This window comes from Ambystoma mexicanum, chromosome 2p (assembly GCF_040938575.1).
Source record: "Ambystoma mexicanum isolate Mex_15411 chromosome 2p, UKY_AmexF1_1, whole genome shotgun sequence".
Taxonomy (NCBI): Eukaryota; Metazoa; Chordata; class Amphibia; order Caudata; family Ambystomatidae; genus Ambystoma; species Ambystoma mexicanum.
The window spans coordinates 478754254-478898432 of NC_090923.1; positions in this window are offsets into that span (position 1 = coordinate 478754254).

Sequence of the window (144179 nt, forward strand, 5' to 3'; positions counted from 1 at the left end):
CTTTCCGTTCTCTTAATCTACATTTTCTATGCATTTCTGAAACATGGATCTCTCCTTTGAACGCTGTTACGCCTGCTGTCCTTTCCAGTTCTTCCTGTACCTTTCTACAGACACTACGACATGGTGGTGGGGTTTGTATACATTTTTATTCTTCATTCATTGTTGTTCCTGCGCTTACCACTCTCTTTGCCTTTTCTTCATTTGAATATAACTATACTTCCTTTCTAAGGCCCCACGTGTTTGATTTTCTTATAATCTATCACCCTCCCGGACCTCCTGGCTCTTTCTGCAACAATCTTGACACCCTTCTTTCCTCACTTCTTTCATCCCCAAATCCCTTAATTATCTTGGGGACTTTGATCTTCATCTTTCCTCTATTCACTCTTCTCTACCCCTACTTACTATCTGGATTCCTATCACCTTCTCCCCATTCCTACCTCCCCCTCTCATATCTCAGGTACTCATCTCAATCTTATCGTTTCTACTGCTCTATCACCGTCTTCTGTCTCTACTTTTCCTTTCTACTCCTCTGACCACTATCTTCTTTCTTTCTCTCTCACCCCCCTCCCTTTCTTTTCCAGTCCCTTCTCATGTTCCCCTCCTCAGACCTATTTCCGTTGTGGCCTCTGTTCTTTCTATGCCCCTTCTTTCATCACTTCCTGCTCCTCTTCTCTTCCTCCTCATTCCACCTTTTCTTCTCTCTCAGCGGATGAAGCTGTTGCCTTTTGTCTACCCTATCCTCTTCTCTTGACCTTCTCTATCCTGCTTCTCCATTTTCCCTCACCTACATACCCCCTCAACCGTAGCTCATTCCCCAGCTTCGCTCTCTCCGGCACAGTCTTTGTCGTGCTGGGCGGTGCTGCATACGTGGCATTCAGACTCTTCTATTCTTTCTACTCTTCACTTTTCCATTGACACTGATCTCCTTTTTGCTAAACATTCAAACCTTCTTAACTCCTACTCTTCCCACCCTCGTCGTCTGTTCCAAACCCTAACTCACATTCTTTCTCCACCCTGATCTGATCTTAAGCTCGATTCTTCTCTTCCAGCCATTGACCTGGCCTCCTATTTATCCTCTTGCTTGCTGTCCTACATTCTGCAATGACTCCCTCTTCTTCTGCATCTATCCCCCCTTCCTTCTCTCACTCTCTCTCTATGACTTCATTCCAAACCTATTTCTAACGCTAATACTGCTCTTTTTATCTCCGGGGGGTCACTCTACTTCTGCTCCTTCTGATTGGGGAGGAAGGATAGCTGAGGGGCAAAACATTTCTCTTGGAAATAAGACAACACAGTGCAACACAGGGTCGAATCCTGATCCTGCACTTAGAAACCACTTGCTGGTTTTAAGCACCTTAAAAAAGAACAATTATAATTATAATAATCCTATTCCTTTGTCTCTCATTCCCAAAATCTATCGGTCTCTAATACCTTACCTTACTGCTCTCTTTAATTTCTTGCATCTAACTTCTTCTTTTCCTATCTTTTTGAACACACTACTATTTTTCCAATTCTTAAAAAACCTTCTTTGGATCCCTCGCTCCCTTCTAATTTCTGCCATATATCTCTTCTCCCTTATCTTTCTAAACTTCTTGAACGCCTTGTCTATTCTCAACTTTCTTCCTTTATTAGCACTTATTGTATTCTTCCCCGCTTTCAATCTGGCTTTCAAACCTGACATTCTACAGAAACTGCCTTTCTTTCTGTCTGTAACTCACTCCTTTCTGCGTGCTATGCTGAGCATCTTTCTCGCCTTGTCAGCTGCTTTTGATACTGTTGACCATTTTCTTCTTTGCTCTTTCTCCTCCCACTGCTTTCTTGGGGATGTCTTGCGCTGGCTCCAAACCTATCTTTGTGATCGCACCTACTCTGTCTCCTGGGCTGGCAAATCTTCTCCTACTTACCCCCTCCATCATGGTATCCTTAAAGACTCTGTCTTGGGCCCGGTTCTTTTTTCACTCTATACTTGCCCCCTTGCATCTCTAATCTCATCTTTTGGCCTGTGTCATCATCTTGATGCCAACAGCACTGAGCTTTTACGGTTCTTCTCTTTTTGTTCTTCCTCTATTCATGCTACTTTAACTTCTTGTCTCTTGGCTATCCAGTCTTGGATGTCTGACCATTATCTCATTCTTAATCCCTCTAAAACTGAGGTCCTTTTTTCCCCAGCATCAACTGTTCCTTCTCCACTGACTCCTCCCTCAATTTCTTTTGCTGTGTCTTCAGTTCCTATCTCTCTTTCTGAGCGGAATCTAGGTGCCTATCTTGATTCATTCCTTTCCTTTACTATCCAGATCTCATCTCTTGCTCCCTAATGCAGTTCCCAATTGTTTAAGCCCTTTAAGGTACCTTCATAATTATTCTCTCAGGCTCATTTTTTTGCTTCCCCGGCTGGATTTCAATTCTCAAGTCCTGTCTACACTTCAATGGTTACCTTATCACTTCCGTTTTAAGTTCAATTTTCTATGTCTCATCTTTGAGTCTCTCCATAATCTTTCCTCCCTTATCTGTCCTCTCTGCCTACATTCCATTCCCCTACTCGATCTATTTGTTTGCAGTACCAATTTCTTCTGTCTGTCCCTCGTCCTCCCTGTGCATAGTCTGGCTTTCATTCTTTTTTTCTTCTGACTCCTCTTCACTGGAATGCTCTTCCTCTCTTTCCTTCACTTTCTTCTTATCCTCGTTTTCGTGCGGGCCTTAAGGCCCATTTGCTTTCTTTGCAAATTTTGATTCTTATTGTTAAGCGCTTTGGCTTAAAGCACTCTATAAATCAAAATAAAATACAAATATATGGAAAAAGTAAAAAATCAGAATGCAAAGAAAATGAAAAGAGGAAGAAAAATACATTGTACTTGAAAGGTTGAATAATCTTAAATTCGTAGTATCATACTTCCTGAAGTTTCCCTCATGTGGTTCCTTTAGCAAAGTCCCTCTTGGGCATGTGTCTTGTGAGTAAGCGCTGGTTGCCTGTTGGTCCGGTATTATTTCAGGATGGCGGCGTTCTGCTTGTTGTAACAAGTTGAGATGGCTAATGAAGACAGCAAACAAACCACATGAGGGAAACCTCTGGAAGTAGAATACTACAAATTTAAGATTACTTAAACTTTGAAGTTGAAATGGCTAATGAAGACAGTAACTCCAGTCTTCAAACTGAAAACCGTAGATTTATGGCTCTCAACACTTGTGAAATGTAGTTGCTCAAAAGATAATGTACAACTATGTATGCTAACTGATATGCTTCTATTGCATTACAATTTGGAAGGACAGTACCATTGAACCTTGTACTAATTGAAACACACTCAATTAAGTGTAACATTCACACCAATATTTTAATTGTCCCTTGAGAAAGCCTGAGAAAGGGTAAAACAATCGCACATGCCTCCAAGTGGAGCCATTTGTGAAATTGACAATTTGTAACGACTTATAAAGTGTGATAAATTGCAACATTCTCTTAGTTTAGAACCAATAAAATGATGCAATTGAAACCTTACGTGTAGATCGGTCTACATTTATTCAAAAGCTAGGCGTAAGCAACCCAACTAACTCATACCTGATACTTTACATACTGACAGACTAGTGGATTTCAGTCATTGCTGGGTTCTATTGCTAGGCTAGGCCACCGGGCCAAACTCACTCTTTAGATACCCCAAAACTTTAGGGGGAAGCACATTGCCTATTATCCACTATCCTTGTTCATATCCCTGTTATCTAGTATTGCAGTGGGTTCTTTGCCCTTCCATAGCTGTGGATAGTTAGCCAGGAGGCATGGTTTTGCAGAGAGTCAGAATGCCTGGTGGCTCCTTTACGATGGTTATGGGGAAGCGCCAGGTAGTGAGTGCTTTTTGAAATGTCTTGTAGTCTTGTGTATGTCGAATGAGGGGAGGTAGAGAGTACCAGATTGTTGGCACCAGGGTTGAGAGATGAGAAGGTGGACCTGCCGATCCTGGCTGATCTGGTGGAGTGAGGGGGCCACTAGGACCACCAGGAGGAGGAAAGTGCTTGACCTCAGGTTGCGGTTTGAAAGATAGGGTGTAATCTTCTCCTGTAGGTATTTGGGGTCCGGTTTTGGGCACAGCTCGGTAATTAATGCACTTGATTTTGAAAGTGGCTTGTCACCGTATCAGGAGCCAGTGTAGAGTGTGGATTGCATGTGTAATGTGATCCCAGGTAAGGAGGAGCCTGGCTGGACTGTTTGGAGTTTGTTTAGTTGGAAGTCAGGTACACCCAGATATAGGGAGTTCGAATAGTCAAGTCCAGACATGACAATGGATATAACTGCTGTCAGCCTATGGGGGGGTAGGTGAGATAAGGGAAGATGCGTCTCGGTATCTTGAGGTGGAAGTGGCAGGATTTGGATACATTGTTAATGTGATGAGACAGGGTTATGTTGGGGTCCATTGTACAGCCAATGTTTTTGACTGAGGAGGAGGTAAAGGGAGGGTAGTTCCGGGAATAGGGCTGCTTTTCTGCACACAATGATATCTATTTTTCCTGGATTGATAAGAGATGGTTACTCATCATCCAGAGATCAATGTATGTCAGGCATGCTGTCAGGTCAGAGTGAGGGGAGTAGATGATTTGGGAATACTCAGGATGATTTGTATATCACAGTCATAGTTATGTGTGAGGTTGTGGGAGCGGATGAGTGCAGGGAGAGGGCTCATATAGAGGTTGAAAAAAGGGGTGGCAGACAGGTGCCTTGGGGGACTCCATTGATCACAGGCCACGCACTGTAGGAGAAAGGAGGGAGGAAAGTGATTTGATGTCTGTTCGTGAGGAACAATGCGATCCAGTTGAGTGATGAGTCTCAGATGCAGAGGGAATGTAGTCTATCAACGAGCATGGTGTGGTTGACAGTATCAAAGGCTGCCGAGAGGTCAAGAAGAATGAGTGCAGCATAGCCTTCTGCGTCTGCAGTGACTTTAAGGTCATCTCAGATAGAGACTAGTGTGGATTCTGTTCCGAGAAGTGGACGGAAGCCTGATTGCGTGGGTCCAGGAGGCAGTTGATTTCTACGAAGGAGATGAGTTGGGAGTATGCAGTGAGGTTGATGAGCTTCACCAAGAACCGGGTGTTGGAGATGGGTCTGTAGTTAGTTGGTTGGAGTGGGTCAAGGGATTGCTTCTTTAGGAGGAGTTTGACATGTGAGACTTTGAAGGCTTCTGAAAAAATGCCAGAGGTGAGGGAGTCATTTAGGATGGACCTGTCCAGTTCCCCTGCACATGTTAAGGTGAAGATTTCTTTAAGGAGTGTGACGAGACAGGGGTCAAGGTTGGAGCCAGATGGTCGGCTATCAGATAGGAGTTTGATAAACTCCAGACTTGAGATGGGTGTGAAAGAGCAGAAAGAGGAGGTCTCTTAGGGCACATCGGTCGATTCTTGGACATTGGGTTTTGGACCGGTGGTGAGGTTGGTTAGTTTAGCGTTGATGGTGGCCTTGCTTACTAGAGCAGTTTTGTGGAAGTGTTCAGAGAATGGTGGGTTCAGGAATTCGGAAATGATCATGTGGAGCTCTTTGCTGTTGCTGCGGCAGTTCAAGATTCTGTTATTGTAATAGGATTTATTGGCCCTGCGGATCTCAGTTTTGTAGTTATCCTGATGGTGAACATATATGCTGATTTGTTTTCTGGGGTTCGGGTGGCTCGCCATTTGCATTCTAGGGAGTTGTTTCGGGTTTTGAATGCCTTGAGGTGGGGGGTGAACGACTTGGGGGTCGGGCCTTGGCGGGCTGGAGTGGAGCTAGTGGGGGTAAGCGGAAGAAGTGCATCGTGGAGCCATGAGTCGAAAAAGTCTATGGGTGAAGGTCTTGCTAGGGAAGGAAGTGTGGGGAGGGTGAGGAGCAGGGCTTCATCCAGGTCTGGGATTACTTTGACCTTTTTCCAGCTCTTTATCTGGGTGGGAGGGATGGAGCAGGTCTTGTGGGGCAGTGGGGTGTATGGAGAAGGAAAGCGATAGCTGAGTGGTCTGTCCAAATGAGGGGTCTATGGGTGGATATGGCAATGAGGTTGGTTGAGCAAAAAATGGCATCAAGGGTGTGGTCGACCATGTGGGTGGGTCCCGTTATCTGCTGGATAAGGTTGAGTGCGCCAGACTGTCAACAAGGGGTTGAGTCATAGGATTGTTAGGGGAATCAAACCAGATGTTGAAATCCCCCAGTAGGGTGAATGCCGGGTGGGTGACCATTATGGCTGCTAGCGAGTCGCATAGCGTGTTGACGAAGTGTCTGCCGTATTCATAAATAAAGGAAGCTGTGGAGAGAGTGAGGGCAGGAAAGTGGGAGAGTGAGGGCAGGAAAGAGAGTTTGCATGGTAGACAAAGGGAGATTCAGCAAGTAAACAAGCGATTAAACGTCACAGCTGAAGTGCTGGCAGGCTTGGGTCACCATGTCAACTTTACAATAAGTGTCAAAAAATTTGGTTACAAAATATCCTCATTCTGGACACAGTTCTCCAAAAAGTGTTTCATCCAGAAGCCAGAGCGTCATTAAATGCTTTGCTATATCACCAGCAGTTGCTATCACATCCAGGAAGGTGTCATCACTTCTGGGTTAAACAGCATCATGCATTACAATGTACATGTAAATAAGAACAAATGTACAAACAAAGTGTACGCTTTCTTTGAAAGTATTACTACTTATATAGTCATTTTAATTTTTGAGGAGAATCCGCCAGAAATAGTCTTACCATTTCTACAAACATCATGTGGGCTTTCCTGTGGATTCTCATGCTTTTCTGCACAACAAATAGAGCTGAATTGCTGCATCCTAACCAAACTTAACTTTAAGGTGATGGGTACATCTTTCAAGATACAAGAAACGTACTAAGGAAGGAATAACTGGCCAGTACAGATAGTCTTCGGGCCTGATCAGTTTCCCTGTAAAAATGAGCACAAAGCGATGGAGGAGAAATATAAGGCTTTAGTGACCTCCAAAAAGTTAGGTCAGCAGTCAAAACAAAGCAAAAAGGAAGGCTGGGCCATAAGGTCTACGGGAGGAAGGCAGCATAAATAAAATCTTTCCTAGCAGCGAGCAAGATAGTTTTTGCTACAGTGGTGATGCATGCAAAATGAAAGAAATTGGACTCATTATAAGTTTCCTTGTGTGGGAAAAATGCTGGTAAAAGTGTCAGTAAGGAGGCCACCAGGGGGCGCACAGGCAATGGCCGCCTGATTGCGGAGTTCCTGCTCGAGCCGGGCCTTTTTCTGGGGATTGAGCCCCCCCGGACCCCCCCGACCGAGCACACCAAAGGAAGGCAAACCTGACCCCCCCATGACGCCCCGACGCAAAGGTACGGGCTTCCAGCCCCACGAGTAACCGGAGTTCGGGAGCCGCAGGAGCCGCGCCCGGTGGCCACAGAAGCTGGGAGGGCCTCCGCTGCGGGGCCCGGGGCCGGGTTGGGGGGTAGGCAGATTCTTTTATTTGCGGTTGGGTGGGGGGGGGCCGTCCCCCTGTGGGGGGCCTTGCATCACCACAGCGCCTCGGACAAGAGGCGGAGCAGCCCGCCCGCCGCGGGGTGAAGGACACCGACATAGCGCAGACCCACCTAGCGCACAGGCCTACCCCTGAGGTCCACAGGGAGTACACGGGCCCGACCAGGACCCCACCTCGATCCCGCACAGTGCCCCGAGGACAAGACAGGGCCTAGCCCAGCGGCACAGCACAGCAACTCAACGGCCCAGGTGAGAGGCCCCCGCCGGCGGTAGGCGGGGCGTGTGCCCGCCTGGAGGGCTCAACCCATCCCCATTGGGAGTCACACCTACAGGGACCACCCAAGTCTGGACATACCGCGCAGCCGGGCGGAGGAATAGGAGGGAGAGTGGGGTCCCACCCATCGCTTCTTACTGCAGGTGGAGGCCCCCGTGCCAACCTGTGGGGCGTGCGCCCGCCTGCATTCTGCCAGGCCCTAACAAACCAAGGAGGTTGACTGAGACCCGGTGGGGCATGTGCCCACCCGGAGACCTCCCCCCGCTCGCCGGGCCAGACTGGGGGGCTGCCCCAACCTCGATCGGTGCCTGGACCCACGCCGCGGAGACCCTCTACGACTCGACCCCTGATCAGTGCAGCATAACCTCAGGGGCCGCGGGGCCGAGACCCACCAAGCAGCGAGAGAACGGTAGGCACCCTAACCCCGAAGGGAGAGCCCACGATCACACCACTCTGGAGACTGGCGCTCACCTCTGGCGCCCCTCGAACCATCGCTCCTCCGGTCCACTCTGAACTCACAGACTGCCCGCGACCCAGGTGAGAGGCCCCCGTCCTCAGTTGTCGGGGCGAGTGCCCACCTGGCGGGCCGCCCCCGCTCCCCCGGCGGGGGACAACCCATTACCTACAAACCCCACTGGTGCGACGCACTACGGACTGATCGGCGGGGCTCGCGGCAAGGGAATAACGACACCCCATGAGTTGGAAGAAGGCCCTACAATTGTTTCGCTTCCAAGAAACAGCAAACACGACCGAGGCCCCCGCGGTCTCCGGAGCTATGGCCCACACGGAATCCGCAGGCCAACCCGCAATGACGATGGAAAAAGGCTTTGCCTCCATCCTTCAGGAGATCAGAGAAATGAGATCCGACATCGCCCAGAAGTTCGAGAAACTGGACCAGAGGGTAGACAAAATTGAGGACAGAGTCCTACAAGTGGAAAACTATCAGACATCCTCCACATCTCAGGAAATCCAATTTGGCACACGGCTGGCTGCCTTGGAGAAGAGGGACGAGGAGAGAGCCAGGATGATGGACGACTATGAAAACAGGGAAAGGCGCAACAACCTAAGGTTCTTTGGGATCCCGGAGACGGAAGGCGAGACGGAGAGAGAGCTGACTCGAGCGGTGAGAGACATCATCACCCTCCTGTTTGCCGAAGAAATGACGACGGAACTCACGTTTGACCGGGTGCACAGGGCTGGGGGAAGAGTGAGGGGCCCCAGAACGGTCCTGGCTCGCTTCCACTATTACACGGAGAAAGCCAAGGTTCAGGAGGCTGCGAGGAAAGCGGGGGAGATAACCTACAACGGCGCTCGGATCGCCATTTTTCAAGATCTCTCAGCCTACACCCAAGCCAAGCGGAGGATGTGCCGCCCTCTGACTCAACAACTGAAAGAGAAGGGTGTCCGGTACAGATGGGGATATCCCTTCTCCCTGTCCTTTGAATATTCAGGCCAACGCACAACGCTGGTGACTGAAGAAGACATCAAGTGCGCCATCCAAGACTACGTGGGTGAGCCCCCCCACCCCGGAGGGAACCAGTGGGCCCGGAGGCGCTCAGCGGGAGCACCCCCGGACAGCCCAAGCCCAGGAGGAGAAAAACCGGCACGAGGAAGTTCAAGAAATTGAACACACCTCCAACATCAAGGGAGGAGGACCGGGCCGACTCGGAGGAGTGACACCAGCGACCCCTCGGAAATCATTGGGTCTAGATAACAGGAATGCATTGGAGATACCCAGATTGCTGCTCCCCCTCGAACTGCAAGTATAAGGGGACTTAGGGGGGGTTCACAATGCTGGGTACCGAGAGATGCATCAACCAAGGCCCGGGAGAGGCTCCAAACTGAGAGGGTCAGGGGAGCAACGAGATGGGGGAAGGGGGGGGCTCACGGTAGAGAGCTTGGGATAGGATACCCGGCCGAGAGGAACCGGCTGGTGGTCCAGGCAACAATCCAGAAATGGAAGAACCACATGGCTGGACGCCGGGGAGGGGGGTGGGGGTTTGTTTAGGAGTTGGGGGTTTGAGGGCAGGGAACGCGTGGGGGGGATGTTGGGGAATTGTTTTAAAGAGGTCCAAACAAGAAATCACAGCAAGCAGGGAGGGAGCGCCTATGCGACACCCGTGACCAAAGGGGAAGGCAACAATGACCATGGCTGACGGCCGACCGGCCCTGGGGGTGGGAACCCTGAATGTGCGGGGCTTGAACACCCCCACGAAAAGATCCCTTATCAGCAGGGAGTTTAAGAGGGCTAAGTTGCACTTACTCTTCGTACAGGAAACTCATTGGGCGAGGGGGAGGGAGCCCAAGCTGCGGGGAGGCGGAATTGAGGAGACATTCTATGCATCCCACAAGGGAAAAAAAAGAGGGGTCGCAATTTTGATCGCTATGGGGACGGGCTTCGAGAAAGACTCCATCCTAAGGGATCCCGAAGGCCGCTACCTCTTCGTACGAGGCTCCCTACACGGATCGCCCATTACCCTGGCGGTCGTATATGCCCCGAATGAAGGCCAGGCCCTATTCTGGGAGGGAGTGGGGGAAAAGCTGAAAACCTTCGTCCAAGGCCCACTGGTGGTGGGAGGCGACTTCAATATGGTCCTTGACCCATCCAGAGATAGACAGCGGGTGGGTGCACCAAATCCCAGACGCCACGTCACGCAGCTTCCAAAGGGTGAATGGCGACCTGAACTTGGTGGACACGTTACCCACCCCACAAGTGGGGTCCCCCGCTTACTCATACTACTCCTCCACCCATAAAGCCTTCTCCAGAATAGATTATATCCTTGCGGACGAGGTACTTCGACCACACATAGGGGGTCGGACCACGACTTGGTCAGGGTCACACTGGCAGGGGGCTGGTGCAGAGAAAAGAGGGGACGCTGGAGATGTAACGACGCCATATTGAGAGACGAGGTCCATGCCCAGACTATTCTGGAAGCCATCACAGAGTTCTTCGAGCTCAACGACAACGGGGAGGTGGGCACACACACCCTCTGGGACGCCTTCAAGGCGACACTAAGAGGGACGCTCATAAAAATTGGTTCCCGACAGAAGAGGGAAAGGGAGACCCAAGAGAGGATACTGAGGGAAAAAATAGCGCGCCTCCAACCGAGGGGCTCCCCGGCCCAGACCCTAGAGCGAGACCGCGTGGCCTCCCTGGAGGACTACAGGCTCCAATTGAAAGACCTACTCCTCCATAAAACGGAAAAAAACCTCCAAATGGTCAAACAGAAATACTACGAGAAGGGGGACAGAGCGGATAGGATCCTGGCCTGGAAATTGAGAGAGGTCCAGAGGAGCAAAATGGTAAAGGGAGTGAGGGACAGCGAGGGTACATTGGGCCATGGCACCCCCCACATGAGCGAAGCCTTCCGGAAATACTATGAGACACTATATGCCTCCGAATATGACGGCGGCGATGCCCATATCGAGGAGTTCCTCGACTCCATACAGATACCCTCCCTCTCACGGGACCAGGCAGAGGGGCTGGAGAGCCGGGTGACCGAGGAGGAGGTGGAGAAGGCGATCAGTGGGATGAGGGTGGGACCTACCCGGGGGAAGATGGCTTCTCGGTGTATTTCTACAAAAGGTTCCGATCCACCTTGTCGCCATACTTGGCAAAAGTTTTCAACTCAGTATTGGAGAGGGGTACTCTCCCCGACTCCATGATGGGAGCCATTATAGTGGTCCTTCCCAAGGAAGGTAAAGACCTGAGGGAGTGCTCGTCCTACCGACCCATATCATTGCTTAACATCGACGTCAAAATCTTGGCCAAAGTGGTGGGTAGGCGGATGGAGGGGATAATGCAGAAGCTAGTCCACGGGGACCAGGTGGGTTTCATCAGGGGCAGACAGGGACCGGATAATATCGGCAAAACCATAGACTCGATTCACTTCGCCCAAAACTCAAATCTTGAGGCATGCATCCTGTCCCTCGACTCCGAAAAAGCGTTTGACAGAGTAGAATGGCGATACATGACCCTCCTCCTTCAACGAATGGGCTTTGGGATGCACATCCAGAGCTGGGTTGCCACCCTCTATAGATCCCCCACTGCCAGGGTCCAGGTGAACGGAGTGCTGTCGGAATCCTTCCCTCTTACCCGCGGGACTAGACAGGGCTGCCCTCTTTCCCCCCTTTTGTATATCCTCACGATGGAGGCTTTGGCCATAGTGATTAGGTTCCACCCAGACATCAGGGGTATTAGAAGGGGGGAGGTGGAATTCAAGCTGTCCCTGTTTGCGGACGATATCCTAGCATACCTAGTGGACCCGGGCGCTTCGATCCCTCCCCTCTTGTCCCTGGTTAGCTCTTTCAGGAGGTTCTCGGGCCTGAAAATAAACACCACCAAATCTGTCCTCCTCCCGATGCGCATGGCAGACCCGGTACTGGACCCCCTGACTAGGTTCCATGGGATAGCGGTGGGCAAGAACACCGTAAAGTACCTGGGGGTTCTCCTCACTAGGGACGTAACAAAACTGGGGTCTTCCAACTATGAGCCCATGCTAACCGAGATCGCCTCTGACTTGAGGAGATGGGGAGGAATGATCCTCTCATGGTACGGCCGGATGACGGCAGTCAAAATGAACATACTGCCGCGGCTCTTATACCTCTTCACAGCCCTCCCTACCCGGGTACCCGCTCAAACATTTATAGACCTACACAAGGGGGTCAGGGACTTCATATGGCAGGGGAAAACCCCGCGGATAGGCAGGGCCACCTTGACGCTCCCGAGAGAGGAGGGGGGCTTTGGGTTCCCAGATTTTCAATTGTATTACCACGCAGCACAACTGAGGGTCCTCCTAGAACACATGAAGGAAAGCTTGCGGACATATTGGTCATACCTAGAGGACATGGACGTCCACCCCCTAAAAGTCTGCAACCTCTTGTGGGCCCCTCGCAAGTCTATCCCGAAACAAGCACTGTCCCACCCGACCCTGGGTGTCCTCTGGGACATTTGGAGGGAATGCCCCCGGACAGCGCACCTTTCCTCGTGGCCGTCCCCCATGTCCTCCCTGTGGGGGCCCCCCCTGAAAGTGGGCAGCAGAGGGTTTAGACATACCCAGAGTTGGTCTGATGTTGGACTGGAATGGGCGGGCCAGCTGTTCAGGGAAGGAGAATTCTTGAGATATGAGGACCTCCGGGAGGGACTGGGAGGAGGGACCCTATCCATCTTCGAATACCTCCGTCTCAAGGGCATCCTCAACGACCCTGCTTGGTGCCCTAACCTACGGAGACAACTAACTCCCTTCGAGAAATTCCTCGACTCAGCAACCTCCAGAAAGGGGGCGGTCTCCAGTTTATACACTATCCTGAATACCCATGACCTCCAGGCTAGGCGAGGGTTCCGTGCTTTTTGGAACGATTTGGCGGGGGAGGAGATATCAGAGGACGCCTGGGCTCGCATATTCAGGATATCGTTTCATGGCAATCTTTTCACCTCGGACGTGGAACACAACTTTAAAATCCTGCAGGGGTGGCACAGGGACCCGGCTAAACTCTCGAAAATGTTCTCTGGGGTATCACCCGAATGCCCGAGGGGCTGTGGTCAGAGAGGAACTAGAGGTCACATGTGGTGGCTATGCCCGAAGGTACAGACCTATTGGGAGTCAGTGAGAGACTGGATAGCGGAGGTCACGGAAGACCCTCTGCCCCTCGACCCGCTGACCATGTTGCTGGGCCTCCCCCCGGAGGAAGCGGAAATACATCGGTACCCAAGGATGTGGGAAACTATGTTGAGAGCAGGTAGAGTGGCCCTAGCCCAGAGGTGGAAGAGCCCGGAAACACCTTCCAAAGAAGACTGGACTAAAAAACTTAAGAACATGTTCCTGATGGACAAACTGACTGCCTTGGTGAACAAGGATTCATGCTCATTCCTCGCGGAGTGTTATGGGGTCCAGCAGACATGGGGATGGGATGTCCACTAGCTCCGAAATCGTGCCCCTGGATGGTCAGGGCGTGACCACCGGTATGAAGGACAATACCCAAATGAGGGGTCCCCTCGACCTGGGGCGATACCGGCTTCAAGCCAGTAATTGAATGGGTCACATGTTGCGGCGCTTCAAAAATCCAGGAAAAGATGTGAACGCTTGGTCTCTTTACTGTTGTTATTGTTTGGGGCGGTCTCGGGGGGAGGGTTGGAGGGGGGGGTTATGTAGGGGGGGAACGGGGGCTTTTGTTAGGCCCCATTTTCTGTTTCTATTTTTGCAAAATGCTAATAAAACCAAAGTTTAAAAAAAAAAAAGTGTCGGTAATACCGCCACCAGCAATTTTCCCACACCGGGAAACTACAAGTTTGCCAGTGGGGGTGACTGATTTACCTCCAGCCAAGAGCTGGGACACAGCCTGACAGACACCTCAGTGCTCTTAAATACGGCAGGGAACTGAGGAATGTATCCAGCGTTCAGCCAAAGACGAGCCGTTCATGGATGAACGTCTGCAGTGTGTGTAATGGTTTAGAGTGAATGTGGTTCAGGCTGTGGGTTTGCAAACTCAGGTTTCATTTTACAGTACAATGTATCGTGGGCCCCTTAATGTTGCTAAAACCTTTTAAAAAGAAGGATGAAAGGGCCCCGGGGTCTGCTAGCAAAATCATCTTACTTTTGCTGGTCAGTCCTGCACCGACCTGCCGACTGGAAACATAAGGGGAAACCACATTGGACCTTTAAGAACCAGTTTGCAACTCTCCTCCACCAAGCCCCCAGATCAGCATTTGCCCTGCAGTCCTCCTCTAATGATCCAACCGCGTAAGCAAGACATCGAGAAGTCACTCATTATATGAATGTCATCTTAAGCTATTTGAGGAACGGCTCAAAGCATCACAAAACTAGAGAACTGGGCCTGTGGATACTTCTAATGAAAGGCCGATCATTGTGAAGGACTGTGTCTCCTCTGAGTGCTCCTGTGTCAGTACTGTAGAAGCCCTATAGTAAGGATTTTGCTCATTTATCTTGATCCTTAACATCCCTTTGTCAGAATTCAGTTTTTTCCTTCCTAGGTGCAGTTTCTTTGTGGCAGAAACATTGGCCTTCATTGCAAGTTCACCAGTGCAGTACATGTTTGGTGGCAATTCTGTTTCTACCACTTTTCTGCTGGTAACATAAGTACTGTCAACTTTACCACACTGCTGATGTCCGACTTGAGGTGAAGTGTAGACTTTACCTTCATCACCCAGTTGAAGGTAAATCCTCCACTTTACCTCCAAAAATCAGGCGATATACTGCGACGGACATACCGCTCGCAGTGAATGCAAAAAAATCTACACGGAGCTCTTACAATGCCTTATCACACATGCAACCCTGCAGTAAATCTGCAGGACCGAGTGGAATTAGTACCTGGGGCAGGGAGCGCAGCCAATCAGGTTCCCTGCATCGCAGGCTGAAACTGCTAATCTCAGCCCGCATTCCATCGAACCTGGAGGCTGCTTCCCCCGCCTGCAGCGCCATCTTCTTCCTACCCTCCCGTTCCCTTCATTTTTTTAGAACCCCCAAATTTCAGTCCCAGTCCCACTTACCTGATTGTGGCGGCCACAGGCATCGCCCTTTGCTGGATGCAATGGAAACGGAAGAGGGGCTCCATATGGCCCGCCGTATCGGGTGTCAGCGCTACAGTAATAGATGTATTTGATAGTAATACTAAGGAAATACTTCATAACTACCACAATATTGAGGTCGTTTATAATTGCCACATGTGTTTTAGTGCAGGTTTTAAATGATACACACCCATGCCTTCCCTGAAGGATGTTATGCGTTCTCAATGAGCAACGCATACCCCGCAAGATAAGAATATATTTATCCAGTTTGGAGTTTCCATTGCCTTCTTGAACATGTAGTCCTGGATTTACAATGGGAAAAGAAGATTGTCAAGTCCTTCAACACAAGGTATGAATTCCCAAAGACAATAGCTTTGGCTTTTTTTTTTATTGACACTTTGTTTTATTTTGACGCATTGCTAGGGCTTTTTTGTTTCAGATGTTGTTATGTTCCGACAGGAGTCGCATGCAGTAATAAATCAATACAACAAATCAAATGACGCAGATACAATAATACACGGGAGCCGGCCAAGTAGCTTCTTATCTCTTTAATTAACAACGCGAAACTGGCGCCTGAAGCGGTGACCACGCCTCTTCCTGCCTACCGTGGGGCGCGGCCCACAACAAAAGAACAACAATAGAAATGGGACTTAGCTCCCATTCAAACAGGGTCATTAACATGGATGAGGACACAACAGATGTGCACTTTCAAATGACTAGTGGCTGCCTCTGAAAACCAAATGCAACATCAAAGGATCGAGTAATGTCAACAAAACGTTGCTTGTGAATGTAGTCATTTTTTTGTTGGCACACTGGGTGCACTTTTTCTTTTAAACGCATACTCTCACATGTCCAGAGGCTGGCATGGCATGCTCTGCGCAGCATCAAATGCCTCTATTATGGAATCCCGTGTCAGTTAATGAGTTATATGCACGGTATAAGCAACACAGGAGCAGTACCGCTTAACAAGTCCACTTGCTGGCAATATATGCTAAGCGCAACGAACCTCGAGTGGCACATTCATGCCAGCCAATGCCTTCATAAGCATGGGATAAGGCAGCAAAGGTAAGGTGCTGCCGCACAGGTCTAGCTGCTGCCAACCTATGCAGAGCACAAGTTTAAGTGCTTCATAAATGCCACTCAATTCCATTTATATCTGGTACAGACAATATTCGTAGGGTAAAGTGTCTCCCCCACCCTGCCCGGCCCCATTTGTAAAGTAGTGTCTCGGGTACTGCACCACAGTTGTTTGTATTTAATAGACGTGTCGCTGGTTAATTACTGTGTACATGCAAGTATGAAGGGGCGCCATGAATCACTCTGGAATGGCGCCTGCTCACTTTAAAATGGACTCGAGTACGTAATCATTAACCCCTAGTACATCGTCATCATTGGCCTCTTGTAATACAAAGGAGTTGGTTAGAGACATGTGGCTCCTGCTTTTTAGTCAGTGGCTACCTCTGAAAACAAACATGTTTGCTTTTCCAAAGATGGAAGAGGTGTGTCGAGAGCTACTTCCTATGTTCAGCCTACTGGATTGTGTGTTTATTTTTACAGCTGATGAATTATACTGTGTTATGTTTTCCCAGCAATTCATGACAGACATGCATTGATAAGGCTGGTGGCACCTCTGGGCTTTGCCAGAAAAAATACGTTCTCCTCTACAGACGTAGGAAAGGTTAGACCGTACCAATTCAACATAAATTAGGGGCGTCTTGTTATTTGCAAAAACGTGAAAACCGCAAAACGAACCGTACAACGATTCATTATTTTGTAGTTTGCAGACATTAAACTGTCTTCAGAAACCACACATTCAAATGACCTGGTTTTGTACAACAGGAAAAGGCATGGACAGCTGTCTAAGTGGACTAACACATATAGAGGGTCATTTTAAAATGAGTGGAGTGCAAAATGAAAGCCTAAACGCAAGGCGTGAAGCTTACACTGTTCATTTTACGATTCAACTCATTTTTGTAGGTTTCCAAGCAGGGGTCAAGTCCTAAAAATTAAAGTGGGAGGGACTCATCAACAAACGCAATGGGATGTGACGTTGCCAGAAATTAGCATATCAGGTGAAATATGCACTTGACTTTGTATAACCACCCCAATAGAACATGACGAATGGCATTTGCCTTTTATAAAATCAAACACACACAAAACCAAGACGGGACAGGATATTTTCTTCTGATAGCGTTTTTGAAAACGTTAAAAGGTGTGCATGTTTTAAATTTCAAGAACCAATAAAAATGTTTTCCATGAGACGTGCAGTACTGAAATGGGATATTTCACCTTTAGTTGTTTGTTATTGTTCCTCAGGTTAAAAAGTGCAGTGGTGAAGTGTCCGACCTGCAAACCTGACGACTGTGGTTTATTCCTCAATGTCAGCTTTAATTCAATTAAAGGAGGACATCCAATGTTTCTCTTTTAGCTGGGGGGATTGAGTCCACCCTCTGAATAAAGTGGGTCGACTCTGCCCCCCCCCTCTCTCCGCCCTCGAGTTGAGCCCTGCTTCTAAGGTGAGTAGGAGCGCAAAGCACAGTTTGCATCTCTGCTGTGCCTCCCTTCTCTTTCTTGGAAGAGTACCACATTTTACGCCTACCTGAGATTTTCACGCAGGCGTAGATCTAAAGTATTCTTGCAATCCATGTCAGATTAGCACCTGCTCATGAGCCAGGGGAGTTGCTAGGTCTGGAAAAGACCCGGGGCTACGCTGATGTCGGAACTGTCGGGACTGGGGGCTAGCTAGCCTTTTGGCTGTAGCTCCTGAGATTTGGCTGGGGCTACAACCAAAAGATCAGGGGCTATAGCCCCCTTAGCCCCCCCCTAGCAACGCCCCTGTCATGAGCAGTAGGAGTCCATAAGAATCCATTAGTATATGCTGCCTGCAAAAAGTGCATTGCAGGCAGTGTTTACTTTTTTACAAAGCCTACAGCAAAATTAAAGAGTAAAGGTTATTTCACCTGGCTTTACTCTTCAGTTTTACACAACTCTTTCTAAATGTTTAAAATTGCATGCAGTAGACGCAACAGCACATATTGGGTTCCACTGCATGCAGTTTGCATTGGTTATATAATGAGTCCCACAGGGCCATTTTAAATTGATCAGGGTGGCAAATCAGGGCTTAAAAGCAATGCGTAATGCTTTTACGCCTTAATGTATCTCTCCGCCACATTTCGCAGCACTGACATGGCATAGGAAGGGCACATGAGTGGAGATATGATCTCCGTCGTACGACACGCTACACCCTGTATGTGCATTTCTTTTTTACACCTGCACTTGATTTTCATGCAGGCGTAAAGTGAATGAATTCCTCTTCAATCTGCCTACGGTTTACACATTCTCAACGCAAGCAAGATTTCATGGAAAGGGCCTCATCAAGAGTTGGGCGGAGCGGGAAAATGCACTGCTTAACACTATTACTGCTGCATTTACTGCTCCGCCCAATCTTGAGTTGGGCAGAAAGTGGGAGTTTTACCTCCAAATTTTTCTGGAGGTAAAAATCCCCCCCATTTGTGCATATTCTGCGGTATTAGCGTGTCGATAATTGCGCCAGACCCAAGGGGAATGGGGATTTACCTCCCCACTGCAATTCGGGATCCGGCGCAAATAGCACCAGACCGAGTTGTAGTAGCACTAATTCGGTGGCCGGTATCCGATACCACCCAACTCATGATGAGGCCCAAAGTGTAATTTGCAGGAGGTATTTATTAATTTTTCACAAGACAGACAGCAAAGTGTAAAAGAGAGTTTGCCTCACTTTACTCTTTCATTTACCCTCTGCTTGTGAATGTTAAAATTGCATGCATGACCCTGAACAACATGTATTTATTTATTTATAGTAGCGCCCAAGACCCTCAGGTATCACGGTGCTAGTTACAGAAAGTGCTAAGAGACAGTTTATAAAGTGCAAGACAACGTATACAGGTAGCTACAAAAGACGAGATCAGTGTGGGTGCACAATCTGGCAAAGCCGCGCCTCATGGTATGAGGGGCTACTTCAGGTGTGCAGGTAGGCATGTTCCAGCAAAGTAAGATTGCAAGTACAGTGTGAGGCTGAGAGTGTCAGTGCCTGTAGTTACAATTAGGTTAAATGAGAAACACAGCACAGGGCTGAGAAGTGTCAATCAAGGGGTTACAGGTAGGTTAAATGCAGAACACAGCACAAGGCTATGAAATTAAAATCTAGTGGTTACAGGTATGTTGAATGCAAAACACAGCGCAAGGCTAAGAAATTTCAATCCAGTGGTTATCGGTATGTTAAATGTAGCACACAGCGCGAGGTTGGGAAATGTCAATGCAGTGGTTATAGGTATGTTAAATGTAACACACAGCGCAAGGCTGAGAAATGTCATCCAGTGGTTACAGGTAGGTTACATGCAAAGCACAACACAGGGCTGAGAAATGTCAATCCATTGGGTTAGGTAAGAATGTGTAGAGTCCAACTGGTGTGGGACTTTACAAGACTTATATCTTGGTGTTAGTTAACACACCTTTTAATATAGGCCTGAACTATAAAGGTTGGTAGAGAGACTGAGCAGCCAGGCTTATTTTAAGAGGGGTAATGTGAGCTGTAGAGCTGTACAATGAAATCAGTAAATACAGATATCGAAGTAAACACATACACACTTTAAGTTATAGTATAATATTTATTTATATATACACAAGGATAATTAGACAATATTTAAAAAGCAGCAACTAATAGTAACAAGAATATAAAAGTTAGGATTCAGTTCAACAAGAGCAATAAAGTAGGTGAGTAAACGTTTCTTATGCTAAACATAATCCAGCACACTGAGTGACGTCATTTGAGGTCAGTATCCACACTTATTTGTGATCACCATTACAATATTGAGTTTCAAGGAGGGACAAGTTAAAGTAAGATCAGAACATACTTGGTAGATAAAAACTGTTATATTCTCCCAGAGGGATGTAGGCAGTCTTTTATGCCAGCAATAATAGTGTTCAACAATTAAAACCTGTAACGAACCAGGACTGCCAAAGGCAATAGGTTCAGAAGAGGAGCCTTTAGGGAGTTAGGACACCCAAAGTCAATGGGCCAGTTCAAAGTTCTGATGCACTCTTCGTTGAACAATGCTTTAAAATAGTCAGTAGTTCAGTAGAAAATCACAGAAGCTCTAGAGGAGCCACCTTGAAGAAGCACAAGCTGGGAGGCCAGTGCAGGTGAGTTGAAGTCAACTCAAAAGGGTTTAAAATAGTACTCCCCAAGCTAGGAAGCACCACAAATGGCAAAGATGTACCCCAAGTCCCACAGTAGCTGCAAATTGAAGAATTGGTTGCAGCTGGAGGCCTTCCTGTTGCAGTGTAGTAGACCCTTGCTCCTGGTCCTTGATTGTGGTGACGAAAGGGAGGATGTCTGGCGGGCTACTGCAGCAGCACTCGAAAGAGGGACTCTGCAGCAATGGATTCTTTGTGATTCAGCAGCCTTTTGTGGTTCTGGCGCATGTTTCTCAACGCCAAAGAAGAACAAACAGCTTTGGTTGGAATCTATTTGATCCCTCTGTTCTGGACTCTGGTGAGAGGAATCTGGATAAAGATGTCCTGCCTTTTTAGGGTCCTCTGGATGGCCACACATTATTGGCCAGATTCACACTTCCAATGACAGTGCACTCGATGATGGTCAGGGGACACCAGGCATTGGGATTCTGCAGCCTTGGAAAGTCACAGCAAGTTGGAGCCTGCCAAAAAAACCCAAAAAGAACCAACTAACAAGAAATGGCAAAAAAGAAAACAGGGGCCATTTTGGAAAATGGTCACCCGTGGGTGCTGTACTGCAGCTGAGGAATCCACCTGCAGATACACAGCACAAAGTTAGTAAAAAAGAAACCACTGCCACCAGCCATTCAAGTTAGTTAAAGTAACAAAAAGTTACATGAGTATCAGGATAAGGAGTTACTATGTAACCCCCAGAACTCCATATAGGGTGTGTGTGCTGGGCCCACAAAAAACGGTAAGTAAGACAAAAGTCATCTTACTATTCTTGGGAACAGTAGTTCGCCCACAAAAATGTATTTAAACATTAAGAGAAGTCCCAGGCACTTCTCGGTGGCACTGCACAAAAGGTGCTGTGTGTCACCATGCAGAATGCAGATGCCTATGGAGTTTACCAGACTCCATTAAAAATGAAGAAACCAAGAAAACATCCTAGTCAGAAAAACAAACGAGAGAGTGGGGAAAACAGCCCCACTCAATCAGGATTAAAGATTTAAAAGCCCTGAGTCCAGCAAAAGAGCTCTGGGTTTCTAAGATTATAGGGAATTGGCACAGCAATGAAAATTCTCCCTAATACTCGTCCCCCCAGATTAAGGGACAGGAGGATTTTATCCACTCCTGGATAATCTCTTGTTCCAGTCATTCATACATCCTGGAGAGGCCATCAGCATTTTGGTGATTGTATCCTGACCTATGCTCAATGGTAAAATCAAACCCTTGGAGGCTGATAGACCATCTGAAGAATTTAGGACTGCCCCCCTTCATTTGCATTAACCATCTCAAGGGTTGGTGGTCAGTTTGAATGATGAAACTAGGACCATACAAGTATGGACTAACCTTCTTCAATGACCACACAATGGCAAAACACTCACTTTCTATGGTTGTCCACCTTGTTTCACTGTCGTTCTGTTTTCTACTGATGAAGCATATAGGTTGTTCCCTGACTTGCTCATCCAGTTGGCTTAAGACTGCACCTATTCATGTACTTCAGGCATCTGTCTGTACAATGAAGGATTGACTATAATCAGGAGCTCTGAAATCTGGAGCTTTGCAGAGGGCTTGATTCAGCCCTTTAAATGCTTGGCACACTCCTCATTCCATCTGACCTTCTTAGGAAATTTGGGAGAGGAGATGCCATCCAGGGGAGAAGCTTTGCTCCCATAATTTTCAATGAAATTCCAGCAGTACCCATTGAGACCTAGAAAGGCTCTCACTTGTGTTTGAATAGTGGGGGTGGCCCAGTCCTGTACAGCTTGTACTTTACTAGGCAAGGGCCTAATCTCACCTCCTCCTATCCCATGCCCAAGGTAGACCACTTTGCTATGAAAATCTGTATACTTACTTGCCTTTATGGTTAGATGGGCCTATTCAAGAGCCTGCAATACATATCCTAGGTGGTGAAGATGATTTTCCCAAGTGGGGTTGAACACTGCAATGTCAAACAAGTATGCCATGTAGAAGCCCTGTAATGCATTCAGAACCTGGTTTGCCATCATTTGGAATGTAGCAGGTGCATTCTTTAGTCTACAAGGCATAACCCTAAACTGGTATAAGCCTCTTGGGGTGGAAAATGCAGTTTCCCCCTTGGCATGGTATATCAGTGCTATTCTGGGGACACAGTCCGGATATGTGGTCCATCTGTTCGCTAGGGACCCACTTTGTTACAGACCCTACTGCAGTCCTATTATAAACAGAGTTACCGCCACTGCGCATCTTTTTTACGCCAAACAGCAGGAGACAGCGACTTTCGTTTCTTGTATGATCGACCAGTTTTAGAGTATACGCCTCTACCTAGTCGGACTATTTTCATTCATATTAATTTTTGTTGTAGTAAAGTTTAGTTCAGTTGGGTTCATTTTCCTTTAGTAGTATTCTATTCTGTATTAGGTTCCTTTATTGCCATCTCCGAAACATTGTGTTAGTTTTTGTTTACTCGCGTAATTATAACACGTGTGTGTTCTAGCCCTACATCATTTGTTGCCCAGATTGATCTCTTTCAAACATGTGGACTTCACTTTAATTCTGGAACAATGTTTGACCATTCTCTGGATGGTCACTCACAACTTAAGTTGTTTTTTGACACTTTTGCTTTTCAGATCTTATTAATTTGAGATCTTCTTCCGGTGTGGCTGAGCCGCTATCTCCTGGATTTATTGACAGGCATTTGAGACCAGCCCCCACTCAGGGTTGAGATCATGGTAATTACCTTTTCTCCCTCTTATCAGATGACATGTCCTAACCTATATATATGGATACAGTGCTTCATGTTCAGCTTTTCAGATCACCATCTTTTTAACCATTTTTTAACACCATTGTTTATGATGTCTTTTTCTCTTTTTTGATTCCTTCTGATAATTTCCTTACAGGAACAAACTGTTCTTGGTGTCTTATTATATACATGAAAAGTTTTTAACTTGAATACGTCCAGAAAAGTATCTTTTTTGATGAATGATCCATAAAAGATCTAGCCTAAGGGAATGCTATGTCCTGATGAAGATGGATTCCATCTGCATGTCTTCGCAAGATATACTTCTTCCATCGAAACTACTAATCTTTAATGATGCCATGCTCACTTCACTGTGATTATTCCTGCATGACATCGTAGTAGTTGCACAAGTTTTGTAAACTATTTAATCTTTTTTAATGTATTGAAATAAATTACATTTCTACTAATATGTCATTCTGTATTATTATGTGTTGATTTCTGTATGGTGATCTGGTTAGTGACCAGGAGCACGGTCTCCAGTTTTGTTATGGTGGGACGATGTTCTTGAAGTAAACATGTATTTTGTTTCCGCTGACTTGACCTCTGTCTACAACAACTATCAGTGCTATTTGCCAATAGCCTGAGGTCAAGTCAAATGCACTGAGGAACTTGGCAGTTCCAGGTTTATCCACCAGCTCATCTGTCCTTGGTAAAGTATGGGCATCAGTCTATGTGACTGCATTCAGAGCTCTATAGTCCACACAGAACCTTCACTCACTGGTTGCAGCACAAAAGGATTGGCCCATCGACTGGTAGATGGCTCTATAACCCCAAGGTCAAGCATGTTGTTGACCTCTTCCTTTATGTGAGTTCTGACATGATCAAACATTCTGTGGCCCCTGCTTTTGACAGGGAGACTGTCACCGGAGAGTATATCATGCTGACCCCAGGAGGGTGAAGCCTGGTCTCAGTGAAAACAGGGAGGCAAACTAAGACAACAGAGCTTTGCACCTCTCCTGTTGCTGCAGAGTCAGATCTGAAGAGAGTTAAACTCCTTCAACTGTCTCATCCGAAGGGTGTCCCCTTAGGAGATCAGGGAGAGGTTCACTCTCTTCCTCCTCTCGATGAGAGGCTAGAAGCACAGCTCCTAGTTCTGGTCTAGAGACATAGGCCTTCAGACGGTTAGTGTGAAAGACCCTTGGAGCCTCCTTGGGGTTGCCCAAGTCCACTAAATAATTAACCTCTCCATGATTGCCTATAACTTTGAAGGGTCCAATCCATTTGTCCTGTAAGGCTGTCCCACCCCTGGAGTACCACACAACTCCTTCCTAGCCATGGAAGCCAAATGCAGTTGACCCCTCCCACCTTGGTTGGCACGGGCTCCTGATGTTTATATATACAGGCACCACGAGATAGCCAATGGGGGGAAGAGGGTTAGGTAGAGGTTGTGGATAGGTAGGGGGTGTTAGTTTGTTTCACCAGAAAGAGGTTTCATGAATCTTTCAATGGGACAGGAATAGGGAACATAGAGAAAAAACATAACATCTGCACATACACTGGTGCAGCAAATACCTCTAAGAACCTTGTTTGCCTAGCCAGTACCCTACATGATTAGAATCTAGCCTCCTACTCCTGTATTCCTATTCAGCCGTGAATCAGCAACAAACATAAGCACATTGAGCGTTATTGATGGCCATAGATAACTTGTAGCAACATACACATAATGGAACACATAGCACAAGCAACAACATATATCACGAAACTGTGGCATTCTCCTGGAACTGGCTCAAAACCCTCCTGATGTGTCAGCCAGCAAAGGGTTAAGTATACCTTGAACGTAAATGACTCGTGACTGACATGTAATGTAACAAAAGGAGCAAGCAGCCACAAACAAACATGGCATTATTCAGCTTTTCCTGAACAGTGTCCTTTCCCACATTCTACTGTACTGAGTGTTCTCATTCCATGAGTCGTGGCATGCTCAGCATGGTTTGTGAGCCTTAGTTGGGAAAACACATACGTGCAGTCTCCCGCGGCACATAATCACCCTTTTGCCAATATATGAGGGAGAGATTTCTTGTAAATGCGAATGGTGCGGGCCGCACCCAAGAAATGCTCAGATACACAATAAATCACAATCATAATCAAGGAACACTTAACTGAGGCCTGGGGGGGTGGCACCACCCCGGGCAATGCGTTCTCCAGCGATGACGGTCATACCGCCGTGCTCGCGCCGTGCCTCTGAAAGGCAGAGCGCTGCTGAAAGCATCTCTTCATCGCCCGTCCCGGGTCATCATGAACTCCAACTAGAAATGCTCCACTACATTATGAGGGAGAGAGCACTACAAATCTCACTGCGAGGCCAGAGTCCTCCCAGCCTCCGACCCCTCACACGAACAGCTTCCCTCCTCCAGCCCATGCCTGCACGTCAACAATCACCAACAGGCAGCACAGGCCGGAGAGTGGCTTAAGTAGCATACTGAGCATCACACATGCTCCCTTCCAATTGACTGCAAAGGCGTGCAGCAAAGACTCATGGGGAATGTCGTCTTTTGCCCGCTTGCATGGAGAAACTCTCCTGAGCTGCTTCATAACCTGCACATCCCCTGTTTTCCTTACAAAGGCTCTCTGCCTTGTAGGAACTATAACTAGTGCTACTGATCTGGAATAGACTTCATAATGTTGGCCTTCTGGTCATGCTAATGTTTGACAAGAGCCTGACCAGCTTTCAAGTTTTCAGATGCTTCAGTCATCAAGAATACTATCCTCCTCCTAATGCCTAGTACATAGTCAGTGACACGGACTGGCTTTAGGAATGAGCACTCTCCAAACCTTATTTGATCAGGGCTAAAGGGCCTCTGACAGGATGACAATAGAGGAGATCAAAGTGGCTGAAACCCACTCCAGAGTGAGGCACCTCTCTATAAGCAAATATAAGGCATGGCAGTAGAAGTTCCCACTTTCTTCTCAGGGGTTCCTCTAAGGCACCTATCATGCTCTTCATCAACTGGTTAAATCTCTCTAACAGCCCATTTGTTTGTAGGTTTTAGGCAATTGAGAACTTGTAAGTTACTCCACAGTTTTTCCACATGGTCTGCATGTAGTGGGACATAAACTTTGACCCCCCTGTCAGAGATAACCTCCTTAGGAAACCCAACCCTGGTAAAAAAAAAATACCAAGGAGGGCCTTGGCCACTGCTTGGGCAGTAACAGTCCTCTTAGGTATTGCCTCAGGATATCTGGTAGCATGATCTACCACAACCAATATAAATTGGTTGCCCGAGGAGGTGGTTGGAGGGTCTAAGGACCAGCAATGTCAGTCCCCACCCTCTCAAAAGGAACACCCACCACAGGGAGGGGCACTAAAGGTGCCACATTCTTGGAACCACTTTTGCCAGAGGTGTGGCAGGTGTGGCAGCTCCTATAATGTTTATCAACATCTGCACCTATCTTGGGTCAGTAAAAGTACAGATAAAGTCTCTCTTTGGTCTTCTTGAGGCCCAAGTAACCAGCCAAGGGATCTCATGTGTTAGCTTGGGTCTAAACTCCTGGGGTAATACCAGTCGCCGGAAGTCCCCTCGGGTAGATTCTGTAGGTTCACTGTAGAGGGGACCATCCTCCCAGTAGAGCCTATGCTTCCCTGGCTCATGCCCTTCCAGTTGGGAAGCTGTCTGTTGTCAGAACTTTCGGAGCGGGACCCTCTCTGTGTCCTCTGCTGAAATATGCCCTAGAGGGTTCATCTTCTGAAAACAAAGTCTGCAGTTCAGGATGGTCTCTAGTATCCAGATATTCCAAGCAGGGAAGGACCTCCTCCAGCGCTGTCTCACCAGTAGATGGCTCTTCAGGAGTTGGTTCGTCCACCCACACAGGCTCTGCTGGGGATGGGGTCACTAGGGTGACCTGGGACTGTCCTCTGCGGGTAGTCTGGGTTTTCAGAGCAGGTTTGGGTTTGAGACCCTTTTTCATACCATAGACTCTAGATTTCTCCCTGGTTTCCTTCTACTTTCTTGAAGTGGAAGGTTGGCTTGTCTGCTGGTTTGAGATTCTGGGATTCTCCTTGATCTCAAAATGAGAGTCTATCAAGGTTGCCTCTTGTCAGCTCCTGTTTCTTTTTGCTGGGAGGCCTGGGGGTACTGGAAACTACTCCAAGAGCTTTTAAGTCACAAACCAACAGGACTCTCCCAGGTACTTCGAATTGCATACTGACAGGAATTCTTACAGTCATGTTAGCGCACTGGATGAGGGCCGACACAATGGGAACCATTTAGATAGGGCCTCCAGCAAGCTCAGTGGGAGCTTTGGGTGCCTTAGCTACATCTTCAGGTTCACAAGTCTCCTGGCCATCTACAAATACATTGTCCTTATAATATTATTTTGTGTTGTCAGGTATGGTATTATACACATCTATATTCTGTTGTTCCCACAGACCCAAGGACACTAAAGAAACACTAGCTTGAACTCCAATGGGTTCTTAAGCTAATAGGTGAAGGTGAGCACTTATCATTGGAGCTTCATTATCAGGAACAAAGACTAGGGTGACAGTGTGGACCCCTGAAGGTTTACCCTATCATCTGGGATCCCATTTCACATGGTCACTAGACCCACAAACCACACATTTACCAAATCTTTGAAGGAATGGGGGTTTCTGGTAACCTCCCTCTGGTTTGGCCCCAGAGATTTCACTAGACATGTATGGCTTCCCTTGGTATTTACCCTTATGGTTGTTGTGGCCCTCTTTTGGTGGTGGAAAATTAGAATTGTCTTTACTATCTTACGTGTGCTTTTTCCCCCATCCTTTTTCTGAGTTACCCCAGCATCCTTATGAGTGGTCCTATTGGCTACCCATAAGCCAGCAGCTTCAGCTAGCCTCTTGGGAATAAGTTCCTTGGAGTCAGCCAGGTGCCGTCTCAGCTCAGGGGAGCAGGCATTGAAAATATTCTCTAGTAAAAATACATTTCTCATTCCTTCAAAGGAGTTCACTTTGTAACCATTAAACCAACCATCTAAGTTTTTCACAAATACAGGTAGCTGAAGGGGTACCATACTTCTTTTTATGGTCTCTGAATCTTTTACGGTATTGAGAAGGAGTCTTCCAGGCTATAAGAGCCTGTTTGAGTAGCTCATAATCTTTCCTGTCATTAGCATTCAACTCCATAATAGCATCACAACCCTTCCGGGGGAGCCTAGACACGATCCATGCAACTAAATTATTCCCACAAATATTCTGCAAATCATAGGTGAATTCAAATGTACTTAACCAATCCAACGCATTAAGCTTAGGATCATACATGCGTACAGCCTGTTTTGGTATGCTATGTCTCTTGGGACTAGCAGATCGAGAACACCCGGCAAAGGAAGCAGAATCAAGGGACACCTTTTTCATATCATACTCATGCTGTATTTCCCTTTTTTCTGAGGCTTCTCTCCTTGTCGTTGTCCTCAGAATTGTACTGCAAGTTTCTTGAATTCTAGTTCTAGTCTCATCTTTTCAAGTGAGAGATATTCTGGGCTTTCATTGTGACCCATAGGGGTTGTAATAGGAGGTTGTTGAGGCACAGGAGAAGGCTGTGGAGGGGGGTTGCTCACCCCTTCAGGATCCTCCCCACTTTTCGACCCATTTGGCAGATTGGAGCTAAGCTCTAAACTATCATTCTCCTCAATTTCATCCAATTCAATGTTGGAGTTAGAGGTTATGGGCCTACTTCCAGGACTTTGGTGGTTCAACAACTTTGAAATCAACTCATTTTTCTTCCTTTTAAACTCAGTCCCCTTGTTCTACATAGATCTTTCAATTGTTCCATTGTAAGTGCATTAAAGGACTGTTCAGTAAAACTATCAATTTCTGGTATTCTTGTTACAAGTTACTTTACTTTTTGGTGGAGCTAGCCTTGTGGTTGGTTTATTTGGGCACAGGTACAACCAATAGTCACTGTAATCCACTCTACACCAATCCCACCACCTGCCACCACTGTTAGGTAAGACTTTGTAGAGTCCAATTGGTGTGGGACTTTACAAGACATATCTCTTGGTATTAAGTAACCCACCTTTTAATAAAGGCCTGTACTACACAAGTTGGTAGAGTGACTGAGCAGCCAGGCTTATTTTAAGAGGGGTAATGTGAGCTGTAGAGCTGTACAATGAAATCAGTAAATACAGGTATCGAAGTAAACACATACACACTTTAAGTACACAAGGATAATTAGACAATCTTTAAAAAGCAGCAACTAATAGTAACATTAATATAAAAGTTAGGATTCAGTTCAACAAGAGCAATACAGTAGGTGAGTAAAAGTTTCTTATGCTAAACATATTCCAGCACACTGAGTGACATAATTTGAGGTCAGTATTAGCACTTATTTGTGATCACCATTACAATATTGAGTTAAAAGGAGGGAACATTTAAAGTAAGATCAGAACATACTTGGTACATAAAAACTGTTATGGTCTCCCAGAGGTGTGCAGGCAGTATTGTATCCCAGCAATAATAGTGTTCAACAATTAAAACTTAAAGTCTGTAAGGGAACCAGCACTGCCAAAGGTAATAGGTTCAAAAGTGGAGCATTTATGGAGCTAAGACGGCCAAAGTTAACGGGCAGTTCAAAGATTGGATGCAGTTTTTTTAGAAGAATGTTTTAAAATAGGCAGTAGTTTAGTAGAACATCACAGAAACTCAAGAGGAGCCACCTTGAAGAAGCACAAGCTGGGAGGCCAGTGCAGGTGAGTTGAGGTCAACTCAAAAGGGTTTAAAATAGTACTCCCCAAGCTAGGAAGCACCACAAATGGCAAAAGGTAGATGTACCCCAAACCCCCACAGTGCCTGCAAATTGAAGAATTGGTTCCAGCTGGAGGTCTTCCTGTTCCAGTTTAGTAGCATTCGAGAGAGGGACTCTGCAGCAGTGGATTCTCTTGGATTCAGCAGCCTTTTGTGGTTTTGGTACCTTTTTCCCAGTGCCAAGTTGAGGGTTGCACCAAAATGAAGCTTATCTCAAGGCTAGTTGGTCTAGTCTTCCCTTGTGGGTCTTCCCAGTTGAAATGAAAACAGGGTCAGCACTGCTGCAGGGCTTCACCGGGCACTTCGCGGTCCAGGAGGGTGCTGCTGGTGTCTCTTCACATCTTCTTCATCAGATGTTGTCAGGGCTGAAGCCTGCCAAAGGCAAAATGCACAAAGGACTCAAACCCAATTCAAACAACAGAGTAAAAGCCCAGAAAGAAATAACTGACAAGAAATGGTAAACAAAGAAGACAGGGGCCATTTTGGGAAAATGGTCAACCTTGGGTGCTGTACTGTAGCTGAGGGATCAGCCTGCAGACACATGGCACAAAGTTAGTAAAAAGAACCACTTCCACCAGCCATTCAAGTTAGTTAGTGTAACAAACAGTTAGATGAGATGTGGGATAAGGAGTTACTATGCAACCCCCCAGCACTCCACATTGGGTGGTGTGTGCTGGACCCAAAAAAGAAAAGGTAAGACAAAAGTCACCTTACTATTCTTGGGAACAGTAGTTCATCCAAGAAAATGTATTTAAACATTAAGAGAAGTCCAAGGGACTTCTCAGTAGCATTGCATAAAAGGTGCTTAATGTCACAATGCAAAATGCAGATGCCTATGGGGTTTACCAGACTCCATTAAACAGTTAGAGACCAAGAATCCTAGTCAGAAAACAAATGAGGAAGTGGGGAAAATGTCCCACTCACTCAGGAGAAAAATTAAAAGGCCCTGAGTCCAGCAAAAGAGCTGGGGGTCTCTAAGGTTAAAGGGATTTGGCACAGAAATAAACATCCTCCCTAACAAGTGGTTACAGGTAGGTTAAATGTAAAACACAGAGCAAGGCTGAGAAATGTCAATCCAGTGGTTGCAGGTAGGTTCAATGTGAAGCACAGAGCAGGGCTGAGAAAAGTCAACTCTAGGTAGCAACGTGCTTCTAAGGTCAAATAGGCAGCGTTGCAGATAACAACGATGTGCAGTAACATGCTGCTATAATCAAGTTAGGTAGGTTCTGGGTAAAAGCTTGTGCAAAAATGTGCTGCTAAGGACAAATAAATTAAGCAAAATCGGGGTGCATACACAGCCTGGCAGGACCTCACCTGATGGTATGCAGGGCTTCTACAGGGGTGCAATCAAACATATGAGAGACATTTGAGTGAAATGCACAGGCCGGCAAAGCCTTGCCTCATCGATCAGCGGGCTACCTCGGTTCAAAAATAGGTATTAGGATATGGTCTCACATACAAACAGTCAATACAAGCTGAAACATCAAGGTCAGGTAGGTGGGTGTAACAGGTACGACTTCAGAGGTACAAGTAGAGAGAGGTATGGTGGGTATTAGAGGCAGGGGAGGGAGGCATAGCATGTCAATCTGGAGTTCATGATGCACTTGTAAGGGCCTACATATACAGTGTTCCATGAGACATGCGTCTGAGGCGGCTATCATGAGGCGGCGGACCGAAGTGTAGAAAGGGCACTTATGGAAGAGGAGGTCAGGATTAATATGGTACTGGGCTCCAGATGCTGGGATCAAAATGAGGGAGTGCCTTGCGCATGCCCGGCGCCAACAGGCACAAACAGGGATGAAGAGCATTTGACCTATGCCTTTGACATGGGCCGGCAATGCCTGCCTGCATGCTAGCGTCGGGCCTGGAAGTCCCTGGGGCGGCCAGTCTGGTCACGTCAATACCGGTGCACCCAGCCAATCTTGTTGGGTGCCGGCAAGCAGTGGTTTAGCATCTGTGGAGGCTTCCGCCATCTTTGGAAGGAACTGATGCTCCTCAGGGTGGGTGGAACAAAGGACTGCAGGGTCTTCATTCTGCACACAGAGTCTCCCAAGCCTGATGGAAGAGAGCCTGGGACTACGATGTGCGATGTACTTACATGTAAGTATAAACATTGCTTGGCCCCTGCATGCAAATTGTATGTCATGCAAAGTGACCCTGTTAGTGTTTATGTTAGGGGTTATGGGCCTACTTCCAGGACTTTGGTGGTTCAACAACTTTGAAATCAACTCATATTTCTTCCTTTTAAACTCAGTCCCCTTGTTCTACATAGATCTTTCATTTGTTCCATTGTAAGTGCAATAAAGGACTGTTAATTAAAACTATCAATTGCTGGCATTCTTGTTACGAGTTACTTTACTTTTTGGTGGAGATAGCCTTGTGGATGGTTTATTTGGGCACAGGTACAACCAATAGTCACTGTAATCCACTCTACACCAATCCCACCACCTGCCACCACCGTTAGGTAAGAATTTGTAGAGTCCAACTGGTGTGGGACTTTACAAGACTTATCTCTTGGTATTAAGTAACCCACCTTTTAATAAAGGCCTGTACTACACAAGTTGGTAGAGTGACTGAGCAGCCAGGCTTATTTTAAGAGAGGTAATGTGAGCTATACAGATGTACAATGAAATCAGTAAATACAGGAATCCAACTAAACACTTACATACTTTAAGTTACAGTATAAATATGTATTTATATATACACAAGGCTAATTAGACAATCTTTAATTCCCTGTAAAAGGAAAACGAAAGACTGGTCGGTATACAGAAACTTTGCACCGGTGAACGTGCAATGAGCTAAATTGTGTGAAATGTGCCCTAGTGCAAAAAAATATTCTTTCAATGCATTTTTCCACCAGCTTATTGTTGTACTGGTGCAAGAGCGCTGAAAAAAGTATAATCTTTGCAAAACGGAAACTTTTAACCTACTGCTAGTCTCTGCATTACCAAACCTAATGCGTTCTTTGCAATCAATTTGTTCTGAAATGAGCGAATTGTTGTCCGTCAATCGCGGATTATCCCTGCACACTTTGCTCTACTCACAGCCTCTCCACTGGGCAGCACGGATTGGCCTGGTGTTCCTTCTGGTGTCGGACCGGACGCTGCCCTGGTGGGGTTGCAGGACTGGAACCTGGTTTGGTTGCTGGGCCTGCAGCTGGTTCCTCGCCGTGGGGCTGCCCCGGAGGGGCTGGGGATGTGAGCCTGAGGCCAGTGCCCTCAATCCTACCTGCCAGGTGGGGCTTTTGCATATGTGACCATTTTATTGTTTCCAGGCATTATCCTACTTTCATCTGGACACCTGCCTGGATTTTTGCTGCCCTCAATAATACTTTTTGGTCGGGGGTGGCTGAACTTATGTCTTGCAACTACTCTTCTTGTTGCCTGATTTACAACTTGACTGTTTTTCTGGACTATCCTTGCATTTCTTCCTTTTGGTTTTTCTTCTTCATCCCTTTTCCTTCTTTTGTATCGCATTGTTATATGTTATCATTGCTGAATTTTGTACCGAATCATTAACTTTTCTAAAGCACCTTGGTGAAGGTGCCCTAGAAATATAAAATATGAATACCGTTTCCTTACCGTCCCTGGGCCTCATATGGGACTTCAGATGGAAGACTTTTAATCCTGATAACATTAAGGTCACTTTGAGCAGGACGCCTACATACCCAAAGTGGAGTCAGTGTTCCTTTAGGTGACTTTTCATAAGTGACTTGAGTGGGAACCCCAGCTGAGTATGATTTTTGTTATGGACCAGACACCCAGCCCTCTTTTATGTCTACATGCATTTCTTCTGGCGCTGCCGTAGCTCAGACTTCCATCAAGAAACATTCAAGACCATTTTGAGACATCAACCTGCACCCTAACTCTGGACCAAACCATACAATTATTCATGCATCTGCCATTTGTGCCACAGACACTGCTGCACCTGACAAACCTATCTAGAGCGCCATTCGAGATCTCCAGACTGGAAGCTGTCCCTGCCAATCAAGCCACTCAGAGTAGCCCACCACATCATGTTGACTGGATCGAAACCTCTGCTAGAGAAGCATTAAGACGCCTTATTTCATGTTGTCAAGCAGAGGCATAGACAGGGTAAGGCTTGAGTAGGCAGGGCCCACCCATAACCTTAGCAGCCGTGTGTGAGCCTCTACAGATGTCACTGCGTGGGCCCAACTACATTAGCTTCCGGCCCCACTTGGTTGAGAATCCTGCCCTCCAAAAGATTATGGTAGTGAATTCCTAGTCTAGGTGCCCTCTCCGAGGCTTTCTAGGTACTCTGCCCCCAGGGGCGTTACCTTACTGGTTTGGTCCCTTTGTCTAGAAAATCCAAAACAATTTAATTGAACCATTTCCCATTTTTTCTTTTACAATCCTTCCCCCACTTTTTCCTCCAGCAGTATAATTCACAGTGTATTCCCCTTGCACATACATAGCTAACTTGAATAATCTGCTAACTTTCCATTCAAGAGTGAGTTTTTTGTGCTTTTGACTATCGTTTATATTTGTGCACATTTTATATTTTCTAGATTTTTGGGGGGGAGATTCCTTTTGTTTTGGTAATTTCCTCACTATTGTTATTTGTAGTCTTCAGCTGTTGACTCACATCTCTGCAGAGTGTAGCCTGCTCGTCCCAGGATGCCATTATGGAGAGAAAGAAGGTACACCACTCACTTCGATCTGTTTTACCTTTATGATTGAAACTCAGCTGAGCCGAGATGTAGTATAAGTTTGAGTCTTGGGAGTGTAGCTCAGAGGCAACCCAATCTGCTTGAAAACAAGACGACGCAGAACAGCGCATGCCGGTTCGATTCCCGGCTACGCGCTTAGAAACCTCGGGGTATTAAGCGCCTTCTTAAATAACCAAGTACAATAACGCATAGAGCTTTTATCCCCCTTGTATTTCTTCTGGCCAGCATAGGATTTCATCACGCACCCAATTAGGCTTACGACATGACAGAGGCCTCTTGCAGAAGGTGCATGACCCACTAGGGCGAGTTGCACTGCCACTTTTGGGTAAAACCGATTCTGATTTGCACATGGCTTTTGTCTCTTCTGTAATGCAACAGCTGGCTGAACAATGATGGCTTAGAAATGCTGGTGGTTATGATTGATTGAAAAACGTCCATCACTCTTCCAGACACAAACATAACTGCAGAGTTGTTTTTATCCGTTAACATCAGCAGCAGTTGCAAAAGGTTAACTGGGCTGGCCGTGGCGGAATGCCCCTCGAGCAGAAGCCACTCGAACTTGGTGACACATCTGTGTTTACATATGTGGCTTCACAGAAAATATTGGTGCATGCTTACTGCACCTCAAAAACTGGTTGGATTTCTTGATTTTAAGTGAAATATTACTCTGATGACACTCATTTATCTCGTTTTTTATTCTTTTATGCTGCAATGAGAGATTAGCAATGTGAGGAAGAAAGGTGCTTTATTAACCATGATTCCAGTCTCTATTCTGTTTATTTACTGATGGACCACAGCTGTTATGTGAAATATATTCAACTACATGGGTCATTATTCTGCTCTGATCTGTTCAACAAATACCTGGTGCCTAAAAAACTCTCCATCCCATAGGTAAAATTATTAATTGCAGTTTGTGTTGAACTTTAGCTCTCCCAAGAGCTTAATCACAATTGGGATCAGCCACTTTTGTCCTGTAAAATAAGTGCTAATTCACAGAAACACGTGGAGAGAAAACCTACAGGTGCCATTTACAATTGGGCAGATTGGGTATGGATTGCAATGTATAGCCAAAGACACTATTCATGCAATGCTTGCGGAGTGGGTGAAGATACTGGAGTTTTGCATACTGGAAATATACTGGAATTGTGCAAACTGAGTGTACTGGTATTGTGCAACCTAGTGTTTACTGGCGTTGAAAGCGGAAGATACTTGGTGCTCGATTCATGGAACTTTTAGCGCGGTGCAAAGTACTGCCAACAAAAACACTCTGATTCACAGAGCGTTGCAAAGTATATTTTTGCAGTGCAAAGTGACTTTGTACTGGTTCAAAAGTGGTTCAAAGTCACTTCGCACTGCAGAAATACACTTTGCACCACTCTGTGAATCAGGGTGCTGGTTTGTCAAACTGGGAGTTCACTGCAATTTTGAAATTTGCAAAACATTTGGATTGTGCCAACTGAGAGTAAATAGGGGTTGTGAAAGTAGGAGTGTACATGGATTGTCAAAGTTGAGGTATACTTGGATTGCCTTGATGGGAGTATACTGATATTATACATACTGGGAATATAGTTGTCAGTGCACTCAGGATTTGCAAACTGGATACATGTTTTAATTGTCAAACTGGATATATACTGGAATTGTCTATCTTGATAGTCACTGGGATTCTGCATACTGGGAATCTACTTAGTATACTGAAATTGATGCAACTAACTGTGAGTATTCTGAAATACTGCAAAGTATACTGAGAATGCTAATCTTAGTAATTCACTAGGGTTGTAAAAACTGTAATTGTATTTCGATTGCACGTCTCAGAATATACTGCAACATGGGAGTATTCTGGTGCCGACAAACTGAAAATGTAAAGGGGGTGTATAAACCAGGAACATACTGGGAAAATCAATCTGGGAGCACAACTCAGATTCCACAATCTGAGTTAAACCTGTCTAAAATGTCTCTGCTCGTACCCACATCTCATCAGAAGACACAGCACACCTGTGTAGACCATTGTCTACGGAAGCTAGCTCCCTGCCCATGACCTTCACCTCGCTAATTTATTCGTCATTGGTGTCTTGTTGACTGCGGTAATAGCAGTGAAAGACCTCTTGTAATGTAATGTAATGTAATGTAAATTAATGTATTAAGTGCAGCGAAGGCCAAAGAGGCATCTGGGTGCTGACAGCCAAAAGCTGAAAAAGAAACTAACAGATCACAGACCCTTCTCAAAACAAGAAAGTCTTGACAGGTGATCTGGAACCTCCTGCAAATATGTGGGTAATGAATTCCATAATGTAGGGGCATTCCATAATTTAAGGGCACTTCTGAATGTGCTCATATTGTTTCTGCTCAAATGTCAAATCAAGCTTCAAGTAATCTGTCAAGCCTGGCCAGCTCATCGTCAGAATTCCTCTGCCCGTATTGGCCACCCGCTGAAACCTCTACCTCAGTAGGTTTGCAAGACTGCAGGAGTGACTGGGCACCTGGGCAAGGGGGAGGGTTTACAGGCAAGTCTGAGTACTGATTACTATTCACTGTTCTTCCAGACCCTCTGGAATTCAACTGTGTCCCAGCCCTGCCTACCTCTTCACCATATGCTTGAGAAAATAATTTCACATTTATAGAAGAAGGCGCAAGCTTGTGTGCTCCCCAGATGGACCAGACCCACTTGCCTTCCTGACACACTTAATTATTCCTTGAGGGTGGTATTTGGGAGGTGAGGGGGTTGGTCCAGGCCAACATTGGTTGCTTTGTGATATCTGAGATTTAAAAGACTGATATCCCATTTTGGCACCCAATCTGATGGACCTTTCTGCTGTCCTCCCACAACTAATGGACAAGTTTGCCATCCCATTTTGGCACCCATTCTGATGGACCTTTCTGCTGTCCTCCCACAACTAATGGACAAGTTGGCTCAGATAAAAAAAAAGTTCAGTCAGTTGCTCAGAAGCCAGTCTCATGCCCAAATCCGTCAAGGCCTTGCATGAAAAGGTTAGAAAACATGGAGGCAGGGGGCTAAAGTTAATTCCCCATCATCCTTGGTGCTCAAATTCAAACAAGTAAAAAGAGGTGCGGCATACATTTTCCTGCAACCAGAAAGCTTCTATGGCAGTCTGAATAAATATGAACTCTACTAAAAGCTGCCTCCAACATTTCTGACACCCTCCTAGTTTCTAACTGCCAGTCCAAGTTAATCGTACTTATAGCAGATTCTGGCGGTGATGAATTAACCTGGGACAGACTATTACTCATTTATCAGATTCGAGGTCTTGTTTAAGAAAATGTTTTTGAGACATTCTTCCTCTCAGTTCAAGGGAGTGGAAATGTTGACTCTGAAACAGGGAGCCTGGGACATACTTTCCTATCTTGCACAATTCCATAAATTAGTTATGGAACTCTATTGGCCCCAAAAGGTTGGATGATGGTTTTTCAACATTTACACCGGGAAGACATTAAGGGTGCCCTAGTACACCTACAACATGTCCTAGACACTACTGAGATCTTATCAAAGTGGCAGCTAATCCAGGACTACCGCTCCAGCCAAAAGAAACCTGATAGCAGTTGGCCTTTCAGGTCAGTCGACCAAGCCCCCAGTAAGACTGAGGTGGTGGAAAATCTATACCCATACGAAGTAGTGGACTCCACCGTACCCCTTTGTTCAGAAGAACGGAAAAATGTATTATTTGAATGCCTCTGCATGTACTGTACAAATCAGGGCCACTTTGTGTAGGACTGTCCTTTTTAGAATTCGGAAAACGCAAAAGGTCAGAGTTAACGAGGAACTCCTCTTCAAGCATATGTAATTTCCTCCTGTGTGCCATGTATCACTCTTCTTCAACTTCCCCACCTTCACACGCTTACATGTTGAGTTTGTAGGAAATACAGCCCCTGTGATAGTTGCTTCCTTTACTGACAGTTGAGTATCCGGCAATTGTGATTTCACGTACACTAAGAACTCGATATCCATACTTTTGAAGCTTCAGCCATTTCATAGCTGGTTTCTCCCTGAACTCTGGGGTGGAGACACCATGAATGTTGGCATGACTTGTGCATCCAAGATCATCATGAGTTCATTCACTTTGGAAATTCAGAGAGAGTTATTGACTTCTGTAAGCTAATTAGATCACAATCGAGAACTGTTAATCACCACTGCTCATTTCCTACCTCATCAAGTAGGTTCAGGACACATCCTGGTTCTTCAAGCTGGATTCACGAGGAGAGTGCAATCTAGTATGGCTCTGAAAAGGACACAAGTGGAAGACCACATTAAATGCAAGTACAGTCACTTTGAGTATACTGCCATGCCATTTAGCCTCGGTAACGGTTTCGGACAAAAAGACTGAGTTGAAAAGACCGACCCAACCAAAAGTCCTAAAGAAGATGCTACCAAATGTTCTACCTTCTAAAAGGTCGAATTTTGGTTGGGTAGGTCTTTTCAATTCGGTCTATGGCTGCGGGGGCTGCAGGGGTGTCCCCCGCAACCCCTGCTCACTATACTGTGAGCGGGGGAAATGTGGGGTGTCCCCCGCAGCTGTCCCGCAGTCCCAAAATAAAGGGCTGCGGGGGTTGCGGGGTGGTCCCCGCAGCTGTCCCACAGTGCCCCCCCAGAAAAAGGCTGCAGGAGCTGCAGGGTTGCCACCCGCAACACCCCACTCACTATACTATACAGTATAGTGTGCAGGGGTTACCCCCGCAGCTGATCCGGAAAAAAAAGGAAAGGACCCTGCGGGCCAGTTCCCGATCACGTGGAGGATAGCTAAGCTGCAACGTGCACGCCTTGGAAGGAAAACGTTACGGAGCAACACAGGTTCAATCCCCAGGTCCACGCTTAGAAACCTCTGGGTATTAAGCGCGTTATAAATAACCTATCATAGATCATATATATATAAGTGAAAGAGAACAGGCGTCGCAGGGACAGAGCAAGACGGAATGCAAGGTAAGTAGGGGGTTGAGGAATGGGGGTTTGGGGTGTGTGTAGGGATGTGTTGGAGGTGTGGGTGGGGGTGTGCATAGGGGTTTGGGTAAGTCGGTAATGTTCAGGGGAGAAAAGACCAAAGATTATTTCGAAAAAATAATCTTCAGTCTTTTCTCCCTCAACCATTTCCGCTTCGGTCATTCAACCCCAAATCTCGGTAACGCCCCAACTACCTTTCAACACTTTATTAGAAATGTAGCCTGTGTCTGGATAGTATATTCCTCTTCTCTTTCAAAAGAGACAGCCTTTACTGCTATGTCCAGGAAGTCCTCTTCCAATTACGTAAACACCATCTTTATGTGAAATTTAAAAGGTGCCAGTCCCACACAAAGGGGGTGCATTTCATGGGTTATCTGCTCCGTGCTAGGGGATAATGATGGGTCGCGGAAGGTGCACGCTATCCTGGAGTGTCCCACCACTGCCAATTTCACAGAACGACAACAGTTCCTGAGATTTGCCAACTTTTAGCAGCGATTGGTCAAAGAGTTTTGGTACAACCCCTTAAGCAACTGACTTAGAAGTCTGGTCCTTTAGTTTGGAAGGAAGACATGCAGGAAGCCTTCACCCAGCTCAAGGAAAACTTCTGTTCTGCCCAGTCTTAATCCAACCTGATGCTCATCAGCCATTGGTTCTAGCGAGAGATGCCTCCAATTTGGCTGTGGTAGCTGCCCTGTCACAAACAGGAAAGGATAGATTCCTTCATCCCATGGCCTACCCATTCATCGAAATTAACAACATCAGAATGCAATTATGCCATATATAATTGGGAACTGCTCCCCATCAAAAACATTCTGAAAAATGGCGTCATCTGTTGGAGGGAGCTTTGCTCCCTGTGGAAGTGCGCACAAATCCCAAGAACCTGATTGACCTGAGGATGCTTCAGCACCTACCATGCCTGATGGATGCTGTTTCTTTTGCTTGCTTCACTACACTAGTCACTTATCATCCTGGTTTGACACATGTGAAAACTGATGTTGACCCTCTTCTTGATCTGCAGTATGTACCAGCCAACACCAGAGGGGCTTTGTCAGAATTGGAGAAGCAATTCATGATATTGTTTCAAACGTCCAAAGTAATTAAGCTTTCCAAATAACTCCCAGATTTGCATCCAACTCCTGAAGGTACATAATACAAAATTACCATAGGTTCCTCTGCCAAAAAATTGCATCAGACTCCTTAAGTGGAAGCAAAAGATATTGAAGCTTGCATAAAAGTATGCACAGTGTGTGCATGAAGAAGAAACCTGACACCACAATCTGGCCTCTTGAAATCATTGGAATTTCCTGACAGATCCTGGGGAAGGGAGAGAGCAGAGACGTTTTTATGGGAGGGCAAAAGGGGGCACTTGCCCAGGGCCCCACAAGGCTGCCTGATCTAAAGTAAAATTCCATTGTGCACCAGACTTAAATAGCACATGCCAGGAGATTTTATGGCATGCTGCAGAGGCGCTAAACCTATTGCCTGTCTGTTTTGACAAGTACATTCTGCCTTGATCAATTAATCATGTAATGCTTTCTGTGTTCACTGTGGAATACATCGTTTGTGTGTTCCATATGGCACAACCTCTGTAGCATTCTTTCCTTCCTGTGGGAATTATGTTGATTATTGCAATAGCCAAAGTCGAAATCCATATTGATAAATTGAGTGCCACAATGATTCAGAAGTTAGCTCAGTGTGTTAATCACTCATTGCAGAGCTATGTTTTCATATTAAAGATTAGAAGAGCAAATTCCAGCAATGCTAAATGAACCTTTCCTATGTCTGAAGTTTATAGACCTACCTGCATATGTACTTGGTTTTACAGCATAAAAGGTGCTATTATCAGCAATGTTCCTACACCAGATAGGGGTTGCTATAAAAACGAACCTGTCATTCGTGTGGTGAAGGTCTAGAAATTGGTTTGTTCAGATGGGGCATTCTAAAACCTAGGCAATCCCCTCCAAAGTTGAGAGTAAACTATTAGTCCAAGAGGTCAATAAGTATCCAAATTCAAGACTGTGGAACCAAAGTGTTCATGCTTGTATCCTGGCTTTGCCAGCAGACGATACAGTGATCCTGGCCAAATCATATAACATATCGTGCATTACTGTGCTGTCTTCTGTGAGGGTTGCCTTCTTGCAGGCTGGCGGCATCGTTTAGCTCATTACCTGATTTTTCTTCTTATAAAGGCCCTTTGAGCGGAAGGGGTGGTAGACAGGAGAGAGCGGACCAGATGTTTTTCCGCACGTTTATGAATGACAATTTCACAAGCCATTGTTTTGGAAATATTTAAAGCTTAAAAGTACAAAGGCAATACTTAGATTAAATCTGCTAAATCACATCGATGTGTATGCTGGTACTTATATACTTCCCTTGATGATGGAGAGAATGAAGCTAGAATCATTCCCATTTTGCTAACACCCGTCTAATATTTTGGTTTTAATAATGGTCAGGTTGGGCAGTGTGATTTGTGTACTTTGAAAGTCACTTTTATAAAATGAGATTGTTTTAGTACACAGTAAGAGCTGGAAAAGAACGTGTTCAAATGCAGAAATTGCAGAGTTGGCACAAATCCCAGCTTCACCCCTTAAGCAATATGTGATCCTGGGCATCTCATGTAATAATGTATTGCCTAACCTCTCAGAATTGCCAGTCCCTAATCCTTTCAAAATTGTCAGCCCTTCAGAGTGATTGACTTCCTTCTCAGGGTATGATCTTCATAAAAGCCTCACTCATGGTTTCACTGTCTATAGGGTTGCTTCCACTATAATAGTGAGCAATTGATATACTGCACACCACAGGCACTTGTTCCCTTGATCTCTAATGGCAACACTATTTGAAAACCATATTCCACTTCTAATCTCAGTCTGTCTGGATAGAGGCACCTTCCTGGTATCTTCTAATATGCATACTCTGTCCAGGCTATGCTATGTGTGGCTTTCTTCTTCCTTACAATTGGTCTACTCTATCCATGCTTGAGCACTTTTGCATTCTCTGAGGCAGCTAATGTGAGTTCTCTGCCTATTGTGGGTTACATGTACCTTTTATATACAGTCCCGCATTAATACTACAAGCTGCATACCTTCCCTTCCCGGATGCTATTGATAAAAAGTATCCTGTTTCTATACTAGAAGAGAAGTGACCTCTTCGTAGATTGCAAATATTGGCCTTCAAATGCTACTTGTTTATCATTCTGATTAGAGCAAGAATGAAGAGGGTAAGGGTACTTAAAGGGAGTAAACTGCTTATTTTGAATGCTGCGAGGCAGCATATCAACCTATACGTTATGATCACGTTGGGGCGAGGGGGAGTAAGTGCCACCAGATATTCCTGATCACTTTATTTCTTTGGTTTGGTTGGGGGGGCAATGATATCCATGCCCATGGCCCCAAACATGCTTAGGATGGCCCTGGGAGAGAGGGGTCATAAATTTGAATAATTTCAATTAATTGCTCCATTGTACCAAGCCCACTCTTTTTTGGGCAATGGTCAACAACCAATCAAAGATGGGGCATTTTATCCTCTTCATGGGACTCCCATTAACCGAAAACCTGTCCCATCCTTTCATACACCACGTTTTCTGCTTCCATGAGCTATCAGATTGTGTCATCAGTTCACAGTAAAGTTTTGATACACTTTTGCCAACTAATTAAGTTTTCAGGTGTACCTTTCCGCGATTACTGTGTTTTCATCTCGGGCATTTTACACATTTTAAACTCTCTTCAGCCTCCACATTCACGGAGTGCTGGTTGCCCTCATCTCCCTTCCCATCCAGCTGCAACTATTTCTTGGAGCATTTTTCCAGGGCCCCCCCTGGTGAGGTAAGCCCTCCTTGGGCAGCGCGCACGTTTCATTGGTGTGCCTGTGTGTACTTTCTGCAGCAGAATTCCGCCTTTGGGATATCGTTCATCCAGCCTGTGCTGAGTGCCCCAAAGGTGAGGACTACATGTGTCACCATTCCATTGCAGCCTTTTTTGCTTTTTCACAATGGCCACCCTCATCCTCGGCAGAGTGCCTCCGTGGGCTGCACTACTTTCCATGGCGCTGGTGCCCACTCAGGTCCTCTGATTGGCTCCCCTGCTTGTTAAACAGGCCAGAAAGCCGGCCCCAGCAAAGGCCCCCACAAAAGGCCTGTGTCTGGTCTTGGGAGGTCTCGGAGGGTCACCAGCCCCTGCCAGCATCATCACCTGCTGCCTTCCCCTCCCACCATCATGGAACTGTTTGCCAGCCTGCAGCCAGCCACTCCACGAACTTGTGCCTCACTGGAATCTTTCTCTTCCTGACTACCTAGGAGTTACACTCTGAACTACATTATTTTTATCCACATAATCACTAATGTTGTACCCAGCTGAGCCTTAAGTCAACCTCTGCTGTTTCTTCCTATGCCTCACTTCACCACATCGTTCCTCTTTACTGCATTTCTGTACCTTTTGAATATCTCGAATCTAGGTGTGTTTTTTAACTTACCACCCCCATTTTGCATTGCATTGTGTGCTGTTGGAATATTTTAAACCTAGGTGTGTTTTCCAACTTCACACCCCTATTTTGCATTGCATTGCGTGCCTTTTGAATATTTTGAATCTAGGTGAGTTTTCCAACTTTACATTCCCAGTTTTCATTGAATTGCGTGCCTTTTGAATATTTCGAATCTAGGTGTGTTTTCCAACTGCACACCCCGAATTGTGTACCCAAGTGTTTTACTGCATCCATTTGCTCTCCTCTTTTGGAAACTAGGCTACCTGGTGAGTTTATGCTTGTGCTGTGCAGTCTCTCCTATCCACCATCCTTATCTTTACTGCCCCCCTATGGCACTCACTATCTCGCCTATCTGTTCTAACTGCTTTACTATCACCTATCTTCCTTCTCTCATGAAATCTGGAAGGAAAAATAAAAAAAAAGACTTCCTGACCACCCACCTTCATCTACCCATTGCAGACACCTACGTCAGTGCAACTTCCAGACAGAATCCTAATATAATCTTTTCTGACCTCTCATTGTATCTCTACTCTTTCTTCTTTCCTATGCTCACTCCTTAATGGTGGCACTAGATGGGAAGGACTCTTGGCAGGCTTCTGATCATCCAGGACTCTTGGCGGGCTTCTGATCATCCAGGTGATTCAGGGTCCTCAACCCAACCTCCTCCTTTTTGACCAGCACCTGCCGTCCCTCATCAACTTCCTTGCTGCGCCTACTACTCCTTCCTCCTCTCTCCCTGTACCTCTTCCTCCTCCTTCGACTGGTTTGCCACACCCCTGTACCCCTCCTCGGAAAACCGTCAAAGACAAAGGCCTGCTTCACTTAGCCACGCTTAATGCTTGGTCTGTTATCAAACACTCTGCTGACATCTGCATCCTCCTTGAGGACATTGACCTTGATATCCCTGCTCTTACCTAGATGTGGTTAAATGCCAGTTGAGTCACTGCTTTTCACTCCATTCTCCCTGATGGCTACAGGATCATATCTAAGCCTCGCCCTTACTGTTCTGGTGGTGGGGTTGCCCTGAATTTCTCTGAGTGGGTCCCTCTTACCCACCTACCCATATTCCTCCTTCAAGAGCCTGGTCTGCAAGCTGGTCATCTCTCCTATCTCCTCCTTGACCATTGCCACTATCTATAGGCCTCTTGGCTGTATCACCCTGTTCCTCTCTGAATGGGCTGATTTCTCCTCCTCACTCCTGACATCTTCCTCTAAGCTCCTTCTACTGGGTGACTTCAACATCCACCTTGACTCCTCAAGCACGGCCTCCACTCTCTTCTGTGACGTCTGCACCTTGCTCTCCCTCTTCATTCTCCACTCTGGTCCTACCCACTTGGCTGGACATACCATTGATGCCTTTATCCACACATATCTTTTGCTTCCCTCCCCACTCGCCACCCCACTCTCATGGTCAGACCTCTCCCTCCTTTCCTCCCACCTGGGCCCGCTCAACCCTCTGACCACACATCCCCCAGCTCTGTCAACCTCGTTCACGAATATCTGCCAGATGAAACGAGTGTCAGTGGCTGCATCCACCTTCATAAAGGGCGGAGCTATGATAAAGGAAAGGAATAAGTGGGCACCACTGTATGATAATTCTTAAAATGAAGTAACAAAGTAAACAGAGGAATGAAGCTTCTCAAAAAATGCTTTAAGGGAGCTGGCTGTGAAGAGTCTGGAGACACCCTGACCCGAAAAGTAACAGTGAAGGAAAAGACTAAGTATGGCCAACTTAGTCACACAGCCGCTCTCCGTTATACCCAAAACAAAGGGTTATGAAGTTAAAAAGACTTTCTTCAGAATATTCCTGTATATAGGCAAACGTGCTTGTATCCAATTTCAAAAATGATAGTCAAAAAGAGTCCAAGTCAAAGATGAATTGAATAATAGTTTATCAAAAATTACTGATAAGAGCACAACACTAATGGAATCTTAGTGAGGCTGCAGCTACACATCACATGCTAGGTATGGACTTAATATGCCAATGCATTTCGGAGTATGCAAACTCCTTCATCAGGGCAAGTCTGTATTGAAACAATGTGAACACATAACATAAAAACACATGCATAAATCAAAAAAGAAAATTTAAACACATACCAGAGTGTAGAATGTTCATTTGAGCGTTGAAATATATATTAGGAAATAAACGACAAAATAAATGCAGTAAGGAGCAAGTAAATCAACAACATAATGAGGCTAAAGGAGTGAAAAACAAATAACAAATGGTACCTCTATACCGGTATGTAGCCAGTGTAGCGTTTTTTGGGAGTGTCAAGCTGTCAGTAACACCCGTGGTCCAATAAAGGACAGCGGTCACAACGGTTTTCTAAAAGCATGAAAGTTAGAGTAATCAGAGGGCTACATGTGTTTAAGTAAAGCAGTTTACCTATTTCAATCTATAATAAAATGCAAAGATACCTGTGAACGCAGCACGGCCATGTAACAAGCCGTCTGAACGCTGCAGTGCATCGCCGTGTTGTGGTGTTGCTAGGAAACGGGTTATTTACATAACCACATGATCGCATCGCGTCTGGAAGACGGCGCGATGCATATGACTTTCAAATAGCTATGCTATCTCGATTTGTAAGTCCCCAAGGTGTGAACTAAGTAATTATGTAGTCTAACGGTGGTCAAGTACAAATTCTAGAGTGCATAATGTCAAAAATAAAATTATAGACTCAGCATGGAAATTAAAAAAATACTGCGTAAAAACAGCTGTGTTGTTTAAATACAAAATGGCAAATATAAACATAAACGGCAAATATAAACAGAATCAACAAAAGTGAAATCTGCCGCTAAAGGTGGCATTGAAAACAATGCCACCTTGGGTCCCAGACTGGACATCCGGGAGGCACGGCAGCAAAGTGTATACATCTATGTAAATATAAATAAACTAATTTAGCAGATTTAGAGCGACATGAACATTTCTCAATCAGGGAAACAGAAATAAATATTAGATGTCACCTGGAAACCCAGGCATCAGATGTAGAAAAAAACAACTTAAAAAGCAGATGGAATAGCACAAGACAGTGGAATACTGTCATACGTAAAGCATGATGTCCATGTGCAACAAATCTGAGGTTCAAGGGAAAGTCTATAGAGTATACTGAACCTTCAATATTGGTTGCCACTAAATCACTATGCCATAGTTAAATGTAGCAATGATAGTTAATCTCTTCATTGAGCCCATGAGGAGATAAACTACCAAGTTTATCTATCCAAAAGGTTTCTCTCCTATTAAGCCGCAGTCCAAGGTCCTCATGTGGATTTCTCTTGCTCAATACCTCTAAGATCAAAAACTTGATTTGGGTTAGGTTATGTCTATTTTCAATCCAGTGGTGAGCCACCGCTGAATTGGAATTGCAGTTCCGGATACAAGAACGATGTTCATTCCAGCGTACTTTCGCTGCTCTTGTGGACTGGCCTACACAGTACTTCCAGCAGGGACACTTAATACCATATATAATGTTCGTGCTATCGCAAGTTCTAAATGTTCTCAACAGGATTTTTTGACCTGTACGGGGATGGTGTATTGTGTTCCCTTTCAATATTAAATTACAGTTGGCACAATGAAGACAAGGATATGTCCCAGTGCGTTGGTAACAGGTTCTTTCAATCTCGGGCGTGTGTGTACCAGTTCATCTTGCAAATTTCTGCTCCTTTGATATGCAAAAACCAGAAGTTGGTCAAACAGATTCTGTACTCTTGTGTCATTTCTGAGGATGTTCCAATGTTTCTTGATTGAATTTTTAATTTTATTGCTCTGTACAGAAAATTTTGAGACACATACTGGTGATTTCAATTCCCTTGGCGATTTAACAGTGTCCGATAACAGAGTGCTGCGATCACATGCATTCACTCTCTGGGATGCAGCATCTAGTTCTGATGATTTGTAGCCACGACATAAGAATTTTTCTTTCATCAATAATTGTTGGGCTAGACAGTCTTCGGGATCACTCACTATTCTTTTCACACGCAGTAATTGGCTGTATGGCGGATTTCTCAGGAGACTGGGTTGATGGAAACTCAATCTGTGCAATAGATTATTGCGATCAGTAGGTTTGCGGAAAAATGTAGTCTTGTAACCAGTATCACTCTTGAGTATTTGAACATTCAGAAATGTAATCCTGTCTTTGGATATTGTGCTGGTAAACAGGATACGCTGGTCAATGCTATTCAAATAATTGAAAAAAGCATCAAAAGTAGCTTCTGTATTCGTACAAATTCAAAAAACATCATCTATATAATGTACCCATAGATGTATGTGCTTGTTCCAATCTGGCTTACGAAGTACGTTGTCCATTTCAAATTTATGCATAAAACAATTCGCATAGGACGGTGCTATAGTCACACCCATGGATGTTCCGGAAACCTGTAGGAAGAATTTGTTGTGAAATTGAAAGTATGAATTTTCCGCTACAAACTGGAGAAGAGCCATTATGAATTCTTTTTGTGCACGGACCTCAGGTGACTCCAACAAAAGCCATTCTACTGATTCCATTCCCAAATCATGAGGTATCGATGTATATAGACTTTTAACATCAATCGTGAATAGCAAGTATTCTGGTTGAAAAGTGGCAGTATTCAGCTTTTGTAGAAAGTGTGTAGTGTCCTTGATATAAGTGGAAGTCTTTTGAATCAAAGGTTGGAGAAAAAAGTCAATGTACACACCTAGTGGTTGATTTATGCTATTCATACCAGCAACAATGGGTCTTCCTGGTGGTCTGACTGCATCTTTATGTATCTTAGGTAGTGTATAAAAGTTTGGGATTCTTGGGTGGTTATTGTATAAAAATTTACGAGTGTGTTCATTGATCCATTCAAGTTCCATAGCCTTGTCAAGTAGGACTTCAAGATTTTGTTTAATGGGCACTGTGGGATCTTGATCCAAAGGTGCATAAATGGTGTGATCCTGTAATTGACTGTTACATTCTGCTTCATAATCAATGGTGTTCATGATCACCAGCGCACCTCCTTTGTCCGCAGGTCGTATTGTGATGTTCTTGTCACAGTAAAGTTTCCTAATAGTTTTCATTTCATGAGGTTTGAGGTTCTTATGTGGTGAAGACTTGTAGCTGATGCGTTCAAGATCCCTGGTCACTAATTTCTGAAAAATGTCAATAGATGGTACAGAAATAGGAAGTATAAAGCCAATCTTGGCTCTAAATTCTTAAAAGTCTGGGGTATCCGATGTTTTCTCATGGATTTCTAACTCCTCAAAGAAAACTTTTAGTTTCAATTTCCTCACAAATTTGTATAATTCAATTTTGGTGTCAAACAATGTAGTACTGTACGTCGGTACAAAACTCAAGCCCTTCTGTAGTATGTCTTCTTCTATCTTATTTAAAGTCCTGTGGGAAATATTGATAACTAAGTTTTCTTGAGTTGTAGTCGTGTCTGTGGTTTGTTTCTGGAGTTTCCTCCTCCCCCGGCGGGTTCTTTTGGTCTTGCGCCTAAAAAAGCTGAAGTTGTGGGTGTTTGTGTGGATGGAGCCCTCATGTGGCTAGAATCGCTGTCCTGTGGCTGCTCTTCTTGGGTATCGGAATATTTTTGTGCTTCTGAATCTGAGCTTGATGTGTTGTCCGAAGGGTATTTATATGGCTTTTTAGGAGCTAAAGATCCGTATTTCTCCATCCAAGTATATACCTCCTCATTGATGTAATCGTAGGTATCTCTTTTGAACTTTTTCACTTTCTTCTGCTCAAGTTCAGTTTTATACTCTTCTAGTTTAATGTTAATGTCTGCTAGAATAATATCATATTCTTCTTTGTCCAAAGAATCTACAAGTTCTTTCTCAATTTCTTTGATCTCAATGTTGAGGGAAACCAAATTCTTGGACAATTCTTGTATCGTTAAAAGAATCAGGTCAAGACTGCATTTGTTCAAAATGGCTTCCCATCTGCGCACAAATTATTTACTTTCTTTTCACAGCGTGGGGCGCAATTGGATCCGCAAGCCTCTGGGAATTCGTTGGTTCTTAAAATAACGTCCCAATGTAATAGCCTGAAGTTTTCGATTAATTTCTTTACGTATTAAATATTCAAGTTGTTTAATCCGTTTGGCCGGATCTTTGGTCGCAGTCGCATGTGTACCGATGGTGGTTTCACTAATAAGTTCAAGTATGGCAGCTGCCTCCTCGTTGGAAAACCCTAGGGTTTCTGCACATTTATTTGAAAGTCTTTCGATATCCTCAAAGGACATGTTTATTTCTTATGGTTCTGAAAATTAATAGTAAGGAAAGAGTTTGTCAACAAATGTACATAACGTGTGTGCCTCCACTGTGTGTGTCTTCACAAAGAGCGGAGCTATGATAAAGGAAAGGAATAAGTGGGCACCACTGTATGATAATTCTTAAAATGAAGTAACAAAGTAAACAGAGGAATGAAGCTTCTCAAAAATGCTTTAAGGGAGCTGGCTGTGAAGAGTCTGGAGACACCCTGACTCGAAAAGTAACAGTGAAGGAAAAGACTAAGTATGGCCAACTTAGTCACACAGCCGCTCTCCGTTATACCCAAAACAAAGGGTTATGAAGTTAAAAAGACTTTCTTCAGAATATTCCTGTATATAGGCAAACGTGCTTGTATCCAATTTCAAAAATGATAGTAAAAAAGAGTCCAAGTCAAAGATGAATTGAATAATAGTTTATCAAAAATTATTGATAAGAGCACAACACTAATGGAATCTTAGTGAGGCTGCAGCTACACATCACATGCTAGGTATGGACTTAATATGCCAATGCATTTCGGAGTATGCAAACTCCTTCATCAGGGCAAGTCTGTATTGAAACAATGTGAACACATAACATAAAAACACATGCATAAATCAATAAAGAAAATTTAAACACATACCAGAGTGTAGAATGTTCATTTGAGCGTTGAAATATATATTAGGAAATAGACAAAATAAATGCAGTAAGGAGCAAGTAAATCAACAACATAATGAGGCTAAAGGAGTGAAAAACAAATAACAAATGGTACCTCTATACCGGTATGTAGCCAGTGTAGCTTTTTTTGGGAGTGTCAAGCTGTCAGTAACACCCGTGGTCCAATGAAGGACAGCGGTCACAACGGTTTTCTAAAAGCATGAAAGTTAGAGTAATCAGAGGGCTACATGTGTTTAAGTAAATCAGTTTACCTATTTCAATCTATAATAAAATGCAAAGATACCTGTGAACGCAGCACGGCCGTGTAACAAGCCGTCTGAACGCTGCAGTGCATCGCCATGTTGTGGTGTTGCTAGGAAACGGGTTATTTACATAACCACGTGACCGCATCGCGTCTGGAAGACGGCGCGATGCGGGAGACTTTCAAATAGCTATGCTATCTCGATTTGTAAGTCCCCAAGGTGTGAACTAAGTAATTATTTAGTCTAACGGTGGTCAAGTACAAATTCTAGAGTGCATAATGTCAAAAATAAAATTATACAATCAGCATGGAAATGAAAAAAATACTGCATAAAAACAGCTGTGTTGTTTAAATACAAAATGGCAAATATAAACATAAACGGCAAATATAAACAGAATCAACAAAAGTGAAATCTGCCGCTAAAGGTGGCATTGAAAACATTTTTTTTTTTCATTTCCATGCTGATTCTATAACACCTTGGGGACTTACAAATCGAGATAGCATAGCTATTTGAAAGTCACCCGCATCGCGCCGTCTTCCAGACGCGATGCGGTCACGTGGTTATGTAAATAACCCGTTTCCTAGCAACACCACAACACGGCGATGCACTGCAGCGTTCAGACGGCTTGTTACACGGCCGTGCTGCGTTCACAGGTATCTTTGCATTTTATTATAGATTGAAATAGGTAAACTGCTTTACTTAAACACATGTAGCCCTCTGATTACTCTAACTTTCATGCTTTTAGAAAGCTGTTGTGACCGCAGTCCTTTATTGGACCACAGGTGTTACTGACAGCTTGACACTCCCAAAAAAAGCTACACCGGCTACATACCGGTATAGAGGTACCATTTGTTATTTGTTTTTCACTCCTTTAGCCTCATTATGTTGTTGATTTACTTGCTCCTTACTGCATTTATTTTGTCATTTATTTCCTAATATATATTTCAACGCTCAAATGAACATTCTACACTCTGGTATGTGTTTAAATTTTCTTTATTGATTTATGCATGTGTTTTTATGTTATGTGTTCACATTGTTTCAATACAGACTTGCCCTGATGAAGGAGTTTGCATACTCCGAAATGCATTGGCATATTAAGTCCATACCTAGCATGTGATGTGTAGCTGCAGCCTCACTAAGATTCCATTAGTGTTGTGCTCTTATCAATAATTTTTGATAAACTATTATTCAATTCATCTTTGACTTGGACTCTTTTTGACTATCATTTTTGAAACTGGATACCAAGCACGTTTGCCTATATACAGAAATATTCTGAAGAAAGTCTTTTTAACTTCATAACCCTTTGTTTTGGGTATAACGGAGAGCGGCTGTGTGACTAAGTTGGCCATACTTAGTCTTTTCCTTCACTGCATCCACCTTCATCCCACCCTTTCCTCCCACTGCAGACACTACCTCCAACTCTGTTCTCAGCAACTTCCATCTCGCCATCTCTAACACTCTCGACCCTGAAACCTGCCACCAAGCGTAAAACTTGGTATGACTCTGATCTAGCTGACCTGAAGCGCAAATGCAAAGCTGCAGAACGGACGTGGCAGACCACAGACTCATCTTCGGACAAACTGGCCTGTTGCTTTCTCCAAAGGCAATATCGTCTCACCATTAATTCTAAGAAGAGGGCCCACAACTAGGCCCATGTCTCCGGAGCATCCAACAACATGGCTAAACTCTTTACAATCTGCAAGGGGCCTGTCAATCCTTCTGCAGTCTCACCTTACCTTCTCCCTCTCAGGCCCTCTGCACTACACTGGCCACCCACTTCACTTACAAAAACTGAGGACATCCAGAGCACTCTATCTCCCCCCTCTCCCATTCCCCCTCCTACCCCTGGACTCCCATCCACCATCAGCCTTTCCCTCCTCCTTCTTTCCTATCACATCGGACAAGGTCACTAGGGTTGTCCGCTCTATGATGGTCTCCTCCAAACAGAACTCCCCCTGTGCTTCCAGAACTATTAAGGACATCATCAGCTCCCTTGCCCCTGCATTTGCTGATTTCTGACATCACTCTCTTGCTACTGGGTCTTTCCCCTCTTTCCACAAGCATTCTCTTGTGCGCCCCCTCCTGAAAAAGCCATCTGGCAACCTCTCGTGTCCGGCTTACTACTGCCCCATCTCTCTCACTTCCTTCCTTGGGAAACTCCTTGAGAAGTTGGTCATCCCCCAACTGACCCAGCATACTGAGCTCGTTGGTTGCCTACATGACCATCAATCTTGATTCCGAGCATCGAGCAGTATGGAAACTGCTCCTCTGAACACCTGTGAAGAACTGCTTGCATCTCTTGACACTAACTCTCCCGCTGTTCTCATCCTACTTGATCTTTCCTCTGCTTTTGATACGGCCAACCACTCCATCCTCCTAAAATGGCTCCATTATACCCTTGGTATCTTGGGCACTGCACTGACTGACCTCCTTCCTCACTGACCATCCCTCTCAAGTCGTCCTGGGCTCTTTCTCCTCTCCTACCTCTATCTCCACATGTGGGGTTCCCCAGGGCTCTAACCTCTCTCCCAGGTTCTTTAATGTCTATAATGCTCCGCTTGACAACCTTATATCCACTTTCTCCCCTTGCTTCTAGAGTTATGCAGATGACACCCAACTCTTCTTCAAACGTTCCTCTGATGTTCTCCTTACTTCCTCTACCATTCCCGACTGAGTATCTGTCATCCAGTCCTGGTGTGCCTCCAACTATTTCTGCCTCAATGCCAGCAAGACTGGGATCCTTCCTATGCGGACTCCCACGCCCTCTTTCCTCCTTCACTCTGGCCACACTTAATGGGCACCACCCCTTCTTCTGCATCTGAAGCCAGAAACCTTGAAGTCATCTTTGGCTCCTCTCGCTCTTTCCTCCCTCACATCTTGGACCTTGTCAAGAAGGGCCATTTTCAACTCCACCTCCTGAGAGGTATCCTTCCTTTCCTCACTTTTCCCCCAAAGCAGAGCTCTGGTACTCTCTAAGCTGGACTCTTCCTTAATCTATGCTCTTTCTCTCTACGCCCCCTCCAGCTGGTCCAGAATAGGGCTGCTGACAGACTTATCCTTGGTCTCAAGCCCAGGGACAGTATCTCTGAGCCCTAAAATCCCTCCACTGGCTCCTGGTTGCTGCAAGGTTCAAATTCAAATCCTTCTGCATCATCCATAAGGCTGTCTGAGGCTGGGGACCAATCTATCTACAACTTGCTCTCACCAAATAGGTTCCTTCTAGATCTTTATGCTCCTCCTGCGCCCACTCTTTTCATGTCAGGCGCTTTTCTAAGCAGCGAGCTGGTGGCAGATCTCTTTCCACGGCTGGCTCTCTCCTCTGGAACAGCCTCCCCTTTCCTCTCTGTCTTGTGCAGGATCTCCTGAAATTCCAGAATCTCCTCAAGTTTTTCCTCTTCACCTCCTCCTTCCCCCTCTCACTCCTGTGCTAATATCCCACAGTCTCTGAGATTGGTGGCCTGAGATCTTAAGTGTCCCTCTGGGTACCGGCCTTCTGCCCAATCGTCCTCAGCCTCCGCCCCATCACAGCACTTGCCTTGGGGCATATACTGGCTTGTGTTCTCACAGGCCTGCACTTATTATTGGTAGGTGATCACTCCTTACCAAGCAATCTCTGCCAGGCACTTACTGTTGCACACAACTAACTCCTTGGCACTTCTCTCTTTGGAACTCCTAGCACTTAGCACCTTCCCTGTCCCTTCTCTCTCTCCCTGCACTTGCACGTTCTGAATGTTCACAAGGCCCAGTAGGAACACCCCATTCCTGTTCATCAGTTTATTCCATTTACCTTTTTTCCCATGTCCCCTCCCCTTGGCCCTGTGGGGGCTTTGAAACACAATTTCTTGATATATAAGCGCCTTACAAATGCACAATAAAATAAAATAAATGAATGTGTAGTTTGCACCGCAGCTGTTTTCACAGTTTTTGTTTTTTTAACTACTTGTCTGTTGTCGGTTTGGGGTAGGGGTTTGTGAGATGGTGGGTGGCAGGGAGAGGTGGTGGGGATGGGTTAGTGGGAGCTGGGATGAACCCCACAATCTAAGAAAAAAATGGCGAAAATGGCAACAGTAAAAACTGCACGTTTAAAATGACGTGTAAAATGCCCACAATGAAAACACGTGGAATCACATTTCCTTTGCTTTCCACCCCCCAAAAAGATGGCCGAACAGAATGAGTTAACCATTTCATACTATACTGAAGTTGTACCTCTCACACCCAAGACAATCCAAGGAGTCTCTCCTCCCCAAAACCTAAGCCATCACGTTGCCCCTCACGCCACCTGACTCGCTAGACGCCACCCTCCCCTTTACTCCCCGCCACCCAGTACAGCTGTACCTCTCCTCTGTCACCCTCTGTATCCTACCCCGCTGTATATCTGTTGTGTTGTTACCTCTGGAAATTGCTTTGTTATGCATCTGTATTGTTGTATACCTATGTAAAGTATTCCATTCCTTCTAGAAGCTAGGTCTGCGCTCAATAAATACCATAAAAATAACAATACTAATTGAAGGGCACTCCTTTCACTAGTCACATTTATCTATAACACCCAACAGGATGCATCTGGTGGCATGTCCCCTTCCTACTTCCTTGTGGGGTGCCACTTTATATGCTCCCTGACCTGCAGACCAGAACCTGCCCCATGCTTGCAGCACACGAGTTAACCAAGGAGATGGTCTCTGCACATGCAAAGACCAGCATGCAATAGAGAAGGTGAAAAAAATCACCTACCAACGTGTGGCTGCTTGAAAACAACAGCCATCCCTGCTAATGCAGTTCACAATCACATCTAGCATTCGACAAAAAAACATGACCTGTAAGAAAATGTACATCCTAAATTGCCACTCCAAGCTCAGTCCCACTTTGCTGGCCTCTTTAGGACCCTGCAACTCATTGTACCAGTATCTGCCAAACTACTATTCTCCAAGCATCGTCGGCTATATCCTGTATTTTGTGTGTGCGCTCATATTCTGCAAAACAGCTCAATAGTCCAATGGATATCACAGGGTATGATTCTGGCTGTCCTTGGTTTCTGTATTCGAACATGGATACCTGATTCTCCTGAAGGATTTACACCCTGAAGAATGCTCCGGGGAACCGGCCCTTCCTCTTCTGTCCCTTTGACTCCATCAGCTTTTCTGACAGTTGCACTCCCGACACCCTACAAAGTCCAATCCAGTGTCAGGAATAAGCGCATATTCTCGCTGACCACTGGCTCCACAGTGCTCAGTCCTCATTGCAGGCAGCACAAGAGTTAACTTGGATTGAATATTTGGAGTGCGCATACTGGGAATATACTGGCGTCATTAAACTTGCTGTTTACTAGCACAGTCAAATGTGTACTACAACTACCAAACTTAGTATACTGTGAATATAAAGCTATGGTCTAGCTGTGAATATATTGTGTTTGTATGAACTGTAAGTATACTTGTATATTGAATACTGAACATTTACTGGATTTGTTTAGAAATGGCTACTTTTTTTAAAATGAGAAAACGCTGGGATTGTTTACGGGCATTGTACCATGACTCTGAAAACTGGAAACATCTATGGGTAGTAAAACTGCCAACATGGCGGGACCGTGCAAATTGAGAATACACTGAAATTATAACATTTAGAATATATTGCGGTTATAAAAACAGCGATTATTTTGATTTCGACAGTCACAAAATATACCTAAAATATACTGGGACTGGCAAACTGGGAGCGCTCTGGAATTCTGTACGCTGGGAATATTATGGGTTTGTTAAAGGAGTATATTTTTTTGTCAAATGAGAAATTGGAGTGTCAAATTGGAAACCTGCAAACTGAATATACAGTGAGATTGTTAATTTGGGAGCAGTGTGACGCTGTCGAACTGGGTGTGCCAAATTTGTTATATAGTGTGATAACAAATTCAGACTTTACTGGTATTATATCATTTGGGAATGGTAAACTGGGAATATCATTTGCTAGTCAAATTCGGTATACTACCATTTTAAAACAGGGATTTTACCAGGATTGTCAAAGTGGGATTCTGCCGGGTTTTAAGCCCCATTGTACTTTGCTGGGCTTCCTGAGATCCGAGGCTCCCCCGGAGGAGCTTTGTGTTTGCTGCATTTCCATGTAAAAACCTCCGGAGGCTGTGCCTGAAGCCGCCTCATCCCCGCAGTTAAAGTATCCGGCGTCTCCTGTCAGCTGGTCGGCTGCTGCGACGTGGCAAGCACGCCTCGCGTAGGGATAGCAGTTTCCTTCACGACAAAGGTTTTTTAATTTTTTTTATTTTTTTTCCTCATTTAAAACTTTGACTTTGATATTGGAACAACTTCTATAGGACAGAATCGTGGTTGGCTCTAGGTGTGGAGACAACCTTTGCTGAGCTCTGTTGTTTTCACAGCTTACTAATAGGGTTCAATTGTTGCAAGATCACAGGAACTGTAGGGGTTTAGCCAGCACCCCAATTGTTTGAGTAGAAAGAAAGAGTTTTTCCTGGTTAACTTGCATAGGTAGTTCAAAGAATAGTTCTAACACAGTGGTAGTTGTGATACAGTTTTCGCTTTTATTTGTACTGGTGCTCAGTTGTTTTATCATTCAGTTAGTTATGCATTTGATACATTTAGGGATAACTGTGTTCCTGGTTTGTCAGCCGACACGTGTTTCGACCCATGGGTCTTTCTCAAGGCTGAGGTGCATTCAAAAATCATGTGCAGTGCGTGGTTTGTGACAATTTAGTGACATATATAATTAATTTGGTGCGCAGTGGGTGGTGTTTGTGAGAGGTGGAGTGTTAAGCAAGTAAAACAAGGTTATTTGGCACTTATGTTTAAAGCAATGGCAATGCATTTAGTGCAGAGGGAGAGAGAAGAAATACAGATGAAAGTTGGCAGGTAGTGGTTAGAGGTAGTTCAGGTTGGGAAATTGGAGGAGGGATGCCTCTTACCTACTGTGTACAGTCTGTAGCCCCCTGTGGGGTCCTGGTCCGTGGTGATGGGTGGCTGTCCTGTTGAGACAGTGGCTCCTGTTGGTCCCTATAAAGCAAGTAAGTTGATGTTAGCTCAGGCGTGGTGTCTGTTGGAGTCCCCATTTTGGGAACCCTTTGTGATCAGTTGCGGGATAACTGGTGTATGGGGGAGTGCACCCAGCTGGTTGTGAAGCTCCGTGAGTGTCATGGGCAGTGGCATGACTGAATTTATGGGGTGAATGCTATGGGCTCGGGGCTCCGAGTTGCGTGTGTCGGCCCAGTAGAGTTGGGCTACATGAGAGGGATAGCTCTGTGCGAGCGGGTGCTGGGGTCTGCCCGGGATGGAGGGGTAGGCTCTGTATAGCGCCATGAGGGGTATTGGTACCCTTGTGTGGTTACTCTGACCATGCAGTGCAAGCAGGCCGGTGCACCAGCTCTGTTGTGTGGATGAGTAGGAGGGTGGTGCTGTAGGCAGGGCAGCGTATGATGAGCCGTGCTGGACCGGTGGGCGAGGAGGAGCGCTCCGACCCGTCCGTGTTAGTTAAACATGCGGACCGAGTCCGGGCGCTGCCCAAGTATGGGTCGGGGTGCTGTCTGCTCAGGGGAAGACTTACTTGTTGAGCTGGTATGCGTGCAGTTGCGAGGCGGCTCCTGTGAGGTGCCTGGGAGGTGAACCTCCCTTAAATCCCTGCTCATGTGTGCCGAGTCACCTGTGCGGTCACGGCGCATGTGCAGGGGAGTAGTGTCTGCGCTCGAGTTAATGCGCATGTCATGGAAGGGAAGTGGTTCTCCTTAACGCATGTGTGCGGGGGTTGGTTGTGTTAAGCGAGTTGGTACAACAGTTGGTGTACTGTTATTATGTATGTCCACAATGGTTGTGTGGTACTCCTGTCGCTTATGCGAGGAGAGGATGTCCTGTGGGGAAACTGAGGTGACATTGGGCTAGGGGAGGGGCCGGAAGGAATACCGGGATGGGGTGCGCGCGATGGGCGTGTCAGATGTTCCTTTAATTGTAGGGGGTGGGCGTGTGGCGGCATATCCAGGTGGACATGGGGAACCTTGACAATGTGTCACGAGACGCTATGGGCGAATGCTGATTACGTGTTCTGTCAGGCTCGTGAGGACTGTAGGTTAAGGTGTGTCCACATATGTTGGATGAACCTGATAATGAGGCATTAACCAGAGTGGTTAGTGTGCTGGTAAGAGGAACCTCCTAGCATATTGGAGGTACCAGTGTCCTGCTGTTGGGGTAAACAGTAGGTGCTGTTGAGGCTGCTGGAAGCTGGATTATAACGTAGGCTGGATGGCCCTGTGGACAGTGGTGTCCCCATATCTGTGGTCGGTGGGGCCTGCTGTATTGTCCTGGCAAGCCGGTGGTCAGAAGTGTGGGGGCAAAGCCCTTACTGTACTAGGACCATTGTCTGCTATCGTCACTACGCCCATTGTGACAGGGTGGACAAGGCAGTCCTGATGGGTGGCACGGGCCACGGTTGGGTGTTGGGCGGCAAGTTGGTTGTAGTGTCGAGAAGGAGGAGGTTTACAAAAATACATTAAAATCATGATCCTTGTTTAGGCCATTCTTGACACATCTGAAATGCCAGATCAATCTTGCTTCTTCTTCTCTGAGTCTTTTTATTCTGTCTCCTCCTCTGGCTCCCAACCTCACGGTTTTTAGTCCGATATATCTTATCAGGCTTTTGTCGTCCATCTGATGGTTCTTCTGCCAGTGGTTGGCTAAAGGCAGCTTTGGGTCTTGTGAGTGGATGCTGTTCATGTGTTCCCTTATCCGAGTTTGTACTTCACAGATGGTGCTTCCTATGTAAATCTTGTGACATACACAAATTAGTGCATAGATTACATACTTGCTTTTACAATTGAGGTGCTCCATGATTTTGAATGGTGGGCAGCCTGTAAATTTGGCACATTTAGTTTGGGTGGCATATTTGCACATTGAGCAGGTTCCACATTTAGTGAAGCCAATTGGTGTTTGTTTGCTTAGCCAGTCTTGTGCCTAGATGTTTTTCTCAGATAGAAAGGATGGGCTGAGTAGGTTTTTTAGTGTCAGTGTTCTGCTGCAAGACATACTTGGGTATGCTTCTAGGCTGTGTTTGATGTGTTCATCCATAAGTAATAGGTCCCAGTGTTTGGCTAGGATTTTTTGGATTGCTTGACTATCCTTATTGTATCTGGTTACAAATCTGATAGTTGGTTTTGCATCTTTCTTCTTAGTTTTGGGTGAGAGTAGTGTTTCTCTTTCAATGGTTGTGGCTTGGTTCCTGGCTTCCGTGAGGTACTTGTCAGAGTAGCCTCGGCATTTGAATCTTTGGTCCAGAAGATCACATTCATCTGTAAAGAGTTTTAGGGTGTTGCAGTTTCTTCTGGCGGGAAAAATATATTCCCCTTTTGGGATATTCTGAATGACGCTTTTCCTGTGACAACTTTTTGCATGTAAGGTTGAGTTTACCTCAGTTGGTTTGCAGAAGGTTTTGGTTGTTATTTTGTTGTCCTCAATTGTAATCCTTAGGTCCAGAAAATCGATTTGGTCTGTGCTGATGTGGCTGGTTAGCTCAATACCATAGTTGTTTCGGTTCAGGTAGTCCACATATTGCGTTAGTTCTTCTTGGGTTCCTCTCCATATGAGGATGACATCGTCTATGCAGCGTGCCCAGTTGACAATCTGGCTGGTGAACTTGATTTCTCGCATGGCATGTTCCTGTTCATACGAATGCATGAAGCAGTTCGCTAGGGCTGGAGCATAGCTGGCTCCCATCGCAATCCCCTTAGTTTGTTTATAAAATTCTCTGTTGAAGATGAATATGTTGTTGGTCAATGAGAATTTGAGAAAAGCCTTTGTCATCTCCACTTGTTCTAGATGTGATGCTGATTCTTGTTTCAGAAGATATCCCAGGCTGGTTATAGCCAATTTGTGATTGATGGATGCGTACAGTGCCTTTACATCTAATGTGGCCATTATGAAGTTGGGTTGCCATTCTATCTGTGACAGTATTGCCAAGGTGTGCATTGTGTCCCTGAGATACGTTGGTATCTTGGTGACTAGTGGTTGTATCACATTGTTGATATATCTGGCTAGTGTCTCGGTTATTCCTCCTATTCCGCTCATGATCGGTCTGCCTTCCGGAACTGTATCAAAGGATTTATGAATTCTGGGCAGGAAGTAGAGGGTTGGCATGATCGGGTGATCCGTTCTCAGGTAATCATATTATTCATCTGTTATGAGCCCTTCTGTTTGGTAATGCTTGAGGGGTTCTTGGTGTTCCTTCAAGATTCTTGCCTGTGGATTAGTGTCCAATTTTTCATAGTTGCCTGGTGTTTCGAGGTGGTTTGTGCCATTTCTAAGTAGTCTGTTTTCTCCATTATTATGATGTTGCCACCTTTGTCGGCCTCCTTGATTATGATATTCGTCTCTTCCCATAGTTTCTTGAGTACGGTTTCGTGAGGTTGTCTTTGTTACTTGTTCGATGGTTTTGTTGGTCCTCCAATCTGTGTAGGTCATTGGTGACTGCTTGTTGGAATGTATCTATATAGTTCTCTGCAAATAATTGTGGAGTGAATTTGTATTTGCTTCTGAGTTCCGGAATGCTCATAGCTACATTCTGGATCCCAAGTTCTTGCATGCATTCTTGGTTGCTTTTGAGGTCTTCTTCGAGTGTACTGAGGAGATGAATGTCCTCCAGATCACGTATAGTGAACGTGCTGGGTTCTGGTGCGATTTCTCTGGGTTTGTAAACTGTACATTTTGTAGCAAAGAATTTAGTCAGTTTAAGACGTTGTGTGAATTTGAAAAGATCAATTTGAATGTCCATAAAGTTATTGTTGCTTGATGGTGAAAAGGAGAGTCCCTTGTTAAGTACTTTCGTCTCTACGGTTGTCACGTCTAGACAAGGCTGGCGGGTGTGGAACCGCTGGTGTTTCCACCTGCCATAGCATTCCCGTCACGCCTCTTCACTTCTTTCTTTATCGCTCTAGTGTTGCGCGCGTACACAGCCGGAAGTATATATTCCATTACTTCCGGGTTGTGAACGCGTTGCAACGCTTCTGGTTTTTCCTACTGTGGTTGCCGTCGCTCCCTGCTCTTTCGTTTTTCCTCCCGGACCGTGGCTTGTCTCCTCCGTTTTGTTTCTTTGCCCTTCCTTCCTCCCGTCTTTTCCTATAGGACCTCTTTCCTTTCTTCCTTTGTTCTTCCATTAGCCCTCTTACTCGCCCTTTTCTCCTTCCCTCTCCTTATTTCCCCTTCTTCCTTTGTGGTACCTTTGTGTTCTTTTTTCCCTTTCTGCTGTCATCCCTATTCCTCTAGTTCTACGTTAGTCTCGGTCCTGTCTTCAGTCTTCCGCCCTTTGTGTACCAGGATTCGGCCTGTTTCAAGGACTGCCTTCGTCTCACCCTTCTTACCTACTGATCTGCTGTGTAGCAAAATTCTGCCCGTTCACTGGACTGCCTCTGCCTTGCCCTTAGTGTCGGACTTCCCGCTGGTTACCTGTTCTCAGCCTGCAGCACAAGCTGATTCGGCCACCCAGCCATCCTTGTAGCAGATTCACCTTCCTTGTGCAAATCCTCTTCGCCTCAACCTCCGGCTGCTGCAAGTACCTCCCACTTAAGCCGGATCCTCGTTCCTTTCAAACTATATCGGGGTTTTTTGTGCCTCTGGCTTTTCCCCGCAAATAGGGTCTCCGGAAGGGCTGCCCCCGTTGCACCTTTGACGGTGACACAGTGGCACCCTTTCGGGGGTGTCCATTCCTTCATAAAAAAAAAGGAGAAACCTTCACTCTATCAGAAAGGAAGATTCAAGAAGAAAACGGAAGGTGAGGAGTCGGGGGAAGGGGGCGAACCTGAATTGTCCAGTGAAGAGGAGGATTCTGCTGACGTTTATGACAACGGTTCCTTAGATGACAGATTCATGATTACATTTTGTCGTTCTTCTGTCCCAATGTTTTCTGGGATTGTGATCTTGTTTGTTTTTGCTCTATTTCCTCTTCCAATTCTCTTGCGTCTTTTCTCTGGTTTTCCTCCTCTCTCTCTTCTTGTGGGGTTCTTGTATTTGTTAGTGGTACTGCGAAGGACACAGTTTTTTTGTTTTGTGGTTTGAGACGGCTTGCTTTCTTGTGTCGCTTGATTTGCTCTAAAAAAGACAGTTTAGTTGGTTGTTTGTCTTTTGCGTGTTCCTGTGGTTCAGTTGTTTCCTCTGGCTCACTATCTACTTTAGAACTGGCAGGTGAGCTGTTGGGTGTGCTTTCTTTAGATTTAGGTTTGTCTTGATCAAATTTGGCTTGGTAGGTAAATACCCTGACTTCTCTGTAATCTTTGTCGTCTCTGAAGAATTTGTGTAGCTTCCTCATTTTTACTTCATCCTGATGGATTTTAAGGATTCTGTACATTGTTTTGTAGTTTTTCTCTTTTGTGGATTTTGGGGCATCAAATTCTTCTATTTCCTTTGTGAGTTCCTCTAGGAGAATAACCGTTCTTGCATGTTTCCTTTTGGCATGTTCAATGAGTAATAATATCATTGTCGTTGAGCCTTGTACGAGGTTCTGCTCCCATTCGTCAGCTAGATCAGAGTCTTGTGGATCATCAAAATCTGGAAAGATAAGTATCCTTAGGCCTCTTGGTATTTTCTTTTGTTCTGCGTATTCTTGCATTGTTGTTTTTTCCCAAAATGTGTTTATTTCTTTTTTGGATAGTTTTTCTAGTCTCATAAACCTTTGTTTGAGGTCTTCTTGTGGGTTGGAATGTCTAAAGGCATTATCTGTTGATCCCCTTGATGCAAAGAGTGCCCTGATGTCCTCATTTCTTGACATCATGTATTCTGCCATTATCTTATAATGATTTGTTTGATTTGGTGGTATATTCCCAAGAGCCTGAGCAGTGGTTGTTTCCCTAGTTTGTTTGTTTGTTTGTTTGTTTGTTTATTTATTTATAAAGCGCTCCATACCCAGAGGCAACAGGGCGCAAACAGAAAGAATATGCAAGGCTTACAATGTTACAGAAATATACAGTTGTGACAAATTATGGGCATATACAATTAAAAATTACATACATGTAAAATATACAAAATCCTCAACCATAAAAAATATCAAAATCTATACAGTGGTATATAAGTATACAATTATTTACAGAAGAAGGAAGTGGGTATGATTTTGTGTGGAGAAGATGGTGTAGTAATAGTGCAGTGTCATAAGCTTAGGTAGGCAGATTAGTATGATACTGTAGGGTAAGTGGTACTACTAGGAGGGTGACTAGGGTTGTTGATATTCAGATGATTGATGAAGTTCCTTCTAAACTGTAAGTAGGGTTGGTCTGCTCTCAGGTTATGTGGCAAGGAATTCCAGAGTGTAGCAGCTTTCACAGGGAAGCTATTGCCTCAGATGGTGGAGAGTTTGAATCTGGGAATTATCAGACAATTGGAATTGATGGTTCTAGTCTGTCTAATGGATGACTTTCTCTTTAATTTGTCCATCAGATAACTGGGGGCAGCATTGTTGAGGGCTTTGTGGGTTAGGGAGGCCATCTTTAGTTTGATTTTGTTGTCGGTGGAGAGCCATTTATGTTGGCGTCTAAAAGTGGAAATATGCTCTCTTTTATTTATGCCGAGCGCAGCTCTCAGGGCATTGTTGTGTAGGCTTTGTAGCCTTTGGGTAATAGTTTTGTTAGCACCACTATATAGAGCATTACAATAATCGAGTCTGGGGAGTTTGAGGGCTCTCGCCAGGATCATGCAGCTATCATTGGACAGGAATGGTCTGCCTGCTCTTATTAATTTACAGGTATACGCAGTGGTGGATGCTAGTGAATTGACCTGTTTAGTGAATGACATAGTGGAATCCAGGTAAAAGCCAAGAGTTTTTTCCTCCCCGTATACTTTGATAATGTTACCGTCTATATTAAACGCGGCATATTCAAGGCCTAATTTGTTAATATTGGCATGTGTACCCAACACAGGATGATAAGCTCTGTCTTGTCATCATTCAGGCATAGGCCATGAGATGCCATCCATGCCTGAATGATGAGATACACCTGTTGCTGATAGAATCGTGGTTGGCTCTAGGTGTGGAGACAACCTTTGCTGAGCTCTGTTGTTTTCACAGCTTACTAATAGGGTTCAATTGTTGCAAGATCACAGGAACTGTAGGGTTTTAGCCAGTACCCCAATTGTTTGAGTAGAAAGAAAGAGTTTTTCCTGGTTAACTTGATTAGGTAGTTCAAAGAATAGTTCTAACACAGTGGTAGTTGTGATACAGCTTTCGCTTTTATTTGTACTGGTGCTCAGTTGTTTTATCATTCAGTTGGTTATGCATTTGATACATTTAGGGATAACTGTGTCCCTGGTTTGTCAGCCGACACGTGTTGCTACCCGTGGGTCTTTCTCAAGGGTGAGGTGCATTCAAAAATCATGTGAAGTGCGTGGTTTGTGCCAATTTAGTGACATATATAATTCATTTGGTGCACAGTGGGTGGTGTTTGTGAGAGGTAGAGTGTTAAGCAAGTAAAATAAGGTAATTTGGCACATATGTTTAAAGCAATGGCAATGCATTTAGTGCAGAGGGAGAGAGAAGAAATACAGATGAAAGTTAGCAGGTAGTGGTTAGAGGTAGTTCAGGTTGGGAAATTGGAGGAGGGATGCCTCTTACCTATTGTGTACAGTCTGTAGCCCCCTGTGGGGTCCTGGTCCGTGGTGATGGGTGGCTGTCCTGTTGAGACAGTGGCTCCTGTTGGGCCCTATAAAGCAAGTAAGTTGATGTTAGCTCAAGCATGGTGTCTGTTGGAGTCCCCATTTTAGGCACCCTTTGTGATCAGTTGCGGGATAACTGGTGTATGGGGGAGTGCACCCAGCTGGTTGTGAAGCTCTGCGAGTGTCATGGGCAGTGGCATGACTGAACTCATGGGGTGAATGCTATGGGCTCGGGGCTCTGAGTTGCGTGTGTCGGCCCAGTAGAGTTGGGCTACTTGAGAGGGATAGCACTGTGCGAGCGGGCGCTGGGGTCTGCCCGGGATGGAGGGGTAGGCTCTGTATAGCACCATGAGGGGTATTGGTACCCTTGTGGGGGTACTCTGACCATGCAGTGCAAGCAGGCCGGTGCACCAGCTCTGTTGTGTGGATGAGTAGGAGGGTGGTGCTGTAGGCAGGGCAACGTATGATGAGCTGTGCTGGGCCGGTGGGCGAGGAGGAGCGCTCCGACCCGTCCGTGTTAGTTAAACATGCGGACCGAGTCCGGGCACCGCCCGAGTATGGGTCGGGGTGCTGTCTGCTCAGGGGAAGACTTACTTGTTGAGCTGGTCTGCGTGCAGTTGCGAGGCGACTCCTGTGAGGTGCTAGGGAGATGAAGCGCCCTTAAATCCCTGCTCATGTGTGCTGAGTCATGGCGCATGTGCAGGGGAGTAGTGTCTGTGCTCGAGTTAATGCGCATGTCATGGAAGGGAAGTGCTTCTCCTTAACGCATGTGTGCGGGGGTTAGTTGTGTTAAGCGAGTTGGTACAACAGTTGGTGTACTGTTATTATGTATGTCCAGAATGGTTGTTTGTATAACAAAATCATTATGCAATATTCATGTACTAACCTCCTTAAATATAAAGCAAAGATATACCAATTCTCCAATAAGACTAGCATATCTTTGGCCTCATACCTTAAACTTAAGAAGGAAAAAACCAAAGTTGTAGTTATTAGAGATCACATTTTCAGATAAGGAGATTGTTCAAGCCTTCAAAAAATGTTATTCCAATTTATATAACCTCTGAAGCCCCTTCTAATAATACTGCTCTCAATGCCTTTCTACATAATATACCCCATAACTCCTACCCCCGGGCAAATCTTCTATCACTTAGTGCACCAATTACTCCCCCTGAAATACATTTAGCTTTTAAGAATCTTAAAAAAGGGAAAGCCCAGGATCGGGTTCTCTAATCTATTAGTCCCTAAACTTAACAAACTCTAATCTCATTTCATTTAAAAAGACATGGCCCAGGGTTCATTTCTGGAGGCTATGCTAATCGTATTAACAAAATCCAATAAAGATCCTGAACTCCCCCAAAACTATCGTCCTATCTCCCTTATCAATACTGACTGTAAGATTTATACCAAGATTTTAGCCAACATACTCCTACCCTTTTTATCCAGTCTTCTTAAGCAAGATCAGGTTGGTTATGTAAAATGTATGATGTCCTTCTCCATTATTAGATTTTTTTCTAGCTATCATAGACATACTACACAAATCAAATGATCCCCATGCTGCGATTGCTTTCGAAGCAGAAAAAGCTTTCGACAGAGTTGAATGGTATTTTATGTTCAAAGCTCTTAGGTGGCACGGTTTTGGTCCCCCTTTTGTTTCTATGATTAAGGTCCTGTATTTGAATCCCAAAACTGGCATCTTTGTGAATGGTCAAATGTCTTCCTTCTTCCCCTCATCTAGAGAGACACGTCAGGGCTTCCCACTCTCCCCGATTCTCTTTATTCTAGCGCTAGAACCCTTTTTAGTAGCTATAAGACAAGATGATAACATTTTGGGAATTCCATTTGGACATCTACATATTAAAACGGCGGCTTATGCTGATGATGTACTTTTACTTAAAAAACCCACAGCAAAGTGCCCAATATCTACTAGATATAATCTCTACGTTTTCGAAAGCTTTGGGCTACAAACTTAATACAGATAAATTGGAGGTTCTCCCCCTTAACATACATTGCACACCTTACCACACCCATACTTTAGATATGAAATGGTGTCCCCAAGGATTTAAATAGTTAAGCATTCATATTTCTGCATCCTGTAATAGTATTCGTAAACATAACTCATAAATCCTTTTATCCAGGGTTAAAGAGCTAGTATCCTCTTGGCCCCCCCTTTACCATTCACTGGTGAGTGATCCGAGAGCGTTCTAGGAAGTATAGTGCATTCCTTTAGTCTCGAGACATGACTCGTCGAGCAGAGTCAGTAGTCAATTCTGGAACTCGACCCGTGGATATATGAATGAAATGTGTAGTCTCTGGATTTGGGGTGTATTTATCTCCAGGCGTCAGCAAGTGATAGAGATGACATAGCTTGTTTTATGGTGAGTGCTGATTTCGAGCACAGCAGTGGCGTATTGGATGTCTTGTCCAGGAGGGGATCCAGTTTAGTATTGAAGTCCCTCCCCACAATATTCTTGATTCTTCCGCTGGAGTTATTAGGGACGCTATCTGCTGGTAGAATTCTGGTGTGTCCACATTGGGACCATATGTGTTCACAATGATCAGTTCTTGGCCGTGTAATGAGCTCCATATTATTACAAATCTGCCGTTTGTGTCAATTTAATTTTTTTGCACTTGGAATCCCATTCTGCGATGGATCATTGTTAGGACTCCCCTTGCTTGTGATGAGCAGTTTGTTGTGGATACGAGTGGGCCCCAAGCCCAGCCAAGTGAGTTGGTCATCTGTTCCGTGATGTGCGTTTCTTGTAACACGAGTATGTCAATTATGTGTCTGTTAGCATACAAGATTATTTTTCTGACCTTGATTGGGTTCAGAAGGCCCCTCACGTTCCACGTCAGTAGTCTGGGAGTGCTGGTCATCCTTTCGACGCCATTTGTGGGGTATTTGTATCGTGCTTGTTTTTCCTTTTGTTTTGGAGCTGTCTTCTTCCTGTTGCACTCATGCCAGGGTTTTCCCATTATTGTGCCAACTGTTCTTAACTTCATTAACTTGTGGACGACAAAACTTCGTCCTGAACTGGCAACTGGCCAGCTTCCTTCCCATCCCCCCACCCTCACCTTCCCACCAATCGGGCGGTGTATCCCTCAAAACAATTTGCAACCTGCAAGTGAGAACTCTTGACTGTGGTGGTGGCGGGAGGCCGTGTGGGCCTTCCTGCGTGACACCGTGGCTTCAGTTGACTTCTGGATTGACGTGCTGCATCTTATGGTATTCTGAATTTTGGGAGCATTTTGTTTCCTCTTCTTATGGTTTCAGATGTTGGTACTTACATCAGGTCTCGTTGGGTGTTTCTGGAATATGGTGTTCGATGAATGCCATAGCATCTTCTGGTGACTCGAAGAATTGTGTTTTACCTGCATGCTGGATGCGTAGCTTGGAGGCGAGCAGCATTGCATATATGACTTTTTGTTCCCGAAGAGTTCTCTTCACTGGGTCAAAGGATCTTCGGACAGTCTGCACGACCATTGAGAAATCTGGGTAGACATGGACGCGATTGGACCCGAATGTTAGTGGGCCATGTTCTATTGCCAGGCGGAGTATAAGATCAAGATCTCTATAGTTGAGTAATCTGGCTATGATCGTTTTTGGTGGTGCTCCTGGCTTGGGTGGTGGTACTGGTGCTCGGTGTGCTCTTTCTACCAGGAATTGTTTTGAGAATTGTGCTTCCGGGAATAGTGAGTGTAGTAGGTCTTCCAGAAATTGTTCCATGGGCACATTGGACTTGCGTTCTGCCACTCCCACAACTCTTATGTTATTCCATCTAGATCTAGATTCTAAATCTTCACATTTGCTCTGGAGGGTCTTAACATCCTTTTGGATTCTGTCCATGATTTCACCTTGGATGCTTGTTGTGTCTTCTAGTGTGGAGACCCTGTCCTCCACCTCAGAGACCCTTGTGTTTAGTTTTTTAATATCTGTGAGGATGGAGGTGATGTTATCTCCGATGCCGTCTAGTTTGGCATTGATCGCGGCAAATCCCTTTTCCATGGCTGCCATGTATGGGGCCATGTTTTGTGCTGAGGGACCTGGGGGCAGATCGTCGGGTGTTTCAGTAGGTTCAGAGTCCTGTTCCTGGCTGGGGGGGTTTGCAAATGTGTCCATGGGCCCCTTTTTTTCTCCTTGTTTTTGGCACCTCCAGCCATGTTCATGCGTTAGATATAGGTTATTCTGGTGCAAGGTGGTCAGGGTTTGTGTTGGCCCTTTGGTGTGTTGGTGGTTATGGCCAGAGGCTTTAATGGGGGTTCATGTTTAGCTTTGTTGCAGGATTCATTGATATGCACTGCAGTCTATGGGGCTCTGCAGAGGTGGAGGTGCAGGTTGTTTTTTGCCTTTGTTGGAGTTGATGTGCGCGTGGTGCACCTGTAGCTCATAGTGGTGTTGAGGGTGGGTTCGCCCCAGAAGTGATTTCACTCTGCCGTACAGAGCGTGAGTCCAGATTAATGGGTGTCCCCCCTTGCTTGTTTTTATGGCCCACGGAGTATGCCCAGTATTGAAAGGTTGGCAGCGTTAGTTGCAGTGGCCCCCTTGCATTTTGGTAAAGTTTGTGAGCAAGGGGGGAAGGAGGGCCGCAGTCCTTGTTGTGTGGCGAGCTTGTGGTGTTGACTTCCCCATCCACGTACCTTTGTGGTTGCTGCCAGAGCTCGAAGAAGTTCCTGACCGCCGCTGGAGTGACTCAAGCGCGGGTAACACACTTGGTCCGGCCCTAGAGGCCCGCTTCAACCCGGGGCGGTGTTGCTGCTGGGGCTTCAGTTCGAGGTGGTCCCCGCCGCCCACAGGTCTCAGGCTGTGGCTCGTTGCAGGCGGGGGTGGGCTGTCGCGGCTCTCACGTCACACATGAGGCGTGTTGCAGCTGCAGCGGGGACCGAAGGCTCGCGCTCGCGGCTGCCAGGCACCTTGCAGGGGCTCGGGCTCCGGAAGGATTTTTGCCGCAAAGGCACGCAGCGGCAATGCAGGGCTCCTGGGTTTACAAGCAGAGATTCTTCTCCTCGGAGCTACGGATGGCTCTGAAATTATCCCTGGTTGTGCTGAGAATGCTTATGTAGCGTCCGGCACTTGTATTATCGTCAGCAGCCTCGTCTTCCAGGGTATTTCTGAATCAGGATTTTGGCAGCGGTGGAGCACGCAGATCAGGCGACCATCTTGCTCGGCGCGTCACAGCGCCCCCCTTCTTCCTCCTTTTTAAAATCAATTGATGCCTGCCTTACTAAATACTCATGGGAGAAAAAGAAGCACAGAATTTCTCTCTGTAAACTAAAAAAATCACGATCTCAAGGAAGTGTTGGTTTCCCCGACTTTAGAAAATAGCACATGGTTTTTTTTATCAAGCAAACACAGTGATGGTTTACTCATGACGGATCATTCTGTGTACATAGGTGAGTATGCCTGGAAAGAGATATGGCTTCACCAATTTCCCTTGTCGATCTTTACTTTATTAGAGGCAAGAATACATTTACTAAATCCTCCTGCATTCATCAATCTGTGCTATTTAGGCAGTATATGTTCCCATATGTAGCTAAACAGTCCTCGCTCATTTCTCCTTTCATTTGGTTTAATCCACTGATTAAAATTAAAGCTAAATCTATGTTTTGGAAGCCATGGCTCTCCAACGGCATCACATTTTGTAATCAACTCTTTTTGCAAGGTATTCCCATTACATTTAATGAATTTGCTGCCAAGTTTCACATGCCTGCTTCTTCCCTGAAATAATAGCTTGCTATTATTGCCGCAATAGTAGAAAACATAGACTTGTTAATGTATAGCTCCAATATTCCTAGTGCTCAACTCAGACACTACATCCTCTATTTATTAGACCCCAAAGGTTGATTGTTTTCATGATGACTGGAGAGGTGATTGTTTACTGTTGGACTGTCAATTTTGCTGTCCCCCACATTGGCAGTGCATCTCTAAAATTACTGCGTCTGCCAGCCTAATTCAAACCCTATTCTTTTTTCATCATAGAACCTTTATCACTCCTGTTTCCCTTTTCAAATGTGGCTTATCACCTAATGATAATTGTTGGAGCTGCTTATATTCCCAAGGTTCTTTCAAGCACATGTTTTTAGAGTGTCAGCATGTCAAGCCATTTTGGAACTCTGTGTGGAATACCATCAAATGTATTTTCAACTTTCAGCAAGATTTCTGTTTTGATTTTCTTATCCTAGGAAGTTCTATTTTGCATAATACTTCCATTAACAAACATGCATATTTTTTGTTTGATTTATGCATAATGGGTGTGATTCAAACCATCATTATCAACTGGAAAAACCTAAGTCATATTCATTACAAATTTTGGTGGAATTCTATTTGTAACATCCATAGATTAGAATGGAAAGCTGTAATGCATCTTCTCCTGACCTACTTGGTAAATATCAGTTGAAATGGCTATCTTTTCTTGACTTCCTATCAGATGCAGGCCCACATTTGCAACCTGCAAGTTATTATCCTGCAAGTGTCGCCTGTTATATTTGTACCCATGCTTTTCCCCCTCCCTCCTCTCTCCCACCTCTTGTGCATGTCTCGTCCCGTCTGTCTTGTTTTGCTGTTTGTAATGTCTTCCCCCATTATATTTAAAAGCTCTTAATTCTGCTCTTTATAATATTATATGAAGATACTTGGCTTACAATTGCATTAATTATCTCCCACTTCTCTTATGTCTCTTCTTTATATTTGCCATAACTTTTGACACATTGTTGGTTGTATCAGTTGCCAAGTATACCTAATTTCCACCAATAAAAATATTTAAACTGAAAAAAACTGTGTATACTGGAATTGGTAAACTGGGAATACACTGAGATTGAGCCAACTGTGAATATTTTGAAGTTGTCAAACAGGCAGACTGCAGTATCCCAGCTTAACAAACCCAATGTACTGCCATTGTGCTTGGATTGTCAAACTGGAAGTGCACTAGGGTTGTCAAACCCGAGTATTCTAGTTGTGTTAAACTGTGACTATGCAAGGATGTCAAACTAGGAATATTCTAGCATTATGAAAAATCTGGGAATGGCAAATTGCAATATATCAAATCACCATTCTCGGGGTACCCCAGCATTTAACAGAAAAGACATAAACTGCAATTGTGCAAATTGGGATTAACTAGAATTATCAAATAGGACATTTACTTGTTTTTTTAAAAACTGCACTGGAATTGTCAAACAGAATGGTTTATGGAGCAACACGGTGGTAATATACTGGTATTATGCATAGTTGGAATATGGTGTGGGTGTGTGCACTGGTTAAATGCTGGACATGTGTAGACAGGGTTACTGGACAGCATGTACAAACTCTGGCTTTGGCAAACTGGTAATGTACTGGAATTCGATCAAATGGAAACATATCTTGATTGTAAAACCGGGCTTGCGCTTAGATGCTGCAAAATGTAAGTATGTTGGGGAAATCAGCGAGGATGTATAATGGGAAGTGGGAATATTCTGGGATCGTGTGAAATGAGATTGCGATTGTCAAATTTGAAGAGTGCAAGGATTATCAAACTGGCATTGCAACAGGGCGCTGTAAACTGGGAATGCAGTGGACATGTGTGATCTGGGAACTCAAGATGATGTAGTTAACCGGTAGAGCTCTTCCAATCTGTTAGGCTGCTTTTCTCAATGTAATTCGATGACTAGAAGTTGAGAAACTGTCACTGGTTCTTTTTTATGACTGTGCCATGAATCTGCAAACTGGTATTGGTTTACGGTTTATGTAATCTACCAACGGTGTTTCAATGCTAAATTAATTGCACCGTTGAGACCACTTAGCCATGTTCATGAAGATGTGTTTGGGCAACATTCGGTGCCATTCAAATCATATCAAGATAGTTGATAATTTATCATTTAAAACAGTTTATAATATACATATCAAACGTGATTCCTATGCAGATCACATGTCTTTTTGGATATGCTGTCTCTCAAGAAAAGGTGCGTATAACCCAGCCCAGTGTCAAACTGTGCAATAGTTGACCTAGATGATGTCAGTAGAAGATGTTCAGAGAGTTGCAAACTTGTTTCTAGAAGATTCATGAATAGGTCTTGAAAGTCGGCCACCCCCCTGAGCAGATGAACCATTAGAGCTGTGAAACGTGAATGGGGACAGAGGAAAAGGTGGCTGTCTAGCAACTGTAGCGAGCATTGTACTCAATGCTTGTGTTGCGAAATCGTGATTGACCATTTTACACTCAGCCCAGCTCCTGTCTACCCTCAGCACTTGCATTTGCAAACCCTCCCCTTTGGAGGTTCGCACTTACACGTAACGCGGCTTTGGCCGTGTAACACTCAAGAATCATAGTGGCCCACCCATGAGCTCGGATTCCTGAGCACTTACTCCCTCTGCCCGCTTCCTTGCTGCACTTGCATGTTCTGAATACTCACAGGGCCCAGTAAGCTTGTCCTTTTTCCTTTTTCCTCCTACTGCTCATTGTGTTGTGTAATGTGTTTCACTCCCTTGTCCCCTCTCTCCCCGCTTTGAAACAGTATTTTACTTGCTGTATAAGCTCCTAGCAAGCAAACAATAAATGAATACATACATTTGGACAAGACGTGTTCTGGGGAAATAGCTGCATCAAACACTGCAAAGAGACTGTTAACACAGAAAATAGCCTGTGTACTGACTACCCACTTGCATTGCTGTCTAAAGCTCATTTATTGCATATTTAACACACAAAATAAAATAGATAAAACAAATAATACATACATCTTATCATTAGGTTTCTGCCGGGAGAGAACAGTGGTAAAATGAAACTTTACTTATAATTACTCCTGAGCATGTGGGCACATTAATTGGAGAACGTTGGTGGTTGGAACGCGGCAATAAAGGGCTAGTGCTGGAAGGAGTGTTGCTACTGATACGAACCCAAGCAATATCAGCAGGAAGCAAATCTGGCAACGAGATAACATTGTGGATTATTGATGTCTTTGCACTTACATCTTGGAGAGAGCATTACATTATTGAAGATGTGCAGCATTCCACTCTGATCTGAATACATTGTGTGAGTGGTCACTCTGTCAGGTTTGAACTTAAAACGTGTAGGCTGACCCTATGGCTGAAGTGAGCTCTTAGCATGTGAGCTTTAATCACAGAAATAAAATAAGCACGTTATCTTCCCACAAAATAATAAAATAGAACACAGGTAGTGGGTAGGCAGAAAAAGAGTGGAATTGTACCAACACTTTCTAGTAGCCCTCTGCTTTGAGGATTTTCTTCTTTCAGTCATGACTTTTTAGGCAGCACCCTTTGCATTTTGGGTCGTCTAGGTTTTACTAGTTGCGTTGTCCATATTGGAGTAAATGCTGCAGCATGCAAAGTCTTGAAAGGAATATGAAAACACAAGAACACGGCAAGGCATTTCAAGCGACAGAGTTTGTTGGAGCTCCAGGAGACACAGAAAAGGAGGACGGAGGGTGTGTGGGGCTCACTACACACGTCTCAAAAATAGGACAGTATTCTACCACTTAAGAGCACGTATTACTATGCACTTAAATTAAGCTTAATTCTCTCATCTATCTTTTGTCCATGCCTTGAAGAGGGTCCAGTGACAGGGTATTAGTACATTCAGGCCACGTGCTGTAATTATAAACAAACCCTTGCAGAGTCATTACAATGTGTCACATTAGACATTCTGTCCTGAGCCTGGTGTCTTTGTTATCCATCCGTGGATGGAGCAGGAACTCCCTCCCAACTCTGCAGGAGCAGTGTTCCCTGGCACACTGCACTCTACGAGGTAAGGCAATACAGCCTGCAACCCTTCGCCTCATTTTGATGCTGCCTCCGTGCCACGGCGCATGTTAGTAGAGTTTATCAGTGTATGTAAATCAGGCATCCTGCCTTATCTTGAGAAACCCACACACCTTGTGGCAAGGCTTCCACATTGATTAGCAAAATTCGGACATTGACGGCCACAAGATCGACCCACTATAAGATGGCCGCCCGTATCCTGTGCCTGGCCCATCTGCAGCTAAAAGCTGCAGTACACAAAGCCTGAGACGTGATTGGGTGCCGTTCTACATTTATCTTCTAATCCTGAACCGACAGGCGAAGCCGGCCCTTCTCTAAAAAGGCCCTCGAGATCAAGGCTCCTAACTGTCCTGAGCCTGGGGTCTTTGTTATCTCTCTGTGGATGGACCCGGAGCTCCCTCCCATCTCTGCAGGAGCAGTGTTCCCTGGCACACTGCACTCTACGAGGTAAGGGAAAACAGCCTGCAACCCTTCGCCTAATTTCGACACTGCCTCCGCGCCACGGCGCATGTTAGCAGAGTTTATCCGTGTTTGTAAATCAGGCATCTTGCCTTATCTTGAGAAGCCCACACACCTTGTGTCAAGGCTTCCACATTGATTTGCAAAATTCAGCCATTGACGGCCACGAGATCGACCCACTACAAGATGGCCGTCCGTATCCTGTGCCTGGCCCATCTGCAGTTAAAAGCTGCAGTACACACAGCCTGAGACATGATTGGATGCCATTCTACATTTATCTTCCAATCCTGAACCGGCAGGCGAAGCCGGCCCTTCTCTAGCAAAGCCCTCGAGATCAAGGCTCCTTCCTGTCCTGAGCCTGGGGTCTTTGTTATCTCTCCGTGGATGGAGCAGGAGCTCCCTCCCATCTCTGCAGGAGCAGTGTTCCCTGGCACACTGCATTCTACGAGGTAAGGCAATACAGCCTGCAACCCTTTGCCCAATTTCGACGCTGCCTCCGTGCCACAGCGCATGCTAGCAGAGTTTATCCGTGTTTGCAAATCAGGCATCCTGCCTTATCTTGAGAAGCCCACACACCTTGTGGCAAGGCTTCCACATTGATTTGCAAAATTCGGCCCTTGGCGGCCACGTGATCGACCCACTACAAGATGGCCACCCGTATCCTGTGCCTGGCCCACCTGCAGTTAAAAGCTGCAGTACACAAAGCCTGAGATGTGATTGGGTGCTGTTCTACATTTATCTTCCAATCCTGAACTGGCAGGCAAAGCCGGCCCTTCTCTAGCAAGGCCATCGAGATCAAGGCTCCTTCCTGTCCTGAGCCTGGGGTCTTTGTTATCTCTCCGTGTATGGAGCAGGAGGTCCCTCCCATCTCTGCAGCAGCAGTGTTCCCTGGCACACTGCACTCTATGAGGTAAGGCAATACAGCCTGCAACCCTTTGTCTAATTTCGACGCTGCCTCCGTGCCACGGCGCATGTTAGCATAGTTTATCCATGTTTGTAAATCAGGCATCCTGCCTTATCTTGAGAAACCCACACACCTTGTGGCAAGGCTTCCACATTGATATGCAAAATTCTGCCATTGACGGCCACAAGATCGACCCACTGCAAGATGGCCGCCCGTATCCTGTGCCTGGCCCATCTGCAGTTAAAAGCTGCAGTACACACAGCCTGAGACGTGATTGGATGCTGTTCTACATTTATCTTCCAATCCTGAACCGGCAGGCAAAGCCAGCCGTTCTCTAGCCAGGCCCTCGAGTTCAAGGCTCCTTCCTGTCCTGAGCCTGGGGTCTTTGTTATCTCTCAGTGTATGGAGCAGGAGCTCCCTCCCATCTCTGCAGGATCAGTGTTCCCTGGCACACTGCACTCTATGAGGTAAGGCAATACAGCCTGCAACCCTTTGTCTAATTTTGACGCTGCTTCTGCGCCATGGCTCATGTTAGCAGTGTTTCTCCGTGTTTTTAAATCAAGCATCCTGCCTTATCTTGACAAGCCCACACACCTCGTGGCAAGGCTTCCACATTAATTTGCAAAATTCAGGCATTGACGGCCACGAGATCGACCCACTACAAGATGGTCGCCCGTATCCTGTGCCTGGCCCATCTGCAGTTAAAAGCTGCAGTACACACAGCCTGAGACGTGATTGGATGCCGTTCTACATTCATCTTCCAATCCTGAACCGGCAGGCAAAGCCAGCCCTTCTCTAGCAAGGCCCTCAAGATCAAGGCTCCTTCCTGTCCTGAGCCTGTCCAGTGACCAGGTCCAGGATCTCTGCCCGTGTGAACCTCACCTTGCACCTAGCAACACTCCCGACAAGCGGTAAGACGCCCTGAACTACCTATTGGGAAATAACTCTCGTCCTGTCCACGCTCCAGCTGCCGTCAGTTGGCGGCTGCACAGCCTATCTACCCCAGGGTTCTCGCATGCTGCGCCCGCCGGCTTCCTCTGACCATTATTAGCGCCTTAACTCTGCCTACCCATTTACGTTCCTAAACCACCCGTTGCAGCTGCTACTCATTACATACTGTATAATTGCCTACCTATTACGTATATGTTGCTAATGTGAATTACGCCGCCATTGCGTAGCTGACTGTATTTGTAGCTCATTATGCCCTATGTTCTGACCTTACCAGCATACTCATAGCCATATTACTACTAAACTTACCTAGTCATGGTCATGTGTCATTGTCATGCACACCCGGGTATGCTTCTATAGTGTGCAAGCCTATCAGACCTCATTGACTGTTAGTGCTTTACTTACTGTCTGCCCTGCATCTACCTACTATAATGAGCCAATTATTGAGTTTAGGTCTCTGCACTTAACCTACCTTTACCACCAACCTAGTCTAGCCACGGTGCATTTCTTCGACTTGCATTTAGTCATTGCCCTGTTACTGCATTTTTAACCACTATGTCTCCTTTACTTTGCATTCAGTCACTGTACCTTTGAGACTGTATTTAGCCATTGTGCCTTTTGACTTTGCACCTAGCCATCTCCCCTGATACCGCATCTAGCTCACTGTGTCTTTGAATCTGCATTTTCCCCACGGTGCCACCTGTCCCTGCATCTAGCCTTTGTGGCATTGACACTGTATTCAGCCTACGGTAGTAGATTGTAAAATGCTACAAGCTCTAGACTCGCCCTGCCTATCACACTGGCCTTTCCGGTTACAGTACACTTTTTGGCATCCACTATATTTTAGTCCCTGCGCCTTACTCTCCTTTCTGTTCATGATTTTACCGTTAAGACCAACCATTGCCCAGCTGCACCCCGTGCCCACAAGTACTACGCTCCCCTTTCTCATACACTACCCACCAATTGCGCCCAACATGGCTGCACCCAACCCTTATCTGAACAACCCAGCCCTCTGGATCCGACACTTTGCCTCTAAGCCAACACCCAATCGACTGTGCACCACTCTCACCAGAAATTTGAGACTTGGCTCAAGATGTTGTCACGTATCTACCAATCAGTCTCCTAGCACAACCACTTTAGCCACACCACCAACTCAGCCCATTGCCACCGATGCTCGCAACCTGAGACTAGGCTCAAGATTCCACTTATCTCCTACACATACCCTGCCTCACACTAGCAGCACCACATGCGTTCATCATGCTCTTGTCCAATCGCCCTCAAACCGGACTGCACGCGCCTAAACTCACTGGAGTCAACCATGCACCCCACATGCCAGAAATCAGAGACTGGCTTCCAGACTCCATCCGGGGATGCGCCTTCAGGGCCACTACCCTAAACCCAAACTCCCACGACCTGCCATCGACCACACTCCCCCACACATCCCAACCGCAGTTCCGGACACCATAACTAACCCATGATCACCTCTGACTACTTGCTATATTAAAGCAAATAATAAGAAGATCATTGTTGCCCTGATTAATGCCTGTTCCCTCTCAGTACACGCCCTTGATATTGCAAACATGATTACCTCTGGTAACTAGACTTCCTAGCTATCACTGAAACTTGGCTGCATAGTGCATCTGGACCTTCACTCTCCAATGCAGTTCCAGATAACTATTCTATCATTAGACAAGATAGAGACACCACTCAATCTAAAGGTGGAGGAATAGCAGTCATCTTCAAAAGCTCACTTGAACTTAGGATGATGCCTAATATTCAGATGCTATCTGCTGAACTCCTTTCCTTCAAGCTACCCATCTCCCCTAACCAGACTATCACAGCGCATCTCCTATATAGGCCTCCTGGACCCACTACCTCATTTATTGATGAAATATCTTCCATCCTTGCCTCCAGTACCAAGCCCAACTCGCAAATCCTCCTACTTGGTGACTTTAATTTAGGTCACCAAGATGTGAATGATCCCACAGCCACCGACCTCCTAAACACCCTAACTGACTTCGGCCTCTCCCAACACATGCAAGTGCCCACTCATATCAAAGGCTGCACTCTTGATTGGGTTGGTGACTTAAATTGCAAGCTCAACGTGATCTCTGTGTCCCCATGCCTGTGGTCAGATCACTACAAAATAACCTTTGCTATTAACTCCAGCCCACAAATCTGCAAACCTATTCTAGCCCCTGCCACTCAAACCCGCAATAAGAAGGACATCTCAACCGAGAAACTTCTTCCCATCCTCCTCCCCCTACTTAATACTCATCCGACCACCAGCTCAGACCCCACGTCTTAGTGGAGATCTATAACCAGGCTATGCTCAAAGCCCTCAATACTATTGCACCACTAAAATTGCATAAACAGAAACCTTGTTCTCATCTGAACTCTTGGTTCACCCCCCATCTCAGAGATTTGCGTAAAGAAAAAAGAAAGGCTGAATCCCTATGGAAAAACATACCTTCCTTGGTCAACAAAAACAACCTAACCGTGGCATCCTCCACTTATAAAGCGGCTATCTTTGCAGCCAAAAAAAAAAATGTCTACAACAAACGTATCACCCAGGCTCAATCAAACACGAAAGAACTCTTCAAGATCCTCAAGGAATTAGAGTCCCCTGCTCTCCAGACGCTGCTTGGTATATGAATATTCAAAAGGCACTTCTGGACAAAATTGCCCTACTGCAAGCGAAAATAAATGCTAAAAAAAATATCCTATCTGATTTTACCTTACACACACCATCGTTCAATCTTCCAGCACCTTCTTGCCCTCTTAAACCGTTCATCTTCTCCCCACTATCCATTGAGGAAGTGGAAAATATTATCACAAAGCTTAAACCTTCAAATTGTCAAGGTAATTCCTGCCCTGCTCCTATCATCAAGGAAGCTGCGCATGACCTTGTGCCTTTCATCACTACTTTCATAAATGCCTCCTTTAGATCGGGCATTGTCCCAGATAACCTAAAGGATGCGTGGGTTATCCCTTTAATCAGAAAACCCTCCCTTGACCCAAGCAACCCCGCCAATTACAGGCCTTTTACCATACCCCCTAAAAATCCTGGACGCGCAGCATACCTTCAAATGTAGGCGTATCTTGCATATCAGGCATATCTTGAATCAAACCAACTACTCGGTCTCCGTCAATCTGGCTTCCGTCGTAGACATGGCACGGAAACTGCCCTGATAGATCTAAAAACCCAAATTGATGACCTAATAGACAAGGGTAAGCTGGCACTCCTCCTTCTGCTCGATCTTTCAGCAGCATTCGACTTAGTGGATCATAAAATTCTCTGCCACCATCTCAAAATTGATGCACACTTTTTGGACTCAGCGCTGTCTTGGATTAGCTCCTTCTTAGCAAATAGAACTATGAGGGTCTTCTCTCCCCTAGCTTCTGCACATCCTGCCCCTGTGCCTTGCGGAGTCCCTCAAGGATCTTGTGTTTCTCCAACACTTTACAATTGTTTACCAAGCCACTCTTTGACATACTTGACTATCTGGGTGTCTCATATACCAACTACGCCGGCGACACCCAGATACTCATCCCCATCACTGACGACTTCGCTCTTGATGCGAAAGCCCTCAATGATGTCTACTCAGTCATCCAGGCTTGGATGGCTCATCATGGGCTTTGCCTCAATGATGAGAAAACGGAGCAACTCATCCTCGGTTCGCACCCCAAATTGGCCAAACTTGATCCAGCCTACAAATCATTCACCATAGATGGCAACATCATTAAAGTGTCCAACTCAGCAAAAAACCTAGGCATCTATCTTGACGCAACTCTTTCCCTAACAAGTCAAACCAACCCGGTAGCATCTGCCTCAGCCTATACCTGCAAACTCATCACGCCTCGTAGACCCTTCCTGAACACTGGGAATTGCATCATCCTTGCCAGAACATTAAAGGCATGGTCTAGTAAAAATGTTTATTGGTCCTACGGGTCGGCCATGTTTTTTTAAGCCTAAGTGGCTCGATTTTAGAAAACTTTCCTATGGACCTTACCCGAGTTTTCTTCCATTAAACGCACGCGAATACAAGCACCAGGGAGCCGCCATTTTCTGATAATCTTTTCCCCGATCGCCCTGGCTTTGCGGCACTAAATCAATTCCCCCGCCCCTGAGCCTGTCATCAGCAGACTTGTACCGCCCGTTTCCCAACGCCAAAGCACGTCTTGTGTCAACATTCGCTGTGCTTCAGCTAATGACGTGCCGCCATGGAAATGGCAGGACGCCTCTTTCCTCAATAAGTATAAACAGACCGTTTCACAACACACAGCAGCAGATTTTCGATTCCATTCCTCTCTCTGTGTTACTTTGAGTATTCTGTGACTCGTTTCAGTGCTCTGGTCAGCTACCTTCGCCGCTTGTAGCCCGTGTGAACAGATACCAGTACCACCGCTATAAATTATTTTAGTTTGTTTAACACACAATGGCTACAATAATGCCCTACATGTACGAGCCCGAGTATACTGAGGAGGAACTACTGGAAAGGGAAGCACGCGAAAACGATGGGGATTCGGATGGCAGTTGGCAGGACGAATCAACAGATGAAGAGCCTGGGCCTAGTCAAATGGACGGCGTCTCCACCTGGTGCACATGCAATCGGTGCAAGCTAATGCCAACTGAGGACGAGAACTGCTGCTGCCGAGAGAACTCGGGATGCCTGGCCTACATTTCGGAAGGCGAGCCACGACCGCAATGCATCACCGAGCTGCCAGACTTCAGGGCAGCCTGCCTCACACGGGCCGTGTTGAGAATAATGATGGTGCTTATGCACGAACTTCGCGCAACTGTTCGTCCTCGTAATCGGAGTAACGAGTAAGTATACTCTGCTTGTCATGCCACTCCTATTTCATGTTATTCTACTATATCCAAAATTACATCTACATATCATTGTAACGCATGTAAGTCGTTCAATAGTGTGCATTGTCTAGATAGCATTTTGTCTGTGCAGAATGCCAATAGTTACAAGAATTGTCATTGACAACAAACGTTTATTAAACTTATCTTGATCATTTAAAAACAGTTTGTTTCATTCCTTTTCACAGGTGGTACAGGCTGGTGGCCTATCGTTCCTTTACATGGTGGCTCCACGGGAGGCTTGGACACCGCGTTCGAAGAGTGATACCCGCCTGTGCCGTTCGTGCCATTAGAGAAACGTTCCCGAGTGACAGCGGTCAGTACAGAGGATTTACTCTCGCTGTGCTTCACCCTGACCTCTATAATCTTTAAAGTCTTGTATTTTTGTGTCATGAAAATAAGATACAAAATAAAACACCACATATATTTTAACAACGGTTGTTTCGATTTTTTAAATGAATCAAGTGTGTCTCCATTCAAGGATGGACGTCAGACATCTGTGCTCCGAATGGGTGAAGGTCTGGTCGCTGTGAAGCAGAGTGGTCACTATCTATCTAAGCTAACATAACATATTCTCGATAATGCATGCACTAAATAACACTTGTTCAAAGTCTTTCAGTGGGTTATGTCTCTATAAAAGTCACACATATGTCTATACTAACAATTACCATTGGATTATACAGGCCTTAGGGTATTGACCACTATAATACACCGGTTGAAGTGTGGGTCTGTGCTCACAAGAATCTCCGGTATGTGGCATTTGTTATTGATAAGCAACGATATACTGATATAAAGGCGGTTCGCGCCAGTGGATGCGCGCTGGTATGGGGGGCTGTCAGGGGCGCGAAAGGCCAAGGTGCCAAACTACATGTACACTTCAAAAAGTATCCCACGCCAAGGGGCCATCGGTCACATGGCCTCCTCAGACCCCGTGTCTCCAGCCAGGCCTCCCTTGAAGCAGGCCGCCCCCCTGCAATCCACATAAGTGTGTCTCCATTCAGCAGTCTTCCTGTGCCTTATCTGCACGCCCCAGGCCCATCCATTCCCACCCCCCTGTATCAAAGGCGGTTTGCGCCGGTGGATGCGCGCTGGCATGGGGGGCTGTCGGAGGCGCGAAAGGCCAAGGTGCCAAACTACATGTACACTTCAAAAGGTGTCCCACGCCAAGGGGCCATCGGTCACATGGCCTCCTCAGACCCCGTGTCTCCAGCCAGGCCTCACTTTGAAGCACGCCGCCCCAGTGCAATCCACATAAATGTGTCTCCATTCAGCAGTCTTCCTGTGCCTTATCTGCACGCCCCAGGCCCATCCATCCCACCCCCTCTATAAAAGGCGATTCGCGCCGGTGGATGCGCGCTGGCATGGGGGGCTGTCAGGGGCGCGAAAGGCCAAGGTGCCAAACTACATGTGCACTTCAAAAGGTGTCCCACGCCAAGGGGCCATCGGTCACATGGCCTCCTCAGACCCCGTGTCTTCAGCCAGGCCTCCCCTTGAAGCAGGGCGCCCCCCTGCAATCCACATAAGTGTGTCTCCATTCAGCAGTCTTCCTGTGCCTTATCTGCACACCCCAGGCCCATCCATCCCACCCCCCTGTATCAAAGGCGGTTCGCGCCGGTGGATGCGCGCTGGCATGGGGGGCTGTCAGGGGCGCGAAAGGCCAAGGTGCCAAACTACATGTACACTTCAAAAGGTGTCCCACGCCAAGGGGCCATCGGTCACATGGCCTCCTCAGACCCCGTGTTTCCAGCCAGGCCTCCACTTGAAGCAGGCCTCCCCCTGCAATCCACATAAGTGTGTCTCCATTCAGAAGTCTTCCTGTGCCTTATCTGCACGCCCCAGGCCCATCCATCCCACCCCCCTCTATCAAAGATGGTTCGTGCCGGTGAATGCGCGCTGGCATGGGGGGATGTCAGGGGTGCGAAAGGCCAAGGTGCCAAACTACATGTACACTTCAAAAGGTGTCCCACGCCAAGGGGCCATCGGTCACATGGCCTCCTCAGACCCCGTGTCTCTAGCCAGGCCTCCCCTTGAAGCAGGCCGCCCCCCTAAAACCACGACATACATACGTCATTCATTCACAAACACACCCCTGTTTCTAATACTTTATAAACCACTTAATATGTCTCATGAGAACATTTTTGTGCTTTGCAAGTCAACTCCTGAACGTGTTACCTGGCAACCACTAAGATCTACGCTAATCTGCTCGTCGTTGTGCTATCCGTGAACTTCTGTGACTGCTTAGAGCAAACCCATCAGTGTGCTACCTGTGGCCACCCACGTATTCTCATGCAACATACTGCTCTGCTTGCTGAATCCAACTGTTTGTTGGTCAAGGTAAGGCCATGTATCCTAGTCATATTTCGCAGATTTTTAAATTTCTATCTATTTGCGAGTTGAGTACACAATAGTGCTAGGTTCATTGGTCTCATTGCTATTGACTTGAGTTTCCATTGCTATGCTTTCAATAGATCTATTTATTTTCATCTGTGTCTATTGTCATCGAATTGCACCCTTCGGGGGTCCAGTCTATAATGTAAGCATGTTTCCTTCTCGTGCAATACAGAACATCCAAAGGATGAGTCACATGTTCAGTTTTTGGTCACATCATTTATACATTTCTGCAACTTATGCAAATACTAAGCTGCACATAATGAACTGGTATAGTTCCTGCGACCAAAACAAACCTTGCATTGATCATTGTATGATTCATTTACTTTTGTATCAAATCTTTATTCTTGAAGATTGTATAATAATGTCGATATTTACTTTTCAGATTTATCAACAATGCCTGCCTGTTCGATTAGCGGTTGCCCTTCGAAGATCCATGCTAAATCTGAAGGCACTACAATGCATGTATTCCCGAAAACTGTTGATCGAATAAGTGAATGGGTCAGACATTGCGGATATCCACTGGATGAGCTGGAAAGTAGAGTCCAACAAGTCTTACAGGACAAGAGGGGTGATCGATACCGCATCTGCAGCCGGCACTTTTCCTTGGACATGTACACAACATCTTGGGTAACAAAGAAGAATAAACGGCTATTCCCACTCTATTCGTCCACATTCCACCACCGTTGAGTCAAGTGTCCGGATTTAGCTTTAGGCCTTGCGGTAGTGTGTAGGTATCCGAACGGATTAATTGATATTGTAGGTGTTCTATCCCTTGTAATAATTTCGATATTGATATGAGTGTATAGTTTTTTGAATAATGACATTTACCAATATATTCTTTTTCGATTTCATAAGCCACAAACGCAATGTATATATATGGGAACAGGGAACTGTGCTGTATTGAGCATTTTACAAGTATTCTGTCGTCTTACATGGCTATTTTTAATATTGCCATTTCATTATCAATCATTAATTTACCTTTACAACTTCTTGACTATCCCTTGAATCTGAAGCAAGAACATTCTACATCCTTGACGTGGTCGCAGTTATCAACCACTTCTAGCGCGTATCAGGTAATCTTACTAGGCTAATCCGCTACAGACCTGTTTTATGCATGTCAAGTAATATTTTTATTTTATCGTGTAATCATTTTACCAAATGTTTGGTTAGTGCTTTCCAATTGATATACACCTTAGTTATCGTCCACTGGTGTTTGTTTTCAGTTATAATTAGTGTTATCCATACTAATGCAAGTACTGTCTTTCAGGGAGATGCTGAAACGTCTGCCACATCTACAACATTTCTAGATGTTCAACAGCTGGAGGTATGGATACTGACAGCTCCATCGATCATCATCATCAGAGCTGGAATTCTTGTCGTTTGATTGTTCTACACAATGTTTCATTCGTGGTTAACCATTGATATGTACCTGTGCTGTCGACCCCAGGTGTGTGTTATGTTTTCACTATTGTAATCCTCACTAATGCAAGTACTATGTTTCAGGCAGTTGATGGAGCGTCAAACCCTGCATTTGATGCAGAGCCTGACATTCAAGTAATTCCAGGGGAAGTGGAAGCGGGACCATGCGTATACGAATCGGCGCAACAGCTTTCAGAAGTGCGCACTACATTTGCAACATCCATAGATATTCTTCAGCAGCACGAGGTATGGATAATGACAGCTCCATCATGCGTGATCATATAACGTGATTCCATTTGCTATACTTTCTTCCCTATTAATGCAAGTGCTGTGTTTCAGGGAGACGACGAAGCTTCCACTACAATCACAACATCCAATTTAGATGATGCAGATGTAAATAAATCGGAGAAATAAGTCGATGAAATGTGATCATATTTAGATTTTCCTTGATTCTTTTGGACAATGCATCATTTGTGGTTATCTCTTTATATGTACCTGTGCGTTCGACCCCAAGTGTGTGTTATGTTTCCAATATTGAAAACCATACTAATCCAAGTACTGTGTTTCAGGGAGACGACGGAGCTTCCACCACAATCACAACATCTCATTTAGATGATGCAGATGTAAAGGAATCGTTGAAATAAGTCGATGAAATGTGATCATATTTGGATTTTCCTTGATTCTTTTAGACAATGCATCATTTGTGGTTATCTCTTTATATGTACCTGTGCCGTCGACCCCAAGTGTGTGTTGTGTTTCCAATATTGAAAAGCATACTAATGCAAGTACTGTGTTTCAGGGAGATGCGGATGCCTCCTCTCCAATACAACCATTCATGGCAGTCCATGCAGAGCCAGAGGTATGGATACTGACAGTTCCATCGAAATAGATCATCACTGGTCGAATACTTGTCGTTTGATTGTTGCACACAATGTTTAAATCGTGTTTGGCTATTGAGATGTACCTGTGTGTTCGTCCTCACGTGTGTTTCATGCGAACAATATTTTGATACATAGTAATGAAAGTACTATGTTTCAGGGAGACGATGGAGCCTCATTCCGTGCTGTCTATGCGGATACAGAAAATATAGTGGTTGCAGCGCAAGAGGAAGGGAGGACATGCGGAAACGAATCGGAGCTACAGCGTGCAGATGTTGAAGGTCGAGTCAAAAAAGTTGCAAAGAAAATAAAACAAAAAAAGGTTAGTTACAAACAGTTCATAACTTTAAAAAAATGTTTGTGCTGGGGACTATTTTATGTTTTTTTCCAGTCAATTCTACTACACTCCATCTTGTGTTTAAACTGAACATCCCTTTTCCAATCTCTCCTCCAGTTACCCGTGGGTGTCAGAACTATACACACACAGACAGTGAAGCGAATGAGAGATGTGGCTTGCCAGACCGTGTACACTATGGAGGAACTATTAATTGAGGCGAGGCGTGTTCAGGCTCGAGATGCTCATGTCCAATGGCCAGAACATGAATTAACTATGTTTGGAGACTACAGCAAAGTTGCATTGGACCATAGCTACAGTGCGACCGCACCACCACAAGAAGATGTTATTGAATGTATTGAAGATAGCTCTGACGTAGTTGCAGATCAATTTACACAATCTACACCCGCCAAAGATTTGCCAACAAAAAACCTGTCGACATTGTTGTGTTCTCCCATCAATGTTGAAGTAATAGATGTCGAAATGACAGAGAATGAACCAGCCCCAGCATCCATAGATGCATCAGAACTTGATATCAGCGATATTACTTTCCAATGTGTTGAAATCTCCACAACGTCACAGGCCGAAACAACGTTGACGCAGGATGACAGTCTAATGAAAGAGAGCAAATACATTGTATTCGACAGTTGTTTGATGGAAATTATAAGTATGCTGAAATGTGTGCATTCCATTAGAGGGAACATATGTGGGAAGCCATTGATTAATGTGACTTGTCAAATAAAAGGCAGTAACGTCAAAATAAATGCTGCTTGTAGATTAAATCATAGGTTCTCATGGTCTGCACAACCGATGCTGGGGAAACTGCCAGCAGGCAATCTACTGTGTGCAGCTGCATCACTTTTTAGTGGCTCCAGTTTTAGAAAGTTAGAGGCTTTCTTTCAGTTTGTGGGAATCCATTTCATTTCTAAAGCGCTGTACTACATATACCAACGTGATTATCTGTTTCCGGCCATTAGTGATGATTGGAAAATTTAACAATTGTCTCTAGCAAGTACATTCGAAGGCAAACGATTCAGGCTAGCCGGCGATGGACAGTGCACCAGCCCTGGATTTTCTGCCAAGTACTGCACCTACCACTTTCAGGACATGGATAGTAAGAAAATTGTGAGTTCGGTGGTCGTGCAGGTAACACAATGTACATCGTCAGTGGCCATGGAGAAACTAGGATTTATAAAATCAGTGGAATATCTACAATCAAGGGGAATGCACATCGACCTCATAGCCACGGATAGACACGTTTCAATTGACAAGACAAGAGAGAGCAGTTCCCACAAATTAAACATCAATTTGACGTATGGCATCCTGCTAAATCAATCAATAAGAAAATCTCGGCTGCAGGGAAAAAAAAACGTTTTGAAAGTATTTTGCAGTGGTCACATTCTATCACCAACCATCTTTGGTGGAGCTCAAAAACTTGTGAGGGGTCAGTGGAAATACTACTTGAAAAATGGCGGTCACTGATGCACCACTGTACCAACGTTCACCGCTGGACAGCAAATGAACATTTCCACCAATGTGAACATGGCCCTTTGTCCCCAGAGGAGGCACGGAAGAAGAAGTGGTTGATTCCATCTTCACCGACACACAAAGCCATTGAGAAGATTGTTTTCGACAAAACTCTATCAAGAGATTTGAGAGGACTGACAGAATTCTGTCACACAGGAGATTTGGAGGTGTTCCACAATATGTGCCTAAAGTACAGGCCAAAGCGCTTGCATTTTAGCTTTCGGGGCATGAAACATCGCACTCTACTAGCGGTCTTGGCCCATAACAGCAATGTCGGACGTGAACAATCTAGGACTAGGGGTAAAGTAAGGATGCCTCGCTACACTAAGGTGTTTTCAAAACGAAGTAAGCAATGGGTGATCAAACCAGTCTATGATGAAATGCAGTTCGACTTTGTGAAAGGCCTTATTGTTGCTGTGTTAGAGAAGCACAGATATGGAATTTTGGACGTTTCTGTGCAGAGCAGTTATCCATTGCCACCGAACATTGCGACTGTGCCATGCCCACCCGAAGCACAGCTGATTGTGAAGTACAAATCCCGGTTTAAATAATTGCAATACGATTGTCTTTTTGTAAATAAATGTTATTGTACAGTGTACCTGTAAACCTAACCCCTACCTTCACCATCATGGGTGGCGAACAAGCTGGGTGTCATCTTTGAATTCTCTCTATTCACCTCACATATGTGTATGTATATATTTTTCTCATGTCTCATCTCATGTAAATGTAAATGCTGCGCACAGTTAACGGAGGGGAGGCTTGCGTATTGCAAATAATAAAACAAACAAACAAACAATAAATCTCACTTTTAACTCAACTCCTGTGGTACTTTATACTTTCCCTGACCATCCGCCAAAAATTAAATGTCTCAATTTGGGCTGCAAAGCTCGCAGACAACGGGGACAAAATTGGGGCACTTAGAACGCGCCAGCCAAGCGGGCCGTGGCATTTGGGAGAGAAGCCAGTTCGCATTTGCACATTGAGGCGCACTACATAGACGGATTCTAAACTTCAAGTTCTCACAGATGCCTATACTACGTAATGTTGCAAATAAAGAATGCGAAGGACAGCGCCCGGATGAGGCCCACAAGTCGCACTGGAAGTATAAGGGTCTATTGTTTTTTGACCTTGAGACAGGGACCATGCCGAAAGAACTACATTTGAAGGGAGTGCGCAATAACGTAAGAGACGATAAGGCAGAAAATTCAGAAACTAGACCGAGTTTCATTTTAGTTCAGTATACGAAAAAACGTTGTCAAGAGCACGCTCTGTTTTACAGACTGCATTACGAAGAGACACAATGGAAATTTCAAATATAATGTAAGTAAACCTTTACAAGCTTTTATACCGGAATGAAGATTTAATGAATGGATGCATGAATAAATGAATGAATGAAGAGCAAGGAAAAGCAAGTAAAACGTGTTCGTAGTGGGCACATGGGCATGCAGGTCCACTGGTCTCACCGATCTCGTTCCTTGGCCCAGCCACTTTTCCCTGCACTGCCTACCTGCACTATGGGACTGTCTCTGTATCCTTCAGCCCCTTCTCCCGGCATTTACCTTGCACTTGCCACCAGCTGGCCCTATTATTTAATTTGTATTCAACTAACCATGTACAGCCCTTCCCCATGCGCGATCAGAAAGACACCTGGCCTAGTAGGATCGTTGTCTGTCTGCCCTTGTTCCCCACCTGCCTCGTCACGCCTAGAAACACTCGAGCATAGGCGCGTTACAAATGCCATATCATATATCATATCATTCCTCACACATGTAGACTAACTGTCGTTTATCATTGTGTGTTGGCCTCGATTTATCTCGTTACTTTTCGCATTGATTTTAGAGACGAACATACTCCATTGAACTATCATTGCAAGCAAATAGTTTCTGATCGGCCGTAATAAATAAAATGAGTAATATTAATGAAGTTCGGCTAGCGAGACTAATTATAATTTTTTTGTTTTCATAACAGGTATTTGATCCCATTCTGCCACTGCCATCTGTTTGAGACACCGGCGGATGGATTCTTCAGCAGACACCTGCAGCTTCGTGTCAACAATTGGAGCACGATCACCATATTATGGGACGATCGCCAAGGGCCCACATGCCCTTACGCTGTACTAGTGGCTAGAAGCAACATATCAACCTTTAGGCTGGACTAGTGCCTAGTTGATGGAACAGCCTTGCGGTTCACCGTGCTTCCAAAGTGATTCTTTTTACGAAAATGAACACCCTGTGTACCATAAAGGAACAGCGCGTGACTCAAGATGAAACGGAACAGTTATTGCGGATACATATAAAAGAAAATAAATGGCTTTCGGAGTTCATATGGCAATTACTGAATATTCTCTAAACATTTAATGTCAAACAAATGTACTTTACCAAATGTACCGTGTTGCTGTTTCATTTTAAAGTACAGTTTCATATTCCGAATTGTGGCGCGCTGTGTTGTGAGTTGATCTGTGTTGGTTTCCGGGTTCTGTGTGGAGTCGCGCAGACGACGACTGGGCGTGTTTGCTTACGCAGCACAGTAACGTCACGGAGAGAGGCGGGGAATATGAATGCTTTGATAATGTCAGGCTCAGGGGCGGGGGAATTGATTTAGTGCCGCAAAAGCAGGTCAGCCAGGGCGATCAGGGAAAAGATAGGATTATCAGAAAATGGCGGCTCCCTGGTGCTTGTTTTCGCGTTCCTTTAATGGATGAAAACTCGGGTAAGGTCCATAGGAAAGTTTTCTAAAATCGAGCCACTTAGGCTTAAAAAAACATGGCCGACCCGTAGGGACAATAAAAACATTTACTAGACCATGCCTTTAATCAATGCCAAAAACAGACTACTGCAATGTTCTCAACCTAGGGACCAGTCAAAGAAACATTGACAAGCTACAAGTTTCACAAAACAATGCCATAAGGGCGGCCCTCAACATCCCTAGAAGATCTCACATATCCGACATCAGACGCAGCCTTCACTGGCTCCCCGGTGTGCAGCGAATATCGCTCAAAACATTAGCCTTAACTTACAAGGCTCAGAACAACCTGGCGCCAGCATATCTGACTAGTCGTTTTTTGCAGCATGTCTCAAACAGACCGCTGAGATCAGCCTATGTCAACACTCTCACCATACCCAGATTAAAGCTACAGTCAGCTGGCGGTTCAAGCTTCCCAGTTCTTGCAGCTAAACTTTGGAACACCACCCCTTACACACTCAGAGCAGAACCCACGATCCTCTCCTTCAAAACTAAAACCAAACTTTGGCTTCACAAGCTTGATGAGCCTATTACATCTACATCATAAGCACCAAACTGTAACTACATTAGGTCTTTCCTTCCTACACTTGCCTCAGAGTGCGCTCTCAGAGTAATTATGTGTATCCTGTACCTCAATGTTTTTTTAGCCTTGCTTAAAGCCTTACTGTATTATCTTGTCTAAGACTATCCCAGTGTCGTAACGTATTATACCTGCATGTAACCACCTTCTTGTAACTACGCGCCCAGATGCCTCAGGACAAGGCTGCACGCTACAAATAAATAAAATACAAATACAAATACAGTTCTGCACTTAGTGTCAAACATTTACCACTCTGGGCTCTCGCATGTGATACTGTACCTCTCTGTCAACTCTGCACGTCATCTGCCCAGTTTGTCTGCCTTTGATATGTCATCATAATTGTCTTGATATTTTGTTTACTAAGACATCCCAGGTGTGTCTTTAAATAGCTGAATGAGTTAGTGACAATTTTAGTACAACTTGTGTCCTCCTTTTCTAGGATTCTTCCCAAACCTTGAATGTTAGAGGGATAAAAATGAATTTTGCTCTAGCTCAAAGTATATATCTTAAAAAGGTAAGGAGTGGGGTCTTAAATGTCTCTATGGACCTTAAAACCAGCTCGGAGTGACAGAACCACTACATATATCTTTCACCTCTGTTTTGGGGACTTGACAGCATAGAGCCAAGCTTATAGACAATTTCTAGAATCGATTCATCGTTGAGTCGATAAATGGATTGGGTCTAACATGCAGTGCTGTTCAGCAAGCGGTTCAACAAGAGCAAAAAACATTTGGCTGGAAGATGCTTGGGACAGGAAGGCGATGTTCAGATCGGCGTAGCTTATACGCACTCAACAAATTTCGAAATTGTAGAGAGAGCCACAGGCAGCTTCCTTTCTTCTGGGGGTGTTTTGAGTCCCTAATCAGGGTGTTGAAGTATAAGATATGCCCTTCTTGTGCCCTTCTTGTGCCCTCGGTAGCCAGGACAGTTGTCGTAGAGCACTTATAGGGCTGCCAACAGGTAATTCCAAAGGTTCTCAGAGAGTGGCAGGGGTGAAGGGGTGAAGGTCTTTGTGACTAAATTACTTCTGCCTGCCAGGAATACATGGATGAGTAGTAGCTAAAGCACCTATTCAGCCCTCACACCTCCTTTGCCTTTTGAGGTACACTGGGCAGAGGGCAGGCTACACTGTTAAGAGTGGTGTGAATATTAAATAGTAGCAACCCAAAGAGCAAAGTAGAACAGTTGAAAATAAAGGAATGTCAAATCAAGGTTCTGTTACATGGCCTGCGGTAGCGGCCATGTAGTTATGGTTAAATTTGCTAAACCCATAGGAAGAGCACTTTTTGGGCGGCTTATAATTTCGCTCCCCCTGGACGAATCCTCACCAAACTTTGCAAAAAATAAGTATATGGCCCACTCTGCAAGGTCTGGTGAGGTTTGGTCAAGGGGGGCAAAGTTATAAAGGGGGTCCCAAAATGTCTTTTTTTCCCTGTGACATAATGGGAAAAAACGTTGCTCCCACCTACAGCCCAAACCGCTGGACGGATTTTCACCAAATGTGCAGCAGGAGCGGTGGCTTGGTCCCGAAAGCGTGCTTTTGTTAATTTGGTGTAAATCCGCCCAGTAGTTCTTTTTTAAACGACCAAACGTAAGGCAAAAAAATTTGTAATATCTATGTCCGCTTCGCGGATCACTTCCCTGTTCGGTTTCTCGGACTGGCCTCTGATTGGCTGTTCTGCCTGCGGACTGGCCCCTGGTGGCCAGAAATTTTGCAGACTTCTGCGTGGCGCGCGGACATCGGGACGCGGCTGCTGATTGGGTGGCAAGAAAACGTGAAATGCGTTGGTTTTCCCGAAACGGCCGCCACATTGGATTCATAGACTTTTTTGGGGTCCGTGGACAGTGCAGTGAAAACATTTTTAAAAAAGCAGCATTTCACTTGTCAAACTCAACAAACAGTATCTGGGGATGTAGGGGGGATGAGGATTGGATTGGATGTGGCCATAAGAAGCCAAAAAATGGGTTGTTTCACCACCCAAAAGTCCGCGAACACTCCAGATGTCCTGGGGCAGTCCTGTGGTGTTCGCGGACACTTAAGATGTCCTAGGACATCTGCAGGGATGTCATTTAGGGGTCACCAGAGGTCGCAACTGCGACCTCTGAGGTCTCCCTTGCAACCTCTGTGGTGTCACTTGCAAGCTCCTGGGCTGTGTTCAGGCTCCTTAAGAAAGAAGAACAATAAGAACAGGAGTGCCACAAGTCGAACACTTTCGGTACTGACCCTAAATAAGAAAGAGTAGGAATAACAAATAATGTGTCTTTCTGGAATTCTATAGAATAATTGCTAGACTCATTAAAGGTTTATTTCAAGCACACTTCAGGGGGTGAGTCACTGATTTAGTCTGTTCTTAAATGCTTCAACTCAGCATTTCGTCCATCTGAGGTCGATAAATGAGTACCAACACAGGTTGAGTGATATTGGGTGTAGATTCTTTCTAAAGCGCTTAAGCGTAAGTGCTATATAATAACACATCATTATCATTTGGTCATGGACGTCTGCTTGCATGCACAGTAATTTGGTAATATGGGCCTATACACACTAATCTTAACCATACATATGGCGACCCATTCTTGTATGAAATGTACATCACATTATAGTGATATCGTAACCATATTTTGCATAGTGTACAATGCTATGTGATGCCACTTCCTGTTTTGTCACACGGTGAAATGTCATGTTCCATCGCTTCCCGCGATATCACTTTGGGGTGGGGTCAAATGACATCACTTCTTGTGATGTCATCAGGGGGTCAAGGGTCGTGTGATGTCACGTCCGCTACCCCTGGCATTTTGGTGAAATGACGTCCCTGGACATCTGTACCTATTTCTGCATTACAGGGTTGGGGAAAAGCAGTTTTTGGGTGGCTTATAACTTTTGCGCCACTAAATGAAACTGCATGTAATTTTGCAATTCTATTCTAGAACCAATCCTGAATGGTCCTGGAGCACACGCTGTCACTTTGTTGTCAAAACGTATGTACAAAATGCAAAGATACAGTGTATATGTATAAAGGCTTTCCTTCGACATTCTAGAGGGAAGTACTTAATAGTTACCCCTAATTGTGAAAACAAAAAACTGTCCGTTTCTGTCCTGTGTTGATCAAGAAGAAATATGTACCAAACAAATTGATTTATATTTTTTCTGTTGTCACATGAAAATAAATACACTTAGGGAAAACTTGCTGCTGGATCTCACACCCTGATTACTTTTTGTATCTTAAAAGCTACCCCCCTGGGCATATCAGGGTTTATCCAGGTGCCCTTTATTTTTGACCTACCTGGTACCGGCTATGTGTTAAAGTTATTCGAAGGTAGGATAGGTTTGAAAGGGAAAAAAAGTGATTGTGGTAATATGTTCATAGGGTTTTGCAGGCTGCCATGACAAGGGAAGAGGGGATGTGTATGGAGCCCCGCCTTCTTTTTCCATGTTGGCTGTCTTGGAAAAGGATTTTCCTTCCTACAGCGGGAAACCGCAGGCGTCCTGCTATAGGAAGAAAAATATATGTTTTAGCACCCTGGGTTCCCGCTTTGGGTGCTAATGGCCTTTATCCCTCATTTCATGGGCTGCAATGGACGGTAATGGTACCTTGCCCTCCTTATTTATTTATTTATTCATAATGCACCAATGCCCGCAGACATCAAGCTGTGTGGTTACAGTATTTGTTGAGGAAGATGAGGTGGAAGAAGAAAGCTTACTACTTGCTGAGAATGGAACAACCTTTCTGAGAGCATTGTAGTGATTGGATTTGGAGTGGCGGTGCATTGAGGGGGTCCTGTAGGTGTACTGTCCAGGTAGTCTGCAACTGAGTACAAAATTGCACTCAGTTCATTTCACTTTGGTAGCTTTAGCCTTTGGTGCACTCCCAACAGTAGCAAAGAACTGGCACACCCATGATTCTGTCTTGGTGCTAGAAGTAGGCACTTCTTCTACCTCATCTTCTTGGTCCTCTTCATTGTCTTTGAAAGTACTGGGCTTTTTTTGTTGTGAAGATCCTCCAGCTGGTGGTGGTGGTGGCGGCGGCTCTTGGGGAGGAGGGATGGCAATAACTGATGCAATTTTAAAGATAAATAGCAGTTTTGATAAAAATTCTTCCAAGTCTGTACTGTCTACTACATTGGTAATGGATAATGAGTACGAAAAGGTGTGCAAGGGAAATTTTTAAGTTGCAAGTTCCTAGATCAGTAGAAAATGCAATTCCGAACTGTCCGCGAAGGACATATCTTATTGTGAAGTGCGGACGGGTTCTCAGACACGCCATCATGCCGCGCGCCAGCGTATGATCATATGGCACTGTCCGGAAGGTCCGCAATGAAGTCAGATGTTCGTAGATGTCTACGGATGCAAATCTAGTTGAAAAGTTGAAAGTTGCAAAAAGTGTATAGAAGCGTTAAAAATGATTCTAGAAGGTGGGAAATGGCAAGAGTTTTAAGGTGACACTTTGTAAATTGGTCACACATATTGGTATATTTGGTAAGTATGATATTAGTAAGTTGTAGGAAAATAGCATGCACTGGTAAAAACCCATGAAATTCACTGAAAAAAACATTGTTAAAGGGACGTTATGGTTAAGTTGGACTAATAAAATCCTATGAAATTCACTGAAAAAACATTGTTAAAGGGACGTTATGGTTAAGTTGGACTAATAGAAACCTATGAAATTCAATGAAAAAACTTTGTTAAAGTGACGTTATGCTTAAGTTGCACTAATAAAAACCTATGAAATTCAATGAAATAACTTTGTTAAAGGGACATTATGGTTAAGTTGCACTAATAAAAACCCATGAAATTCAATGAAAAAACTTTGTTAAAGGGACGTTATGGTTAAGTTGGACTAATAAAAACCTATGAAATTCAATGAAAAACTTTGTTAAAGGGACGTTATGGTTAAGTTGCACTAATAAAAACCTATGAAATCTTGTAAAAAAAAACCTTGTGAAAAGGACGTTATGGTTACAAGTAAACTCGAAAACCCCCTGAAATTCGCCAGTTATGGTAAGCTAAGGAACCATAACTCGCGCCACCACCGTGCACGCTAAGACTAACACCCAGGACATCAAAGATGACATCACCAATATCATTGATGACATCAGAGGTTTTTCAAGTTTACTTGTAACCATAATGTCCTTTGAACAATGTTTTTTACTGAATTTCATAGGTTTTTATTAGTGTAACTTAACCATAACGTCCCTTTAACAAAGTTTTTTCATTGAATATAAATATATTTAATTAATCACACCAAATGGAAAAATAACTAAATAGAATACTTTACAAAAACCTGTGGAACGAACACAGAATATGCAAGAGATAGAAAGATGAAGCACTCTAGGTAATGAAACTGGCGAAAGGCAATAAATAACCACAATGTTGTAAGGGATGTGTGCTTGTGCTGGAAAAGTGATTAAGGATGACCTAACCAGTTCATAGGACCAAAGGATGGGCAAGGGGTGCTGTGTGAGGGTTAAAATCAGGTTCATACGGGCGAGTCACTGTAATCCAGACGGGAAGCAGGCATTGAGTTGGATTCATTGTGAGGCGCGCTGCATTTCAAATTCACTTGCAACGGCAAGTCTCTGGTTCAAACCGAGGCAATGGCATGCTCAACTGGCGTGGTGTGGCTGCGTACTGGTTCGAACACTCAGCAACTGTGTAGAGTCTGAAGAAGTAGCAAAGGCAGCACCACAGGTTCCATTGGTTTGAATACGTTTAAACATGGTCGAAATGCAGGAGACCAGCTACCTGCTGGTTCAGTTGCTTTGTGTCTCAATCCAGGGGCTCAGGGACATGAAAGACCCTTGTTCTCTTTCTCCCAAGCATGGGTTTGGGTCGCAAACACATGCAGAGATCCTTCACCTCCAGTGAGTTCCTGGGTACCAGTGTAGCCGGCAAAGAGTTAGTTCTAGCTCCAGCAGCAGGCCACCCCCAAGGTGAACTGGGGATGGTTAGGGAACATAGGGTACCTCTGCCTTGGACATTCAGTCTTCAACTCACTGGCGGAGGGCCTTGGAAAGTAAACCCTCCCAAATAGGTGCAATGGATTCTTCCTCAAGTGTTTTTCCAAAAGTGAATCAAAGCAGGTGTTTTAGGGCACCTCACTTATAGGAAAAAGTGCATATGTGATTGGACAAAAGTAAGCCTTCTTTAAGAGGGCCAATCCCTGTCTTTGAGACATGTGGTTTTGCCTTCTGACATCATACCCAAACTGATTTGTGCTGCAGGAATTGGAGGGCACAGAAAGGAGAAAGAGGTAAAAAGAGAAACAAGATGGTGTAACCCTCCTCCAACTATGCTGAGCTCCCCCTGTCTACACTAAACCTGCCCCCTTCTCAGATCCATAGTATCAAAAGCCCTTTTGGTGTGCCACACCCTGGTGAGAGGTAGACCCTTTGTTTTGGGGCATACCCTTTGATTCTTGCTTCCCAGGCCAACCCCTGCAGAAGGCTTCACTGACCTCACCAAGTATAGGCATAGCCATTCAGTCTCTGGTCCAGCCGGCTGGCCGGGACAGGCTGTCTGACCAAAATACACATAACCCTTCCACAGCTGAGCTGGGCTCAATGTGTTGACACAGGTATGATATAAATCAGATGTGGTTCTTAATTATTATGTATACCTTTAACAATACCACATGGGGTATGACCTATATTGTCAGATTACCCTGCTACCAAGGGAACTGTTATCATATCATATGGAATTTAGAACAAATGTGTACATTTAAATGGTACCTCTGAACTGCAGGGACTTGGCCCTGACAGCAGCTGTCAAACAGGTCATATGCAACCTCGAAATTGAGTCTGTGCCACTGTAGAGAAGCACCTGCAGATCAGGAGACAGGTGCAGCAAGGCACAGGTGTATGTTATACTTTTGTCATGGAGTTTATGGTTAGCGGGACACCTTTCTGAGTTGATCACCTCCTCATATAGTCATGTTGAGACAGTGGACTTGCCCATTTCAAACCTTCTGTAAAGGTCCCATCCTGGCTGATTTGACATGGGTCTGTTTGTCTGGAGAGGCAAGTCCACAAGTGCTTTGTAGTAAGTGGGGTTGAAGGGGCACAGGAAGATGGTGAAACCCTCTCTTGGTTCTGACGTCCCCCCGGACTCCCCAAACTCCTCCCTCTCTCCTCTATGCCTTACATCAAAAAGACTACACTAATCTTCATCCTGATGTGTCTGATGTGTCCTCACCAATGTTTTGGCAGGTATGTGTTTAAGTGCTGGTTTCCAGCTACCCCCCTGGGGTATTATCCTGCTCCTAGAGATGGTAACAAGCCTTACCAGAGAGATCAAAAGGAGCATCTAAGGGTGGACCTAAATCGTTTGTTTCAGATGCAACCCAGCCCCAGACATGTTATACAACATTCTGACAGCTAAATATTCACTAGAAACTAAGCTGTCAATAAAATGACATCAAAAGGGTTTTGACCAGTATAACTGTATAGTCCCACAAGTCACAATATCAAACCAGACATTTCTTATATTCATCAATCTGACACAAGACATTGAGGATGTATAATTAAGCAATAAGTCAAGAGCCGCAGGGGCATTATTGAGTCAGGTAATTCTCCGGGGCCCAAGGTTACAGGCCTAAGAAAACACTTACCTGAATCCCCTATGGGGGAGGATGGCAGCCTCCAGCCGTGTGGTGGCTCAAAGTGGGGATTACCCTGTTCCGAGCCTCCTCATTGGCTGAGGGGCTGCTGCACCCCTCCCACTGGGGATATTGAAGGGAGTAGAAGATTTGAAGGATTCTCCGTCGGGTAAAGCTCTGGCGAGGTCCAATCCGATTGTGTGTAACAATCTGATTGTCTCTCGCTGGGTACTAATTATGCATAATTTGGGTTATGGTTATAACAACAGGGTGCTTGCAAGAAAGCACATGCTACTCTTTAACTGCCTTGCTGCCAAAAGAAAGGGCAGCTGCTGCGGGTGTCTGCAGACAGTCGCAGCAGATTTATATGTTTGCACTATACTTTTCAGCTTGGGCACTATGAAAGTGAACCTGATTAGCAGAGCTCACCTTCTGATGCAGAAATCACCTGCATCATTTTGTTTTACATCCTGTCACAGTCAGTGCATCTTTTGAATAAGCAAAACTGTTCAGTAGCCCTAATACATTGGTGCCACCATTTTAAAATTCTTTTTGTTTAGCCAACAACACATTGAATGTTGAAACTTGTGGGTTGAACCTTTTGTGCCGGATGAAACTGAGCTCATGACATAAGGCCAGTTGGTAGCCATGGATTTTACATAAATAAATATTTTAGTTATATTTACTAGAAATATCAAATATAGTAAAATGCTTATAGTATATAAGAGTAGTTATAGGGTGCCCCTTTTTTCCAATGTAAAAGTTTTGACAGGTGGGAGTGCCCCCTAGTTGTCCTTATTCCTGCCCCCTTTTGATATGGGTTTGATTTCTTTTTTATATGGAATTTGATCTAAATTAATTTTTTATATCAAAATGTTTTGATTTCAAATGTTATATCAATTTGATATCTGTTTTGTATTAACAGCTATATAAAGTGTATTTTTGTACTTTGATATGGTTTGATATAAAGTTTATATCAAAATGATATAAAGTGTATCTCAAAATGTTTTTAATATGGGAGACAGCGTGTGCGCTGTTGCTTGGTCGGGGGCAAAGTGAGTTGTGAGGAGTTAGACTGCAAGTGTTAGGGTTTGGTGACGTGGTGGTGCTGCGTGTGTGAGATTTTGATAGAGATGGAATATAAAGCTAGGCAGATTGGGTGATGTCACGCGGTGCTAAGAGGTTTATGAATATAAATCTAGGCGTGCTAAATGATTGTCACGACTTGATAGGGGTTTTAGAGAGTTTAAATATAATTCTAGGGGGATTGCTGACATGATTTTATATGGATTCAATATAAAAAGGAGGGTTTTCACGCCATTGTTGGGGGTGTGGCGGGCAGACATGCCCAGGCATGTATGTTTGTATGGACCATGGAACCATTGAAAATACAAGCTGGCAAAACAAGTGTAATGTTCCAGCACCAATGGGAAATGTGAATGTGTGGACAGCGCGGGCACAATTGTGCACTTTTGTTATTTCAAAAAATGATTCGTAGAGCCTTATAGAGCGCTTGCTATAGTTAAATGGGCCTGTAAAACATGTTTTTAATGTTTGTTTTTAGAATGAAATGGGTTTATATTTGAAACAAGGGGGGCCGGGGGGAAGGGTGTGTGTGTGTGTGTGTGTGTGTGTGCGTGCGTGCGTGCGTGCGTGTGTGTGTGTGTGTGTGTAATTTATGTGCTTCTATAAAGCTTGCAGCAATCTAAACAAATTCAATACATGAGAATAGCCTGCTCTGAATTCTTTTTTGCTACACTGGCAAGCAATACAGTCGTGTAGCTGGCAGGGGTTACACAGACACACAAACACCGATTAGGAGATTTAAAACTGTTAACACAGTCCCAATCACATCTAGCTTTGACAAAAAACATGACCTGTAAGAACACTTACATCTGAAATTGCCACTGCAAGCTCAGTCCCACTTTGCTGGCCTCTTTAGGAGCCTGCAACTCATTGTACCAGTTTCTGCCAAACTACTATTCTCCAAGCGTCGTCGGCTACATCCTGCATTTTGTGTGTGCCCTCATATTCTGCAAAACAGCCCAATAGTCCCATGGATATCACAGGGTATGATTCCGGCTGCCATTGGTTCCTGTATTCGAACTCACAAGCTCGGGTACCTGATTCTCCTGAAGGATTTACGCCCTGAAGAATGCTCCTGGGAATCAGCCCCTCCTTTTCTGTCCCTGTGACTCCATCTTCTCTTCTGACAGTTTCACTCCTGACACCCTACAAAGTCCAGTCCAGTGTCAGGAATAAGCTCAGGTTCTCACGCTGACCACTGTCTCCACAGTGCTCAGTGCTCATTGCAGGCAGCACAAGAGTTAACTTGGATTGTATATTTGGTTATACGTCCACCACATCATCGACTAACCATATCTAAAGCGCTGTAGTCTATCAGTTATTAGACTCCCCCATTTGTGGATAACATACTCCCAAGTGGTTGTGTCAAACCCGTCACTCAGCTTGCAGGTAGCTCCAACCTGCACCCTTCAACACCACAGATGTTGCATGTGCATCTCCTAATATCCCTCTAACAACCCCCCTTTCTTCTTTCAGGGTAATGTTCAACAAGGCCACATGGCGGCAGGGTGCTATATGCAACCACTTCCCATTATATTACATGTATACATATCAAGTAGAGGTAATGATTGAATTAAGGTATAACATCAGCCCTTCCTGAATGAAATAGAAGCCAGCTATTTCTCATAGGTTATACAAACATTTCAAACACACCAATTCACAGAATATAATGCAAATACGTTTGGATAGTTACCAGTTCCAAATCATTACAACAAAACATAACAACATCCCATGAATGGTACACAGTGAAAACATTGCCAAGTCCCATTTGTATTTCTAAAACTTAAAAAACGGTGATAAGCCACATTTTTGCATATATTTCCTTAGAAGATTAAAAGATATAAAATAACACATTTGCCTAAACGTACGTTACATTTTGAAGCACATTGTTCCACATTCAGAGTCAAAATTACTGACAAGCTCTCACCTCTAAGATCTCTTTTCCAGCAGTCTTCCTTTGCCTCGGTATGTGAGTCTAAGACTTGCTTAAATGCCTTACAACAAGCTACCTCTATTGTTGGGCAAGACATTACAAAGTGGGACAAAGATCAAATGCAATCCCCATCCATACACAATCTACACTTTCGAAGTTCATTTGGCAACTTGTTCAAACATCCAGATGGAATGGCCGTTAAATTGTACTGAAACTTAAACACAACTTCAGATATTAAAATATACTGGGCCTCATTCCGAATATTGTGGTGTGGAAATAAGGGTGCCGTAGCAATGCACTGACACCTTTGTGGACCGCCATACTATAATGATGCCGGTAGGGTCCACGGATCCCACAGCAGGCCTGACCTGCCAGATTTCCAGGCCTCTACCGACATGGTTGTCACGGAAGCACCGGCAACGTTAGCAACGGTACTGGTGCTTCCATGTCCCCATTTCCATGGAGTCCTCCTTTAGGACTCCATGGAAATTGGGAGTAACCATTACCGCCACCCTTGTCATATCTCAGTGGCACCGGGATACCGGCGGCAGTTTTCCGGCAACCCCATAATGAGGGTCAATTTTTCAAAGAGAACATGCTTGAAATGTGGTCAAAAAACATTCTGGCCCTCATGACAAGTTTGGTTTATCTGCCGGAATACTGGCAAATGGAATTACTATTACTGCCACTTGGTTAGTCAGATTTAACACCATATGACAAGTTGTGGTAGGCGGTGTTGGTCCCCAATTTTGGAGTCCATAGGACTCCGGCAGAATTACCACTGGCAGTAATTCCACCTATTTTGCTGATTTTTCCGTGGAATTCTGGCATGATGCTGAAGGTAAATGCTCAATTCCATTACTTCTTTATCAATCCGCCATACTCGGAATGAGGCCCTCTGTTTCTACAACTGTGTGCACATTTTACATGTGAAGCTGCCAATCTCCAAGTTTTCAAGAATCAATCGAGTGTGTTCAGGGCAACACCATGCAAATATCAGCAAGGTGTTGATCTTCTTTTACAACCGGATCAAATGATTTGTGACATACCACCATTTAGCTTTCGTCCAATACTGCCACATTATTTCTTTACCCCCTCAAGAAAATAAAAACAAGATTGTTTGCATTTGCTAATGTGATATGAACCCAATGTCCTTAACTGTTGCAAATCTATGGGCAATTCTGCTTAAAGCAGGTTCAATAGCACAGAGGAGATAACACCCCCATGTTCGTTAACCTCTTCTGGGTGGAACACCCTTTCTTGTTGAAACAAACTCTCACCGAAGTATCCACAGACAGCAATCTAATTCTGAACAACAAGCCCCTATCAAGCACCCTGCAAACCCCCATACCCACACTCAAGTTTGAACCATTGTAAGATAGAGTCAGCCAGATCAAATGCAGACATACCATCAAGAATGGCAACATGAAAAAGTCTCTGTAAGATATAGATGCCTGCTATAATCATGCACAAGCATTGGTTTTTCCTTGACCCATCCAATGAGTTCCTCAAGTGCTGTCCTGGCAAATATCATATCGGGAACATCGGGCAGGGCAATCAGTTGATAATTTGACGTAATTCACCAGCATCCCTTCGTATACATTGAAACCAGCTTGATTTTCCGTTGTGTTTTTTGAACAAAACCAATACTTGCTTCTTCAAGTAAAGAGTGTAAAGTCTGTGCCCGACTTCTAGTATTGGCTTTAAGCAACAGGTTGTGAAGTCCATCCAGGAATTTAGCTGGAGAAGATATTTAAAAGAGCAAATACAAAGTTCTCTATCGTTCACACTGCTCTTACAGTGCTATTTGTTTTTTTCACTTAAGTAGAGCGTCAAGCAGTGCGTGGTACAAGACCACATAACATAACATAACATTTGCATAATTCTTCTGGTCAGTTTGCCAATAGAATGGCAAATCAATGTGCTTTACCAAGTCAGATTGAAATAATGTTCTAATTGAAATCCGAAGTTTTTACCTTATACTATTCTCAAGAATGTGCTATAATGATGTTTATTTTGCTGATTCATAGCAGCTGCCAATTGTTACCATGTTTTTATATGTAAGTGTGATTAGTGCTGTTGAACACATTTCAGCCAGTTCCCCAATCTTTGTTTCAATAATCTAATCTTAAATGTAATTCTGACATTGAGAGAGCAATTATAGACCACATTTATGTAAAACAGCTTCAGAAACGGTTAGTTCAACTAAAACGAATGCAAACAACCAAAAGAGTTATGCAGTTCTAGAAACATTCACGTGGTAGTTGTCCCTAAAGTGCAAATATTGCACAGAGGGAATTGCCAACATGTATAATATCGTGCACTGTGATCCTGACCATGCACATTTTGTCATTTCTACTGTAAAGCGCAATAAAAGTGCTAAACCGAGCACAGCCAAAGCAACACATATTTTTTGTTGTTAATACAAAAAGGTGTAACAATCTCATTTTAAGAGGGGCGGTGCAGTAAATCAGGGGGTAAAAGCAAGGAGTTATGCTTATACTCCTTGATTTATCTCTACGCTGCATTTTCCTGCAGTGACAAGACTGTGGTGGGGCACAGAGCGGAGATAAGACCCCCATCTTGGATTCCTCCTCTTTCTCATGAGTACATTTCATTTCACGCCTGTATGACAGTTTCATACGGGCGTGAAATGAATAGATTCCGATTGAATCCACCACGATTTTGCACTTGATCAAATCTAGGCAGATTCTATAGGAATTCATTAGTAAAAGTCACCTGCATCATGTATTTGTAGGCTGCGTTTACATTTTCATGAGAAGGAGTGGGAAACTGAAAGAGTAAAAGTGAATTTGCCTCGCATTTACTCTTTACTTCTGCCCTCTGCCTCGTGAATGCTGAAAATTGCATGGAGGGGATCCAACATCATATAAGTGCTAACTTTGTTGGTCCACTGTATTCAATTTGCATTTTCTTTTTAAATGAGGTTGTAATGTACGTATGGGTAGAAGGCCTTCACAATGGATGCCTATGGAGTCTGAGTGCTTTTAGTCACTGCTAAAAGCAGACCGATTCCAAGGAATCAAATGGTTTTTCGCCTGCATGAAGATGTCATGCTGCTGGGAAACCATCCTGTCTCGATAGGCAGAGCAGTAAAGCAAGATGTAAATGGTAATTCTTTTATGCTTCCCCCACTCTGTGTATCAAAAACTAGAAAACCTCTTTCACCTGTTTTAACACTTGTTTTAATGCTCTGGGGGATTAGAAAATCACCCCCTTAGTGAAGTAATTCAGGAGGTTGAACTGGGTGGATATGGACATAATCTGTATGTGCTTAATTGTGCGTCTGTAATATGGAATCTCCCATCACATTTCCCTTTAGGGGAGTGGCCATTTTGTGTAGTTAGCATCCATGTAGCAGACCACCGTTCAAGCAACACACATGTCAAAAACACTCCTTTACTTCCACCAAATACCATGGATCACATCATGGATGCCATCAACTCTACCCATTACCTGTGTAGTCCTGCAAGGATCCATCCTCTCCCCCTTAATCTTCATTCTTTACATAGAATCCCTCTGAACCCTCCACACTCAACATAGCATTCACATTCACCAATATGCACATGTCATGCAGCTCTACCTCAAGATATCGTCCATCGAAAACATTCACAGGCTCAAGACCTGCCTCTCTTTGGTCAAGTACTGGATGTCTATTGCCTACCTTAAGGTCACCCCCTCCAAGACTGAATTTCTACTGCTGACCAACAACACCGAACACCCTGACATCCAGAGCTGGCTCTCTGCTATGAACCCCAAGGGCTTCACACTCAAGCAGGCCACCTGCACCAAGTTCCTTGGGTTTGACATTGACAGGCCCCTCTCATTCAAAAAGCACATTGCAAGAAAGAAACAAATGGCTTGGTATCAACTTTATCACCTGCAGCAAATGAAGCCCTTCATTGCAGAAAGTAACTTCAGATCTGCTGTCCAAGTCTTGGTCCTCTCCCACCTGCATGGTGGCAGTGCCCTTTTGGAAGGCCTTCTGGGGGCTACCATGGCACCCCCGAGATGCGTTCTGTATGCTGCTGCACGTCTCATCAAAGGACTCCACATATTTCACCACATCACCCCGACCCTCATTGAACTGCAATGGTTCCTGATTCAAGTGTGCATCATCTTCAACTCCCGCTGCATCATCTACAAGGCTGTTATCCTGAAGTCCCCAAGCTACCTCACAGAGGAACTCAGCATTTCGGAGGCCTACGATCCACCAGAAGTAAGGCCGTGTGCAGACTTGAACTCAGCTGTTGCATGAAGTATCTAAGTCCAGTGACTCCGGAAACTCGCTTCCAGAAGTCTGGAAGGAACTCTGGACCCTCCTCTTCAATGAATGGCTTCTCCCTAACATCTAGGCCCACACGCCCTCCACACCTCACCCTACCTGAGACGGGGTGATCTGCTCCCCATTGTTTCCTCCCCTGATTGCTTGTAGATTCCTAGCTACCAAACTGCACGCTCTCCCTCTCCCATGATAGCTCCTCACTCCCTAATTTCTCTGCTCCCCTTACCCAGTGGTCGCAATGGGTGGGAGCAGTTGATAGGGGTGCTCCTCTGCTTTTTTTCCCTACGTTTTACTGTTCTTATACTTTTATTTTAAAAAGAAACTGTTCCGGAATGATTTAAAAAATAAAATAAAAGTATAGAAAGAAGTTGAAACTTGCACTTCAGTACAATGCACTGAACATTCCCTCAAACAGCAGGTGTGTTTGTTTGGAGGTTTGGATTGCACGTGGGTGGGGGCATGGTTATGGGGTTTGTGGAGCCAGCAGGGAACATAGGTCCAAGACTTCTTTTCGTACCCTTCGACCACTGCCCTCGCCAATGTTCTTCCCCTATGATTGTAAAGCATTCCAATGTCCCTGCTATCTACCCAGGAGCGCCACACCAAGAAGCCAGACTCTAGTTATTATCTAATTATTATAATGACAGTTTTGCTCTAAAGACAACATCGCATCCTTTCACATGAATTGCAGCTGTAAAAGCAGCACAGCTTAATGGTGGAATGCATTATATTTGACGCACTTGAAGGGGCGGTGGTGCAAAGTGCACATTAATTCCAACTTAAAGAGGTCTTAAGAGTCCCTGCAAAGTGTCACCCAGAAGAGGAAGGAGACGGAAAGAGCTCGAGGATCGTTGTAATGACAGGTTTCTCAAAACAGGCAGACAGTGACCACTTTTCACAAGGACTGGGATTGGACCCTTTAAAGCAGGCTTGCTTTTGTCCAATCACCTGTGGACATTTACTTATAAAGAGGGGTTCTACCACCCTGTGTTTTGGGAGAATGAGAACAAGGACCTATCTTGTCCCGGAGCCCCTGGATTGGGACTTGCAGCAACCTGAGACCAGATCAGCTGGGATACTTGTGTTTTCAAAGTTGAACCTCTTTGAGCCACATGTCAAGCATGGTTTGACACATTTGATCCTCCAATGCTTATTTTGGCCCTCTTCTGATCTCCAAACCGCTTTGCTGCACATTAGAACCAGTTCGCTGCTGCACCACACCAGCTAAGCGTGTCAATGTATTGGCTTAAACAAGAAGCTCATCGCTGCAATTGTTATGTTCAAACTACCTTTCAAACCGGAATAACCAGACTCTTCATCGCTGATCAAGTCGACAGTGGAACCGACGCTGGTGACGTCATCGAACCATGACCCTTGAACACCTCGTCAAACCATCTTGCCTTGAACTGCGCATGTGGTCACTAGCATCGTTGCCATTGAATGGACTATTGAACGAACCTGGTAGCCCTCATGATCCACATGCTTTGAATGCTGCTTCGAATTGCAGTGAGCTTTAAGCTGAACCCCGACTCGATACTTGTTCCCCGTCTGGACCACTGCAGCTGCCACATTTGAGCCTGGTTTAAACCATTCACACAATTCAAGAAGCCAGGTTTGATAATGTTGAAATGTTCAAGAACAGTGAGAAAGTATTCTTGACTCATAACTGGCCCCTTACTCCTTAGAGCCTAGTACGTCACTTTTGATCCCTTGTTCACTCAAGACCATATCCCTTTTACAAACATTGTGGTTATTGATTGCCTTTCACCCCTGTTTCATCACCCAGAGTGCTGCATCTTTCTATCTTTTGCATAGTCTGTGTTCTTTGTGAGTTTGGGTAGTGTTTTTATATTTAGTTATTTTAGCATATGGTGTGTTTAATTAAAATATATATTTTTATAGAACCTTGATTGGATATTCCTTTATTTTGGACTGTTGTAAGTGCTACTTTGCCGTTTGTCTTGCTACTGGTTAAAGCCTGCATCCCTTTTAGGAATATAGCCTTCCCCCAGCCCACAATAGCCCAAAAGATAAAGGAGGTATATCTCTCAAGTGTTTCTATTTTGCCTTTAGGATGGGGATCACTCTTGTTTTTATAGCTGTGTAAGGGTTGAGTATGTGGGTTAGCCACTACTCATCCTTCTACTCCTGTAGGGAGAAGTCTTTTTGTTGCACACCCAGATTATGCAGATTACTGATTTAGAACCGTTAATGGTATTTAGCCCATATCACATGGCTCAGTGATTAACATATTCAGACAATCTTACTGTTTGATTGCAACATTTCCATGAGGGGGTATAGAAATATTGTGCAAATAATAGGCTAAACCTGAATGTTTATACTCATAAATCATTTGCTTCGGTTGTGAAGCAGCATCAACACTTTGCTGGTACTTAGATGATATTGCTCGCTCTGAAGGTAGCCAATGAGGTTGCAAACTTAGGAACAGTGGTTTATAACAAACTAAATTGGAGTCCATTACATTTGGAACAGGCTAAATGGACCTGCTGATGCAATTTGATTTAAATTATGGAGGTTACTCTGTGAAATCTTTAGTTTTAGCATATTGTGCTAGGAGTGTTCCATCTCTACTCTCTGGCCCGAGCTATGGGTAGATTCCAGCACAACATTGATTGACATTGTGGAGGGCCATATCAAGGGAATGGTGTTCATAGATTTTTTGTTTTGTATTTGTATTTTATTTGTCTTCTATAGAACCTTATGCGAAGGCCCATTAGAAAATTGATGAATTTGAACAATTTTAGAAATGATGGCATAAACAACAGGACAAAAAAAGAAGAAAAAAGACAAAAGAAAACTAATAGGAAGAAATGATATGGTAATCTGAAAAACAGTCAAGTTGAGGGTTCAAGTAACATAATGTGCTGTTACAAGAAAAAAACCCAGCCCTCCACTGACCAAAAATGTACCTTGGGGGAAGCAGATGTTACTTACTTAAGCAAAAAGCCAGCACCATGTGGCTCTTTGCTTCTGGAGTGACTGGCTTTCTTGTTCAGGCCTCTTAAAAAAAATCAAAAAACATAACAGGGGTTCCACAAGTCTAACACTTTCAGAATTTTCAGCAGTGACCCTAAATAAGAAAGAATGGGAATACCAGATAATTTGTCTTTCTAGAAGTCTATACAATACTTGCTAGACTCATTAAAGGTTTATTTTAGGCACACTTCAGGGGGTGAGTCAATGATATAGTCTGTTCTTAAACACCTAATCTCAGGCTTTCATCCTTGTGAGGTCGATAAATGAGTACCAACACAGGTTGGGTGATATTGTATGATTATTTGTTCTATACAAAGCACTTAAGTGTTAAATAATAGCACATTATTATCATTTGGCCATGGACGTCTGCTTGCATTCACAGTAATTTGGTACTATGAGCCTATACACACTGATCTTAACAATACATATGGCGATCCTTTCTTGTATGAAATGTATATCATATTATAGTAATATTATAACCACCATATTTTTCGTAGTGTGCTTAGCAACAATGTTATATGAGGCCACTTCCTGTTTTGTCAAGGGTGTGAAAGGTCATGTTCCATCTCTTCCCGTGATGTCACTTTGGAGTGGGGTCAAATGGCATTACTTCCGGTGATGTCATCATTGGTCAAGGGTCGTGTGATGTCATTTCCGCTACCCATGGCATTTTGGTGAAAGTGACATCCCTGCCAGGCAACCCAGAAATGGACGGATAGAAAAAGGTTAAACCAAATTGCCTGTTTGCAGGACTCACGATCAATTAACGTTTCCTATTCACTGCATAAGGGCCTGTTCTACCCTCTAGATTATGCGGGTAAGGGACTACAGCTAATTCTATGCATTTAGCTGGCTCCTGCATTACTAGAGGATCGAATGACTACCAGTGTTGAATTATTGCCCTTCACAGACCCATGCCTAATACTACCTGCATGCAGGTGTGTTTGAGAATAAACTGCATAATACATTGCTCGTACAATGGGTGCTTCCTACCTGCTACACGTGGGTTTGCTTCTCGTGATACCACCTGACTTCCCTCCTGCTTAGCCTCCTGGTAGGTGAACTTGGTTCATCTACTGTCCTCATGTCCAGGCATTCGGTTGGGTATCTCCCTGATCCACACTAGATAACTTTCACCTAGACTGGGAGCCTTGGTATCATTTCTCCGGCTGGGGGACTTTGCAACAGACCTAATTTCTCCTCTGCTGACAGAGGCTGCCACCACTGACCGGGGCTGCAAGTGCAGCTCCAGTTCCACTCTTATCTGACTAGTCAGTTGGCTTTATACAAGAGTGTGTTGTTGGGTCCCCTGAGGAATTCCCCTTGCCCATTCCTTTCTCCTCTGCCATGGTGAGATGGCACCAGCTGCCAAAGTTCCTGACTGGCATAGTGGTACAATAGCATTTATAAAGTCCACAAAACTCCAGAATTGCACTCAGATCACCATTCCTTCACACATCTCCACAAAAAGTACGAAATACAGTTTAAATGGATGCTATATATTGCTAACCCCAACTGTCCATCCACTCATTCATCCCAGAGGAGATCTAAAAAATGGGGTTTAATATTCTTCTCATTCATATGTATTTTGGCAGCGTGGAGAACGGTTCTAAAAATCATCTTTAGTTCAGCTTTTGAAATCATTTTCAATGCTTGGCTGCAGTGGGAAACCGCTCTCTCCCCATCTAAGGAATCAAAGCTGTAAATTGTATAGCAATGATAACATCATGCTCCAAGCGACACATGACCCCCTAGTGAAACGTGTCAAGATCCTGCCTCATACCCAGAATAATGTTGGTTGCCACAGCAGCATATGTCACAGCCAATCATTTTCAGATCATAAAGAGACTGCAAAATACTTTGGACTTAGAGGTCAGCCTTTAAGATGGGTCACGAAATATCTCTTAGATCATTCTGCCCACCTCTGCTGAGCCCCCTTTCCAGCATCCCTCGGGTATCCATCATATCCCTGTGCTGTGGCTGTTTAATGCCGTTATTTAGACCATTGGCTGACCTGATTGAGTCCATTAGATCCTTATTCTAAATGAAGATTGGCAACTCCCAGATTCTGCTAAATACCTCCCCTGGGACAAAGACAATGACAATATTGCCCTTTGTTTGTATGTATGTATATGTGTATGGGATTTATAAAACACACACCTATTTGAGAAGCAATGGAGTGCTTGCATATGGGATGCACTCATGGGATTACAGGTAGGGTGTGGATTATCAGTGGTTCCTGGGATGAGTAGGAGAGCGGATTGAGATATCTGGAGAGGGAGAATAGATATAGGATGGAGTGGCGCGACCAGTCACTGATGGGATGTTCTTGGAAGAGCAGGGTCTTTCGATCCTTCCTAAATTGTAGGATGGAGGGGGCCAGTCTGAGCTGCATTGGTAGCTTTAATCGGAGACTGGCTGTCTAGCTGTTAGGGAGAATTCTCCAAAATGGCTAATTTCCCTTACCTACTGAGTCCCTCAGCAGCTTTGCTGGATTTCTAGGATTTATTATTTTCACCTGGTAAGAGTGTGAGCCTTTTTTCCCACTCTTACATGTGTTTTGCTGTGTGTTTTACATTGTTGTGTTCATAGACTGTGGAGTCTCACCTACTCCATAGGCATCATCTTTTTACTGTGTGTCACAGAGCACCTTTAGTGCAGTGACACAGGGTTGTCTTTTTAGTCTTCCCACTTTAAACTCCATTTTTTAAGACTGACTACTGTCTCCCAGAACATGTAAAGTTGCCAGTGACTTTATTAGTCTTTTTAAATTCACAGACCCAGTACAAACTATCTTCCATAGAGTACTGGAAAGGGTTAAAGGTTATCCCTTTTTGTCTGTCTCTCATGGAACATTATTTTGTTCCCCTTTTGTTAAGATTTGGCTGGTGGCAGTGGTATCTACCCTATTTTTCCTACCGCGGTCTATGTGAATAGCCTTGGTACTGTTTGAGGTTAAGTTAGTAGCCTCGAACTTAAATCCGCTGGACCCCATTTACTTTTATTTTGTTCCGGCTGGGTTTATTCAGCATTTCTTTTTGTAGAGGTCTTTCTCGTGTTTTACTCTGGGTGCCAAACCAGGTTTGGTCCTTCGGCCGCTGTCCTTTGACGGGTTTCTGCACAGAAGCCCTCCTTAGGCGCCTGAATATCTGAGGGGGACAGGATGTGAGGGAGGGGTTTGAGACTCCCTGCACAGGGTCTCCTTGGAGACCCATGTTGCACTCTGTATGATTGGCTATGGTGACTGTCCTGCCAGGACAGCCACCCTGCTGTGTGATTGACAGCCAGGCTGTGTGAATGGGGGAAAACTGCATAAAAGGCAGGTCTGTGGGACTTGGAAGGCAGAGTCGCCACTGGATCCAGTGAACCAAAGATAAGCTGAAAGAAGAGGACCACTACCACGACGGAACCTCCCGGGAAGCCCTGCTGCGGGTCCGAATCTCCGAACTTCGATGACACAGAAGATCTGCAAAGGATCTACTTCCCTTGAGCTGATAGGACCAACCAGTTCACCAAAAACCAAACAAGGCCTCCCTCCCCTGGTCAAATTTGCTGTGCATCGCTGCAGTGAACCGGATAGCCAGGAGGCTCGGACCCTGTTTGGGTTTTAAGGAGCACACCTTTTATTTGTTGCTTTGCTCTGCGGCTGGTTTCTTCTCTGGGCAATGCAGGACCCTCCAGTCTTCCTACTTCATGTCAGTCCAACAGTCGCTTCAGGAACCGTGAGCCTGCAGGATCTGCCAGGAACATCTGCCTCAGCTACAGCCTTCTTCATTTAAGGTACTGTTCTAACCCGGTTGTTTGTTCCGTCCGTGGTGAAAGTGTTTGAAATCTTTCACCAATCCGAGGGCTTGTCCTTCTCTACTCTTTTAAATAACTTTTCCTTCTACCAACTTCGTCTCGAACTCTTGGCAAAGACTTAACCGCAAACTACTCTGAACTGTGTGATCCTCTGCAAAGACTCTGAACCATTAACATTGGCCCAGGCCTATTGATTTGAATCCTCATTGTAGCAAGCCTTTTCTAGATTGCCCTGCCTACTTAATTGTTGGTGCTGTTTAATTTTGTATAACCTTGTCTTTCCCTCTCTTTTAAATTGCTGGAGTGCCATTTTGCTCACACTTCATTTTGAGCTTAACTTGTCCAGAATTCATCAGGTGTTGTGTAGTATATTAAGAGTGTGATTTTTCTGCTGCTTTACTTATTGAATTGTTTTACAACTGATGTGTAAATAAATGTATATTCTTTTACTCAGAAACCTTGAGTCAGTGTTTGTTTGAACCATAGTAATTGCTGTCCTTTGTGTAACTATTGATACGCCCACTTTACTCTTGGGAAAAGTCTGGCTGCTCAGCCATCGCTACCACTTTACCGTGTAGTACAGGCTTGTACCAAAGGTGAATGTGTATGTCACTTGTAGTCATAATTGTGTGTGGTGTTCCCAAAGGGTACTGCATATGATTCTGCCTAACAGTAGCTGGAAAAGTCCTCTTACCTAGTTTCTTCCTCTAGTTTCTTTAACTCCTGTCAGTAAGGCGTTTAGCCTGCCGAGGTGGGAGATGACCAAGGCTTGAACAACTGTTCTGAAACTCAGGGTGGGGTTTAACGGCTTGGTGTAGAGGAGGCTACAAGCTAGTACCATGCTGTTCAGGTCTTCTTAGCAATGTGTGCTTTGAAAGACCGGTTGATGGTAAAGAAGAGAGATTTTGCAGTTGGTGAGAGATGAGGCAAAATCTGTCAGGCTTCATTTTTGTGACCCAATTCTGAATTTAGGCATGAATGATGGGGGTGCCTATTGAAATTAATTAAGTAATTGCCGGCTGAGCTTCAGTTAAGCACTCTGTTGGTTGCTGAGTATCGCTGGGATCTGAAGGGGCCTATCTGGACAGTTGGTGTCTGCTGTAGAGGTGGTAGATGAACCACTGTTTTATTGAATCTTTTGTGGACACAGAGGATGTAGCGGTGTGGTTCATGGCCAGTTATACTACTGAAGGTGCCATAGAAGTTCATTAGGATGAGTAAGCAGGGGTTCCCTTACTCCAGAATGTGGAGGCAGTTATTGATAATTTACTCTGTGGTCGGATTCCTGATTTATAGTCCTGGAGGATGTTATAATAAGGCATCCTTTCATGCAGCTGTATGGTGAACGTGTTCTTAGTCACTTTGCCATGGAGGGGTAGATGTGTGATGGGGCAAAAGCATGTCCAGATTGTCTGGGTTATGTGTGGGTTTCGAAAGGGGGAGGATCTGTCCCACTTTTTGTGCGTCTGGCAAGGTACCTTGCGTGAGGGATGCCTGATGACGCGATGACGTTGAGGTATGGTATAAGTGCTTCTTGTCTATGCCTTCTCAGTGGTATAGAGGAGGGTTTCATCTTTGTAGGTTGTGAGTTTGAGGACTCTGTGAATGTTGATCAAATTCTTCTGGAGTATCTGTCCTTAATTCGTCCCATTTCTGTATGTTGTGGACACAAATGATGGAACTGTTTGAGGTATTTAGAGATACCAATTTGTTGCCTTACCTTGTCTATGTTTTCTGCAAAGAAGTTGATTGTGTTTGTTTCACTTCTCAGTGGATTGTGGCATTGCAGAGTCTTGCAGGGGGTTGATGGAGTACTGCACAGCTTGGAAGATAGATACTCTTGCTGGATGCTTCCATAATAGTTGGCATGTAGTCGTTTGATTTGGCTGCGGGGCTGGCAGTCCTGCATGCTGAGTGAGGGGTTCTCAGGTTGAGAATTTCGTCTTGTTGGTGAGATTTTCACCAGAATGTTTTTTGTCTGTGAGTCTCTCTGTGTACTAAGGTGTGGAGGGCTTATGTGTGTTGAATCAAAGTTTCTGTAGTGCATGGGTTTTGGCGATCTCTGCATGTGATTGAGCATACTGAGTATGGGTTTTTTTCTTAGAGAGGTCGAACAAGAAGGTAAACTGTGGTGAGGATTTTTCGAGTTTGTCCATGCACATGTTATTGATGGAGCAGTGGGTTGTCTTTGTCACTTTTAGTTAGGGAACATGCTTGTGGTAGAGCAGGGTGGGTATGACTGACTAGCATCTAAAGTCCAAATGAAGGGGGAAAACATTTGATGGTTGGAGAGAAGGTGAATATGGTTTTATGTGATTACATTGCTGGAAATAACACTGTTGGAATCAACAGTGTTTTTTCATCTGACTAATCAGCATATCATGCACATTCTTTGGGCAGTATAATTATATAAACAAAATCCAGTGCTAGAATATGTGGGAAAGGTGCTGTATAGTGTGAGAAACAAACATTGTTTCCCAGGCAAAGTTTGTGGCAGAAGAATACCAGGTCAAGTTTGTTATCTTTGTTGTTGGTCCCCCTTGTCCATTATCTTCAGAGCATCATCAATAACTTGGGTGTAGCAGTGTCTGTGCTTCATTGTGGTCGGAAATCAGATTGGAAGTCCTTCAGGGGATTGTGCAGAGTAATCCGTTTGTGCATCTGGATGGCAACGGTCTTCTATATCATTTTGCATGTTGGAATGCTGGTTGGGCTGGTCATCCGGGGTTGAGTGTGGGTTTCCTCAACAGGGACAGGATCTGTCCCATTTTCCGGTGCATCTTGGAAGGAGCCTTTTGTGATGGGGCCACTGGATCACTGGATCAGGTCAAATGCCTGCTGAAAGCACTCGTTTGGTGTAAAGTTGTGGCCTCCTTCAGGTTACTTAATTGAGCTGGGAGATATTTGGCACCTGCTTGTAGCTTAGAAGAGTCTGGTTAGCTTGACACCAACAGCTACTTTTGTCTTCCCAGGCCAACTGAGGCCGAACAAACACACCTATCCGAATTAGGACACATCTATACAGCATTTAAAGCAAAGCGGGTCATAAATAATGGACAAAATGATATATTTCCGTTTTATGTGGAAGTGTATTTGCTGAATGCTATGTACTAGCTCCTCATTTCCCCATGGTAGCTCCTGGTCACTGGTTAATGCTGGAAACCCAGGGGCTGCCTTTAGCTCCTGCTTATCCAATCTTAATTTCAAGCCCCGCTCATTTGATCCTGGTTGTATATTTGACTTGCCATTCTGATGATGTCCTTTTGTGTTTATGCATGCCCCTATGCTCATGGCCATTTGGAAGGTTGCAGATGAATAAATAAATAAATAAATACAATAGATGAATTGATGATGTTGAGAAGTGGTTTGAGTGCTTTACCTGTGATGGCTTTTACAATGGAGATGGGCATAATGATGTCTTTATAGGTGGTGGGCTCAAGGGCTGCGAGAGTTTTGGCCAGGTCTTCTGCAGTATTTGTCCTGTATTTGGTCCATCGTGATATTGTGCAGGCTGTTATATGTGGTATGTCTTTTCAGTGCTTAAAGCAGTCAATGTGGTTCCTTATCTTGTCTATCTTGTCTGTAAAGAAGTTGTTGGTGCCTTGCATGTCTGTGAAGAATGAGGTATTGCAGGGTCTGTCACAGAGTTGATGCAGTGCTTTAAAGCTTTAACAACCGTTCTACTCTTGTTGGTTGTTTCCATGATGGCTGTTGTGTAGTATTTTGCTTTGGCTGTACTTATGAGGGTTCTGAGGATGTTGAGTTCTTCTTGTCACAGGATTTTCTCCAGAACTTTTCTGACATGTGGATAGCATGCTTTCTGTTGATGAGTTCCGATGTGTACCAAGGTGTATAAGGCTTATGCTTGTTGAGTCAAAGTTTCAGTGGTACATGGGTGTTGGTCATCTCAGTTACGGTATGGTTGAGTGAGACAGGGGCGTGGCCAGCCAGCATGTAGAGCAGACGTGTCTCACTGAGCTCTCCTGCCTGATCCGGTGGTGCCCGCCACAAGTTCCGAGATACACAGTGCTGCTCCGGCGGCTCGGAATGCTGCACGGCCCCCCGGTTCCCTGCAGGACATTGTACAACTAATAAAAAGTGAAATCCTCCCAGTCGGTGCGGCCACCACAAACGCCACCAACACCCACCTTACACAAACTCACCCGACCATCATACGGGCTGACCTTCCAACTCCGAACAGGATGGGCGGCAGCAGATTACTGGACCTCGGAGCGGGCATTGATTAACTCTGCTCTCTCCTAGCCTTGTACGGCTCCCTGCACACAAAAAGTGAGATATGATATGATATGGCATTTAAAACGTGCCTATACACAAGTGTTTCAAGGCATGACGAGGCAAGAGAGGGGGCACAAAGGGAAGACAGACAACGATCCTACTAGGCCAGGTGTCATTCGGATTGCGGAGATACATCGTAGAGCAGCATAAGCCTGGTCGAGGAGGACCCGACAGCAGAGCTGCACTGCCCCAACAAGTGGGCACACAAATAGCTATCGGATGCCACTGGTTCGCACAGAAAAAAAGAAAGCTCAAACCCCCTCCAGCACAGATACTTCACCCAAGAGCTCACAAGAACACGGCAGGAGGCAGCTGGGCATGACGATTGTGCAGATAGCCTCACAGACACATACTGGGGACAACTCACCGCCAATCGAGACAGGGTGCTGGAACATCCTTACCTTGGTCGCACAAAGCCGACACGGGCCCCCACAGGGGATCCATCGCCCCACTCTCGGTGGCCTGACACTGTCCACCCTGATCCCGACAGCACTATCTGTATGGGCGTTTAAACAGCACCACAGAATAAGCCCGGCAACTAAACGATGGACCGTAGCAAACTCCTGCTGACAGCAACGTGCTACACAGAGACCAGGACGACCAGATAATTTCATATGCAACACGAGACTGGCAGGGAACATAACACCCCTGGGAAATCAATGCTTCATTCGCTAAGAACTGATATTCCCTGAGAACCAGTGCTCCACAATCCTGAACACCAGCGAATCTGGGAGGAGAGCAGCAACGCAGCCAAAACACGGCCAAGTAGAGATACCTATCGCCAAATCTCAGATGCCGGAAGGAAGGGAGAAGGCATCAGCGACTCTAAACAAACAACAGCACAATCCAAGCAGGCGACAATGGACAGTTACGTGACAAAAGCGGGCCCCGTGGCAGATCTCTCACAGCGAGATGAACAGTCGGGAAGTGCCAACTCGGAAACACAGGAAAATGCACCAGAAAAACAAGATCCTGGAAGCAATCGCTGCTATGCGTACCTCGAGGGAAAGGCACATAGGAGATATAAAGTGTGATATGAATCTCCTGCGCCAAAGTCTCCGCCACCTGGCTGGCAGAGTGGGCGATACTGAGCAAAAACTGAAACAGACTGCCTCCACAACTAAAGACCTTGAGAACACGGTCCGAGAACTGTCCTCTCAACTCAAAATACTAAAGGACCGCACAGAGGATGCAGAAGGAAGGGCGCGCAGAAGCAATATTCGAATACTATGTCTTCCAGAGGGTGACAAAGGGAAAGAGCCAACAGAATACATAGAAAACCTACTACTCCAGGAAATAGGGCTGGGGAACCTATCACAGGGGTTTGCAGTCGAAAGGGCCCACCAAGCTCTCGCAAAAATGCCTCCACCGGGAGCCCCGCCAAGACCAATCATCGCAAAGATATTAACTTAACGTGACAAAGAAAGGATACTGGCTTTCTCCAAATCGGGTGGTGTATTTCAGAGAGTCACGACTCTGGCGATATATCCTGACTATACAATACAAGTACAAAGGCGACGTGCACAATACAATGCAACTAAAGAAAGACTACGCAACCAGGGTATCAAAAACATGCTCCTCTATCCGGCAAATATGAAAATACTTTATAACGTAAAATCCTTATTCTTTGAGACCCCAGAAGCAATAAACTCCTGGATGGCTGAGCATAATCTAGGCCAACTTCAGGAAAAGACACCCAAACAGAAACGGACGAAATAGATGAGCCAACTAACTGCCCTCCTGCTGGACCCCAACACCACTGACTTCACGACACATGAGCCTGTGAAGCAGGAACCCAGCATTGCGATCTAATAGCCCACGAGACATACGGTGGTAGACAATAGACCACGACCCAACCACCCTAAAATGGACTGAGAGTACCTTGAGTACTCACCCACCGACTCTCCCGAGGACTGGCGGAAAATGGTGGGGGCGCCTCGACGGAAACACACTGATGGGCAACAAGTTCAACATTATACAGTTTTAGTTTTGTTGGCACAGTCACAGGAAGTAACCACCCTCGTGTGGAGAATACACAGAACCAAAAGACAACCAGGGACCCAACGTTCACAAACATGTGCAAAGACTGGAGAATTGGTCGAGATGAAGCAGGATGTAGTTGAAGCCCAGGAAGTAAAATGGAGCGACATAACGAATGCGAATAGCAAGGTGAATGTGAATTGCAGAAATGTGCACTCCTGTCGCGACACGAATAGACATCCGAGACAAGAGCCCGGGACCCCTGCCATGAACAGCGGCAAACAAACCACAAATATCCAATGGCAGAACACCTAAGAGTAGCCACGTGGAATCTACGTGGCCTAAACAGTTACGTGACGAGGGTGAGGGTGATGTCCTACCTCCGCAGAAAAGCCATCCAGGTTGCGCTTTTGCAAGAAATTCATCTAACGCCAGACAGGCAAAGGCACATACTTGCTAAATGGAGAGGGAAAGGATATGGCTCAGCATATTCGAATTATGCACAAGGGGTGCTTATATGGGTTGCTCCAGGCCTGGCACACTGAATCATACATAAATACTCAGACACAGAAGGCAGGATCATGCTGTTACATGGGTATATAGACAAAAAAGACTTCTGTATAATAAATACTTACACACCTAACCAAAATGCAGCCACTTTCTACCACTCACTTTACTCCATTCTGTCCCCATATAGAGGAGCTAATTGGATATGGGAAGGAGACTTTAATTGCGTGTTGGACCCCACCCTTGACAGGTCCGACCAAACAGGGAAACCGCTCCCCCTCTTATCCAAAGCTCTGCAGATATTAACCCAAGACCTAAAATTACAAGAAGTGTGGCGATGGCTGAACCACAGTGGGCGAGAATACTCGTTCTATTCAGGTGTACATAAAATATTCACTAGGCTCGATGACATTTTTACAGGGAGGGAGCATCTGGGGAATATAGCAGGAGCATCATATGAGGGCCGGACCATATATGATCATTCCCCTCTGATCATCCAATGGACACTTGCAGATCGCCCCACACCCATCCCCACATGGAAACTGCGCGCAGAGTCATTGCAAGACACTAACTTCAATGAAACTCTGCGCCTCCAAACAGAGCAGTTCTTTGAACACAACCTAGGCAGTGTAGATAAAACCACCACAGTATGGGAGGCCTACAAGGTGGTCATAAGAGGGGCAGCGATAGCTACCACATGCGGTGTCCAAAGGGATCTTGAAAATCAAATTAAAAAGTAGAAGCCGAAATTACAAATTTGGAAAAAAACGAGGCTCTGGTAGAGAACAAAGAAAATGCCCTTATGTCGTTAAGATTAAAATGCATGGAACATTGGGAGAGACTAGGTGACTTCAGCTTCACGAAATACACTGAAAAATAAACGGCCAAGGGGATAAGCCAGGCAGGCTCCTAGCCTGGCTGGTTAGGGGACTAGGTAATAAAGAGGAAGTGACAGAAATAACAGATGAAGATGGGTACATAAGGAGGTCACAGGTAGAAATAAACCAGGCCTTTAAGGACTTTTATTCTAAACTTTATGACGATAGCGCACATTCAATGAAAGCTGAAATACTAGAAACTCTAGAAGATATGGGACTACCAAACTTAACAGTAGAGCAACGAGAAATGCTAGACAACCCACTCACACTAGAAGAGATACAGGGAGCCCTAGCCTCACTACCTACTGGGGAAATGCCTGGCGCGATGGGCTAATGCCTGAATTTTATAAAGAATACACAGATATGATATGATATTTTATTTGTATCACGCTCATTACACAGGTGTTTCAGAGCGCGACTAGGCAAGGGAGGGGAAACAAGGGAGAATACAAACAATAAGGATCTTACTAGGCCCATTGAAATTGAGAACGCGCAAGTGCATGGGATGGGGAAAAGGGAAAAAGTGCATGGAAGGGGGAGAGTGGAAAGTGCACAGCAGAGGAGAGTAGATAAATAAATAATAAATACAAATAAAAAAAATAGAAAGGAGGCAATAAACAGTGATAGTGCAGCCAGAATGTGGCAAGTGCTGTGTTTATGGCGAAAGACTGTGTAAGTCTGATAAGTGCAGAAAAGAAGAAAATGGGGTGGGGGGCTGTATGGGTACAGATACAGTCCATCCAGTCCATCCAGTGCAAGGGGTGGCCGGGAGGCAATGCAGGAGGGTAGCAGGGTGAGCAGGTACCTGGACCCAGAGGAAAGAGGATGGCCAGGTGCACAATGCCAAGAGAGAGCGGATCAGCAGGGGAGAGGGGGAGAGAAGGCAGAAACAAAGAGGAAGGTCTTTTGGTGCTTCCAGAACCGGAGATGGTTCTCCTGAAATTTTAGATATATATTAGCCCCACAGCTGTTGCAGGTCTTACAGGAGGCATACAGAACTGGCAATCTCCCTGATACAATGGAACAAGCCCTACTAATACCTATCCTAAAACCGGGCAAAGATGGTAAACTATGTGAGTCCTATAGGCCTATAGGACTAATAAACCAAGACACAAAAATCCTTACAGCGGTCCTGGCAGACCGGCTCAAAAGAGTGATTACCACATTAGTCCACCCGGACCAGACCAGCTATGTTCCAGGTCGAGCCACCACAGCAAACCTAAGACGCCTCCAGCCGGTCATAGATAGAAAACGCATCAAGTTTGAAGGCTGTGCAGTAGCAGCTTTAGATGCAATCAAAGCTTTTGATTCTGTCAGATGGGAATGGATGTTTGCCACTATGGTATAGGACAAGGGTTTATGAGATGGATACGCATGCTCTATGCTAAACCATCAGCAAGAGTATTCACAGGCAAACTTCATTTCAGACGCATTCACGATCAATAGAGGCACCAAACAAGGCTGCCCGTTATTACCCCTTCTTTACATCCTAGTGCTGAAGCCACTAGAAATCTACATGAGAGACTAATTCCGAGACATGGGGCTACACATAGACGTCATCACACACGCCATCTCCTCGTATGCAGACGACATACTCCTATACATACTGAAACCAGAAGACAATTTAATAATGTATCTAGAAGTGCTAGACAACTTTGCACGTCTCTCAGGAATCAGGCTTAGCAAGACCAAATCCTGCCTGTGTCCTCTGGTGGGCTGGGCTGGGAAGGCAGATGACCAACTCCCCTGTCTAGAACTCAAGTGGAACACCCATACATTTGGACACCTAGGTATAAACATACACCACTCCATTGAAGATCCACATAAAGCCAATACAATGAGAGCAAAAAAAGGCATAGAAACATCCATTAGGTTCTGGGAGAAGCTTCCCCTGTCAGTGGCACGGCGAATATCGCTAGTAAAAATGATAGTTCTGCCTAGACTCCTATACCACTTTATTAATGTGCCATACCTCGTCCCAAAGAAGTTCTTCACGGACCTCAACACAATACTAGGCAGCTTTATATGGGGCAAAGGAAGGAGGAGAGTAGCTATGGAGACACTTTGCAGAGACTACTCAGAAGGAGGAATGCGCCTACCACACTTTGAGTTCTATTATTTACCAGGTCAACTCCAACACGTTGCCAGTTGGCTGGCGGATACGGAGACAGTGGAACACACCCTCCGGAGACCATCTTAAACAAAGCAGAGACTACTGGGAGCCTAAAGGAATAGTTATGACAGGGGACCTGGCCCCAGAAGGAGTCAAAATAGATTTCCAAGACCTGGTCGAGTCCCACGGACTGCACCCAGGCCAATTCATTACCTATGCAAGGCTCATCAAACAACTGGACACAAAATGGCCATCTCCAGCAGAGCTACAAACAGAGAATCCAACCCTGGGCCTGCTCTACAATGTCACTGAAGGGGGACATATGGTATCCTGGATTTACCAGACACTGGTAGAAGAACTTCCCAGAGATAAGGACAAAGGAAGGCAGACGTGGGAAAAGATAAAATATAGAAAAATTACACATAAAGAGTGGATGGAAGAGAAAATCTACCCAAAGAAAGTATCTAGAAATGCCAGGCTGAAGCAATTACAGTTCTACATATTGCATGGAGCATACCTGACCCCAGAGAAAAGATTTTGTTTCCGGGCCCCACTGCACGGAGCTGCCCAAAATGTGGAGCAGAAAAGGCAGTTCTGGGACACATGTTTTGGCACTGTCCGGAAATCCGAAACTACTGGCGAGAAATAGAGCAGCGCTTGAGGGAGAGGGGGATAAAAGGCCGGGTATGGAACATAGAAGCCTGTTTCCTGGGCCTCTACAGCTACCCAAACAAAAATAAGGCAATGGAAAAGATGATCAATATAGCATGGGCTCTAGCCAGGTGGAGGATAGCGATAAAGTGGAAAGCAGAAGATAGACCCAGGATAGAAATGTGGTGGAAAGACATTAAAAGGTGGACCATAGCAGAGACGGCAGTCTGGCAGGAAGCCCTGCGAACAGGAAGAAGGGAAGGCTCCATAGACATTACAGCATGGAATGCGATAATGTACAAACTGTTCTCCTCCCCAGACGACAAGCCCCCTTTAAAGTACTGTATCGAATAAACAAAGTAGACATTATGGGCCTCATTACAAGTTTGTAGGTAGCCCTGCCTGTAATACAGGCAGGCTACCTCCAAACTTGCAAAAAAATCCGGCACCCGCGAATGGGCAATTACCGGGTCATGGCGAGTTTGGCGGACCCGGTAATTGCCCATTCGTGGGTACTGGTAATAAGGGACTCAGCATCCCCATTTAACCCCATAGGGCTGAATGGGAATGGGGAGCACGGATGCACCGGCACCGTTCATAACGGTGCCGGTACATCCACGAGTTGTGATTGCGGGTGCCACACTGCCCACCAGGTCCGACCTGGCGGGCAGAGCGAGACCCGCAGGCACAACTCGTAGTATGGCGGTACGGTAGCAACGGTGCCGGTAGCACTACCGGCGCCATTGTTACTGTACCGCCATACTTATAATGAGGCCCTATGACTATGTGATCTGGTGGAACAAAGTAGCCACTGAGAATATACCAGCTCCAAAGTATTGACCCTGGATGTCAAAGACCCAAAGGCAGAGACCCTGTGACAAAGTTTAGTTAAAGTTGGTGTTAGGGAGGTATTGAGGGAGGGGTGGGTAAGGGTACCTAAAATGGAACAGCATATGTCATAACATAATGTATTGCACTCAGTTATGTATTAAAAACCAACAAAACATATTTAAAAAATAAAATAAAAAGGGTATGGTTGAGTGGGTTGGGTATTGTAATTCTCCAAGGTGTGTGATGTGGAAGTCAAGGTAATGAGGGTTCTTTCGTCTATCCAGTCCAAGTAGGAGGAAGACATACGATGGCTGGAGTGGTGGTGAAAAACATGTTGTTCATGTTTTCTTTGTTGTGTTTTTGGTTCTGTTAAAAGTTTCTTGATAACCATGGCGTTGATGAGTAGAGTCTCTCCGGTTTTATGAGTGGCTTCGTTTCTGGGCAGATTAAGGCACTGAGGACGATGTTTTTTGATTTGTTGATGGGTGCTGTTGTGATGAAGCCTGTGGTTTTTATACATGCTTCGTTGGTTTTGGGTAGTCAGGGTGGCAGGTGATTGTCTAACTGTGGGTGAGTAGGATGGCAGGTGAAGTGTTCCATTGTTGTGGGTGTGGTGTACTCCTGGAGATTGCATGCCAGTGCGATCTTGTGAATGATTGGGATCACGCCTCCATTCTTGCCTTCTCATTCCTTTTTGTGCATGATAAAGCCTGTGGGGAAGAGGACATATTAGATGTGTGTAGATGTGGGGGTGAGACATATTTATTGATTGAAGTGTGTCCTAAGATTGTCAGTGGCAATGCCTGCTGCATGTCATACTGAAGAGTAAGAATGTGTGAGTTTTGTAGTAGGTGTAGTGTGGGGGTAAGGTGAGTGGAATGTGGACATGAGTGCCACCATTAAAGTATGAAGGAACAAGGAAGACACCCACATGGTAGATTGTAACGGAATAACTAACTTCATTCCCGTGCAGGTGCAGCCTCTCCAACATGACACTTTTCAATCATTCGTGCCCATATCACCTGACATGCCGGCACTATGGTACATCTCCCTCCAAAAACAATTGTCCTACCCTATCCCTACCCTATCTCTTCAATCTATTGTCTCAGTCATTGGATGATTCTCTGAGGCCGACCATCAGCTCTGGGACGTAGGGGTTCTTCCATTCATCCCTCTTCCGGTTAGTATATCTCTCCACCTCTTACTCTTCTTCATCTCCTGTGTAGCCTGGTTCTTCCTTAGCAGTGTTCTCATTTTCACTCCATCCTTGGGTATCGCCCAGATACTCTCAATGTAGTTTCCTGAAGAAGGAGGCGTTTCTCATCACACATTTGTCAGTTTGTTCCACTGTAGTCATGGTGCCATGCCTGCTGGGGATGGCGAAGGGCAGAGGATCAAACAGTGGCATCCCTTTGTGGGTAACAGTCTGTTTCACAAGGACATGGTCACCCAGGTGGAGTTGTGATTCCCGATCTGTGCATCTGCGGTCAGCGTATGACTTCATCCGCTCCTTTGCTTCTCTGTCCCTTCTCCTCACCTCAGGGTCTGTCCTCATTTCTGTGATCCTGGGGCATTCTCGTGTGAACAGGCCACCCAAATATCTGTTCTGCTGGCCAGACTCCTGTGGTGTCCTGTAGTATGTTTCGATAGTCCTACAACAGTTGATACACTGTTCAATGGGCATGTGAGTGATGGTGGATATTCTGACAGCTCTCAATGTTGGCCATGAACCTTTCAACCGTCCCATTTGTTTGGGGCAACAGCGGGGTGATCTTTCTGAGGTGGAAGCCCATATAATGTGCAAAGTCTTGGAAGACTTTACTATTTTCTGAATGCCATTCGATGTGACAATCTGGTCTAGCACTGGTATTACTGCGGTGGCCGCTGTGGAATGCAAGATTTCGGGGTACCTGGAATATTCATCCAGGACCACCAGTATATAGACTCCTTACCTGAGCGGACTGAAGAAGTTGATGGACACCTCGTCCCACACTCCTTCTCGGCCTGCAAGTACTGTTGTTCGTCTTCCATGAGGCGTGTTCACTACCGGAGCGCTGGGCAAGGATTGCTCCCAAGCCCACTGGGCTCGCTGTCAATTCTGTGTGTAAATTTGGGTTGAAGTACGACATACAGACCGATGCAGCAATGTGTTTTCTGATTTTGTCAAACACTGCTTGCTCACTGGCTTCCACAAGAATATGTGATATTTCTTTGTCAGTGCCCTTAGTGGGGTGCTGGTGGCAGCGAAATCACGGAGGTAGCGTGTGCAGTAACTTGTTAGTCCTAGGAACTACCACACTTGGGAGACATTTGGTGGGCGAAGGGCCTCTGTAAGCGCCTAGATCTTTTTGGGGTCTGGTCCAATGCCCTTTTCAGAGAATATGTCCAAAGAATTTGAGGGTGGTCTTGTTGAATGAACAGTTCTCTTTGTTAAGTGTCAGATTCACGTCACTGAGGGCTTTGCATACTTTTTTTTATTGTTATAGCTGATATTAACCAACTTTTCAATATAAAATCAAAATACACAATTTTTTTCTTTAAAAAAAAACATCATTCTACATACCTTTACATTTTACAATGTAACCATTTGATGTCCATTTAATACCTCCACTACCACATATCTTCTTCAAACTTCCACTTGCATTTTGTTACTACTTGTTGCTCATTTATAACATTTATTAAAATACTACAGGTTCAAAGTTCTCTAATTTCAACTCATGCAAAAATGCAAGTGTTCTTATTGAAACTGTAGTCGAGATACCAGAATAAATAGTTCTCCATAATGCATCCGACGTATGGACACCGAATGGTACTGTTAACTGTTTAAAGTTTTTTATACGTTGGTTGAGGAGTTTCTCACACTCAGTAAGTAAGTGCCTCGAGGTTTCTATTTTCTCTTTTTGTTTGCAAAATCTAAAATATTTTTGATCTGTATTAATTAGTTTCCTCCGAGCCATCACCTGTCTTGTAGGCCATAGGTTTAAGCGAAATCGAAGAAAATCATTTTGATGCTTTGTAGATGGTGACCTATACAAGTATCGTTCTGGATAGGAATGTCTTTTTACCGTGATTGTCAGAGGATCATAGTCACGGTAAGTGGAACATCTATCTTTTGTTTTATCCCAGTCCATCATGAAAATTCTTGTCTTTATCTGTGTTGGATTTTGTAGCAGAATTGCCAATGAAGCATCTATTGTCGCAAAAAACATTGACCACCAAATTTCGCCATTTGGAAATAAAGCAATCTTTCGATGAAAAAATGTAAGCAGCCAATGTTCCCAACACTGTAGGTGATTTCCATGCGAGAAGGCATTTTCTAAATAATTATATTACTAACCATGTATACCTCATGTTGAGTGATATTAGTCCCAACTCGTATCTGATTATCGGTAATGGAGTCAATGTAGGTAACTGAAGTACTTCTCTCCAATATTTTGCTTCTAAGCTGTTCCAGAACTCCTCCTTTATGATGGCTTTTGATTCTGATGAATACAACAGTTTTGCTGATACTTTTTGATTGTAAAAAGTTAAAGCAGGGGCCAAGGTAAACTTTCCGTATTTTCTCAAGATAATTTTGGTTTGTTGAATAAATGTAGTTACCCTGTCTAGTTGTTGTTGTTTGAACACCGTGAGTTGATTGACTGGCAATATTTGGGCTCCTAGGTATATGTAATGATTCACTACTTTGAGATACTCTACCGTGAGATTCCACTTGTATGATTTTTTCGCTGTTTTTTTAGGGGTGTTAAAAATCATAACTTTAGTTTTTTTCCCGATTGATACTTAAATAGTTGTTATTTGTATAAGTTATCAACGCGTCCAATGCTTTTTGTAATCCCTTAGGAGTTTTCCACATTATTACCAGATCGTCCACGGACATTGGGAAGGGTATACTTTTATTTGCTAATTTGGGTGGGTCTGTGCAAATGTTGTTGAAAATCTCTCCTACATTAGATATGAAGAAGTTAAACAGTGCTGATGCCAGCGTGCATCCCTGTCTCAACCCTCTAAATGTTTTGATCGCTTGAGATAGTTTACCATCATTTGTTAATCTAATTTGCACACTATTGTCCGTGTGCAAATCTTCAATCAAATGAATGATATATTTAGGGCAACCTTGATATGTGAGTTTTTTCATTAACAACTCACGAGAGACAGAGTCAAATGCAGCTTGCAAATCTATATATGTAAAATATAGCGGCTGTTTAATTATTTTATGATGTTCAATAATTGATGTCAAAGTAAAAAGGTTAACACAGGTTCCCATTCCAACTACAAATCCAGTTTGTAGTGGATCTCTTGCTCCTGAGTGTAATGTCCATTGGTTGAGATCTCTGAGTATGAATCTCGAGAAAAGCTTGCCTGAGGCATCTAGCAAAGAGATCGGCCTATAGTTTTTAGGTAATTTTCTATCTCCTTTTTTAAAAATCGGGAGGATAATCGCCGATCTCCACGTTTCCGGTATTTTATTTGTTTTTATTATCTGAGTAAATATGAGAGTTAAAATCTTTGCCCATTGTGCAGGATTTTGTCTGAACATGAAATTGCTCATCCCATCTGGTCCGGGAGCTCGAGAATTTGATAATTTATTTAAACAATGCAAAACATCTACTTCTTCAATGATTAGTCCTTCATAATTGGAGAGATCAGTACGGGTTTGAGTATCTTTCGATTTTTCTTTTTCGTAGATATAAGTAAAATAGGCTATCCATTCTTGTTCACTCACCCCGTTAATCTGTATATTTCTTTGGGTGGTGTTAGTACTAGCATTGATTAATGCCCATGTTTGACCCATGTCTTTGTTGAGACTGCTTCTCAACATGCACTCGCCGTCTTTTTGAAGCATGTTAATTCAATGTGCTCTAAGCCAATTTTTATAACGACAGTTGAGTGTTTTTATTCTCTGTAATTTATCAGAGCAATTTGAGCTCCAAATAAGTCTTTTGTTTTTCCTTAAAGTTGTTTTTTTAGCATGAACGAGAGCATCAAATTCATGCTTCGGTTTAAAATATTCTAGCTTGTTATCCTTCTTCGTTACAGTATAGAGATGCAGAAATGCTGTATCATTAATGGAGCTCGTTTGATCGTCTTGGATGTTTGACTCAATCTTTCTTTTGAATTCAGTTAGATTCTGCCCATTCCATTTTAATCTTGTTCTCGCGTTGTTTACTAATAGTTTATGTTCATAGGTTTCACTATTTCCCTGAGCGGTCGAACACTCCATTGTCCATTTTAAATTTAATACTTTATGGTCACTGTGTAACTGTGAAAGAACGGTGAAGCTCGTACCTCTGTTAAAAGTCTTGTGGTTAAGATATACATAATCTATTATTGATGATGTTGATCCTCTTTCCCATGTTGCATTTGGAATAATGTCCCCCGCGATTGATCAAACTTAAACAGATCAAATTTAATTTTTGAGTGTGAATTGGAATAAGTTGTAGGTTTAAATCACCTGCCATTATCACCGTCGTGATATCTGAAGACTCCATAATGATATTCAATATTAGTTCCAAGTCTAAGAAGAAGACATCATCGGATATGCCTTTGGGATTTCTATAGATATTTAATATGGCCATTGTACCTCCCAGGTGTTCCAATCTAACAAGCTGCAAATACAGGTTTTCAGGCTAGCCAACATGATAGATGCCAACTTCTATGATTTTTAATGATCACCATTAAGCCAGAGGAAGGTCTGCCACTTTTTCCAGATTTTGCCGGGTTGAGTAGAACAGTATGGTTCTCCCAAATCGGCTATTGACTAACCATGTTTCCTGTAACATTATAATATCATGTGGAGCAAGAACTTCCGCACTCGTGCCAAATAAATGAACGTGTCCGCAGGTGTTCCAGCTGATCAGGGAAACAGAACTTTGATCTTCGCTTAGTTATGAGTTATTCATCGATTCCCTTTCTTCAAAGTGTGAGTGCAGAACGTTACTTCCAAATGACTGTTTTTCTCAGTAGTTTTCTTTCTTTTCCATCACAATGTTTCCCTCAGCGTCCATACACATAGGGTCTCTGGCCAAAACAAATCCCAGAGCGATCTATGATGTGCATTCCATTTCTGTCTTAGAATGTTTTTATTCACATTTGCTTGTTTAATTGCTATATTAACCGTTTTCCTTTTGTCTTGCTCCTGAGTGTTAACCAATCTGCACTGCATGTTTGTTGGTTGTTCTTTGTTCTCTTTAATTATATGACTTTGCTTGGTCATATTGATTTTGAAATAATTTTCAATTGCCCTTGCAACTTGAAGATCAATGTCAACAGGTTTTGATTGTTGACCTGTAAGGAGTAACATGCGGTTGACCTGTAAGGCGTAACATGCTTTCTCTTTCCATGTTCTGGTGTAACAGTTGTTACCGTTCGGTTCGCTTTTAACCATTTCTATCTGATCTAAACTCTTCTGCTGTGGCTGATTCTTAGTAATTGTTTGCCTGAATTGAGAGTTCTGCGTCTGTTCTTTGAGAGTCAAGAAGCAATTTGATTGTAATTTTTGCAGTACTTGTTCATACAAGGCAGACTGTGTCTTAATATTGATTTGCGCGTGTGCGGATGGTAACCCCCATCTTTCTTTGTTCACTTTGGCTCCCTTCATTTGTAAGTTTGTTGTAAGGTTTTGACTCGATAGAGAGATCAAAGATGTGTCAATGCTTGATTGCTGTAAGTCTATATTTTTTTTATAGAATTTTCGATCTCTGCTTTGATATCTGCCAGCTTTGAGATTCCTTGTTTTTGCTTCAAGGCCAAATTTTCCTCAACGGTGTTACTGTTAATGTTAATATAAGATTCATCGCTCTGCGTTTGCTTGTGTTGTAATTTGATGTTAGAATTCAACATTAAGATTTTTCCGAATTCCGGGGTGCTCTTTTGTTGCATTTCCACTTGCCCTTTGTCAGGCAGAACTATTTGCTCATCTGTTAAAGCAAGTTCAGTAGAGTTTTTATTGTGGATATTGTTTGGATTTAAGTGTTGTTGCTTCGATATCTCTGGGTCTATAACAATCTCTACTGTAGGAGCTGTTTTCGATGTATGTGTCTGGCCAAGGGCTAAATTCTTGATTGTAGCATGCTCGAGTGTTTTCCCAGCTAACTCCTTAGAGACCTCTATAGTCTGTATTGGGAGACTGGGTACTTGAGAAATTGGTAAAGTCTTAGTGTTACTACAAGGCTCTTCGTCCTCGTACGTCGATACGTTCATGAGCGCATCTGAGACATTGTTAATGCACATATAAATATTTTCTGAGTCTACTGCCGTCTCCTTATTAGATTTTACCATTTGGTTTTTTCCAGAGGGGCTTTTCGATTTCCACACATGCTTTTCGACAGCAGTTCATTCACTGTGACATTTACAGTTTTGATATGGCGTAAAAATGTTCATGAGTTGTTAGCTCTCCTCTTAATTTTGGTAGCCGGTGCATTTTTGATTTTCTTACCAGGGCTACTTGATACATGTTCAACAATTTTATTCATCCTATGTTTGACCATTGGGCTCTTAAAAATGTCATAAGTGGCAGCTGATTTTCCTCGTGCATCTGTTGTTTCTTTGAATGGTTCCTGCAGTACCATCTCCTGACGCACAGGAAGTGTCGATGTCGATGGCATTTGTGGATTTTGTAATGCTAGATTTGTATCATCGTGAGCCTGTTTTACAGCTCCCTCAAACCCACTATTAATCGCAGATGAATCTCTACTGCTGTGAGTTTTTGCCTTTGTAGAAACAAGGCGAAACTCTCTAGACGGAGTAGTAACAGACAGACTAGAGTTGTCAGCTCGAGTTAAATCAACACACTTTTTGGCACCAGAGGAACTTCTGCTGTAAGTTGTACACTCTTTGTATTGTTCGTAATTTTGACATTTTCCTTGGACAAAACTACTGCACGTTCCGGATTGTGCGCCATTTCACTATTTTCTCGTTTGGAACAAATGATGCAGGTGTCCAATACCATTGAAATACTGCACTTCTGGCACTTGTCAACAGCTAATGTGTTTTTTTGAAAGATATTTAAGGCCGTTTTAGCGACCTCCGCCAAATGTTTTTTGTCAGTATTAGAATTTATGACATTGTCTAACAAGGCTGCATGCGTCACATCCATTTTCTTATTAATGTCTTGCAAGACCACATTGAGGTCATGTGACTGTTGTTCAATTTTGGACACTTTGTTGGACAATATATGGACTGCAGATGTTAGATCTTTCATATTTTCGTTGAGTTGCTCATACATTTTATGAAATTGCGCCATAGACAAGGTCATCGACGATAATATCACGTTCTGCAGCTCATGGGAATTTTGTGCATTCCCTAAAGTCGCTTGTTTAGGCTCACTGCGACGTACACTTTTTTTTTTGCAATTTAGCGCGGCGTCTAATTTTTGGAAATGGCCGCTCCATAAGTGAGGAATCTGAAGAAATTTGGTCTAGTTCATCTTCAGTTAGTAATAATTGTGTTGCAGTCCCATTTTGTTCTAATTGCCGAGTTTTCCTTAAGTGTGTTGTATTCATTCGGAAGTTATAATAATACCTTTTCGCCTTTTTATTTTGTGAGCATCTTAGATTTGGGGAAATGCTTTCGTCCACTCTTCTGCGTTTTGCCAGGCTGCCAGAACGATATGTTCTGTATTTCCCAGAATCTGGTAAAGATGTTCTTTCTTGATATGGCAGTTCCAAAGATGGATTTTTAGTCGACAGGACATCAGTTTTTATTCCAGAGTCACTTTTCAACTTTCTTTGTTTGTTGATGCTTGTCAAATCGGCCAGCAGTTTATTTACCACTTCAATTGAATTTCTACGATGTATGCCAACAGTGCTAGCATTGGCAATGGTAGATTCATAGTTGCCTATCATGTTGTCCAGGGCTCATTTACTGAGTTTTCTCGGTGGTTTATAAGATCATTATCTGAACATTTGAAAACAGCATCCTCGCCTTCATAAGTCGAGCCAGATTGGGAGGCAGAATGAAGCTCTGTGAGTGTGGATTCACCTACAGAGCCTATCGATGGGACTGCACTAAAATAGCGAGCATGAAGTGACTCCCCACCGGACATGCGTACTGGTGTAGGTCTTTCAAGAGGACGTAAGCTGCCTTGATCGCATACCATACTTGATGACCTACACAGTGGTTCCGGCGCTATGCTCGTTTGAGTTTTGCGAGTCATTATCACAGGGGGATATGTTAATCTGATACATCGGATGAATTAATCTCCTTCAACATCTGTGTGGTATCCAACACTATTATGGCATTATTGATGCTAATATCAGCTGTCGCCACATCACCACCCACATTACGACTCCTCCCCCCTGTGGGACACACCACGGCGATGAACCGCCATTTTTCTGTTCATCAATCACTTCCTGAGAACGCTGGGGGAGTGCTAATGCAGTGCTCACAAGATAATCATTTTCTTCGCTCCCGTCGTTTCTGTCACTTAAAGCCACTTTATGAACATCCATACAAGTCCCAATAACTTTCACCATACAGTCACTTACTTGTTGGGCTTGAGAATTGTCCATTCTCAGTATGATGGATGACGGTGCAATCGGTGAATTCAGGGCACTACTGATAGAGGTATTCAAGCATGCGGGCTCGCAACATTTGTTGCGAGATATGATGGATGCTGTAGCTAAGCTTGCCGATTGGTTCAGTAGCGCCACTTCCAGTTTTTGCTGTGCACGTGTCTTCGCAAGATAAACATCTTTCGTTTTCATTTTCTGTATCTCGCAAGGCCACTGTAATTTACCTCACGGCTCCAAACAGGATCCAAACAGGAAACGTCCGTCGCCCTTCACTCGCCAGGCTTAACGCTGCAGGGGCGCTGCTGATGGTCTTTTAAGTTCTTCCCAAAAAGTCACGTGACAGATCACGTGGCACGCAGGTGCGCGGATGTCCCAATGGTAAATTAAAGGGACAGGGCCTCACAAGCATAATCACAGGATCCAAACAGGAAACGTCCTCCGCCCTTCACTCGCCGGGCTTAACGCTGCAGGGGCGCTGCTGATGGTCTTTTAAGTTCTTCCCAAAAAGTCACGTGATAGATCACATGACACGCAGGTGCACGGATGTCCCAATGGTAAATTAAAGGGACAGGGCCTCACAAGCAAAATCACAGGATCCAAACAGGAAACGTCTGCCGCCCTTCACTCGCCGGGCTTAACGCCGCAAGGGCGCTGATGATGGTCTTTTAAGTTCTTCCTAAAAAGTCACGTGATAGATCACGTGACACGCTGGTGCGCGGATTTCCCAATGGTAAATTAAAGGGACAGGGCCTCACAAGCACAATCACAGGATCCAAACAGGAAACGTCTGCCGCCCTTCACTCGCCGGGCTACTTTCATAAGTGTCGCGTCATGAGCATCCTGCGACTTTCCAAAGATAAGAATATTGTCGCTGTAGTTAATACATGTGTGCTATGTGACATATCATTTTCCGTATTTCTTCTAGGAATATTTCGGCAGCCAACGAGATCCCAAAGTTTAATCGCTTGTAGTGAAATAGTCCAAGATGTGTCGTGAACGTTGTGATATACCGGGACCTCTCACTCAGTTCCACCTGCTGGTACCCCTTATTCAGGTCCAACCTGGAGAAGATTCGGGCTCCATTCAACAGGTGCATCATGTCAGTGATGCGTGGGGATTGGTGATGCTCCCTCAGTATCGCCTGCTTGGATATGCGCATGTCCACGCACAGCTCTATGTGTCCTTTTGGGCCTTTCTCCGGTACGGGTACAACTGTCGAGACTCAGGGTGTAGGGACGGTAGCAGATTCAATGATGCCAGCGTCAATGAGGGCCATAAATTCCTTCTCAACTTGCTGTTGAATATTGAAGGGTATCCCTCGATAGTGTTGAATGACAGGCTTCACTGACGTGTCGGTGTGCAGTTGGATTTTGCAGCCTTTCAGCTTCCCTATTCCTTGAAACAGTGTTGGGAAATCTGCCTCGACTCTAGTGGCCAGTGTGATGTTTTTGCCGGCCATGACGTGGTACAGCCCCATTTGAATCGCCAATTTGAAGCTCAGTATACACCCGCCAACTGCTTCCACCTAAATGACGGGAAAGAGCACACATCCTTGTGCCTGTAAGTGGCTGTGAATGCCCCCAGACACGGGAGCAGCTGCTTGGCGCCGTACGCATATATGTCCACTTGGGCTTGCTGCAGTCATGGTGTTTGTGCCAGATTCTTGTATTCCAGCTCTGGCATTACTTGACAGTAGCTCCTGAGTCGAAGAGGAAGTCAAACGTTTTCCCCTGCATGGTGATAGGCAGTGTGGGGCAGTGTTCTGGGGCAGTGGGATTAACTAGAGCATAGAAGTATCCCCGCTTCTGTCGTTCCATGCTCGATTGGGACTTGGATTAACTTGGATTCACTTGTGGATGGCGTAGTTGTGCACAGGTGGTGGACTCAACGCCGTCCTTTTCAGCAAGCTTGCAGGGAGGAGGAGCACTTCCTTCTGGTGATGTGTCTTTCTCTGTCATACCTCATCTCTGAATATCAGTGTTTGTCCGCTCTGGGTTGTCGAGGGGGTGACTTGTATTTGTGGGTCCTGGGTTCGGCTTGACTTGGAGGTCTTGGGATTGCAGGACATGGATCTAAAGTGGTCCTCACCTCCGCAGGCTGAGCATACTTGGGGATCTACAGGTACACCCTCTGACAAGCTGGCCTGCTGCCTTCTTCAAGGCAATACATACTCTGCATCCAGTCCAAGAAGAGAGTCCATATTCAAGCCTGCATCTGCATGGTATCTAAAAACACAAACAAACCATCCTACTGCAGCGTCATCCTCTATTGCACCCACCCGGGACCTTTGATCGGCCCTGGCTGCACACTTCACCGCTAAAACACAGGACATCCTGTCCATCCTTGCCTCTGTACCCACTCATGCACCAACATCTCTTGGGCCCTACTTGGCCACCCTACCCCTCCCTCTCTTCTCTCCTCCCACTCCCTTGCCACACCTGAGGAGGTCTCTAGTCAAGTCTGATGTATGAAAGCCTCTTACAAACAGGTGGTCCCATGCCACTCCAAAACCATCAATGACAACATTGACACTCTCGCTCCAGCCTTGGCAGACCTCTGTAACCTCTCCTTCTACACTGGTGTTTTCCCCACTTCTCTCTGACCCTTCATTTCCGGCAAACTACCGTCCGATTACTATCACTCCTTTCCTGGTAAAACTCCTGGAGAAGTTGGCTATCTCTCAGCTTACCCTCCACACTGAATCTGTTGGTTGTCTCCATGACCATTAGTCTTCTTCTTGACCTCTCTTCTGCTTTCGATATGGTAAACCACAACATCCTGATCCCTCTCCCGTCTCCGTGATACCCTGGGCATCACAGATCAGGCCCTGGCGTGGCTTGCCTCCTTTCTCTCTGACTGTCCTTCCCAGGTTGAACTTGGGTCTTTTCTCTCTGCTATCACTCTCTCTACTTGTGGCGTCCCCCAGGGATCTAACCTATTCCCCTGGTTCTTCAATGTCTAAATGGCACCTCTGGCCCGCAGGATATTTGCCCTCTCCTCCAACTTTCAGTATTATGCTGATGACACATAGCTCTCTTTCAGGCTACCCTCAGCCTCCTCCTCCCTCATTCCTGACTGTCTGTCCGCAATGCAATCTTGGTGTGCTGCGAACGATCTCTGCCTTAATGCCAGCAAGACAGAGATCGTCCCCATTGCGACCCCTGTTCCCGCCTTTCAACTCTCACACTGGCCGACCTCCCTTTGCCCTACGCCCTCACCCACTAGTGAGGCAATAAATCTGGGGGTCATCTTCGACTCCACTCTCTCCTTCTACTCTTACATCTCGGACATCTCTAAAAAGTCCCACTACCATCTGCACCTTCTCAGAGGTATACTACCTTTTCTCACTTTTCCCCAGAGGCTTACAATCTCCAAAACCCTGGTCCTCTCTAGACTGGACTACTGCAACAGTCTCTTTCTCAATATGCCTACTTCTACTCTCTGACCTCTACAACTCATCCAGAACAGAACCGCGAGATTTATCCTTGGCCTCAAGGGATCACATCTCTCTGGTACTGAAATACCTCCACTGGCTCCCTGTGGCTGCATGGATCAAGTTCAAGAACCTCTGCATAGTCCACAAGGCTTTCTGGGGCCGGGCCCACACTATTTACAACTCTCTCTCCATAAATACTCTCCTTATAGAGCCCTCCGTTTGTCCTCTTCCAACTCTCTGCGGGTGAACCATTTTTCCAAACAGAGATTTAGGGGTAGATCTTTATCCTCCTTTGGAACAACCTCCCTACCCCTCTCCGGCTTGAGTCTAATCTCCTTAAGTTCCGGAAACTCCTCAAGACCTTCCTCTTCTCTTCATCTTTCTCTCTCCCTCTCCCTTTCTAACCTCCTCTCTGTTCCCTCCTCCTTCTCTTCCCTAACTCTGCTCTGTTTTTGCTGTCTGGTCGCCTGGTGCACCTACAGAGCCTCACAGGTCCCAGGCTCCCCCGCCAGTCTTTTCACTTGCCCCCTGAGCCTCTGCACTCTGCTCACCACTACTGTACTTCTCGAATTTGTTCCATGAGAAGGATAGCCTCTCTGCACTTAACCCAGGGCACTGCTTGACTGTGTGCACTTGCTCCCCTCCCCCTATCTTTCACTTCCTGTCTGCTCACTTACATTACCTAGAATTCACTAGGCCTAGTTCGCCTGGCCTACTGCAGTAGTTTTTTGTTTCTGTATGTTCTTCTCCCTCCTCTATCACCTCACTCTTTGTCACGCACTTGCACTATCTGAAACGTCTCTGGCCTAGCATGGTTGTTTATGGATTGTATGTTCTTCTCCCTCTCCTCCCACATTCGCCTTCCTTCCTGTCATACACTTCACTAGTAGTAATGCCGTCAGGCTTAGTATGCTAGTCATTTTTTGTTAGATCATTCGAAAACTTGAAGGCCTGAGAATGACTCTATATTCCTTTGTTCCCTTCCCGCCTTTTTAGTGCTTTGAAGCACTTCACTTGTGTATATGCGCTTTACAAATAAACAATTACAATTACAATCGCCATGTGCCTTCATGGGGGAGCTCCTATCCGTATCTGAAGCATTGCTGCCTCTCCGTCCTTGTCATCACTGTCTGCGGGTGGTGAGCCACAATTTTATTGAGGGATTCCTCTTTGATTGAGGTTGCGGGCGAGATGTGAATCTTGCTCATGGTGGATGCTTGGAGTTCGAAGGCTGTAGTAGTCCTTGCTAGGATCAAGATTTCAGCAAGGGTGTGAGGCTTCTGTAATAGCTGTTTCTTGAGTGCCATCGACTCACAGCCCGTTATGGCTTGGGACTTTATGGCTTCCTCATTTGTGTATAGGTTGAAGTCGCAGTGTTTCACCTTGGATCTGAGGCGAGTCACAAACTTGTCCATGGTTTCGGTTTTGTGGATCGCAAAATGTTAATTGAGTATTTATTTATTTGTAATTCTTAATAAGGCGCTGCATGCCTGTAGGCCTCAGAGCGCACCAAAGAGATAGAACAGCAGGGAAACAGAAGCAGGGGGCATCAGAAACCGAACGGGAGGTAAACAATCAATCAACTGAATTGAAGATTAGAGGTTGGTTTAGCTGACGATTGTCGGAGGAGCGTAGCATCTGGCTGGGGTGTTTCGATTATAGCCTCTTGATGAGATATTGAGGAGCACTCAAGTTCTGACATTTGTATGTAAGGGATAACATCTTGTGTCTGATTCTCTGCTTGACTGGTAGCCAATGCAGTACCTTCCTGAAAGCAATAATATGATCATGCCTAGAGAGTCCAAACACAGCTATCATGGCCCAATTTGACATAGCCTGGAGACGATTAAAGTTTCCCTGTGAGGCACCAATCAGTAGACCATTTCAATAGTCTAATCGTGAGTTCACGAGTGAGGATGCCAGGACAGATCTATTCTTTATAAAAAGGTAAGGCCTAATCTGGTGGAACAGTTTGTTAACATGTACACATGATGAACAAATCTGTGATACCTGTTGCTTCATTGATAGGTCAGCATTAAGAATAACCCCTAGTGTTTTTACCAATTTACTCACGGCAATTGTGCTACCAGCAACCTCAAACTGAGCATACTGAGTATTGTGCTTCTTCAATCGAGGATCAGAGGCCATAATGAGAAGCTCAGTCTTAGTGTCATTGAGTGTAAGTGAATTATGCACCATCCAGACCTGGATTTCTCTAAAGACTCAATTCACTGTGGCAACATCCTTGGAATAATCCCCAGATAGTTCGAACAAGATCTCGGTGTCATCCACATAGTTTGCAAACTGGACACCCAGACCGTTGAGAAGATCAATAAATGGCTTCATATAGACGTTAAACAGAAAGGGGGCTAGACATGATCCCTGCGGAACACCACAAGTCAAAGAGATGGGGTTAGCCTGATCTCTTTCAATGGCCACTCTAGATGTTCTGGGACCAAGAAGGAACACAATCCACTGGGCTGCCTTTTCTGAACAGTTGGCAATAGTTAACAATCTGTTATGTAATACATTGTTATCAATGATATCAAATATTGCTGAGAGATCTAATAGTAGAAGTAAGGCTGGGTGACTTCTTTCTATGATTCCGACGATGTTGGATTTAAAACCCAGGAGAGCTGTCTCTATTTCATGTTAAGATCTGAAACCAGATTGGTAAATGTTAAGGAGTTTATTTTCTTCTATGCATTTCTGGAACTGCATGTATGCCACTCTGTTCAAGATCTTCAGCAAATATGGAAAATTAGTGATTGGCCTATAATTCTTGAAGACTGCAGGGTCAATTGTGTCCTTTTTCAAAGGAGGGGTATCCCAAACATCCTTCAGGACAGCAGGTGCAATGCCTGTCTCAAATGAGGAGTTTATCATCTTGGTGATCCACAGGATCAGAACGTCCAGGGAACCTTTCAAAATGTCAGCGGTACAGGAGTTCACCAGACAAGACGTAGACTTCATGTTGGTAACAATCTCTAAGAACTCACTTTCCGAGCAGCATTGAAAATCAAATTTAGGGAGGGTTGCTAGATTGGCCAAATGTGTGCTGTCTAGATTAGTGAGGTTATTGTTAATTGCTAGGTTAGCCAATTGGTTAGACATGGATAGGCGGTGACCTACAATTTCATTCACAAATTGATCCTGAATGGATTGGCACCATATGGAGTTTTTGGAAACAGGCGAGAAAACATTGTAAACAGTTCCTTTGAGTTCGATTAGGCATTATCAATGCGTACATTATATGTTTTATTTTTAGATTCAATGATGGTGTGTTTGTATTTTTGTACTGATTTTTTATATTTCTCCAAAGTAGTCGAGAAGGGATTCTTCCTCCATTCCCGTTCAAGTGCTCTTCTAATTTTCCTTGCTTCCACAATATCGTCACTACCACCATGTTTTCTTAATGGTTTCAACTTTTACCAGTATGCTTTTCAAATCAGGATATGTGTATTTGACGTCTTCAGGGAGTTCGAAAATGATGTCTCTCACTTCGGGGCCCACTGTGAGCATGAGTAGACCAGTGATGCGTTTGTCGTCTTGTGGACCAAGGGCAATCAGGTAGACATCAAACTCACATCCATTGGGACCACCTGGGGCCCAGGTTGGAGGTATCTGTGATATTGAATGGGAGCAGTGCCGTTATGGGGAATGAGTCTCTCACTTGCTGTGCTAGTGCTGCTGGGTTGGGTGCTGGATCCCCCATCTTGTTGCTGGGGACGTGCGGGCTTGGGGTTACTTTAAAGTGTTCAAACCTTTCACTTGTATATTGGCTGCACTTGAAGACAGGGTCCTTCTTGCTCCCTTCACCTGAACAGAGGTTCTGTGATCCAATTTAGTTTTGCATGCAAGCAGCTACTGGGTTTCCATCTCAAAACACCTTTTTCTTGGTGTATGCTGAGGCCAGGTATGATTATCTCCCCGTGTAGCCTTAGCTAGATTGTAACTAGCTTTATCCCTGCACGGGGCACGGCCTCTCCAACTTGGGTCACATGACCCTTTTCAGTCATGCATGCCCCTGTCACCTGACATGCCGATACTACATACAACTAGCGCAAGACTTTCAAAAGCAAAATCAATACAAGGCATTTCTACCAGGCATTCCAAGGATGGTGGGATCTCCTTACTTATCAATGGCCACCCGAATATCCTTTGTTGACATGGTTGCCTCAGTCGATTTCTTCAGAGCCCTATCCATTGTAAAGGCACTTTCAATGAACCAACGTCTGACCGGGTGCAGGTGGCTGGCAGTGCACTTACCTATGTAAATGTTCGTTGGACTTATTTAAGCCTCTTTGATGTCAATAGTGTTATCAGACCTCTTGTCACTGATATGAGGCGTAGGGACAGGGTACTATGCCCTGTTATGGACCATCCTAGCCTTTATTTTTTTATTTATGTGATTGACATTACACTACGTTACTGTTAATACAGACTTTGTCTTGGCACTTTAAGAGATAGGTGTTTTGATGTACTTTCTATATGCTCTGTTATCTCTGCCTACATGCATGATGTCTTGAGAGATCTTAGTGTAGAATGTTGTGTGGGTGACCTGCTGAGTGTTCTATGTATAACAGTTGGAGAAAGGGGTGTGTCGGTGGATATCCCTAACCTTCTCCATTATTACATTCCTGCTCGGGCCTGTACTATATCTGCAACCTGTAAAGATAAGAATGAAGACTGCTCCTTTTGTACCTATGACTTCTGGCTTCCATACCTGATTGCATACTTTAACATTGACAATAAGGTGTGCCTACTACTACCTTGCTACTGCTTGGTCTTCTGTCTACACATAGGGTCGGGTGGGGGGGGGGTCAGCTATGTGACTTACACTCCCCACAGCAGAAGATTATTCTCCTCCTGCCTGATCATCTAAGCCTGTTAGCCTCTCCAGTGGCAGCTGTCACCCTGATGTGTCTGGTTTATGTATCCTGTTTGATCCTACTACCCAGGCATGTCTGCTTACTGTTGGCAGCTACTGGTAAAATGCAGATGCCACCAGTGCTTCGACTTTGACCTGTAGCTGTATTTTTCTTGCCTACGTGACTTGTGCTGCCGGGCTTTTCCTGGTACAACACTGGGCGCCTACCTGTTCTTTCTCTGCTGTTGCCAGCTGAGCCGCCTTCTATTTAAGTGCCTGGCGACCAGGGGTTGTGCCTTAACGCTTGGCAACCCACAGGTCTACCATGTGCATGAGAAGAGCCACTAGGCAGTAGAGTTCTTCTCTCGTTGGCTGCCGCTGTGTGACCGATGACGTTGTTCAGAGGGGTAGAGTGCATGGAGATGATGACATCAGTGTAGCTGAGTAGGATGGGGTGTGTGCCGCGGGTCACCCTGACACTGCAGTGAAATCTGCTGCCCTGAGGAACAGGTACTTTTGGAGCACTTCTCATCCTACGAGGCTTACATTTAACGATATGTGAGTGCTCTGTCCACATAGCCTGTCTTTTGCTAGCCATTTTCCATTTTTGCTCAGGCTTCCCAGACGTGCAGTCCAGGGGAAGATAGTAGTCAGGCTCCCGATGTGGTGAGACGTAACATGGACCCAGACTCAGGGTCCCAGGTACTGCTACAAGTTATGGCCCACACCCATAGAACTGCAGTATACATGTGTGCAGCCTGATGCTCTGCTGAGACATGATGAGAAATACTATCTTCA